The sequence below is a fragment of the Lupinus angustifolius genome, chromosome LG02 (genome assembly GCF_001865875.1).
Source record: "Lupinus angustifolius cultivar Tanjil chromosome LG02, LupAngTanjil_v1.0, whole genome shotgun sequence".
In the NCBI taxonomy this organism is placed as follows: domain Eukaryota; kingdom Viridiplantae; phylum Streptophyta; class Magnoliopsida; order Fabales; family Fabaceae; genus Lupinus; species Lupinus angustifolius.
The window spans coordinates 2,339,327-2,453,921 of record NC_032010.1 but is presented as its reverse complement, the minus strand read 5'-3'; the positions used below and the strand labels follow the sequence as shown (position 1 = coordinate 2,453,921).

The 114,595-nt window shown below is 31.3% G+C and overlaps 13 protein-coding genes, 1 long non-coding RNA gene, 1 other non-coding gene and 2 pseudogenes across 37 annotated transcripts; 11 read left to right on the top strand and 6 right to left on the bottom strand.

The window, feature by feature from the left end:
• On the bottom strand, nt 7,037–7,678 carry LOC109325735 (AT-hook motif nuclear-localized protein 22-like). Its single transcript, XM_019558266.1, has one exon. The coding sequence runs from the start codon at nt 7,676–7,678 to the stop codon at nt 7,037–7,039; it is 642 nt and encodes a 213-aa protein (XP_019413811.1).
• On the top strand, nt 13,701–18,038 carry LOC109332522 (annotated as a pseudogene).
• Nucleotides 21,868–23,542, top strand: LOC109332515 (annotated as a pseudogene).
• Nucleotides 26,197–37,638, top strand: LOC109332472 (acyl-CoA-binding domain-containing protein 4-like). 12 transcript variants are annotated; one of them, XM_019567470.1, is made up of 19 exons: nt 26,216–26,489; nt 27,259–27,329; nt 27,608–27,671; nt 27,759–27,830; nt 28,518–28,709; nt 28,835–28,912; nt 29,019–29,114; nt 29,239–29,305; nt 30,019–30,080; nt 30,323–30,377; nt 32,739–32,823; nt 33,118–33,244; nt 33,321–33,435; nt 34,776–34,864; nt 34,998–35,081; nt 35,171–35,317; nt 35,802–35,945; nt 36,292–36,351; nt 37,197–37,637. In XM_019567470.1, exons 1-19 carry the CDS (start codon nt 26,337–26,339, stop codon nt 37,389–37,391), a joined length of 1,956 nt encoding a protein of 651 aa, XP_019423015.1. In that variant the 5' UTR covers nt 26,216–26,336; the 3' UTR covers nt 37,392–37,637. The 12 variants fall into 12 exon arrangements, with proteins under 12 accessions (XP_019423042.1, XP_019423036.1, XP_019423010.1 ...); XM_019567465.1 differs by lacking the exons at nt 32,739–32,823; nt 33,118–33,244; nt 33,321–33,435; ... (2 more) ...; nt 35,171–35,317; nt 35,802–35,945 and adding exons at nt 30,596–30,722; nt 30,798–30,912; nt 31,149–31,237; ... (1 more) ...; nt 31,524–31,703; nt 31,825–31,965 and having other exon boundaries at nt 26,202–26,489; nt 30,323–30,462; nt 37,197–37,638; XM_019567456.1 differs by lacking the exons at nt 32,739–32,823; nt 33,118–33,244; nt 33,321–33,435; ... (2 more) ...; nt 35,171–35,317; nt 35,802–35,945 and adding exons at nt 30,596–30,722; nt 30,798–30,912; nt 31,149–31,237; ... (1 more) ...; nt 31,524–31,703; nt 31,822–31,965 and having other exon boundaries at nt 26,202–26,489; nt 30,323–30,462; nt 37,197–37,638.
• LOC109332466 lies at nt 40,363–44,889 on the top strand. 2 transcript variants are annotated; one of them, XM_019567451.1, is made up of 3 exons: nt 40,363–41,408; nt 42,605–43,161; nt 43,228–44,889. In XM_019567451.1, the coding sequence occupies exons 1-3, from the start codon at nt 40,508–40,510 to the stop codon at nt 44,884–44,886; spliced, it is 3,117 nt and encodes a 1,038-aa protein (XP_019422996.1). In that variant the 5' UTR covers nt 40,363–40,507; the 3' UTR covers nt 44,887–44,889. The 2 variants fall into 2 exon arrangements, with proteins under 2 accessions (XP_019422996.1, XP_019422995.1); XM_019567450.1 differs by having other exon boundaries at nt 42,605–44,889.
• Nucleotides 48,308–48,963, top strand: LOC109332459 (protein RALF-like 33). The gene has a single exon (XM_019567442.1). The coding sequence runs from the start codon at nt 48,384–48,386 to the stop codon at nt 48,735–48,737; it is 354 nt and encodes a 117-aa protein (XP_019422987.1). The 5' UTR covers nt 48,308–48,383; the 3' UTR covers nt 48,738–48,963.
• TRNAE-UUC lies at nt 51,400–51,471 on the bottom strand. Its single transcript has one exon. It is a non-coding gene; the product is annotated as a tRNA-Glu (tRNA).
• Nucleotides 53,008–53,737, top strand: LOC109328657. Its single transcript, XR_002105459.1, has 2 exons — nt 53,008–53,266; nt 53,569–53,737. It is a non-coding gene; the product is annotated as an uncharacterized LOC109328657 (long non-coding RNA).
• LOC109332416 lies at nt 54,615–59,555 on the top strand. Of its 2 annotated transcripts, none has more exons than XM_019567395.1 (6): nt 54,615–54,885; nt 55,883–56,052; nt 57,637–57,695; nt 58,000–58,025; nt 58,110–58,485; nt 58,737–59,555. In XM_019567395.1, the coding sequence occupies exons 1-6, from the start codon at nt 54,732–54,734 to the stop codon at nt 59,197–59,199; spliced, it is 1,248 nt and encodes a 415-aa protein (XP_019422940.1). In that variant the 5' UTR covers nt 54,615–54,731; the 3' UTR covers nt 59,200–59,555. The 2 variants fall into 2 exon arrangements, with proteins under 2 accessions (XP_019422940.1, XP_019422949.1); XM_019567404.1 differs by having other exon boundaries at nt 54,617–54,885; nt 58,116–58,485.
• Nucleotides 60,517–62,543, bottom strand: LOC109332445 (60S ribosomal protein L22-3-like). 2 transcript variants are annotated; one of them, XM_019567429.1, is made up of 3 exons: nt 62,436–62,543; nt 62,123–62,358; nt 60,517–60,845 (listed from the first exon to the last, which is right to left on the bottom strand). In XM_019567429.1, the coding sequence occupies exons 2-3, from the start codon at nt 62,332–62,334 to the stop codon at nt 60,701–60,703; spliced, it is 357 nt and encodes a 118-aa protein (XP_019422974.1). In that variant the 5' UTR covers nt 62,335–62,358; nt 62,436–62,543; the 3' UTR covers nt 60,517–60,700. The 2 variants fall into 2 exon arrangements, with proteins under 2 accessions (XP_019422974.1, XP_019422980.1); XM_019567435.1 differs by having other exon boundaries at nt 62,432–62,492.
• On the top strand, nt 64,223–70,112 carry LOC109332430 (serine/arginine-rich splicing factor SR30-like). Of its 3 annotated transcripts, none has more exons than XR_002105899.1 (15): nt 64,259–64,312; nt 64,527–64,622; nt 65,399–65,464; nt 65,575–65,649; nt 65,739–65,847; nt 65,986–66,032; nt 66,157–66,214; nt 66,712–66,761; nt 66,904–66,960; nt 67,044–67,189; nt 67,281–67,328; nt 68,713–68,939; nt 69,434–69,467; nt 69,680–69,751; nt 69,866–70,112. XR_002105899.1 is itself a non-coding variant. In XM_019567412.1 (14 exons), the coding sequence occupies exons 2-14, from the start codon at nt 64,536–64,538 to the stop codon at nt 69,911–69,913; spliced, it is 897 nt and encodes a 298-aa protein (XP_019422957.1). In that variant the 5' UTR covers nt 64,223–64,311; nt 64,529–64,535; the 3' UTR covers nt 69,914–70,112. The 3 variants fall into 3 exon arrangements, 1 of the variants encoding a protein (XP_019422957.1); XR_002105900.1 differs by having other exon boundaries at nt 69,045–69,467; nt 69,866–69,883; XM_019567412.1 differs by lacking the exon at nt 68,713–68,939 and having other exon boundaries at nt 64,223–64,311; nt 64,529–64,622.
• LOC109332388 (serine/threonine-protein phosphatase PP1) lies at nt 72,135–75,106 on the bottom strand. Its single transcript, XM_019567361.1, has 4 exons — nt 74,614–75,106; nt 72,944–73,503; nt 72,686–72,871; nt 72,135–72,586 (listed from the first exon to the last, which is right to left on the bottom strand). Exons 1-4 carry the CDS (start codon nt 74,807–74,809, stop codon nt 72,563–72,565), a joined length of 966 nt encoding a protein of 321 aa, XP_019422906.1. The 5' UTR covers nt 74,810–75,106; the 3' UTR covers nt 72,135–72,562.
• LOC109332406 (60S ribosomal protein L18-like) lies at nt 75,741–78,099 on the top strand. The gene is made up of 5 exons (XM_019567384.1): nt 75,741–75,856; nt 75,954–76,043; nt 77,253–77,381; nt 77,490–77,672; nt 77,764–78,099. The coding sequence occupies exons 1-5, from the start codon at nt 75,854–75,856 to the stop codon at nt 77,920–77,922; spliced, it is 564 nt and encodes a 187-aa protein (XP_019422929.1). The 5' UTR covers nt 75,741–75,853; the 3' UTR covers nt 77,923–78,099.
• On the bottom strand, nt 78,719–80,695 carry LOC109332373 (bifunctional epoxide hydrolase 2-like). 2 transcript variants are annotated; one of them, XM_019567349.1, is made up of 4 exons: nt 80,132–80,695; nt 79,278–79,522; nt 78,894–79,183; nt 78,719–78,852 (listed from the first exon to the last, which is right to left on the bottom strand). In XM_019567349.1, the coding sequence occupies exons 1-3, from the start codon at nt 80,669–80,671 to the stop codon at nt 78,943–78,945; spliced, it is 1,026 nt and encodes a 341-aa protein (XP_019422894.1). In that variant the 5' UTR covers nt 80,672–80,695; the 3' UTR covers nt 78,719–78,852; nt 78,894–78,942. The 2 variants fall into 2 exon arrangements, with proteins under 2 accessions (XP_019422894.1, XP_019422885.1); XM_019567340.1 differs by having other exon boundaries at nt 78,815–79,183.
• On the top strand, nt 88,240–90,384 carry LOC109332397 (bifunctional epoxide hydrolase 2-like). Its single transcript, XM_019567372.1, has 3 exons — nt 88,240–88,784; nt 89,421–89,665; nt 89,971–90,384. Exons 1-3 carry the CDS (start codon nt 88,320–88,322, stop codon nt 90,215–90,217), a joined length of 957 nt encoding a protein of 318 aa, XP_019422917.1. The 5' UTR covers nt 88,240–88,319; the 3' UTR covers nt 90,218–90,384.
• On the bottom strand, nt 92,409–95,481 carry LOC109332354 (putative pectinesterase/pectinesterase inhibitor 28). 3 transcript variants are annotated; one of them, XM_019567312.1, is made up of 5 exons: nt 95,344–95,481; nt 94,406–95,004; nt 93,789–94,280; nt 93,090–93,399; nt 92,409–92,989 (listed from the first exon to the last, which is right to left on the bottom strand). In XM_019567312.1, the coding sequence occupies exons 2-5, from the start codon at nt 94,965–94,967 to the stop codon at nt 92,584–92,586; spliced, it is 1,770 nt and encodes a 589-aa protein (XP_019422857.1). In that variant the 5' UTR covers nt 94,968–95,004; nt 95,344–95,481; the 3' UTR covers nt 92,409–92,583. The 3 variants fall into 3 exon arrangements, with proteins under 3 accessions (XP_019422857.1, XP_019422873.1, XP_019422865.1); XM_019567328.1 differs by having other exon boundaries at nt 95,387–95,473; XM_019567320.1 differs by having other exon boundaries at nt 94,406–95,018; nt 95,344–95,468.
• Nucleotides 102,577–106,242, top strand: LOC109332328 (probable protein phosphatase 2C 34). 4 transcript variants are annotated; one of them, XM_019567277.1, is made up of 6 exons: nt 102,577–102,689; nt 103,695–103,976; nt 104,125–104,433; nt 104,986–105,103; nt 105,448–105,671; nt 105,978–106,241. In XM_019567277.1, the coding sequence occupies exons 2-6, from the start codon at nt 103,734–103,736 to the stop codon at nt 106,173–106,175; spliced, it is 1,092 nt and encodes a 363-aa protein (XP_019422822.1). In that variant the 5' UTR covers nt 102,577–102,689; nt 103,695–103,733; the 3' UTR covers nt 106,176–106,241. The 4 variants fall into 4 exon arrangements, with proteins under 4 accessions (XP_019422822.1, XP_019422830.1, XP_019422838.1 ...); XM_019567285.1 differs by lacking the exon at nt 102,577–102,689 and adding an exon at nt 102,750–102,846 and having other exon boundaries at nt 105,978–106,242; XM_019567293.1 differs by lacking the exon at nt 102,577–102,689 and adding an exon at nt 102,761–102,850 and having other exon boundaries at nt 105,978–106,242.

The window sequence follows — 114,595 nt, the reverse complement described above, 5'->3', positions numbered from 1 at the left end:
TCTTAGTTGCACTCTGATACTCACATCATGCATTTTTTTAATCTCCACTGCTAGATAAATATTATTTTATTTTATTTTTGTATATATAATTATATTATTTTTGAGAAAAATATGTATGCACTCAGAGTATAAAAGTATTATACACTTTCACTGTATGATCAATGATTCATTTTCAATCATAATTGACTCTTAAATAAAAGTAATACAAAAAAATAGTGGATGATACACTAATTTTGTATAAATCTTTATTCTATACTGCATAGTTAATACACTTATTATACAAATGATAAAGTTTAAAGTAAATAAGATGAAAAAAATAGTTTATAGTGATTAATTGTAAATGATATAAAGTTTAAAGGTTTTTACATTTTTCCTCCAAAAAATAATAAATAGACAACCTTAGAGCTTATGAAATTTTTTATGTATAATTAATGGTATTCCCTCACCATATTTTTAAAGCCACTGTCTTGAAGCAATTCATATCATTGCTGATAAGATGCACGTTTGTTTGCAATATCTAGTTCAAATTATCCATAACTTTAGTGTTTCACTTAGAAGGAATTGGAATGTTCGAATCCAACATGTTTAGGGAAACATGATGACATATTTTATGGTCAAACTTAGGATAAACCTCCACACGTCATATTAAGGTTGTGGGATACACCGCCAATAGGAGCTCTCAACATCCTGTAAATGGATTTGTTTCCTATGATTTGGTTTCTACTTTTAACATTTTGATGTACCAAAAAATCCACGAGTAACTAAAAAACACAATAAATATGAAATTGAGAGGGAACTCGTACCTTTAGTGCATATTTGGCATGAATTAAAATTTTGAGTTTTTGCTTATTTTTTAAAATAAGTGTAAAATGTAAATTAGGCATGTTTGACAACCAAATGAGATTAAAAACTAAGTTTTTAAATAAAAAAAATAAGCTCCAAAATTATAGGTTGATTTATTTTAGATTAACTTATTCTTTTCTTCATTTTTTCACTTCTCATTTTACCTCATCATAACTTTATCACGAAATAAATAATATACAAATGTCATGTCAAGAATTATGGTGTTTGATGGGAGAGTAAAAAGGATGAGAAAGATAAAGTTATAATGGGGTAAAATTGGAAGTGAAAAAATTGGAAAAAATAAACTGACAAAAAAATAAACCAACCCATGATTTTGGAGATAATAGCGTGTGTTTGGTATAGATTATGTTTATAGTTTTAGTTTATAAACTGTGAGATTATAATCTACTAAGATTATAATATGTTTATGTTTGGGTACCTTAGCTGAAAACTGAATGTAAACTAATATGTTTGGGTAAAGGAGAAAGATTGTCTTTTACATAATAAATTATAGAAAATGATATGAGGTTGTTTGTTTATATAATTATTATTTTGGTTATTTTTTACATTATTTTTTAAATATTTATCCTCATATATATTTTTACTACAAATTTTTATTATTGCATAACAAAGGCTAAAAAATATATTAAAATAAAATAATATATAAAAATAAATATCAATATTAAAAAACAATATGACACACAAATAAATAGAAGTTGTTAAACTTGAATTACACAATTCACGAAATAAATAATACATAAATGTCAAGTTTTATACAAAAGTTATAATAAGTTATGGAGATGATGTGAAGAGATATGATATTTGGTGGAAGAGTAAAAAGATAAGAGATATAAAGTTATGATGAGGTAAAATGAGTAGTGAAAAGTAGAAAAAATAAGCTAACAAAAAATAAATCAACCCATGATTTTGGAGCCTCTACTTTGGGCTTATTTTTTCACCAAAAAAAACTGAGTTTATAATTTCATTTAGTTGTCAAACATACATAATTTATATTTTCAGTTTATTTTTTCAAAAATAAGCATAATTTACGAAAAATAAGTTATGCCAAACATGGGCTATACCTTTGGCTTTTTTTTAAAAAAATGTTGAGTTTATAATTTCATTTCTTTATAAAACATACATTGTTTATATTTTCAACTTATTTTTCAAAAAATAATCATAATCTAAAAAACTAATCTATCCCAAACATGTGCTTAGTGTACAATTTTTTTAGTTTATTAATATATGAACGTGTCTATTATAGCAACGAGTTTGATTGATTTTCGTTAATATAGGTGGTGATTTTAGTTAAGACGACAACCTTAACCACGACCCACCCTAAAAATACACTAATTTGATAAATAATGTAGAATGTACATCAAGACTCTAATATTTCAGTTAAGGTGCACCCACGATAAATTTGTCGCCTATCACTGTTAGTGTAATTTCGTCATCTTACCACAAGCATTGTCATTGCCATTATTGTTGATGAAATTACCATTGGCCTCATTACCACTGCTTTGTCGTCGTCATCCTTGGCCCCACTACCATAAGTGCATAACCCATTGCATTCATTACCAACATTATTATTCATGTCTATGCTAGTTTTTGAGAATTTATTTTAGAATTAGAATAATACTATGAAACTCTCTTCACAACATAAATGTAGAATTACCAATAAGGTGTTGGTCTAGTTGTGTAAGGCTCACTGGATTTTCAAGGGTTGATAATTTGATTCATAGATAGTAGTGATGCTTGTTGGGAGGGACAATCACGAACCACAAAAGAGATTAGCCCATTGCCCAAAAAGGTGAAAAGGTAACTTGGTAGTACAAAAAAACTAAAATTATCATTCTAAAGTAATATTAATTCTGGTGTAAAAAATTAGAATGGGAAGTTTATAAAAATACTCTTTTTTTTTTTACTTTTCCTTTGGGAAAAGAACTAATTATTTTTGTATTTGACTGTCCCTTTTAGTCAGTATTGCTTATAGAATCGAACATTTAACGTTTTTGGTCTTGTAGGATCTAGCGGAGCATTACACTACTAGACCAACATCTTGTTGGTGTAAGTAGTAACTACGAGTTATTTTTCCTAATTGTCTATTAAACTTTAACAATTGGTTCACGCATAAAGTTAATGTTAAATTAACAAAAATGAAAAATTATAACTCATGCATTTTTTAATCTCCACGACTAGATAAATATTATTTTATTTATTTTTGTATACAGAACAATATTATTTTTGAGAAAAATATGTATGCACTCAGATTGTAAAAGTATTTTACACTGTCACTGTATTATCAACGATTCATTTTCAAATATAATTGACTCTTAAATAAAAGTAATACAAATGAATGGTGGATGATGCACTGATTCTGTACAAATCTTTATATTGTAGTGCATAGATATTACACTTATTATTTTTTTATTATCATAAATTCTAACAATATTATTGTATTAACTGCCTTTTGTGAGTCTAATTGCAACATTTCATTGTTGTCTATGAATAATTTAAGAATATATTTATATAAAGACCAAATTCACCAAATTAAATGATAAAGTTTAAAGTAAATAAGATGAAGAGAATAATTTATGATGATTAATTGCAAATGACATAAAGTTTAAAGGTTTTTACATTTTTCTTCTAAAAAAATAATAAGTACTTAAGTAGACAACTTTAGAGCTTATGAGAATTTTTATGTATAATTAATGGTATTTCTTGACCATATTTATAAAGTCACTACCTTGAGGTAATTTATATCATCGTTGATAAGATGCACTTTCGTTTGAAATATCTACTTCAAGTTATCCATAACATCAGTGTTTTACTTGCTTAGAAGGAATTGAGATGTTCGAGTCCAACATGTCTTAAGAAAGAGAAATATAATAACATATTTCATGACCTAACTTAGGGTAGACCTCCACACATCATATTAAGGTTGTGGGATGCACCACCAATAGAAGCTCTCAACATCGTGTAGATGGATTTCTTCCCTATATTTTAGTTTTTGTTTTTAACATTCTGATGTACCAAAAATATCCATGAGTGACTAAAAAATACAATAAATATGAAATTGAGAGGAGACTCATTCCTTTTGGTGCATATTTGTTATGAATTAAAATTTTAAGTTTTTGCTTATTTTTGAAAAATAAGCTTAAAATGTAAATTACACATAGTTGATAACCAAATGAGATTAAAAACCAAGTTTAAAAAAAAATCTAAAGTATATGCTCCAAAATCATAGGTTGATTTATTTTAGGTTACATATTTTTTCAGTTTCGCTTTTTATTTTACTTCATCATAACTTTATCACGAAATAAATAATACACATATGTTATATGAATAGTTATGATGTTTAGTAGAAAGATAGAGAGGATGAGAGGAATTTATGGATAAAATGAGAAGTGAGAAAATTGGAAAAAATAAATCAACCCATGATTTTGCAGACAATGTGTGGGTTTAGTATATATTATGTTTTTAGTTTTAGTTTATAAACTGGAAGATTATAATCTTCTAAGATTATAATTTGTTTACGTTTTGGTACCTTAGCTGAAAACTTAATATAAACTAATCTATTTTGTTAGGATAAGGGAGAAGGATTATCTTTTACATAGTAAATTACATAAAATGGTATGAGGTTATTTGTTTATGTTATGATTATTTTGGTTGTTTTTTACATTATTTTTTAAATATACATTTTTTTAAATATTTATCATCATATATATTTTTACTACAAAATTTTAATATTGCATAACAAAGGCTAAAAAATATATTAAAATAAAATACAATATAAAAATTAATATTAATATTAAAAAACTACATGACACACAAATAAATAGAATTTGTTGAACTTGAATTACATAATTCACGCAATAAATAATACATAAATATCAAGTTTTATACAAAAAATTTAATAAAAAATTTAATAAGTTATGGAGATGATGTGAAGAATTATGATATGTGGTGATAGAGTGGAAAGAAGAAAGAGATAAATTTATGATGAGGTAAAATGGGAAGTAAAAAAATTGGAAAAAATAAGCTAACAAAAATTAAATCAACCCATAATTTTGGAGCTTCTACTTTTGGCTTATTTTTTCAAAAAAATAAATTGTGTTTATAATTTCATTTAGTTGTCAAACATACATAGTTTATATTTTTACCTTATTTTTCAAAAATAAGGATAATCTACCAAAAATAAGCTATACCAAACATGGGCTATACTTTTGGCTTATTTTTTGAAATTAAATTTATAATTTCATTTGGTTGTCAAACATACATTATTTATATTTTCAGCTTATTTTTCAAAAAATAAGCAAAATCTAAAAAAAAACTAATCTATCCCAAACATGTGCTTAATGTACTATTTTTTTGATTTATTAATATATATGAACCTATCCATTACAACGACGAGTTTCATTGATTTTCGTTAATATAGGTGGTTATTTTAGTTAAAACGACAACCCTATCCATGACTCCCCTAAAAATACACTAATTTGATAAATAATTTGAAATGTATAAAATGCTCTAATATTTCAGTCAAGGTGCACCTGCATGATAAAGTATCGCGTAACATTGTTAATGTGATCTCGTCATCTTAACATTATCATTATCATTATTGTTTATGAAGCTAGCACTCGTCATAAGTGCATAACTCTCGCATTCACTACCATCATTATTATTAATGTCTATGCTAGTTATTGAGAATTTATTTTAGAATTAGAATAATACTATAAAACTCTCTTCACAGCTTAAACATATAATTACTAACAAGATATTGATCTAATTATGTAAGGCTCACATGATCCTTAAGGTCGATGATTCAATTCCTGAAAGCGACATTTATTGAACGGGACAGACACAAACCCCAATATGATATTGTTACCATAATTTAAAGAGGGTAATAATTGGATATTGTTAGTGTAAAAATTCTTACTTGTTGTGTTCATATCTTCCACCTTTAAGTATTGAAGCAAAGAGTTCTCATCTTTAAAAGGAAACTCACAAAATGTGGTGTCAAAGTCTTACAAAGGACTCTAACACTTTTGACACATGTCAGAATCTATTCGGATTTGGATTGATATAATATTATATTATTTAAGATTTAATAAATTTCATTTTATTTGAATTTATTTATAATTTATGTTTATTTTATTGATTATTATTTTGATTGTTATTATCTTATTTTTTATAATAACTTTTGGCTATATAATGAATTACTTTGTCCAATATGGTTCTCAAGATAGTTTCCTTATACATTGTTGTAAATCAAATCAAAGGAGTTCTTGACCCTTACGGTTTTGAGAAAGAAAATATACACAATGATACTATAAAAAGTTTTTTTTTATATTGTAAGATAATCATGGGAGTTATTGACCGTTGATATTTAATTATTATTGACTTTTACATATAAATAATATAAATGAATGATAAATAATATATTAATTATATAAATATAAATTGTAGAGTTTCTATGCATTGGGTGCTACCTTGTTAGAGCCTTATTCCATTCATCTTCCACCTTTTTTTAGTTAAGATTTATATACGATTAATATATTATATTTATTTAAAAGTTAATAGTAATAAATTATGATTGATAAATAATATTATGAAAAGTCTCAAACTCATCAAACCGAAAAAACAGCAACAATAATATGGTTTAAACTTAGCAAGGTAACCTTGAAAAAAAAAAGGGAATTAGAAGAAAGGAGAGGTGAATGCAGAATGAAAGAGGAGACCTTTTAGATCACTACATATTTTTTTAATCTCAACCTTCTTTATTAGAACTCTTTCAATATGCATTTTTCCATTGAAATTAATTTTAAATAAAACTCACATTTACACTACTTTAGATTTCAGTATGACTTTTTAGTATCAGAGAATATGATAGCCCAAAAAGATTATATTAACCAGGTGGAGAATTCATAAATGGCCATAAATTACAAGCAAAATTCCTCTCCATTTATATCCTTAAACTTATACAGAGATTATATTTTTACCCTAAAAAATATACTAAAAATTATAACTGTTGAGAGAAGTCTGACTCATAAATTAGAACTACTTCATGATATAATTATTTAAAATATAGACCCAAGGTCTAATTATATATATGACAAGTTTATTTGATATGAACTCTAATTGACAAAGCCAAACCCTGATAAGTAATAATAGATACTAAAGAAGATTTGATGCGTTACAGATTAAGAGGACCACATGGGTTTTGTCCACAGTTGCCACACAACCCTAGCATAGGGTCACCTCCACTAAACTCTTCCTCACCATTTTCCTCACTTGGTAAAGGCAATCTCTCATAAATTGCACTTCCAAAAGAACCTACCATTACTATAACTGGTCCTGAAGCTATCAAAGAACCCACCACTGACCCTCCAATCATACCTCCTTTATCACCACTAGCTAGTAAAACGTTTAACCATGATGTTGGGGTTGGTCCAAGTGGTAAAAATGAACCATTCATTGATATTATATCAAACCTTCCATTCAGTAACATGATTGCACCAGGAGTTTTTCTGAGAGTGATATTGGTGACAGCTCCATTGGCACTTAGAACACATAGACCCATTTGATGGGTTATTGAAAAGTTGAGTAAACTTTCAGCAATGTTAACTCCACTTGCAAACTCAAGGAAATGGGTTTTGAATACGTTATCAATGTTCTCTGCAGCCACAACAATAGGTTGTTTTGGCTTGTTTTTTGAGCCCAATGGACGACCCCTTGGGACTCGTGTCATAGCCAACTTTTCTTTGGGATTGTTGTCGTTTCCTTTGCCATGTCCTTCAGTGTTCTTGTCCTTGCCATTGTTGGTAGTATCAGCCATATATAAGGTTGTGAAACACAAAATGGAAGAAGATGGAGAAACTTATTAGGTTTAAAAGAAGTAGTGAATTGAGGTCTCTATAGGTGGGTAGGTAGGTATATATAGTGACAAATGTATGGGGTGGAGTCAAGTTTGGGTCCACATCATAGTTAGTGACCACTAACCAGTGTGGTTGGATATATGCACAACTAGAGTTCAGTTTGGTTCAATTCGATAAAGATTTGCTCAGTTTGAAACTCAACTTGAGTTTGATATGAATTATTTTTTAGTTTGATTAAAGTTCATGAACTATTCGATTCATCTCAAATCGGTTCATTTGGACAACTCAAATAATTAATTCATTTTAATATATAATATATAATGAGATGGGATCCACTCACTCTCCAAGTAAGTTTCTATTTTGATATATTTAAACTTACTCTCAATCTTAACCATCAATTATAGGGAAATTCAATGGTTTAGATCTACCCACTAATTCAAACCATTAGATTTTTCTAGAATTGATGGTTAGGATTGAGAGTAAGTTTAAAAAATTTACTATTGAAGTAACTAAATCACCACTCATATATAATATAAATAAACATAAAAAATAATGCATGGATCATAGTATAATAACAATAAACATAACAAATAGTTTATATATATACTTATATATCGAACTAGTTCATAAACCTAACGAGTCGAAGTGCATTAAGCTCAAGTTCAGTTCGTTTATTTAACGAGCTCAATTTCTAGGTCAAGTTCGACTCGTTAGGTTTATGAACCAAATTTGTCAAACTAAATAATAAATCAAGTTTTAAACGAATATATATAATTTTCTTTGTCTAAATTTGATGATATGGTCTTTTATGCATAACTACAAATTTTCTATACACTAATATGTATAATTTTCTTTGTACACAATGGGAAAAAACATCTAAATAAAAAATTATTACAAAACAAGTTATTTAATTTTTAATTAAATGACGATATTTTATTGGTTGCAAAAAAGTGATACAAATTAGTGAGTATAGAAGATTTCTATTGATATAGATGCCCTTGGATCTTGAGTTCCATATATTAGCGAGCATAATAACCCATATAAGTCTTTGGTCGCTAAAAGTTGAATGAGTTTTAATTGTATTCCGATTCCGGATGCTTTTTCTCTTGGATTTAGGTGTTTATATGTTTTAATTTCTTTTAGTTGCTAGTAACTAGTAGTGATGTGATTAATACTCAAATAAGTTAGGATTTTCTCTATTAATGAAAAGAGGTAAGTGTTTCAAAAAATAAAGTGAAATACAATTTTGAATTTTCAATGATATATTTGTCATTTTAATTAAAATGAAATTACATTTTTTGCTATTAAAAATAATTGAGAAACAATTACTTACATCTTCATTACTAAAGATGAACCTCAGTCTACTCATACATGGTGCATATGTCATACTAATTGATGTTGTGGCCAATCATAACATTAACCGTCATCCGCACCGACAAGCTACATTATATATATTAAATTATTTATATATTAATATAATATTTTATTTATATATTATTATTTTATGTGTCATTTAATATGTATTTATTTTATTTGTACATATAAAATCAAATAAAGTCTTATCCTTTAAGACCAACTAAACATATACTACAGTTCACCTTCCAACACATCCTTTTTCTTACCCCTTAAGTTATCATCATCACCCTCACACATTAAAATCTATCTAAAATTGAACAATCCATTGCTCTTAATTTTTGAGTAATTATATATTATTTTATCCACACAAAAATGACATAGGTCATTTATGATAGGATGATTTATAAAATGGTTTTGTAGGATAATATAATATTTTTCTTATCTTTTATGGCCAAGAATCAATGCTATCTTTTAAATCCATATTCTATCCATTTCCTAAGAAAATTAATAAACTATCAATTCTTAAATAATATAAAGGTATTTTTATTTAAAATTGATGGTCATATGAGATAGAGAGAAAATTAGGCAGATTCACACATCTATATTAAAATGATATATATCCAAAAAAATAACATGACAAAAAATTTATGAATTACTAGTTTAAAAATTTTATATTGTCAATTTATCATTCATCATTTTTTTTAATCATTATTGATTCTTCATAAAAATAATATGAATGAGTATTAAATAATATATTAGTTGTATAAAAAATTTATATTGATAATATATAGATATTATACTAAAATAAATAACATTAGTATTGATTTCGCCACAAATAAAATTAATAGTATTGAATATCAATTAGTGTTTATATTAAAAGGTGATGTTGCCAAAAAAAATGAATCCCAATTTAATATAAGCACTTCAAATTCCCAACGTTCCAGACATAAAGCCTACTAAAATAGAACGCAGACTCTTATCCAATAAAATTTTCACACTTAATAAAAAGTTAATATTTTATTTTATTTTTATTTTTCATTACTTAATTTTTTAATAAATGTTACAATTTCATTTGGTAAGACAGGGTTAAAGACGATCTACATTCATTAAAATGAGTAAATTGCACTTTATTCCATTATATGAGAATTTATTGTGTTGTTTAAGATGAGAGATATTCAAACCATTGATATTTAAGAAACTTATATAATTTTAATTCCTTCTTGCAACACTAATGGTTCATATATATTTGCAACTAATACCAAAACATCCAACTATTTTTATGAATATATAGCCCATACCATTGCATGCAAGGGTTCATAGCTTTTATTTGTTTTCTTTTAGCTTAGTAGGAAGTATATGTTTATAGTGAATTTAGAATTAACATCAAATATTCACATCTTCTTTTTAGCAAAAGAAGAACGAAGAGAAAATAATTTTCCAATCTTAATTATATTTTTTCCTTAAAAGAATGAATGTTAATAGCATATCATTCTAAATTGTATTTGTCATGTCAACTGATTTTCATTTAAAAATACAAAATTTGTATGAAAATAACTTAATTTTTACTAAATGTTATTACGAAAAATGAAACTCAAAATGATTACCTTTGTTTACACTTCTTTTATTTTATATCACTAAGTTACATATTTTGTTTTAACAGATGATTTAAATAAAATGATTTATCACATTCTTTATTAATTTTTTAATATTAATTAATATACTATATATATATATATATATAATTTCACCGATATTCAATTTAATTAATAAATCATCACTTGAATCATTATACTACCATATTAATTAATTAATAAATAACTCAACCAATTAAATAATAGGGATGACAACAACTTAGAGTGAGAAAGTATTTGTCTACTCTCGGTCATTACCCCTCATTATTAACTCATCCATAGTCCTTTCTTGAAGTGTATTTTCTCTTTCTCCAATGTCACCATGATTAATAGAAGAAATTCAAAAAAATTGATTAAAATCCAATAAAGTAGGAAAAAATATTATAAAGCTAAAAAATATTAAATATAAAGCTCAAACAAAAAAAATAGACTACAAAACCAAAATAACTTAAATATAAAATTCAAACAACCTTAAACAAGTTTATGTCAAATTTATATTGACTTAGACGACTTCAAATCACTTAGTAGAAGAATAACTAGAGGTTGATGTCATTTAATTGTCTCCGAAAAGAACTCTACATCTTGTTATGCCACGACCCATCATTTGCTTTTGCGTGATAATCTTAGGGTAACTATTTGTTGGTTTATATAATCCTCATAGATAATTAAGGAACTAATCCCAAAAATTTCAAACTAAATATTTTACTTAATAATTATTTATTAACTAAATATTTTGTTTAATCCCTATATGTAAGAAATCAATCCATTTGGATCAGGAACTAATCCTTGTAAATACAAAAAGTTCAAACTTATTAGTACAAAATTTTTAAACCTACGCATAACGAACTAATCTTTATCATAAATGTGTGGTTGCTCCTCCCATCGATGCTCACTTTATTAGATTTTCACTTGATTGCATTATTTTTGGTATGTAATGGTCGAAATCAAAGATCTTATTAATCTATTGTATTGTATCAAAAAAGAATGCCACATTAATTTATGAATATTAAATTATTAAAATTCAAAACCTTTATTGGAGTAGGTATATCTATCATCTAATAGTATTGAATTTATCTTATATTTTTTTTCCTTCTTTCTCCTACTAGTTAGTGGCTTCATGTTCCTGGTAACTGTAAAATTGAATTATATTTTGTTATGGAATATGTACATAGATCTTAGGGGGAATCAATTAGTTTTCATGGCAATGGTAGATTGTATAAGTATGTTGGTTTGATTTATATGAGAAATACAAGCAACTTTAATAAGCTAGCTCAACCTAAAATATGCTCAACATTTTCCATATAACAATTGAAATTTAAAAACAACTAGTAGAAAGGGTTGTGTTTGAGACAAACAAGAAGAACACATGTTCATAATCAAGCAATTAGAATGCCCATCATTTTGATTAACAACAATTTTTTATATAATTATGAATCATTAAATAAAAACTATCATAAAACATTTTTAATCTAATATCCACCATATGTATATGGCTAAATTATTATAAAATATGAGCTTGCCGACACACACTTCGTGTTTGCTGACCCATATTTTTATTTTATGATATTATATATTCAATTTGTATATATTTTATTTTAGGGAATTAGAATATTTTTTGTAATGAATCTACTTTATGTTATAATTTTTATATTTATTGTAATATCCAATTTAAAGTAAGACATGTTAATGATATTTATCTAGGATTATATGATTTTGTTGTAAAAATTAAAAAATATTAAGGCAAAATATGAAAGTAGAAATTATACCATGGTAATAATTATAATATGTTTTAATTATATATATATATAATATAGTATAGATATAGATGAGCGACTAGATTAAAAAATAAATTAACTATATTTAAACAAAAAAAACATGTTATTTTAACCTATATTTTTGTTCTTATATGGTCAAACACATTACAAATAAATGAATGGTTCAAGTGATATATACGTTATTTCTTTTAAGGTTTCAGTTTTGAATTTTCGTATGAAAAAATCTTTAGCTAGAAGCCTAGAAGAATTAATCTCACTACATTATATCAATGTTTATAAATTATACAAAATTGCCAGCCTCTTTTTACGGTGTAGGCAAAATTAAATATGATTCCAACATCGAGTTCTCTTTTATATATAACAAAGAAATTAAAAGAATGTAATTTCTATGTAATGTCAATATAAATATTTATATATAGTAAATATATTATTTATTTGAATTATTTTTTGAAGAGTTAATGATAATTAAATATGAATGATAAATGATATAATAATAACTTATATACTATCCGTATATATATATTTTATTCTTTTTTATATACAACCATAGTGTCTACTGTCTACAATACCACTAAAGTAAATATATAATTTAATTTGTTAATGAAGTATTTGAAAGGTAAACATCATACTTCAAACCAACATTATATCCATTATAACTCATATTTATTTCTCAATAAAGGATAATCATATCATTCAATTCATATAATCAATTGGGAGTAAGAGTTGATTATTTTGTAATAATATATTATATAAATAAATAATTGAAGTAGCATTACATAGGAAATTGAGAGTAACTAGGCATACTTAATAAGTCTTCTAAGTGGTCAATGTTTATTGCTTTTATCTTCTTAAAATACAAAGTCCATACATTCCTCCATATTGTTTTAAAATTAATAATTAAAGAATGTAATATCTATATATTATCATTATAAAAATTTATATTCATTTAGTATATTATTTATCATCAGTTTTTTAAAGAATCAATGATAATTATATATAAATATTAAATTTTATAGTAACATTGTATAAAATTCAACACTATCAATATACACATATTAATTATTATAGATATTTTTACCTAGTAATATACAAAATTTACATTCGTTATAAGTAAAAAGTTAAAAAAATATCCATCCACTAAAGTAAAAGAGTTACAATTTTTTTCTTCAAACCTTCTATCACGTTATCAACTCAACTCGTGTCATGAACTCGGACGAGTCACGCTGTATATCTTAAACTCAGTAGTGTGTGTTCTTTAAAAACCGAGTAACTCACTCTTCATGCCTCACGAATTCTCACCTCTGTCTTCAACAAAACCAGGTTCTCCTTTCCTTTATTCCTATACGTTACTTCCTTTTAACATGTTTATATCACTCCATAACTTTATAAACATTAATATACACACACATACATCTATATATATATATAGATATATACATATCAGAATATGTAGATCATATCTAAATATATTAAGCACCCTTTTATTTCTTATGTTTGTTGGGTTTGTATTATTTGATATTCAAGAACTTTCTCATAGGTAATGAATATTGTTTATCTTTCTCTGTTTTCTTTCAACTATTAACTTGTTTGTTCAATGTGTGTTGCTATATGTATTGATTACGAGGTTATATGTGCTTGTGTGTGTGTAATAACATAGGATACGGTGAAAGGTAGTTGAAATATTTTTGGGTTTTTAATATTTCGATTAATTGTTATACATAAGTGGTTTTTAGCTATGTGGGGATATTCAATCTTTGTGTCAATGATGAATGAACTTGTTTATCTTGTGTTGTCTTTTAATGTTCCTTGATTACACGTATGTGTCTCAGTTTTGTTATGCGTTAATCTGCAAGTGTTTGAGTTAGCTTTGATTGTGAACTTACTTGCATAGAAATGGATCTGGGGTTGATATTCTCTTCTATTTGATTGCTAGTCTAAATTCTTCAACTTCATGTTATTTTCGACTAAAGGGTGAAAAGGGCTTCACAGTGCACGAGGTTTCCATCTTGTGGAGTATAAAGAGCGTAGGTGTAGCCTTACCCTTATTAGCAGAGAGTATGTTTCCTGGTTTTGAACCTGTAACCTCTATGTTGTACCGAGACTCACCCTCTTTTCAACAACCTTTATAATTGTATATGGTACTCGTTGTATGATTTTATTATTTTGAAGATTTGTCAACCATTGAAGAATGTTGTTTTCCTCAAGGGGTAGACAAATGTTGCTTTTCTGGCTAAGAAAATTGGTAGCCTTTTATGTGAGTGATTCTAAATTTTCATGCTTTATCATATAATTGGCACTTGTTGCAGTTTAAGCACTGTTCTATTTACTTTTGGTGCAGAAAAAATTGCCCTTTTTTATGATATTTTGAAATTACTGGGCAACAAAGAGTTCCTCATCCACTATTTCTTGTGATAGTTGGTTTATGAGAAGTTTGATGGTTGAATAAATTGAAGGTGAAAACAGTGAGAGATCTAAAATTTTGTTACATAGCTACTATGCAAGTGTAAGATTAAAAAGTTAGGAAATGAAGATAAAGATGAGCAAGAAAGCTTTAAAACTTGAAAAATAATGGTTGTGTAATCTGGTTTCCTTCAATAACTATGATGCTTTGCAAAACCATTGGCCAAGAAAATATGAATGGTTGCTGAGTTCTGATGAACAATGTACATTACTTTTGTACCTAGTTGCAACACATTTTGAAATGTCTTCCTTGAGCAATATTATCTAATCTAAATTTCCCTTATAATATTCTCTTCTTAAGCTTTTGAGTTTGTAGTTATTACTTATTAGCTTTATTATCCTATGTTTCTTAGAAGATGGAGTCAATTCAGCAGAATTACAATGATAATTTGATGGAGTATGCACCTAATAGTCCTCCAAGTTCTCATAATATATGCGATATAGTTGGAGACCCACAATTGAGTCCTCGACTTGGTCGTGAATACCAGGTGGAAGTTCCTTCTATGATAAAAGGAACAGAGCGGTTTCGACTTCAAATGAATCCTGCTGATTCAGAAATTGTGCATGATAACTCACTTTCTTTTGCAATTGGCACATTGAGTAGCTCCTGGAGTGATGCTGATGCAAAAACTTTTCTCCTTGGGTTGTTTATTTTTGGTAAGAATTTCATCAAGATAAAAAGGTTTTTAGAGAACAAAAGGATGGGAGAAATAATGTCATTCTACTATGGAAAGTTTTACAAATCCGATGGATTCCGTAGATGGTCAAGCTGCAGGAAGTTAAAAGGGAGAAAAAGTATGATAGGAGAGAAACTTTTTACCGGGCAGAGGCAACAGGAACTGTTGTCTCGCCTGCTTCCTCGAGTCTCAGAACAATCACAAGATACTTTGCTACAGGTATTAACTGTTACATCTCTTGTCTATATACTGTTGCTAATGAACTTCATTAATTCAACTATAATGCATCAATGTTTAAATCAACAAGTGTTTTATTTCTCTAACATTCTGATTGAATCGTTATCATACTATAATGCACGGACGATTATTTGTGTCATTTATGTCATTCAGTCCTCACTTTGCATCTTCCTATAACCAGGTTTCGAAGTCATATTTGGAGGGCAGTGCTTCTCTAGAAGAATACATATCTTTTTTGAAGTCTACGGTTGGATTAGGCGTTCTTGTTGAAGCAGTAGGTATAGGTAAGGAGAAGGAAGACCTTACAAGCCTTCGTGTAGAAGCTAGGAAAACCAATCGTGTGTTTCCGATACCAAGTAGCAAAGATTGGGCTTCTCTTAGACCCAATGATATATTGAAATTTTTGACAGGAGGATTTCGACTGAGCAAAACGAAAAGTAACGATCTCTTCTGGGAAGCTGTTTGGCCCCGCTTGCTGGCAAGAGGTTGGCACTCTGAGCAACCAAAGAATCAAGGCTATTTTAGCACCAAAGATCATCTGGTGTTTCTTACCCCTGGTGTTGAGAAGTTTTCGAGGAGAAAACTCGTGAAGGGAGATCATTACTTTGATTGTGTTACCGATGTCTTGAGCAAAGTAGTTGCTGAACCAAATCTTCTTGAACTTGAAGAAGAAGCTAGAGCTGATTGCTCCAATGATGAAGACCCAGAAAAGGGGCCAAATGAGGATCATCACTCCGATTCTCATCGTCATTGTTACCTCAAGCCCCGAGCCTCCAATAACAATACAGATTGTACAAAGTTCATGGTTATTGATAGCAGTTTGGTGCATGGAGGGAACTCATCTGATGTAAAATCCTTACCTGGTAATTCGGTGGGTAAAATTGATGTGGATGCTGCTGGTATAACATATAACGGAATCAAACCTATGAGTAAAGCATGCCACAAGAAGAATATGTCTAAAAGAATCAAGCAAAGGTTAACAAAGTTCACAGTTATTGATACCAGTTTGCTTTATAAAGGAAAATCGTTGAAGGTGGGAAAAATGAGATATCTACCGGTCGAATTGGAAGATTCTTCAAAGATGGATGATCATTCTAGCAAAAGTAAGGGTAGATTTTCTGATGACAACTCACGATACGAGGCAGAGGCTAAAATGACAATATATGACGAAAAGAATATTAGTAATACTGATTGCCAGAAAAGCATATATAGTAGAGATGCTACCAACCGAAAAGCAGCACATGTTAACCAAGATGATCATGCAAGCAAGACTTCAGAAAGCAATCAAAATCAGAAGGCTTGTGTATTCAACGATAATCAACTAGTTAGGACCATTAAACATCAATTCAGCCGAAGAGCAAGATCGGGTAATTCAAATCATCCAGTTCCCCCCATCAAACGGAGGAGATTGACTGCTTGTGTCAATTATGAGACAAACTGCATCCTTGAGAATTCCTCAGGCTGCTTGGGATCAGAAAAACTGGCATTATCTCGGTCATTGAGCTTTCCAGATGCCAACAAGAATGTTGGTGATCCATTTAGTCTTCATCAGAATGGAGGTTCAATTGCATCTTCAGCTGATGGAAATGTGGAAGAGAATAATGAGGAAATCACTATCAATGAAATTTATAGCACTTGTGGTAAAGTTGATAAATGTGAATCGAAGTCACCAATGTTGAAGGAAGATAAAAAGTCCGTAAAGGCAGATGATCCATGTTTAACATCCGATACTCAGGAGGCAATTGAGAAGCAACTAAGAATCTCCGACGATGTTCGTTCTATGGAGCAGCAGCCTGATATACATCCGAGGAGGCAGAGCACAAGAAACCGACCCTTGACAGTTAGAGCGCTGGAATCTCTAGCAAATGATTTCTTTCACAAGGAAATGAAACAGAAAAGGAAAAAACACCCAGACACCCGAAAATCCTTTCGAACCTTGCCGAAGAGCTAATTCAAGAGTCAAAAAAATGCAGCAACATCACAGTTCAGATCATGAGACTGAAAAAAGCATTTGAAAGGAGATTGTAGTGTTAGCCAATGTATATGCATGCAGCATGCCTATAGATTAAATTAAAGAGTACTTGTCTATTATATATATATATATGTACAGAATTTTGCATGCTGAAGAGAATGTTGATGAGATTAGTTTTTTCTCATTTTTTGAAATGGAATAGGAAATCACTGCTTTTAATTGTTTCTGTTCCTAAAACCTTTTTCATGTCAAGTGTTCAAATTAAATGGAAAAGAAAAGGGATCATTGTAAGTTTTATAGAAGTTTTGTTAATTCAGGAGATAAAGGAGAGTTTCAATATTCAGCCACTCATCATGGCTCTTTTTTCAGTTTATGTGGTTTTTTCTTGGCAAATTATATTACAAATTAGATGCTTATTAACATTGATCTTCAAAGTGGCTTCTTCAAACTCTGATATAGAATGCAGTTTCTTCTTAATGGAGAGGGTTCATTACTTCATTTAGAGTTCACATAATATAACTTGTTATTCAATCAGATTGTTAGTATTATTTTTAGATGCATGCATTTTGTTGATATTTTAGTCTTCATAAATCCATGTCTTATTCTTTTTGATACATTACTATAGATGATTAATTAGATGCTTGATTTCAACAATAAGAGACCAAAAATAATACAATCCAACTAAATAAATGTTAAATAAGTTGAGTATAAAATTTCTAAGGAGAATGGCTGCATTATTGAGGTCCTTCAAGTACTACAAATTGGTCATCTCTTACATTTGTTGCTAGAGATGTTCAACTATAATGAAGTTAACAAACAAATTCAAATAAAATATATATAATTCCAATTTTTTAATGAGTATACATTCATTTTCGTTTCTCGAAATTTTTGTTCATACTAATTTCATCTTAAAAAATTAGAAAACTCAAAATAGTCCTCAAATGTTAGTCAAATTAATTATTTTTAATATTTTTTGACTAATTTTTTAATACTTTAATCTTATCAAAGACTGTTTCGACCCATTTATAGTCTTTAAGAAGCATTTGAGATTTTTTTTTCTTTTATAAGGATTAAAGTGGTTATTCATTCTTTTTTTTATTTTAACATATACAATGTCACTACTATTATCATGTTATGGGAGCATATTTGTTATTCTATAAATTGTATCATACCATGTACTACTAGTTGTGTTTGGTTGAGAAATATATATTTATATTAAAAGTTTAATTATTAAATATTTTTCTGATCGATCACAACTCATGATACATAAAGTAACACACATTATGGAATAGAAAATGTGTTTCTCATGTTATAATGTTTACTTGTACCATAAGTTGGTGGTGGCAATGGAGATATCATGGTACATGAACTATGGTGAAGGTGTCATATGATGGATGACACTAACCAATAGAAAAGGAGGGTGCAAAATATGCATGACCCACCCAAATATTAACTTCACAACTTTTTAAAATGTGAAACCAAAAATAATTATAACTGAATTTTAAAACTCATTAGTAATTTTGATTTCTTTTCATAACTTTAAACAAAAAAAATATACAAATGGTCATGAATTTCAAAAGTATTTTATTTCCTATTCAAGAGTGAGACTTACATTATAATTAAGATGTGGATACTCATAAAAATACCTTCAAAGATTACCCACAATAATAATTTATGAATGAGAACGAATAGTGTGATATTCATCTCGTGAATACCAACATATTTACAAATTTAGTTTTTAATTAAATATTATATATATATATTATACTTTTTATTTTACTATTTTAAGATTATATATTATTTACTTGATTATTATTTCTTAATAAATTTTACTGATTGAATTATAATTATAAATTTATCATATAAATATCTTATTATTTATATAATAATTATTTTCATATAATTAAAATAAAAAAACAAGTTAAGTATTATGATACTCGTATCCTGAATGAGTACTCACAAGTCACAAGTAGCATGAGTAAGCATTACTTATGCCCACTAGCTCTATTATTATCCCTAATTATTACTCCGCTGATATCACATATAATTTATGGGTCCATTCATGTGACATAACCTCTATTTAAAGAATTTAATATATTTGTATCGAGAATGTATATATTATCTGATATTCATGTTTAAAATTCAATATTAATTAATACATTAGATCATTGCATGAGAACAAAATCTATTCTAATAATTCACCCCCTCATTTTGTATCAGAATAAAATATATTTGATTATTGTATTATCTATTATTCATATTTAATTATTATTAATTTTTAATTAGAAGTGATAAAAAATGCAAATAAACAATGTATAATCATGTAAAAATATTTATAGATATTGCACTATTTGTTTATATATATTTCACCTTTATAACTAATATTTTTTGTTCTGTAGTCATCTCAAATTGTATTCATGCCACCTATTTGTCATGTTCTAATATATTTTAGATATCTTATCCCAAACAATATATTATTTTAAATTCGGTTATTTGTCCTGACATCTTTACTTGAAATGAACATCTTTCAATTCCAAAGTTGAAAATCTATATAATGTAACATAAATTTACTTTACCCACATGAAAATTCTATAATCACACAATGAATAATTTTTTTGTAAAACATATTCAATATCTAAATATTATAAGATAAATTAATCTAAATTGGAGTCTATTAAGACCATAAAACCCTTCTTAGCAAAAATATTTAGGTCTAGTTCCACAAACTTCACGTAAATATCAAATATTCGATTCCTTCTATGACAAATAAAAAAGATTAACTACTTACCAAGAACATTGATTATAACAAAAAAAAATAAAGTAAAGGGCAAATGTATAATAATCAAAACATTTTGGAGTAGTTGGCAATTAAGCTAAATAATTTCACTGTTGGGTTGACAATAACAACAACCTTAACTATTTTGTTACTATAATCTTAATCCTTTTATTACGTAAAATGTTAAAGCACAGTTTGAACTGAATTGTTGGATCTGAATTGGTAAGATTGAAGAATCAGAAGAAAAAGAATGGCAACAATGGGAAGAGCGAGTTCTGGATTGCAATACCCAGAACGGTTTTATGCTGCAGCTTCTTATGTGGGTTTTGATGGATCTACTTCCCCTACAAAATCTAAGTTCTCAAATTCCACTGCTCTTCTTCTCTATACATTATATAAGCAGGTATTAGATCTGGTTTTGATTAATTGATTTGTGGGAATGATTTCTAATTTTATATGACTTAATGCTTATCTGCTTAATTGATTTGGGTGTGGATCAAAATCATCTTTTTCCTCATGGGGATTCCACCAATTGTGTTGTTATGACTTATCAGTTGTGAATTACATTATTGTAAAAGTACATGCCATTGGAGGGTGAGCCTTGGCGCCACTGGTTTAAATTGTGGTTGCGATTGCGAATGTTGTGATGGGGATTGCAGCTATAGCATCGCGGCTCGATGCAGTTACATCATTGTAATTCGTTGTCACACCGCGACTGCAATATTGTGGCTGCATTAGGTGTTGCGGTCCGCAATTTAAAACACAAACACTGCTTGGCGGATTTGCTGCCTTGTGATCTCTATCTTGGAAATGGGAGCCTTGTGTTGGGCTTGGGCCACACTTAATTGCCATTAGGTGATCCATGTTATATGATAATGTTGTCATACATGAGTGGATAGAATAGACAAGATTTGGTAAAATCCCATCCTAGATGGTTTGGGTTTGTGAGACCAAGAAAAACTGTGATAGCATTAAGTAGGATTTAATTTAAATGGTTCATGATTTACGATAAGATATTATAATGTCAATTGATCGTCGTGGTTGACCCACCTAGTGGGGAAAGGTTTGGTTGCTGTTGTTGTAGATGAATCATGTTATAATGATTCCACAAAGTTTTATGTTAGTTGCTGACGCTAATTCATTGTTTAATTTATTGCTCAATTAAATGTCAGGCTACTATAGGACCTTGTAACATCCCAGAACCCAGTACATGGAAAATTGTCGATCATAGCAAATGGGCCAGGTTAGTTTGCTTCTTTAGCACCAAAGATCATCTGGTGTTTCTTACCCCTGGTGTTGAGAAGTTTTCGAGGAGAAAACTCGTGAAGGGAGATCATTACTTTGATTGTGTTACCGATGTCTTGAGCAAAGTAGTTGCTGAACCAAATCTTCTTGAACTTGAAGAAGAAGCTAGAGCTGATTGCTCCAATGATGAAGACCCAGAAAAGGGGCCAAATGAGGATCATCACTCCGATTCTCATCGTCATTGTTACCTCAAGCCCCGAGCCTCCAATAACAATACAGATTGTACAAAGTTCATGGTTATTGATAGCAGTTTGGTGCATGGAGGGAACTCATCTGATGTAAAATCCTTACCTGGTAATTCGGTGGGTAAAATTGATGTGGATGCTGCTGGTATAACATATAACGGAATCAAACCTATGAGTAAAGCATGCCACAAGAAGAATATGTCTAAAAGAATCAAGCAAAGGTTAACAAAGTTCACAGTTATTGATACCAGTTTGCTTTATAAAGGAAAATCGTTGAAGGTGGGAAAAATGAGATATCTACCGGTCGAATTGGAAGATTCTTCAAAGATGGATGATCATTCTAGCAAAAGTAAGGGTAGATTTTCTGATGACAACTCACGATACGAGGCAGAGGCTAAAATGACAATATATGACGAAAAGAATATTAGTAATACTGATTGCCAGAAAAGCATATATAGTAGAGATGCTACCAACCGAAAAGCAGCACATGTTAACCAAGATGATCATGCAAGCAAGACTTCAGAAAGCAATCAAAATCAGAAGGCTTGTGTATTCAACGATAATCAACTAGTTAGGACCATTAAACATCAATTCAGCCGAAGAGCAAGATCGGGTAATTCAAATCATCCAGTTCCCCCCATCAAACGGAGGAGATTGACTGCTTGTGTCAATTATGAGACAAACTGCATCCTTGAGAATTCCTCAGGCTGCTTGGGATCAGAAAAACTGGCATTATCTCGGTCATTGAGCTTTCCAGATGCCAACAAGAATGTTGGTGATCCATTTAGTCTTCATCAGAATGGAGGTTCAATTGCATCTTCAGCTGATGGAAATGTGGAAGAGAATAATGAGGAAATCACTATCAATGAAATTTATAGCACTTGTGGTAAAGTTGATAAATGTGAATCGAAGTCACCAATGTTGAAGGAAGATAAAAAGTCCGTAAAGGCAGATGATCCATGTTTAACATCCGATACTCAGGAGGCAATTGAGAAGCAACTAAGAATCTCCGACGATGTTCGTTCTATGGAGCAGCAGCCTGATATACATCCGAGGAGGCAGAGCACAAGAAACCGACCCTTGACAGTTAGAGCGCTGGAATCTCTAGCAAATGATTTCTTTCACAAGGAAATGAAACAGAAAAGGAAAAAACACCCAGACACCCGAAAATCCTTTCGAACCTTGCCGAAGAGCTAATTCAAGAGTCAAAAAAATGCAGCAACATCACAGTTCAGATCATGAGACTGAAAAAAGCATTTGAAAGGAGATTGTAGTGTTAGCCAATGTATATGCATGCAGCATGCCTATAGATTAAATTAAAGAGTACTTGTCTATTATATATATATATATGTACAGAATTTTGCATGCTGAAGAGAATGTTGATGAGATTAGTTTTTTCTCATTTTTTGAAATGGAATAGGAAATCACTGCTTTTAATTGTTTCTGTTCCTAAAACCTTTTTCATGTCAAGTGTTCAAATTAAATGGAAAAGAAAAGGGATCATTGTAAGTTTTATAGAAGTTTTGTTAATTCAGGAGATAAAGGAGAGTTTCAATATTCAGCCACTCATCATGGCTCTTTTTTCAGTTTATGTGGTTTTTTCTTGGCAAATTATATTACAAATTAGATGCTTATTAACATTGATCTTCAAAGTGGCTTCTTCAAACTCTGATATAGAATGCAGTTTCTTCTTAATGGAGAGGGTTCATTACTTCATTTAGAGTTCACATAATATAACTTGTTATTCAATCAGATTGTTAGTATTATTTTTAGATGCATGCATTTTGTTGATATTTTAGTCTTCATAAATCCATGTCTTATTCTTTTTGATACATTACTATAGATGATTAATTAGATGCTTGATTTCAACAATAAGAGACCAAAAATAATACAATCCAACTAAATAAATGTTAAATAAGTTGAGTATAAAATTTCTAAGGAGAATGGCTGCATTATTGAGGTCCTTCAAGTACTACAAATTGGTCATCTCTTACATTTGTTGCTAGAGATGTTCAACTATAATGAAGTTAACAAACAAATTCAAATAAAATATATATAATTCCAATTTTTTAATGAGTATACATTCATTTTCGTTTCTCGAAATTTTTGTTCATACTAATTTCATCTTAAAAAATTAGAAAACTCAAAATAGTCCTCAAATGTTAGTCAAATTAATTATTTTTAATATTTTTTGACTAATTTTTTAATACTTTAATCTTATCAAAGACTGTTTCGACCCATTTATAGTCTTTAAGAAGCATTTGAGATTTTTTTTTCTTTTATAAGGATTAAAGTGGTTATTCATTCTTTTTTTTATTTTAACATATACAATGTCACTACTATTATCATGTTATGGGAGCATATTTGTTATTCTATAAATTGTATCATACCATGTACTACTAGTTGTGTTTGGTTGAGAAATATATATTTATATTAAAAGTTTAATTATTAAATATTTTTCTGATCGATCACAACTCATGATACATAAAGTAACACACATTATGGAATAGAAAATGTGTTTCTCATGTTATAATGTTTACTTGTACCATAAGTTGGTGGTGGCAATGGAGATATCATGGTACATGAACTATGGTGAAGGTGTCATATGATGGATGACACTAACCAATAGAAAAGGAGGGTGCAAAATATGCATGACCCACCCAAATATTAACTTCACAACTTTTTAAAATGTGAAACCAAAAATAATTATAACTGAATTTTAAAACTCATTAGTAATTTTGATTTCTTTTCATAACTTTAAACAAAAAAAATATACAAATGGTCATGAATTTCAAAAGTATTTTATTTCCTATTCAAGAGTGAGACTTACATTATAATTAAGATGTGGATACTCATAAAAATACCTTCAAAGATTACCCACAATAATAATTTATGAATGAGAACGAATAGTGTGATATTCATCTCGTGAATACCAACATATTTACAAATTTAGTTTTTAATTAAATATTATATATATATATTATACTTTTTATTTTACTATTTTAAGATTATATATTATTTACTTGATTATTATTTCTTAATAAATTTTACTGATTGAATTATAATTATAAATTTATCATATAAATATCTTATTATTTATATAATAATTATTTTCATATAATTAAAATAAAAAAACAAGTTAAGTATTATGATACTCGTATCCTGAATGAGTACTCACAAGTCACAAGTAGCATGAGTAAGCATTACTTATGCCCACTAGCTCTATTATTATCCCTAATTATTACTCCGCTGATATCACATATAATTTATGGGTCCATTCATGTGACATAACCTCTATTTAAAGAATTTAATATATTTGTATCGAGAATGTATATATTATCTGATATTCATGTTTAAAATTCAATATTAATTAATACATTAGATCATTGCATGAGAACAAAATCTATTCTAATAATTCACCCCCTCATTTTGTATCAGAATAAAATATATTTGATTATTGTATTATCTATTATTCATATTTAATTATTATTAATTTTTAATTAGAAGTGATAAAAAATGCAAATAAACAATGTATAATCATGTAAAAATATTTATAGATATTGCACTATTTGTTTATATATATTTCACCTTTATAACTAATATTTTTTGTTCTGTAGTCATCTCAAATTGTATTCATGCCACCTATTTGTCATGTTCTAATATATTTTAGATATCTTATCCCAAACAATATATTATTTTAAATTCGGTTATTTGTCCTGACATCTTTACTTGAAATGAACATCTTTCAATTCCAAAGTTGAAAATCTATATAATGTAACATAAATTTACTTTACCCACATGAAAATTCTATAATCACACAATGAATAATTTTTTTGTAAAACATATTCAATATCTAAATATTATAAGATAAATTAATCTAAATTGGAGTCTATTAAGACCATAAAACCCTTCTTAGCAAAAATATTTAGGTCTAGTTCCACAAACTTCACGTAAATATCAAATATTCGATTCCTTCTATGACAAATAAAAAAGATTAACTACTTACCAAGAACATTGATTATAACAAAAAAAAATAAAGTAAAGGGCAAATGTATAATAATCAAAACATTTTGGAGTAGTTGGCAATTAAGCTAAATAATTTCACTGTTGGGTTGACAATAACAACAACCTTAACTATTTTGTTACTATAATCTTAATCCTTTTATTACGTAAAATGTTAAAGCACAGTTTGAACTGAATTGTTGGATCTGAATTGGTAAGATTGAAGAATCAGAAGAAAAAGAATGGCAACAATGGGAAGAGCGAGTTCTGGATTGCAATACCCAGAACGGTTTTATGCTGCAGCTTCTTATGTGGGTTTTGATGGATCTACTTCCCCTACAAAATCTAAGTTCTCAAATTCCACTGCTCTTCTTCTCTATACATTATATAAGCAGGTATTAGATCTGGTTTTGATTAATTGATTTGTGGGAATGATTTCTAATTTTATATGACTTAATGCTTATCTGCTTAATTGATTTGGGTGTGGATCAAAATCATCTTTTTCCTCATGGGGATTCCACCAATTGTGTTGTTATGACTTATCAGTTGTGAATTACATTATTGTAAAAGTACATGCCATTGGAGGGTGAGCCTTGGCGCCACTGGTTTAAATTGTGGTTGCGATTGCGAATGTTGTGATGGGGATTGCAGCTATAGCATCGCGGCTCGATGCAGTTACATCATTGTAATTCGTTGTCACACCGCGACTGCAATATTGTGGCTGCATTAGGTGTTGCGGTCCGCAATTTAAAACACAAACACTGCTTGGCGGATTTGCTGCCTTGTGATCTCTATCTTGGAAATGGGAGCCTTGTGTTGGGCTTGGGCCACACTTAATTGCCATTAGGTGATCCATGTTATATGATAATGTTGTCATACATGAGTGGATAGAATAGACAAGATTTGGTAAAATCCCATCCTAGATGGTTTGGGTTTGTGAGACCAAGAAAAACTGTGATAGCATTAAGTAGGATTTAATTTAAATGGTTCATGATTTACGATAAGATATTATAATGTCAATTGATCGTCGTGGTTGACCCACCTAGTGGGGAAAGGTTTGGTTGCTGTTGTTGTAGATGAATCATGTTATAATGATTCCACAAAGTTTTATGTTAGTTGCTGACGCTAATTCATTGTTTAATTTATTGCTCAATTAAATGTCAGGCTACTATAGGACCTTGTAACATCCCAGAACCCAGTACATGGAAAATTGTCGATCATAGCAAATGGGCCAGGTTAGTTTGCTTCAAGCATTCGTGCTTCCTTTCACTTTTGCTATGCTATATATCTATACACTCTACATTACACCTCTATTCTATGAATGCATTTACGTGTAATGCTAATACTTATTTAAACATACTTGTCCTTGCATGTATATTTTGCAAAAAAAATATTGTGAATACTGCATTTTTTAAATCAACGTTAAATTTGATATTATACTTGCGATATGCACGATTGCATCGTTTCTCTCATTTTTCCAAGAAAATATTTAATGTAGTAATTGTTGATGCAGTTGGAACCAACTTGGAAACATGTCTTCCACAGAAGCCATGCGTCTTTTTGTAAAAATATTGGAGGTGATGCAAATGATTTTTGTTAATTATTCTTCCTTGGTTCAATGCAGAATGCCAGCTTATTACTTTTTTACTTCTTTTGTTGTGTAGGAAGAAGATCCTGGTTGGTATTCAAGAGCATCTAACTCTGTTGTAGAGCCTGTAATAGATGTGCAAATAAATGTGAGTATTATTATAGCTATATATGCATAGTAGTATACTACAGAATCCTGTTCTTGCTTTGGCGTTTCATCCAAATGATATCGAGAGGTTTCATCTGTGCTTATGACTTTGGCTTGCAATGAGCTTTACTTGTTATACCCCTCTATTACATTCAGATTAACTTTAGAGCAAGTGCTACATTGTGATCAGAATATGATCTATATTCATGGTATAATGAGTGAGAAATCTTTCCTTTAGCAGATAAAATTGTACACGTTTTAAATTGTTGCATTGTGTTAATACTACCTATAAACCTCGTGTCGTGCACAAAACTTGCCGCTCCACGTATTGTGTACCGGGTTCACCTTTAAGGAAGTCTTGTACTAATAATGTAAAAGTGATAAACCACATAACTAAATGAATCACATACCCTTACCAATACCGCTCTCTCAGTAACCATGGACATGACACAGCTCGAGTAATTTAATGATTTTGTTGTCAGTCATATTTCATGATATGACATTAAGGATTTGATCTTCAGAATTAGATTAATGTAAAAGACAAATCAACTTGAAATTATGTCAAGAGAATTGCAATTATAAACATCTTCCTCTATATTCTTCTCAGTCGCCATAGCCATTACTGTAAACATGGCAATATTTATTGTTCTTTATCCCACTTTTCAATTTTGTTTTGATGGTTTGACAGCATAATTCCAAAGTTGAACCAGTAATTGAGAATGGCAACTCTTATCCAGAGATAAAGACCATTTCGACTGAAAATGGAAGTCAAGTTACACAGGACAAAGATGTTGTTGTGGAAGGCTTTGGTTCAGTTGTAGTTTATGATGAATGGATTGCATCTCCAGTATCCGGTCAACGTCCAAAAGCCCGATATGAGGTACCGGGTCTTCCAAAATATAGAAGTTATTAAACCCAATCTCCACTAGTTTTTTTATTTTCCGCTTGATTAGTTTATTTTCTTTAGTTCTTTTACCCCTAAGCCAAGCTTGTTTATATTTTCAGCACGGAGCTGCAGTTGTGCAAGATAAATTGTATTTATATGGTGGAAACCACAATGGCCGTTACCTTAGTGATCTTCATGTAAGCATATGTTCAATATATCTGTTTTTCTATGTCTATGCCATTCACCCTCTCAAGTTACTAAGTTATATGCTGCACACTTTGAATCAAATGGAAACAAATACAGGTTCTAGATTTGAGAAGTTTGGCTTGGTCAAAGATTGAGGCTAAGGCTGGAGCTGAGTCCTCAGTAACTTTATCCCCTTGTGCTGGCCATTCCTTGGTTTGTATTAAGCATAAAACTCTACTGGAGCATTCAATCTGTTTATTCTTAATTGCTAGTACTAATTCTGGAATGTTTTGGATTTTGTGGTTTTTTATTTTTTTCCTTTCCGTTTTCACTTTAGATTCCATGGGAGAATAAGCTTTTGTCTGTTGCTGGGCATACAAAGGATCCTTCCGAAGTTATCCAAGGTATAATGATGACATTGATAACTTTTTAATGTCATCCTATAGGGGTTGACATCATATCTCTGCATTGCTTAAAAAACATGAAGGAATTGGAATCATTCGGAAGTGTCATTTAGATAAATTGTCATACGAGAATCTTTCTTAAATTTTATGGTTTCTCTTTGCCTCAGTAAATTAAAAAGCATGATTCTGTTTCTTAAATTATTCATTTCTAAAGGAAAAAGGAAATTAAGATTTTTGGGCGTGATAAATGATTCCTTCTCGCCTGTGGCTTATGTTTGTGGCTTTGCTCTGGTGTAAAACCCATGGGTTTTTAGTGGGGTTAATATGGCAGATATGCAAAGAGATAGTGTTCTAGGTTTTTCTTGTTGTGTCTGGGAGGATTTCATATCATCTTGTAGTTTTCTCCCCTCTTATATAATAATATTTCTTTTCTAATAAATAAATAAAAGTTTTGTACATATTTATGTGAAACATTTAGGCTACATGTTTTGCCACGTAAATTTAAAAAAAAAGCTTCAAATATTTCTTTTAATTGAACAGAAAAAAACTTCACATTTTCCTCGGTTTATAGATTTGATCTATGTCCATTAATTATGGTGTTTTCCCTCTGTTTTGTAACTCTTGTCATACTCATTTCTATATTTTTTGTTGTTGTTATCTTTTCTACTTTGATTGCAACTAACTATCCGTATTACAATTAAATATCATGACAGTGAAAGTGTTTGATTTGCAAACCTCAACTTGGTCAGATCTGAAGACTTATGGGAAAGCCCCGGTGTGTATCTGTTTTTATTTTTTGTTTATTATCCCAAAAATGTCTTAGAAACTTTTAAATCTCACATTAGGAGTATGTTCTTCGATAAGCACATTAGGATTTTGACATGTAATAATTGCATTTCCCTAACAAGAGATGCATAGATTTTATGGCTTTTAAACATAGGACAATAACCCCCTTCGTCTTTGATAAAAATACAATGATGACCTTTGAAGTTCCTTTTTATCATGTATGTTTTCTAGGTATCACGTGGAGGCCAATCTGTGAACCTTGTTGGGTCAAGCTTAATAGTTTTTGGTGGACAAGATGCTAAGAGGACTCTCTTGAATGATCTGCATATTCTTGACTTGGAAACCCTAACATGGGATGAAATTGATGCTGTGTAAGAAAGTTTTTGTAGCAACTTTTCTATCTCCTTATTTTCTTTAATATGGTGGGGTTAATGTTAATGGTTTTCAGTTGTAAAAAGTGACTTTTTTTGTGAAAACAAATTGAAATATGACTTCGTTCAACAGCGGGGTACCTCCTTCTCCGAGGTCTGATCATACTGCTGCTGTACATGTCGACCGATACTTACTCATCTTCGGTGGTGGTTCGCATGCAACTTGCTACAATGATTTACATGTTCTTGATATGCAAACTGTAAGACCGTTGCTTCTTATGTTAGTTTTGGACTGGAAAATCATGTCCATCTAATCATTCGAGTGAACTTTGCAGATGAAATGGTCTCCACCCACACAAAAGGGTGACGTACCAACACCACGCGCTGGTCATGCTGGTGTAACAGTAGGGGAGAATTGGTTCATTGTTGGTGGTGGTGACAATAAGAGTGGTATGCTTTTCTATCATGAATTGATACAGTGGTGGAAAACTTCATGTATACTGTTTTCGTTTAACGGGAAACATTACTGTTATATTGGGATCAATGTGAAGGCTAATAAATTCTGGTATAGTTATTATGTATATGTATATCTGTTACTTGGGTTGTTAATTTACTAATTATTTATGATTTCAGCACATTTCTGATGCTGCTATATATATTTTTTACGAGTTATATTCGATTTGCAGGGGTATCAGACACGGTTGTGCTGAATATGTCGACACTGTCTTGGTCAGCGGTAACTTCTGCTCAAGGGCATAGTCCTGTTGCAAGTGAGGTACTTTATCTATGTAATTTAAACAAGGTTGCATGTGCTATGTCATACGGGAAGATTCCGAGACTTTTCAATTATTTTCTATCGGCGTCTGCTTAAAATGTTTCCGTCTGCAGGGCTTGAGTTTGGTTGTGAGCTCCTTCAATGGGGTAGATGTACTTATATCTTTTGGAGGATACAATGGATGTTACAACAATGAAGTAAAAATAATTTCTGAATTCCTTCTTTCTCCGATCTCTTTCCTGTTTTTTATCATTCTCCTTCATCGGATGTAGTTTGCTGCAATCAGGTCTATGTTCTTAAACCAAGCTGCAAATCAACGGTACAATCCAAAACAGCTGAAAATTCCATACCGGATAGAGTTTCCGCTGTCCAAAATGCCGCCGATACCCCACATGCGGAAGCAGAGTTTGGAGCAAGGCATGAAGGGAAAGTTAGGGAAATTGTTGTGGACAATGCTGGTGCAACAGTATGTATTATTGCTAAGCAGTACATTTTTTTCTCATACAGAAGAAATCATTTTCCGCATTTGGTGCCATTTCATTTTAATTCCTGCCCTTCACTGATTTCATATTTTTCTCATACAGAAGAAGTCAAACGGAGATCCTATATCGGCCATGAAGGCTGAGATAGAAGAGTTGGAATCAACACTCAGCACGGAGAAGCTGCAGACTCTTCAACTAAAACAAGAGCGGGCAGAAGCCGAGTCTCGTAACTCTGACCTTTACAAGGTAACTACATTATTAGTTCAACTTCCTTTTCTACTTCGGAATTCATGAGAATAAAACTACCCTATTGCTCTATTTGTTTGTAGAGTTCCGAGTTACATGGCAACACTCCCTAACGAAACCACTTTGTTTTGTCTCTCGGTTCACTGGATTAATCGGGTCGAAACTTGAGACTCAAGCAGACCATAATAAACAAACCTTGAATATTATGTATTATGTATTGTTGAGATCTGAAATACATCACTGTAATTAATGCTATCAAAGGCTCTCCTCACATATGTTGCACTGATAATATAGGAGCTCCAATCGGTACGTGGCCAGCTTGCAGTCGAGCAATCAAGGTGTTTCAAATTTGAGGTATGTTGTATTAATGCTTCTAAGTGATATCCTCTCTAGAACTTTATGATTCCGTTCTTTGAATCAAACGCGATGTTTAGGTATATGATTATAGAAATATTATCGGTAATCATGGGGCGTCATTTATTCGATCACTAACTATTCACAGAGTAGCAATACATTCATGCAATAAGAGTTCGATTTTCGAACATTTTCATCTTTGCAAAACTGCTTTTCCAGTGGTTTATTTTTAGAACTTCCAATGACACAAATGATGTTACTCTTAACTCTAGTCACTTTGGTATCTAGGATGACATAGTGAACCTCATTGAAATCCTTGTAGAAAAATCCATCTCTTTTCGATCTATTTCCCGTTTATTTAAGCTTAAAAGAAGTGATTAAATCAAAAGTTGTTGTGTTTGACTACAATATAGTTTTTGGTGGACAAGATGCTAAGAGGACTCTCTTGAATGATCTGCATATTCTTGACTTGGAAACCCTAACATGGGATGAAATTGATGCTGTGTAAGAAATTTTCTGTAGCAACCTTTCTATCTCCCTGTTGTCTTTAATATGGTAGGTAAGATTAGTGGTTTTGGTTGTAGAAAGAGAAAAATTGTTATAAAAACAAATCGAAGTACGACTTTGTTTCGCAGTCATCTGTTTTTATGCCACAGTCTGATTTTGATAGTGTATTTTATGTTCTTCATTCTCATCAGTAGTGGATATGTAATTTTTGGTTTTCCGTTCAAATATATGGAGGGGAAAAAGATAATGAAGCATGTCAATGTTTTATGCTAACTAAGTCTTAACTGGCAGTGGGGTACATCCTTCTCCAAGGTCTGATCATACTGCTGCTGTACATGTGGAACGATACTTACTTATCTTCGGTGGAGGTTCACATGCAACTTGCTACAATGACTTACATGTTCTCGATTTGCAAACTGTAAGACCATTACTTCTTCTGTTAGACTGTGGACTGGAAAATCATGTCCATCTAATCATTTGTGTGAACGCTGCAGATGGAATGGTCTAGACCCATACAACAGGGTGAAATACCATCGCCACGTGCTGGACATGCCGGTGTAACTGTAGGGGAGAACTGGTTCATTGTTGGTGGTGGTGACAATAAGAGTGGTATGATTTTTGACACCTTGTTACTTAGATTCAAATTTTATGTTTGACTTTTTAGTTACAAGTTTTTACTATGCAAAATATTTCTTGATATTTTGAACAAATAGTGTCTGAATTTCTTGCATACATGTATGTACTGTGGGTCAAAAAAAAATTCGGCCTAGTGCACAAGGCTTCCGCAAGCGAAGAGGTTGTTTCCGGGATTTGGATCTGTGATCTATTGGCCACTAAGCAACAACCTTACTGTTGCGCCATGGCTCACCCTCACCGTGGACCAAACTAAACCAAAGAAATTATATTCGTGATGAAAGATTGAGTTCTGTTTGGTTAAACAAAGCTAAATTACTTTGAGTGTGAATTTGCTAAAATAAGACCTAAATATGTATTTCTCCCTGTACACTTGATGTTTTTAACTTTTTATGTTTTAGTCCCTATTTAGCTTTTATTCATTTTAGTCTCTCATTTTACCAAAAGTAGTGTGTTTTTAAGCCCCTCGCCAGGAATTGAAGCGCACCGTTTTTAGTATTTTTAGGGATTAAAACGAATAAATTTAAATAGAGACCAAAAACAAAAGATGTCATATTGACAAGGACCTAAAAGATATTTATACACTAAAATAAAGGAGATCAGTTGTCATTTTTTGTTGCCTTCATGGTTATAAGTTATAACCGATTTTGGAGTTACATTAACAGGTGTAAGTTCATGGCTGTAAAAAGGGTAGTAGAGGGTATCCTTATCTGTCGTGAACTGCTGCAATGGTAGAAGTGCTTATTTATGGGAAAATTTTATGCTTACTGTTTTGATTGTGAAACAAAGTTATTTGGGAAAGGTATTGCTGTTTAATTGGGATCACTGTGAAGGCGAATAACTTCTGGTGTAGTTCTTATATATCTATATGTCTCTGTTAATTGGGTTGTGCTTATATATATATATATATCAATTATCTTGGATTTCTGGACATTTCTGATGCTGTTTTGCTGTTGCCTATTAGAGAATAAGAACTAAGTGATATAGTTTAAAGTTAGGTAGTTACTAGTGACAGTTATTGACAGTCAGTGTGCCAAATGTCACCGGTGTCATTAGTTGTAGTGAAGGTAACCCGTTCAACAAGTTACCTTCTGTTGATTAGTTACTTTGCTACCTTCTATTGTAAGTCACTTTGCTTATTCCAGAATCTCTATATATAGTGAGATTCATTCATTGTATAAATAATGAGAATTCATTCTTCTCTTGTAATAAAAATCAGTTTCACCTTTTCTCTCTACTCTCTCTTTTCTATCTAGCTCGTTTTACATTTCTTACATTGCCATATGTCTCTTTTACGAGTTATATCCCACGTGCAGGGGTTTCAGAGACAGTTGTGCTGAATATGTCTACACTGGCTTGGTCAGTGGTAACTTCTGTTCAAGGGCGTATTCCGGTTGCTAGTGAGGTATTTTATGATTTTTATCTATGTAATTTTAGCAAGGTTGCCTTTGCTCTAAAATCTATGTAAAGTAGTTAAACCTTTATTAACCCCATATTGTCATGAGGGGAGAAAATGATTAGAGTGTTTCCCATTGCAGGGTTTGAGTTTGGTTGTAAGCTCCTTTAATGGTGAAGATGTACTTGTATCTTTCGGAGGATATAATGGACGCTACAATAATGATGTAAAGATGATTTCTAAATTTTTGCCTTTCTGCTCTCTTTTTCCTTTGTTTTTATCTCTTTCTCATCGGATTTAATTTTCTATGTTCAGGTCTATGTTCTTAAGCCAAGCCACAAATCAACCGTACAACCGAAGACAATTGAAGGTTCCATACCAGACAGTGTTTCAGCTGTCCAAAATGTCACAAATACCCCTGATGTGGAATCAGAGTTAGAAGCCTTTGCTTCTTTGGCTGAAGTAAGTACGAATGGTTTTATTGGCAATTTTCTAAATGTATTATATGTCATAAAAATAAAAGTTCTAAGTTGGGAAAAATTGAAACTAAGAATATGATTCTTTTAGGAAGGGGATCAAGACATTTATCATTATCCTATTGTTTGGATGAAGACCTAACATGCAGCACCAAACCATGTAAATCTTGCCCTTAAATTTGTCCTAATTCCCTGACCCTAGCTCGCCAAATTATTAACTCATTAGTGCCTCCTTCTCTCTGACTATCGTTTACTAACTTGTCGAAAAATAATAATGAAGAATCATTTGGGAGCTCAAAATAAACTCCAAACCGCACAAATACATTAATACATGCAGTTATAGATATTGTATTCCAATATTTCACAGGTTGTGCCTGTATCATCCAAAACATAAAGCAGATAAATTATATTATGCATTCAGTGTCATTTTAATTCCTTCCTGTCTCTGCTTTTATATTTGTCTCATGCAGAAGAAATCAAAAGGAGATCTTATATCAGTTCTGAAGGCTGAGAGAGAAGAGTTGGAATCATCACTCGGCAAGGAAAAGCTACAGACTCTTCAACTAAAACAAGAGCTGGGAGAAGCTGAGTCTCGTAACTCTGACCTTTACAAGGTACCTAAATTATTAGTTGAACTTCCTTTTCTTTTTGGAATTAATCTGGGATGGATCCAGGAATCAAGAAAAATGGGGATAAAATTAAAATATTGAATATTAATGATAAATATTTTGTTCTAGAGTTTGAGTTACATGACAACACTCCCTCTGTTTATCTGTCAAGGAAACCACTTTGTTTTGTCTCTCAATCTGTTGGGTTAATTGGATTGAGACTTGAGATTCAAACAAAATGAGTTCTATAAGCAAAACCTGAATATTCTATGTAATTTATTGTTGAGGTCGGAACTACGTTGTACTTATGCAATCAAAGATCCTCCTCACATTTGTTGCACTGATAATGTAGGAACTCCAATCGGTACGAGGTCAGCTTGCTGCTGAGCAGTCAAGGTGTTTCAAACTTGAGGTATGTAATAGAGCCTTTTCCTCTGGGTCTTGTTTTGTTGTTTTTTGTTTATATATCATTATTATCGAAGAAATATGGTGTACGGTTATGACAAAAAAGCGAAAGATTGAGCAATCAATGTTTTATCATTGAACGGGATTTATGATAGAGCTTTATGACATCGTTCGACCAATGTAGTCGACCCCACCTAGTGAGGTTAAGGATTGGTTGTTGTTATTGTATCATTCACATAATCACTAAGCTGTTCTTAGTGTAACAGTTCATCCATGTGATACGAATTGATTTTCAGAAAATTTCTTTGCTAAACTAGGTTTCATGTGGTTCATTTTCTAACTTGTAATGACATAAATAATATGTTACTCTTAACTCTATGGTCACTTTGGTATTGGGATGACATTGTGAACCTCATTGAAATCCTTCTAGACAATTCCCTCTTTGTGATGTACGGCCAATTTGTTTAAAGCTTAAAAAAGTGATTCTAAAATGGTGGTTTTGGTTCTATAGCTTCTATGTAAATCAAAAGCTGTTTTTAGGCTACAATTTTAAAAACTACCCTTCTACATTCTCTCTCCTATTTTCAGGAGCTTTTTTATAAGCTAAAAAACACAGCTTGTCATAAAAGCTATGTTTAAGCTTTTTCCATCTGCTTTTGAGCAAAACCCAGCCAAAACATTTAAATGTCAAGCAAAAAAAACACTTTTTTATCATTTAGAACCAGAAAAATCCAACAAACGGCCCCGAATTTTTCTGTCTGAGGTTGCTTTTAATGTATGCCCTTTGTCTACTTTTATGGATAAACAAAGTTGATTTTTGTTGAAAAAATCTAACCATATTTGAGATTGCAGGTGGAGGTTGCTGAACTAGGTCAGAAGCTCCAAACAATTGGAACATTACAGAAGGAGCTTGAACTCCTCCAGCGGCAAAAGGCGGCGTCGGAGCAAGCTGCCTTAAATGCAAAACAGAAGCAGAGTTCAGGTGGTGTTTGGGGTTGGCTTGCTGGTACTCCTGGCCAGAAAGAAGATGAGGATGATGATGAGTGAACCTTTTACCATTTATTTCATTATCTGAATTCATTTTGTTTCCAATGCTTGTGGTGTATTATTTATGTTCCATTTCTAGTGATGTAAATAAGATTTATAGCTTCTACTTGGGCAAAGAAAGGTTTCTCACACTTTCTTAAGGACAATATAGTATGGCATAGAGTGCATGTTATTTTTTACCCCATTTTTGTTGATGATTGTATTCAAAGTTAGTACATTATTAAATGAAAGTTAGATTATTCTTTTATTTTGTGAGAGCTATATTACCCAATTACAATTATTATTCAACTTATGTTGTTTCATGTTAGGTGGAAATAACATGAGTTGTTCTGTCACACATTTTATAAGTTCATGTTCATTTTTTTTAAGATTGTTCTTTGAATTATTGATCTCTAGCAAAATAACTTTTTTAGTGAAAACATTGCATAACTTTGTTTTCTGTGATTGAATTGAGAATGGTTTCATGGATGGTTCAAATAGATTAAACTTGTGAAGATGCTTTTATTATAAAAATATTGGTTTCCATAAAGAAAACATTGAATCTGTTTTTATGTGGTGAAAATAAGGAACACAATTTACAATTTTTTTCCTGTGTATATATATTAATGAAAATGAAAGAGTGTCTATACTACGTATAAAGTCAAAACTTGAAATAGCTTCCCTTGGTGTAATTTTCATTTCCTATATTGCCATTAATATTATTTAATTTTTACAAAAAAACTATATAATCCTAAGCAACTATCACCAACACATTAATTAACCACGTATATCACATTAAATTAAACATTATCATAAACACACCAAAAAAATATAAAGTACACCAAACACAACAAATACATGTTAATTCAAAAAAATAAAATATATAAAAATTGAATATGTAGTATTACACAATATTCGCCGGCAGACACTAAGTGTCTATAAACACTAGTTTGCATGAAGTTAAAACATATAATCAGTTACACTATCTCTATTATAATCAGATTACTATATTTTAATAACTATTTTTAGAATTGGTTCAGGAAACCTAACTTGGGTGTTCTAGCAAGAATTTTTCAATCAAAATGACAGAATTTATATCTTAGGTAGAGCTATGATTAAGTAAACAAACAGAACTATTAAATTTATCAGTTATTTTTTAAAATTGGTTGTATAATTATTATTTTCTTTTTCAAATTACCTTGAAGAGACTTTTTTCTTCTTCAAATAAGTCTTTTGTTATTTTTATATTGAGAAAGTAATTTATGCAATAACAATATAAGATATTTTTTACGGCACATAAAATAAGATAGAGATACTAGTTGATAGGGAATAATAATACAAGAACATTTTTGTGCTCATTTTATCAGAGAATATGGAACCAAAGATAAAAATGAGGAGAGAGAATTTTTTTATGGTGTCATGTATTTTATTTATCTTTTAATTTATCACACTGTAATTTTTTTATGAAATTATCTTTAATGTGTTTTAATTAATGTAATATATTATTTTTTATTTATTGGTGTCCAACTAACTTATTTATATAATTTATAATATAAAAAATAATTAATTAATGTCCCCACAATTTAGTTATAATAAATTAGAGTGACTTTTAATTTATAGGGAATGGAGTATCTCCTTGTATAAGGAGATAAGTTATCTTATTCTGCCAGTGAAATCATGACATGTGTCATATTTCATCATTTTCAATAAAAATATTTTAAAAAATAAACAAAATAGCACACATGTCACATCTTTACTGACTAGATGAGATAAGTTATCTCCTTATATAAGGAGATACATTATTCTCTTTTATTAATGTCCAAATAATTCATGAACTAATTGTTGATAATATTTATTGTAAAATATAAAAATGTGGGATAAGTTTTCAGATTCAAATAAGAATCATGTTTGTTAAATTATATATATGAAAAAAATATGTATTATTCTTAATTAATGATTTTTCACTCTTTTAATTTCTCAACACTTCATAGGTTTAAAAGTAAAAATAGATGTTGATGATGTAATGTTTTTATAAGTGTTGTGAGAAGCGGACCGTACTGGGCGGTCCGACTGGTTTGACTGTTGACTAGACTTGAAAACGACTTTGGTTCATGTATTATCTGAGTGAGAGTTGGACTGCTTTGAACCAGAGAAATTTTGATCTGACTCTGTTAAACTCAATTAAACCGGTAACCCGGGAAGTAAACCGAACGATTCACTTAAAAATTTTAAAAAAAAATGGAACATTACTCTAATAATTTGGTTGACTCCGGTCCAAAAAAGATAAAGAGACGTTACTTCAATGTAATTATACATGATTATTAATTATATAAAATTTTATCTTTATATATAATTATATCTATACTTCTATACTATTAATAAAGGGAAAACACAAAATAACCATTCATCATGGTGTAATTTGTGTTTTCCTATTTTGTCATTAATATCTTTTTATTTCTACCAAAAAACCATATAATATTATTTTCTTATTTTATCCTTATTATCTTCTTATTTTAAAAGTGTATTTAAAAAATTGAATATTAGATCAATTCAATAAATTCAACCGTAAATTTAGCGTAAAAAATTATATTTGAATTTATAAAATACAAATTATACATTACAAACGATAGGAAAGCGGGTTGACATGCACGACAATATCTATAGATAAAAAATATTAATTATGTATAAAATCATCTGATCAGACTAAACTGTTTAACTAATAAAACCGGTTAAACCTAATATGAGACATCTTTCAGTTTGAAGTTTTGTTTGAGTTTCGTTTTTACTACTATACAATTTGTTTATCTATATTTTAAAAATTTCTTAATACAACTTAAATTACTAAAATAAAGTCTATCATTTTTATATATTTTCACATGCAAAATAATTCATGTATCATATTTTAATTAAATTAAATTTTGCATAATCATCTACATTACAAATATAAATTAGTAACTATAAAACTTCTCCCACTCTTCCCTTTTTTTTTTCCTGGTTCCATCTTTGTTGTTACAATCATTAGGGTTTCAAAAACTCATTTGTAAAAATGTCACCTTTTATTCTCCCCAATTCGAAACCCTAAACTCTCTCTCTCTGTTTCTTCATCGCGTTTCTCAAATTCTTCATTTTCTTCAGTGATGAGCAACGATTCCCAACTCCATCATCGTTCCATAACCGCCGATTCAAAACCTGATTCTCCGGTAACTGAACTTCTACCAGAAACCGAAGATTTTAGGGTTAGGGTTTGTACAGAGGGAAATGTTGAACTTGAAGGTCAAAATAACCACACACTAATCGTTGATCGATTCGATGATCTTAACAATAGAACTGAGAAGTTTTCAGGTTCTGATAGCAAATCGAAATCGTCGTTATCCGAGTTTGATGATTTAGGTCATGGTTTTCAAGTTGGTGATATGGTTTGGGGAAAAGTGAAATCTCATCCATGGTGGCCTGGGCATATATACAATGAAGCATTCGCATCACCCTATGTGCGTAGAACTAAGAGGGAAGGACATTTTTTGGTGGCATTCTTCGGTGATAGTAGTTACGGGTGGTTTGAACCGGCCGAAATTATCCACTTTGATCCGAATTTTGCTGAGAAATCGCAGCAGACGAATTCGAGAACATTTTTGAAGGCTGTGGAGGAGGCAGTTGATGAAGCGAGCCGGAGGAGTGGGCTTGGATTGGCTTGTAAGTGTAGGACTGGTGATAATTTTCGCCCGACGAACTATAAAGGGTACTTGTCTGTAGATGTGCTTGATTTCGAGCCTGGAGGGTTCTATTCCATTAGCGAGATTAGGAAGGCGAGGCATAGTTTTAGGCCAAATGAGGCTCTTGCTTTTGCAAAGCGGTTGGCATTGGCTCCATGTGATGGCGAGGATGGGAGCATTGGGTTTATTAAGAATAAGGCTACGGCTTTTGCGTATCGGAAGGCAGTGTTTGAGCAATGTGATGAGACTTATGCACAAGCTTTTGGTTTGCAGTCATCTCGGCCTCAGAATAATACAGTTAAACAGACTGTGAGGCAGCCTTCCAGAGGTATATAGTCATTCTGAAATTCCTGCTAGAAGATTTTGATAATTGTATTTTAAGTGGAAAGTTGCATGAGGGACGGTTTTAATGGACAGTGAGCAATTTTTAATATTTAAATTACACTTCTTCCAGTAAATTGTGTGCAGTATGGCAGGAAAGGAAAGTGGAGACATATGTCCTCCCACAGGACCGTATTGTATTTTGTTGCCTGCATTTATGAGCTGTTTGTGTCACTGTTGACACTGAAATTGATAACTAGTTTTTTGTATATGGCTATGGACTATAGCAATCAGTAATGTACAAGATTCAGACATTGTTCCCTTAGATATTTAAGCTAGACTTTGACTGATGCGAAGATATCAGTGTTGAGCCATTCTTTGATTTAGTAAATTGTGTTCTGGTTTTGTCATTGTGATACTTGATATTGTGGAGATTGGAGGTCAACATTTTGTTATGATAAATGATTGAGTCACTGTGATGTCTATTATCATGGTCAGTAGTTGATACGTTCATTGCATAATTTATTTAATCTAATTATTTTTATAAGCTTACAATGTAACTAAATCATATGATCATTTATGGTTCTTGATAGACATCATCATAATGGATAAGGTCTGGAATAGTATAAATTATAAATAAATAAATAAAAGAGATAAGGTTTGGACAATAAACGAAGTGTGTGTGTGGACATACAGCACAAAGATAAGTCTAGAATGAATGTATTTGGAAGAAAGTTAGAGTAGCTCCTATTGATGAGAAGATGACAGAAAGTCACCTGGTTATACTAGTATAGTCATGTGAGAAAAAGACCTGATAAAACCTTTTCAATAAAACCATTGTACAATACCTTGTTCTAAAAGGTTTTGTTGAAACGGTGGTTTTTACAGAGCCCATGTCATCAATTGATCCATTTAGGGAACCCCACACAGTGGAGTTAGTCTTGGTGGTTATTATTGTTCTTACTTGCTTTGATGCAAATGTTATTAGCTCACACTGCCTTGTTAATATCGTTAACTTCTCTGTATCTTTCCAAAGTTTACATGAAAGGTAAAGCTTCATATATAACATTAGTGTAACTGGGCTGTTTGCATTTTATTAGATTAAAACATCACTTTATATTGGAAGCTCTTGTTAGTTATAATTTATCTACTCACTTATATAAGGATAATGTCAATTTAATGGTTTTTTGTTCTGTTCCCCAGCTCCTTTGAGTGGTCCAATGGTGATGGGTGGTGGGAAGAGTGGTACTAAATCTGTTAAAGTTAAGGACAGTATGAAAAAAGATAGATATCTTTTTAAGCGGCGAGATGATCCAAGCAACTCTTTCCAGATTACATACAGGGAGGAAACACCTGATGCAACTGGGCGTTATGTACTTCAGAGTAGTGCTCCAGCTGTGCCTCATAATTTAGAAAAGCATGAAGGGTTTATTAGCCATGATGGTGCTACTTCAACTTCAGATGCCAAAGCAGCTTTAATAGATGAGACTCAACCAGATGGCAGTGGTCTTGCATCCAACGCCATTTCCTCAGATGTAAAGCCCCATCTTGAAAAGAGGGAGGAATCTCCTGAAGAAATTGACCATAACTTAGAACAGGATGATGTTTCAAGAAAAACCTCAGGTAGGTCCGATCTGTCTGGGGAGGTGACATTGCTAAATCCAGTTGATCAGAATGCAAAACATTCAGGACCAGATTTTAAACCGATGGAGCAGGACCTTCTGACTATTGCTGATGGAGGAAATGACATGCATCAAGTTGAGAGTGAAAATAATATATACAGTGCAGCAGTTGAAGCAAAGCATCATGAAATTAGTTCAGTGAAGAATATTAAAGGTCATAAGCGACCTGCGGATGACTTGAACTCTGCGACTTCTGCTATTGGGGAGAGAAAGAAGAAAAAGAAAAAGGATTTAAATTTACAACCTACCTTGGGCCAAATGGAGAAGCGTTCTGCTTCTGGAAAATACCTTTCTGGAAAATCTGTGTCAACTGGTTTGGCTCCTAGAGAGGATTTTCGAGCAGAACAATTGCAAGGAGATGTTAGTGCCCGAAATTTGTCACACATGGATACCACAGGGGGTGTTAATTTTGAATTAGCACAACTTTTGGATGATTTGCAAGCTCTTGCTTTGGATCCTTTTCATGGTGTTAAAAGGAAGGCCCCTGCAGTTGTTCGAAAGTTCTTTTTGCGGTTCAGATCTCTTGTTTACCAAAAAAGCTTGTCTTTATTGCCACCAACAGAGAATGAAGATCCTGAAGCTCGTGGTGCTAAATCTACTTTGAGTGTCAAGGCATCGGGCAGTCCTGATGATAATGTCAGAGCTTCACCAGTTGTAAAACCTGTTAAACACATTGTTCGACCTGATGATCCTACAAAAGCTGGACGGAAAAGGGCTCCCTCTGATCGTCAAGAAGAAATTGCTGCAAAGAGGATGAAAAAAATCAGGGATTTAAAGGCACTTGCTGCAGAGAAGGCAGCAGCCGGTCAGAAGACTTCTGAAGCCCAGCGAGGAGAGGGAAAAGAATCCATGTCCCAGGCTCCACCCAAGTTAGTGAAACCTGATTCAGATAGGAAAGTGCAGCGTCCAGCTAAGGTAGTTGAGCTCACCACACTGGTGATCAAGTTTCCTCCCCAAACATCACTTCCATCATTAGCAGAGCTGAAGGCAAGATTTGCTCGCTTTGGCCCAATGGATCAATCTGGTTTCCGTGTATTCTGGAAGACCTCTACGTGTCGCGTTGTTTTCTTGTATAGGGCTGATGCACTAGCTGCATATAAATATTCTGTAGCAAACCCATCCTTATTTGGCAATACAAGTGTGAGGTACTTCCTCCGTGAATTTGGGGATTCTGCACCTGAAGTCTCCGAAGCTGCCATGGCTAGGAGAGACAACAGTGCTGCCAATGAAACACCTCGGCTCAAGGATCCTGCAGCAGTTCATCGCCCGACATCAGTACCATCACGACAACCTCTTCCACAGTCAATGGTCCAGCTCAAGTCCTGCCTGAAGAAATCTACCGGTGACGAGTCAGGTCAAGCAAACAGTAATGGAGGTAGTAGTAAAGGAAACCCACGTGTAAAATTCATGTTAGGTGAGGAAGAAAGTAGTAGTAAGGGGGAGCCATTAATATTGGGTAATAGAAACAACTTCAATGGTAGTTTTGCTGATGGTGGTGCACCTTCTAATGCAATGGATTTTAATAGTAAGAATGTTGTTCATATAGTCAGTTCTCTACCACCATTATTGCCTACACCTACACCCCTTGCTACTGCCCAATTTGGTAAAACCCCACAACATAATTTGCATAATTCTGAATTGGCAATGCCATCCAGAAATATTCCCAATTTCATAACCACAAAAGCTACTACTTCAACCACAGCTGATATATCACAGCAGATGATAAGCCTTTTAATGAGATGCGACAATGTTGTGAATAACCTTGTGGGTTTATTAGGCTATGTACCTTACCATCAACTTTGACCCCAAAAAAAAGGCACCATATTCCACATTATACCATATCCTCCAAAATCCAAATACAAGAAATTTTGGGCTTTTTGGATTGTGAATGAATTGCTCCAGATTAGAAGAGGAGTGGGGGTTCACAAATATTGAAGTTTAGAACTATCCTAGAGTGGTTTTATTTGATGTTATTGCTTTTGTAAGATCCATTGTGTTATTGCTTTTATTTATTACCTTCACTTAGCAACTCCAAATATTTGGACTTTGTTATTTGTAATTCGAACTAATTATCTATTTATATTCCGTACTAACCAGACATTTTTTTGTTTTTATTTTACAAAGTTATATTTGGTTAACGAAAAGTGAAAAAGAATTTGAGTGTTAATAATGACTTCCCTTCTCTATTATTTTATTTATGTTAGAATTAAAAATGGCACAATAAAAGTTATTAGTATTTATTAGTTCTTATGGGTAAATCTAGGTTCGTTTTGTAACATGTTGGCTTAAGCATCATTCTTATGGCCAACATTACTTGATTTACTTCTTTCATTTCTACTATGTATCTCTCTTTGGCATAGTGATATGAAAGGAAAAAACATAAAAATATTAATTTCCATGGAAGTAGGTAAAGCTGTTATATTATTATATATACTCTTTATCTAAATATCAACTTAACAATTGAACTCTTCAACTGTTTATAGAAATTCTAGAAAATCATAGATTTGACCTTCCAACTAAATTAAGGTTCATATTTTCCATTCAATGACCGATTAATGGTGGTTGAGTTGTGAATTGGATGTGATGGCATATTGGCAAAGAATAAGAACAATGCATGCAATATAATCTCTAGTATGAAACCTATACCCAACTCAAACTCCACATCAAAACTACTTTTTAACCATCCTTACACTATACATACATGTAAATCTTTGGATACACAAACATAAATATCTATTTTCGTCTCTCAAATTTTGTTTGTGTTTCATTTTTGTTTCTAGAAAAATTTAAAATTCAATGATTCCAAAAAATCAATTGTAGGTTAAATTAATTATTTTTAATATTTTTATAATACATAGCAAAGATTATCTTAACTTGCATTTGCGATTTTTATGTACTAGTTTAAATTTTTATGGTTTTGATATTGATTTAGTAAAAGCAAAAATTTTATAAAGACCAAAGTTAAAATTCACTCTAAAAGAATAACTACTTCATAATTTCCTTTTCAAAATAGGATGTTATTCATTTCTTTTTACACTTTATATTCATAGTAAAGGAATCATTTTCCATAAGGAATAACCTTGCTTTTTTAAAGGTAATAACTAATAACCTTGCCTTGTTGATATTTTTATTTAAGATAAACATTTTTAATGTCATGTGATGAAAATGAGGATGTTTTATAATGACATATGAAAGTAGTGGGAGAGGATTAAACTAAAACATACATCACATTCAACAAAACTGTATTGAATTAGAAATAGGTGTTTTATATATATATGTTGTGTAGTGTAAATTGAAAACTAATTATAGAAGACATTGTCAACTTGGACAACTCCTTCGGCAGAATAAAGAACCTTTTACTATTTTATGAATGTCCCAAATCAAAAAAAAAAAGTCAATACATTCCTAATAATCAACCAAAAAATACCAAAAAAAAATACTTAGTAATGCTTCACACGTCTATTCTTTCCCTTCCTCACACTTCTTCCTTTGTTATCTCTTTAATCAAATAAGGTATTTTCCATTAATGTTAAACATGCCAAGTTCAAGTACAACATGCTTCTTTTTGTTTATCATAGTAAACACTTTTCCTTATGTTTTTGGTCAAGTTTTCATTCTGAAATTTGGAGGAGTGTATATTAGTCAATGTAAAATATTTATATAGGTAGTATATTATTCATCATTTATTTGTATTATTTTTAATAGTATATTAATTAAATGTGAATAACAGATGATATAAAGATAGTATATAAAACTTATACATTGTCAGTGCATACATTTTTTCTTAATTTAGATACGGTCGTGTTATTTTTAGAGTAAAATATATATGCACTGACAATGTAAAGATTTATGCACCAACAATAATAATTGAAAATAAATAATATATAATGCAATGACACTATAAAAAAATTTACACCTTCAATAAATAAATAAATATATATATATATATATATATATATATATTTCTCTTATTTTTATGGTAATGTAGATGCAAGCGAAAACTCAACACCCAAAGGTATATTTTTCTTTTCTTTTTTATAGTATTCTTTAATGCTTTTTATCAACTCTATTGACACCAACTTGTTAGTAAATTATACGTGATTCTTAGGCAAATCTAACATGTTTGGTTTTAGTTTATCAACCACAATTATAAGAAAAGGCACGTAGTTTTTGGGTTTAATAGAAAAGATTTCTATCAACTTACTTTTAATAGAAGAGTTCCCAAACACACACACACATATATATATATATATATTTTATAAAATCAAATTCATTCAAATCATGTTTTTACAACACACCTAATTGTGTATATATGCAATATATTTTAAAAATGAAGTTAATTTAAATTATGTTTAACAAGTTGCATTGTTAGACTTTATTTACTCTATCAAAAAATAATAATACTATGAGATTTGCTAAATATTATATGTATAAATCTGTAATGATTTCATTAATATTTAAAAACGAAAAAATAAGATGAAACATCATAATAAAAAAAGGATTATATGCGATCATAAAATTGGACATCTTATTAGTATGATATAATAATTATATGAGTCATATAATTATATTTATATTGATCTTACCAGACAAATTTTATTTAAATCGTATTGGTCATATTGTTTGATTATTGTTTAAAATTACAAAAAATGACCTATTTCTAGCAAAATGTTATTATGGAGTGGCAAACAACCAATCATTACAATTGTTTATATTTCTAGAATATGGTCTACCAACAAGTCACACACATTTTATTTTAGTAATGATATAAATAAAAGTATTCACCATGATCTTTGTCAGTTTTACAACATTAATTTTACTATTATTATATATATATATATTTATATATTATAGTTAAACAATTATATTGTGATATTAGTAGTGAGACCTATTTAATGATAAGCTTAATATTTATGTATTATCAATGTAAATATTTATGCACAATCACTATACTATTAATTTTGATTATTTTTTTAAAGATTCAACAACAATTGAATATAAATGATAGAGGGTGGGTATAAAAACTGATATGTATATATAATTTTGTCTTCCATTATTATTAATTTATTATGATATTAATAATAGTATAATGAAGCAAGTGGATTCCAACGAAACACGAGTACGCGTTGTAAGAGTGGCACATATGTAAATAAAAGCTACTCCAGTGTCATTGTTTAAGACAAAGAGCTTTAAAACTCATTATTTGCATCAACACCATCATTTCTAAAACCAAAAAACCAAAACACTTTTTCACAAACAAAAAACATTCATTTTCATTTCAAACAAAAAAAACATCATCAATGGCAAGTTTCTATTCCTATGTTTTCCTTCTGATTTGTGCTACAACACTTTTTTTGTTCATGAAAGTTGATGCAGGAATAGAAGGGACCCACCACTTCGAATGGGTTAACACAAAACCTCAATGCAAAGGTTCCATAGCAGAGTGTATGGAATATGAAGAACAAGAGTTTGATTTGGATTCAGAAATCAACCGGCGTATATTAGCAACAACTAGTTATATCAGCTATGGTGCGCTTCAGAGGAACACTGTACCATGTTCTCGCCGTGGTGCTTCATACTATAATTGCCGAACCGGTGCTCAGGCCAACCCTTACCGCCGTGGATGCAGTGCCATTACAAGGTGCAGAAGTTAAAAAAAAAATTTAATTTTTTTTTGTTCAAGAAATAGTTTGAAAATTGGGTTTGATTTTGTTCAATTTGTATAATTGATTTATGGGTTGGTGTTGTAATATACTGTGATATATACAGTATTATTTATTATTTTATTTTTATTATTTGTTTTTTTTAACCTGATTGCAGAGGAAAAGTGTGGAAAAGTTTGTTTATCTTCAAATAAAAACAAATATATGCACTTTTTTTAACTTGATTATTAGAGATAATCACTTCATGTATATTTGAAAATATATACATTTTTAGTCCGATATCATTAATACAATGTTATCAAAATAGAAAGGGTATTGTTCAACCTATAGTTTAGTAATAATCATAAACAAATGATATGTGAATCTTTTAGAAGTATAATCAAAGATAATAAATGTGTGTTTGATTTGCCAAAATAGGATTTTATATAAATTAAGTCACTTTAGATTTATGTTTTTTTTTTTGTATTATGATTTAAGACTAAATTTAAATTTAAATTTTTAATAGTTCTTTATATATATATATATATATATATATTTGTACACGTGTATTTCTCTGTATGAAAATGATGAATTTATTAGTTGGAATATATGGTAGAGAAATTGATTTGTGATTAAAAAAAGAGTAATTGTTGCCAGCTTTGTGCTAGGCTGTCTATGAATAATTCAATGTCTGCGACTCATCATCTATTCATTTATTCATCTCTTTTCTTTTTTATTTTATTTATCCTTTTCAATTTTTTTATTTTTATTATTATTTTTGGCGTTTCTTGCTGTCAAATCCACCACATTGAAATTTCAAATAGTTTTCGCATTCATTCAGCCTTTGCTGCTTTACGCGCTTACCAAAACCTTCAAATGCTTTCTTTAAAATAATATAATTAAAGTATTACTATTGTTACCATGTACAATGTTTTTATACTACAAATAGTATATTCTCAAACTTTTCGATAAATGACCTATCTCTATGATTGTTCTTTTTAACAAGTGTCGTTCTTAAGAATTTTGACATTTTAATAATCATATGAATCTAGTAAAGTCTAACATCATTATAATAACAATTTGGTAGTTGATTATCAATGTTTTGATTCAAGTGAAAACAAATGTTTGAATTTCTTAAAGAGAATAATAATTTGCGCACGTAATTATAAATAAATGATAAATGATATACTAAATACGTGTAATATGTATTGCAATTTTTCTTAAATATATTTAAAAAAGTCGCTTAAATTTGAATTTTATTGTTGATGTAAGGATTTAATTAGGACTTTTGTAAACACTTATTATCCCAAGAGTTAGGCCTTAGATGAATCATGTAGATTTAATTAGCCTAAACTTTAGTTTATCTGAAAAAATTATTATAAAATATAGTCTAGATATTTGATATAGACAAAAGGTTGTCTCTTATCTCCAATTCCCCATCAAGTCAAGAGCATATTATGAGACTAAAATAAATAAATAAACAATGAGATTTGATTTGGTTGAGGGTGGAAATAATAACATAGAAGATACAAAAAAATGATAGAAGAAAATTGTTGAGAGAAATATTGTTTTTAATACAAACATAACATGTAATAGTGAATAGTGATTGAAATCAATGGCATTCTAGGAAAATTGTTAAATCTAACTTACTTATTTCACCTATCATACCATACAAAGTGTAAAAAGTGATGCTTTATTTTAGATGCTATGTTAGTGATAGGATAAGACAAAAATAACTATAAATATGGTAATGTGAGAATAAAAAACAGAATTTGATTACAATGTTATTCCTTCCTTAGGACACATGATAATAAAAACATAAAAGATAAAGTTAGAAAAAGTTAATGCATAAATTATTTGAGGTTGCAGGCACGAATAGTTATTTATATGTAATTAATTCCCCACCTTTTTGTATAATAAGTGGTTTGGTGGTTGTTATGGATTCCATCTCATTCCAATTGCTACCTAAAATATTGCAATTATGATTCTATTTTTTTATATAAAAAATGTGAAGCCACAAACAAAAGCAATAGTTAGGTAAATTTAATTATTGGTCTCATTTTGATTGGCTTAGATGAATCATCCTATATGTTAAACAAATGAGTCTAATTATATTTGAGCTTATCCAATTTCATATTTAGACATTTATTTTTATCAATAGAGTAGGTAAGGGCAATATATATGTTAAGTTTATGGTTGTGGACTTGTGAATCATTGAGTTTTAGGGCAAAATCATTCTGAATACTAGATGAGTTTCTCATTTATTTGGTTGAAAAGAATTATGTAATAATTTAAAGACTCACGTAAATATTTTCCATATAGTTTTCACAATTACAAGACTTTCTAACGTTAGAAATTCGATAACTTTAATGAAATAATAACAAGATTATTTTGATTTTATCTATCACATAATGCTTTCTTTCGTCACTTTAATGAAATAACAAAATCATTTTAATAATGTTTTTACTGCCAAAGAAAACGGAAGAACAAACAATTCAAATAAACCAAAGAGTTCAACACATTATAGAATCGATCATGAGAAATACATAAAAAAAATATTCCTTTAAGGATATTGTAATTTGTCATAGTTGTTAAAAGATTAACCAAACTAAACACTTCAATATTCCTGTAAGGATAAAGGAGTAGAAAAAGAATATTATAATATTAAAAAAGTTTCCATTGCCGGGAATCGAACCCGGGTCTCCTGGGTGAAAGCCAGATATCCTAACCGCTGGACGACAATGGAATTGATGGTAAACACTACGACACGAATGTTTAGATCATAGAGGAACATAACGAAGTTGTTTACACATAAGTACTTTATAAACTCTTCAAAACTCTAATAGGTGAGAAACTTCATCACCACTGTAAAATGGTTTAATGTTTTTTTGTTTTACACAGTCCTATCCGAGGCGGGAACATCCACAAGTACGTGGGCTAACTCTTTTAGTGAACATTTTTTCCATCGCAAGACTCGAAAATGGTTCAATGTAAACTAAAGTTTTGGCAAAATACATGAATATGAGGAAAAATTTCAAAACATATTAAATGCATTTTCTACATTGTTGAACATTCTAAGTATAAATTAGTGTAGTGAGTTGATTTGAGAGAAAATATGGCTACAGCTATGGTACAAGATACCAACTTTGAAGATGATCAACTTCGATCTATGACCTCCGATGATATCGTTAGAGCTTCTCGTCTTATATTCTTATCTTTAGCTTTAAAAATGTTGCCTTTGGGTTAAGCATATAGAATATATCTTGTTAAAAGTCATCTTTGGGGATAGATCACATTAAAAAATTATAATATATTTTGAAGTGTCACAACTCAAATTGCAATTACTTAACTCATAACTTAGAAGTGGGCACTAAATTTTGCTTCATTTGGTTGAGGTGAGTATGAGAGGAGAGAAAAAGAGAAGAGAGAAAGAGATGGGAGATTGCAAGTTTCTCTCCTTTGGTTGGGGAAGGAAAATGAGTGGAGAGAAAGAAAAATGATGGGTCCCATACCAAATTTTGGTCTCTTCAAAGATGAGAAGAAAGTGAATTGAGAGTGTAAAAATGTCTAAATGACTAAATTGCCCCCACCAACTTTACACTATCGCATACATATATAAAATACATTATTATTATGAATTTTTAGTCATTAAATACTCATATAACCCTTCATGTAACACTTTTGTTTGATATTTTTATAATATTTTAAAAGTATAATTAATATTTACTTTCAAAAAGCTTAAATAAATACTAATTTATTTACGCATTTTAAAACCAAATATTTTTTTAGAAAATAAAGTTGGTATATAACTATTTACAGGGGTAAAATTATATATATATATATATATATATATATATATATATAAAATAAAAGCTCACATTGTATTTATCATTTTTCTTTCACTCCTTTTTATTATACAAACAACTAACTATTATTGTATTCACTATTTATCCCCAAACACAACTCCTTCCACAAAGTTGAGTCGCCATGTACCTAAAAATATAGTATTAACATTTAATCATCTATATCAAATTAAATCTATATACTACTTTTAGACACTTTAATTAAATCTATATATTTAATCATCTATATCAAATTATATATTTAGTATTAACATTATATTTCTTAAAAAATTAACTAGCATTTAATTTTAATTTAGATTGAAAAATATTATTAATGTGAATAAGGGTATGATTGTCTTTTATATAGGTGGTCATAATCTCTCTATCTTCTCTTTCTTTTCTTTTTCTCTTGTACCAAACAACCCACAATTCCACTAATTTTCTTACCTCTTTCTTTCTCTCCATCCTCTTTCTCACCTATTTCTTTCTTCTTAATTTCTTCTCAACAACCAAAGACTTTTGTTAACTTATGATATAGGTGATTCAAATGCCATTTTCATTTACGCTTGTACTTTGCAGGTGATTGCAGCAACAAATCGAGCAGACATTCTTGATCCTGCCCTTATGCGTTCTGGTCGATTGGATCGGAAAATTGAGTTCCCACACCCAACTGAAGAAGTAAGAACCACAATTCTGCAGGTTTGGCATCTTCAAATAGAGTTCCCACACCCATCATATGCTTACTCTAGCATGAAATTAAGGGTTTATATGTAGATCTTTTTTGCTTACATGGCTGCTTATATTCTAAGCACCATTGTCCGAGTTTATAGCTGGCCATGATAGTTGTTTGAGCAGTTAAGAAAGAACCAAAATGTTTCCATTTTTCAGTTGTGATTTTATGTTTCAATTCAATGCCAAAACTTAGAACCTAGTTAGTAGTAGTATAATATAAATCTGTCTGCTTATGTTGGAAAAATCATCTGTGTTTTGTCCAAATGCAGGTAAACCACGAGGACTTTAGCTAAGAAGAAATCAAGCTTGAATTATTATGCATAAGCTTTATATAAATCTGAGACTTACTCAAAGCAATAGAAAACAAACATTGATGTTTCACATGTTTTTGCATGTGCCAACTTCAAGCGAAACAAATGTAGCAATAGTTTCTTAGAACTATGTTTTATCTGCTTCCTGTTTTTACATTTGTTATGTAGGTTAGGTTGAAGACTATTATGAACTAATAATGAGTAATGACACATTGATATAAATCTTTTTGTATATTGTAATTATTACTATTTTATATGTGGAAAAATATGTTAAATTAAAGTTACAAGAATTCATATTCTTTAATATGCTATCTCTCCTTCAAAAAAGGTTAGAGCATAAAAAAATTGGAGTACTTCTTTTAGTATATATGAAGTATAATTTGGAGCACGCTAACTTCTTATTTGAGTATACTTTAATAATGGAAGTTGTTATACCAAAAAAAATAATAATGTAAGTAATAAACCAGTCATATAAAAAAATCTGTTGTGTTGGTTCGTTGAACCAACTGGTCTCAATACCAGTATAATACAATAATTATATCGGTCATGTAATTATACTGGCCAAAACTGGTCAAAATTGGTCATACGGCCGATTTTCAATTGAATTGTACCGGTCATACTGACCACTTTTTATTTAAAACCAATTTTTTAAAGAAAATAAAAAATAATTAGTTTTTTTATTGATTCTTCAACATTAATGTAATGTTAATATTATATATGTATATCTAATTTCACCGGTATGCAGTTTAATTAGTACCAGCTGCTAAACTATTATACCACTATACCAGTACCCTAACCGATTTGATGATCTATATGGTATTAATATCACTCTAATACACAACTAAAAATAATGGTTTTTTTATGGGAGGAGTTTGTTTTTTTTTTGGAAGTATTCTTCAAAAAGTTATTCTTGAGAAATTAGTTGTTAGGGAAAAAATCAAATTTGTGGTGACATCCTAATCCTTAACTAATGTTGATCTAAAAATTGTGAATTTAAGACAACCACTTTTCTTTCTCCTCTCTTTTCTCCATTCTCTCTATCCACTAAATTACAATCTAAATTACATTAAAATTTCATCTTCATTTCATTTCATTTATTAGGGTTTTGAATTGAAATTGAAATGGTTATTGGAATTGGAAACAATGACGATGTTGTCGGAGATAACGAATCCTCCTTCGCTTCCGTCTCTTGCTCAATTTGTCTCGATGTTGTTGTTGTTGATAACGGTGATAGATCATGGGCTAACCTTCAATGTGGCCATCGATTTCATCTTGGTAACTACCTCATTATTATTCCTAACTAACTGTGTTTTATTTTCAATTTGCATCCAATTTCATGCCATTATATCATAAATTATTGTTTTTGACTTTCCATTTCAATTCATTGAGACCTGAATTTAGGCTTTTGATGAATGTTTTGAAGTGAGTTAGTGTAATGAAGAAGTGTCAAAATTGTGTATAAGTTGATGACTTAAAAAGCATATAACTGGATGATGGGCCTATAGACTTAATGCATTAAGATTTTTGGTCAAGATATGAAAGAATACTTTAGTCCATCGATGAAGATGGTAGGTTGTCGGATGCTTACATGATATGGCTTTATGGGTAACTTTGAAATAATAACAACGGTCCAGCCTTTATCTCATTAGGTGGGGTGGGGGGCGGTTAGTGCAAGAGACTCCCACTTAATGGGGTCCAGAGAAGATAAATGTGCACATCCTTGCCCTTTTAAGCAGATAGATTGTTGCCAGGATTTGAACCTGTGACCTCATGATCATTAAGCAACAACCTTACCATTGTGCTAACCTCACTCTCTATTAACTTCGGAATAATATAAAAAAAAACGGTTGCAGATGCTTTTGTATCATGTGACTCAATGTTGTTTTCCTGCCATAGATGCAAGTTTTTCTTGTGTGCTACAGATGATAGTTCCTTGAATCTCATTATTCTTGTTAAAACTATTTTGGAAGATATATTTACTGCCACTCAACTTAAGCTGTTATCACTCTGACTTAGACTTGTAACTTTTACACAAATCCCCACTCACGCCTCAACAACCTGTGCTATAAAGTGTTGATATGTGGGAAATGGAAAATTGTTGGTCTATACTAGTAATTTAATTCATAACACTCGTATCATAAATTCATATACGTTTAATAACTTTTAAGGCAATATTGATGGGTTTCATGTATTTCTGAAATCAATTTTTAACATGATACATGGCATTACATAATGTTGTTATACTGCTTCTTACCTTCTTTATAACATTCAGATTGCATTGGCTCGGCATTCAATGTGAAAGGGGCAATGCAATGCCCTAATTGTCGGAAGATTGAGAAAGGTAAATGGCTTTATGCTAATGGTTGCAGATCATACCCAGAGTTTAGCTTGGATGATTGGACACATGATGAGGATCTTTATGATCTTAGCTACTCTGAAATGGTACTAGAAACTCCACAGTTGCACATGTTCAATATTTTTTCCCCTTCTAATTTGATTTTATTATGCCGTAAGCATGTGTTTGTATTACCTTATTTGTAAAACAGCATAAATAGTGACTGTTTATTTGTTGTTTTTCATTTTGGAGCATGTGAACTTACTTTCAGAAGTATGTTGTTTCAGATGTTGAAAAAACCTATACTTGTCTAGTTCTCTCATTGTTAGCGCTTTTCCCTTCCTTCAAGCTGCTGCTTAAACTGGCTATCTTTCATCTATCGTAAATGATTGCTCCACTGACTTATCCATTAGTTAGTGTAGTAATAGTTTTATACAGAGATTTTTTTTCTTTTGAACAATAAAAAAATAATTGTTGGAAAGAAAGGAGAGAGTACATTTGGCAAAAGGATGTCAACTTTTCCTAACTAGAAAAATTTATAGAGCACCGAGCCAAAGTAGCTTATGACATGCAATAAAGCTGTTCAATCCCTTTGCATACCATTGACAAAAAAATGTTGAAGCACAACCATGGGAATAGCATTTATGAGTAAAGAGGGCCATACACATGATCTTATCCCTTATCAAATTTTAGGGTAAAGAGATACTCTTGAAGCCATGGTCATTTATCTACAATCTAATGCACCATAGAAGTACATAGACTGCACTCCCATAAAATATTAGCCTCCTTATTCCTCCTAAAACCTTTGAAAGTTGAAACAAACCACAATTTCTGCTTTAAGGTGAAAAGACACACCCAGTGCTCATCAAGAATCTTTAATAAATTCTATGATAATAATATAATCACCTTAGAATGGCTATTGCTTCTGAACTTAACCTGCACATAACACATATGAAGAGAACTGTGTCACCTCTTTCAATCAGCAACATGCAATTTGTATTAATCAGTGCTATTAGTTACCGCTCTAAAGATGAAAGGTGTGACCCTAGAGGGACATTAATTCTCATATCATCCTATCCTGTATTCACTTGGCCTTCTAGGAAGTTGTGACCCTAGAGGGGCACTATAATAAGATACTCATTTTTTTATGTATGTAGGGCCAGGAAGTCGTAAACATGTAGTACTTGATTTCATCTAGGGTTTACCAAGTAGTTCTTGTTTTGGGAGGGTGGTTAGGCATATGCCTTCTCTGGTGATATTATTATGGTGTTATCATAAAACTGTTTGAGAAGTAGACACGTGGAACAATAGAAAAAATACCTTTCGGATTGAAGAAAAACTGAAAGTTGCATGCATTTACCCACTCAAAATTATACCTCATGATCTTTTACTTGCGAAGTTTCACTCCCTCTGTCGTTTCCTACTTGCTTCATAATTTCATATTCCTTAGCTAATCTTCAACTCTTTATAGTATACCAATCATCCCTATTTGCACATTCTTTATATTCATTACCATATATAGTACATGCAACAAGGAAAAATCCTTTTTTATATTTGCAAGGAATTGGAATTTCAAGGATGGCATTACCTGCTTTAATTGGATTTTTCTCTCATTATTTTGCATTTGCATGTGTAAATAATATATTACTTACCATTTTATCTGAAATTCAGTTTCTAAATGCTTTCTGCAGTCCTTTGGAGTTCACTGGTGCCCTTTCAGTAACTTGACTCAACTTCCTTCATCTTTTGAGTAAGTCTGGAATAATCAGACTAACTATTCTCTGTTTATATTTGTAGATTTCAATCATGTTTGATAGTTTAATATATTACTAAATTTGTATTAATATATTACTAGTATGAAGGATTGGTGTAGCAGATTTTTCTGATTCTGTAGTTTGACAGTGTTATACTGGCTTTGGAATTATTAAATCTGGCTTTGGTAATACGTTTACCACCGCCCCTAAATCCTTAACAGACACACACACACACAGAAAGTGAAGAGCCGAATAACTTTTAAGGAAATGATAACTTATACTATTTATTCTTTTTTCCAGGGAAGGGGAATTTTCATCAACTGCATGTAAGATCCTTTTTTCCTGTTTATCAGCCACTTTCCATCAGCTTGCATTTGACTGAATAATAATATCTTGACTGGAATGTTAAGATGCAGATCATGAGATCGTGGGACAGCATACTATATTTGCCGAACATACAGCTGTATCGCCTGCTAGTGATCCTTGTCCATACATGGCTTACATTGGACCAATACATCCCTCTACTTCCAACCCTGGTGTAACTGTTTCAGAAGCTTCTAACTCCAACCACTGGAATGGTCCACCAGCACATAGGCGCACACCAACCACCTACACATTTCCTGGCATGAATATTCATTATCCCAGTTGGGAACACCATTCCTCTCATTTGTCTTCAGCCACTGGCAACCTAGGTGCTCCTGCTGATCAGACCTCGGTATCACCTAGTAGTCAAAGGCTAGCCATGGGATCAGGATCTTTTATGCATCCCTTCCTTGTTGGTCACAGGTACCTCTTTAGAATTTGTGTACCTTACTAAGATGCTTTTGTGATTTCTGAAGTTAATATATTGTTCAAATGTGATAATGAGGGCCACATCATATTATATGTTCATATTCTGTCTCATGGTGTCAAGTGCATAATGAATTTGTGTTAAACACAAGTAATAGATAAAAAAACAATGAACTAGACATTTTTTGCTGGCTCTTGTAAACTTTTTAAGGCCATGAGATTTACACTTGGTACATATAATTCTGCAGTTCTGCTGCTAGACCTGGAAGCTTGGTCACGTCTGCAATGATCCCTCCTTATCCAGGCAGCAATGCTCAGACCCGTAATAGAGTCCGTGCTCTTCAACCTTCTTATCAAACTCAGCAACTTCCTAACTCAACCACAATGCGAACACCTATTGCTCCTGGCACTCGAAGAACCAGCAGTCATAGTGGGTCAACTCAATTAGCACCAGTGGCCTTATCACCAGACCATGGTGTTGGCTTCCTTTTTGTCCCGTCAGGTTCATCAGGACACCATTTTCAAGAAGAAACCCATCTGCCAAGTCACTTCCATGCATGGGAAAGAGACCAGTTGCCTCCGTTGTCATTTAACCATATTAATAGAGATCCAAGTTGGAGAGCGTACCAGCACGGGTCAGACCCAGGTATCAGATCCAGCAACTTTCGGTTAAGGCATGGTGTGGAAAGAATGCCTTCACAAAATCTGTGACATACTTGTTTCATGTACTGTTACTTGTGAAGCAAACATCCATTGTTATGGAAAATCAAATTTTATATATGCTTGAGAAAATGTTACATAATGGTTTGGCCTGGCTGGCATATTAGGACAGACTATATACTTTGGCTAGCCCTGAAATTGATCTTTCTAGCAGCCATTTGGCAGTGTTATTGGCATTGACTTCCTCTATTTGGGTCATTCAGGTTTTTGAAGATATATGGCATTCACATCTCGAATGATAAATCAAGTGGTTAGATTTGTAATGATGAACTATCTATGTTTGATATCAAAACTCTGCAAATGCTTTGTATTGAGGTTACCATTGGCAATGTGATTGTTGACTTTTTTCACAAAAGGGGACTGAGTATTCTCTTGAGAACTAGTCAAGTAGAATACTTACAGGCTGGTTTAACCACTCAAGTGGTTGGATCGCTACAAAGTATAACGGAATTATCATGTGATCAATGCATAAAATGGTTATTATTTGGATTACTAAAGATAGATCTTGTTATTCATTGGGGGGGAAACTTGGTATTTGGTAAGACCATATTACTAACCAATAAGGTGACTTAAAATTGGTACATAGTCCGATCATTACTTAAAAATGAAGCTAGGGGTTTGATTTCTATCTTACGGAATTAGTTTTGAAAGAATTTGTTTCTCACTAAATAGATGTATTTTTTATAAATTAAATTTTAGTTTTTGATTATTTAATGTGACATTTGTATCTTTTTGAAAGAAAAAATACAGTATTTCTCCATTACTAAGGAGAATTTACACCAGTTTCTTGACCGCTAGTACTCTTTAATAGTTGAGAATAAAATCATATTATTATTGATTTGTTTTTTCTTACCATCATTCTATATTTTCATATAAATTATGAATATAAGAAAATCCCTCACTAGTCTAATGGAGGAACTCTCCCTTTAAATATTTTAAGCACAAGTCATTTAATTCAGAGTGTAATATCTTAACTTTTTCATAATTCCTGATATGCATGACTATACATTTTGATATTTGGCATGAGAAAAGGTACAAATGAAAAGAAAGTATGAACCATAGAAGCATATTGACTAAATTATGTAAATTTTATTCATACATTTGAAATTTCCATGCCTTATTTTCCATGATTTTACTTCTACTACACCACAAGACCTTGAAGCAAACTCATAAGAAATTAAGTGATAATCCAAGTTCAAGTGTCAATCAATGCTGGAAGAAAAAATAGGCAAAGGCTGAGGAACCTAAGTTGAAGAGAGAAAAGGTTACTTGAGATAAAAGAAACTTGATGCAATGCAACAGAATTTGATGTGTAAACTCTTCCAAATTCAAAATAAAAAAGGCACAGCAATCTTAAACAAACAAAACTGTTAAATTGCAACTGATGTAGCACAAAGCAACATATTTCATGAAGCAATACTTGCTAAAAGGAAAGCTAGCTCTATGGAAAAATGGTGAATAAATTTCTTAAGTGAATTAAGCTGATCAGAAATCAATCTTCCTCCTCTGCCTCGTTCTCAGCAATGTTGAAGTACCTTAGTTCATAAACATTTCTGTCTTTGTTAGCCGCAATCACTCTGAGCCAGTCACGTACATTGTGCTTCTTTAAATACTTCTTTGTCAAATACTTTAAGTACCTGGAACCATATGAGATGTCAAACAACATGTAGACCTAAATATAATGAGATAAACATCACTAAAAAAGCACAGCCTAATGCACAAGGCTCTCACTTAGTGAGGTATGGGGAGGGTAGATGTACGCAGCCTTAAAACCTCGCAAATCAAGAGGCTGTTTCAAGATTTGAACTCGTGACATTATGGTCACTAAGCAAGAATCTTACTATTGCGCCAAACTCACCCTCTTCAAAGCAAGTTTAAAATCATCAAACAGATGCCTAAATAAATCGAAGTGCAAAAGCAATGTGACCCACTGGTACTGTCAATATCGGGCTGTCTATTATTCCTTTTACAATAAAACAATATACAAAATACAAAAAACCTTCCATTAACTGATTGTTTTTATTGACTATATCCGGCATGCAGTTATTACAACAATAACAATCAAGTGATCAACCAAAGATATTCAAAGGTGGGAATCAAAACTCAGTCGGACTAATAAGATATGTATCTTCCACTTAACTTTTAAGAGCCCAATTTGCACAAAATTTCTAAAAACATAAACCAAGCATTTTGTCAACACCATTGGATTATTTTCCCAATCCCAAATAGACAAATACTGATATACTGAAGTCTCAATGCCCGTCTATTCATGTCCTTTGATGTTAACAATCTCAACAAACTCATTAACAAAATAATAATTCAACACAGTATTGAACCAATAACAACAACTATCAAGCCTTAGTCCAACTAGAAGGGTCAGCTAAATGGATCGAACGATACCAATCATATCCATTGACAAGGCATTAATCTATAAACCTTTCAAAATCATTTCGCCTATGATGTTTCTTGGTCTCCCTCTGCCTCTATAAATTGGACTAACATCCATTTAATTTACTCTGCTTACGAGGGCTTCTAATAGCCCCCTCCACAAATGCCCAAAACAACTAAGGAGTAATTCTACTATCTTTTCTATGATAGGAGCCACCCCAACTTTCACCCTAATGCAATCATTCAGAACTGTAACTGTATTGAACTAATGTACTGTAGAAATCCAAGGCAGCTAATCATCCAAACAAAAAAGTGCAAAAAAATTATTCAATGAAATCAAACACATTTCAACAATCATTCAAAACATAACATATAAAAAACAAAGTTGGCATTATAATCACATTGTTTAAGATAAAATCCAACACCTAAAATTAACTTACAGCATTTAACCAATGTAGAGAGTTAAACTATTAATAAACAAAATACCCCAAATAAATAAAAAAGACTATACAAAAAGGGTAATTACCGTTTGGAGAAATTATCGTGAGAAGTAACAGTAATCTTGGATTTGTGACGAGTAACAGTAACAGTGTCACCAAGTGCACCAGCTTTGGAACCAACCTTAATCCTCTCTTGAAGAAACTTCTCAAGAGATGCAATATCCATTATCTTATCCTCCACTGGTTTCGTACAATCAATGGTGAAAGTCACCACCTTCTTCTTTCCCTTTGCACTCATTCTGCGATTCAATCTCAAATGTACCTGAAAATATATCAACCAATTATTACAAAAATGGGAAATTGATTTTGAAATTGAGGAGAAAGTGAATTTACAGTTGGAAATTTGAGAAGCCGCGAGCACTGAGATGAAGGTTGGAATTGTAGAAGAGGTTCTAGGGTTTGGGTTTTACGAATTTATAGAGTGGATAACAAACGCACCGTTTTCGATTTTTTTTAATTATTTTTTTGTTTATTTAAAATGTTGATGTGAAAGTCTTATAATTGGGCCTGACCCAGGAAGAATATGACGTCTGACCCTAGTTGCTCTAGGTGTGGTACAAGTGTAGAGAGTATCATGCATATTGTTTGGGATTGTGGCGATTCCTCCGCTATTTGGACGAGACTGGGCTGGTACAATTCTTCTTTCAGGGTGACCTAATCCTTCCAATCCTGGTTGGAGGAGAACTGCAAGCATCATAATGGTATGTTTTTCTTGGCAGGTGTTTGGGGGATTTGGAGATAGAGGAATAATACACTTTTCGAGGATACTACTTGGAATATTAATACCATAATTCGTAATATTTATCGGGATTTTTGGGAGTGGCGTCATTTGGGGCAAGGCCTACCTTTAGAAGACTCTCTTTCAAAGACTCATTGGTGTTTCCCTTGAGTTGGTCAAGTAAAGGTTAATGTAGATGGAAATTGTGCTACTGGTTCTCAGGTTATGGGAGGAGGGGTTGTTGCTCGTGATCATACTGGTCGATGGATTTTAGGGTTTTTTGCTAATTTTGGAGCTGGATCGCCTATTTTATCAGAGCTTTTGGCCATATAGCAGGGATTTCAACTAGTTTGGAATTTGGGCTATAAGAAGGTCATTTTGGAAAGTGGTTGTTTAGAAGTTATCGAGTTTATTTCAGAAAGGACTCAAATTCGTCACTTTCCTATTCGAAGTATTGTATCCAAGGTTCGTGCTTGGATCAGCCTTGAGTGGAATGTTGAAATCCATTTTGTGCTCAAAGACGCTAATGTAGTGGTAGATTACATGGTTAAGCCTAACTCACATTCATGAGAAGCGCCGAAGATTTTGCATGTGTTTCTAAGTGGGTGTCAACATCATTTTGATAGGGATATTTCTTCTTGTTCTTAGTTTCTCTTTTGTTTTTTCTTTCCATTGTACCAAAAAAAAAAGTATAATCATAATGATGATAGCTTTAACATTATCATACATGCATGGTTATCGGTAACATAATTGTTGTCCTACAACTTGTATTATTTCATGTATCAAATCGATTGATTAAAAAATTATATTTAAGTTAAATATTTAAATTATTAATTATTTACCTAATTGATGGCACATTAAATATCACTAATTGCAAAGGTTAAGAGGCATTAGATGTATTTCAAATATATTATATATGAGTGTAGAGAAATAACATATATACTCTTACCAAATTCTCTCACTAAATTTTTCTACTCGCAAAAAAATAATATATATTACTTTAAATCAATTATTAATAAATAAAGTATTATTTTATGATATATGTTAATTTTTTATGGTATAATAAAATTACTTCTAATAAAAATGTATACACAATAAATATATCATAAATTATTCACTTGCATTTGAATGAAAGATGAGGCAAATTATAAAAAACTATTGATTAGATTCTATGTTTTATTTTAGATATATCATTGTCAACTATCATGTCTATTTCTAATTTCTTTATCATTATACTCATGATCAATCCAAATAATATTTAATCCATATATTTTCCCCAAAAAGTCTGAAAAGTAAAAAAGAAAAGGCTTAATTTATATTTTGGTGTTTCCTCTAAAGGTAACGAATTGAATGTTATTTGAATATTTATTATGGATTAAAATAATCCCATATAATAATATTTAAGCCATGCTTCCAGAAACATCCATGAGTTCTCAGAAAAGAGAGTCTTGGTTCTGAATCTTACGTTGTCTTTTCGTACTTCACTTCGTTTCTCAGGTATTCCATCTCCTTCTCTTTTTTTCCTTCAATTTTTCTCTTTTTTGGGTTTTTTAACCTCTCAGATCTACAGCTACCACCTTTGATTTTTTTAATTTGAAGACAATTTTATTCGTGATCATGTTCATTTATGATTATTTTGACTAATTTCTCCACCATGAATCGGGTATCTTTATTTCATACTCATCAAATTACATGTCTTTGTATTGTGTTTCAGGGGAAAAATGAGTAGCCGCTCAAGTCGAATAATTTATGTTGGCAATCTTCCTGGTGATATTCGCTTGAGGGAAGTAGATGATCTTTTCCACAAGGTTCTTATATATATATATATATATTTTTCCTGAATACTTTTTCTACCTAAAATACTTGTTCCTTGCAGTATTTGCTATTTGTATGTTTGGGAAATTATGTTATTTTTATACTAGTATCATCCAATGTTTTAAATGCGGTTGCAGTTACAATTGCTGCTAGTGTGATTGTGGCCATTGCGAGATTGTGTTCGTTGCAGTGTGAATTATTTTGTGATTAAATAAATATTTTTTAATTCGATACAGTTGCATTGGGGCATCTTGCAGTGTGATGCAACCACAATATTGCGGCTGCATCACGTGATGTGGCCCGCAACTTAAATCATTGTATCATCACTTTTTTAGAGGGTGAATTTGGTACAATAGCATGGTTGTTGCTTAGTGATCATGAGGTCACATGTTTAAATCTTGGAAACAGTCTCTCCGCTTACAGGGTAAAACTGCATATATCTACCCTTCCCACACCCCTCGTGCATTGGGTTGCCCCTTGTTATCACTTTCTTGAATCTTGATGAATATTGTAGTAGGTTAGTTTTAGCATTTGGACATGTTGTGGTTCAATTAGCTGAACATGTTTTAGAAAAATTGATGGCAGCAAAAGACAGTAGATAATCATTACTATTCTCCATTAAATTTTATTTCCACCCTTCATTTTATTTTCTGATGTTGAATAAAATAGATTATGAAACATGGTTGTAGTCTTGCGGAGTAGTAGATCTGAAACTCTGAATTTATATTGCATCTGTTTACTAATTGCTTTTTTCACTGTCTGATTGCAGTTTGGTCCTATTGTTGATATTGATTTGAAGATTCCGCCAAGACCACCAGGTTATGCTTTTGTGGAGGTATGTCCAGATTTTATGATGTAAAGTTGTGTTACTGTAAAGGGGTATTTCTGTTCTGTTTTCCTGGCCCTTTGTTCTGTTGTATATATGTTGGATGTTATGTGTTGCAGTTTGAGGATGCTCGTGATGCTGAAGATGCAATTTATTATCGAGATGGTTACAAATTTGATGGTCAACGGTTGAGAGTTAGTACATTTTCCCTTCAATGTTCCGGTTTGGTGGCATCACTGGACTAGCTAATATATTGAAAACCTTTGGTCACTGTTTGTTATAGGTTGAACTTGCACATGGTGGACGAGGACATTCATCATCTGTAGAACGTTACAGTAGTTATAGTGGTAGCAGTGGTAGCCGAGGAATTTCTAGGCGTTCTGATTATCGTGGTATGTGCTGTTTCTTAATTCGAGTTTGTGTGGTTTCTAGATTTATATATAGTGTTCGCTAATTATTCTGTTTTATTTGCTGCTTATAACAAAGAATGAAATAATGTTTTTATTAACCCTATTTTGTTCTTTTTGTAGTTCTGATCACTGGATTACCTCCTTCAGCTTCTTGGCAAGATCTTAAAGTATGCATGGTTCATTCTTCTTTTTATTGTTTGACATGTCACATTTTATGCATTGATAAAGATTAGCGTCCTTGTAATGGTTTAAACTAAATGAACTAATCACCCATTGTTGTTCAATGATTAGGATCACATGCGTAAAGCTGGTGACGTATGTTTCTCTCAAGTCTTCCGTGAACGTGGTGGTAAGTGTCATAAATCTAATCTATGTTAAATTGTACTTCTATTGTAAAATTTATTTGCAAGCAGGATGTTTTCTTACAAAAAAATACCGGGCTAGTTCTAGTGAGACTGAGAATATTAAGATCTTGCATCGCCGGGGCTATAGGGAATCTGGTAGAATACTTTAGTAATTAATGTGTATTGGGTTGTCAATAAGTTGTTCGTATTGGTGGGCAAGTGGAAGGACTCTACTATGGACTAAATAGTCATAACTCAAATAATCAATTAGTTCTGACCAAAGTGCTTCTTTATGGGCTATCAGTTACCTGCAATTTGAAATGGTGGTAATTGTTATGAATGCATGGCTTATTGTAGGTGACTGTAAGTTTAGTAACTATGCCGCTTTCAATTGTCTTTGGATGGCAACTTTTTCTAATTTCATACATTAGACTCTTTATGTGTGTTTTATCTTAAAATTTCCATAATATATTTCTTTATCCGTGCTTCAATTTCTACATAGGCATGACTGGGATAGTGGACTATACGAACTATGATGATATGAAATATGCTGTAAGTTCTGAAAACCTGTGCTATTCGTTATTGTTTTCATCTTTCACTTCCCTGCACACATGAGCTGGATTCATGGCGACTGTCATCTTTATATCCAGTACTATAGTTTTGCTTCAATACTCTCTGCATTCTCTTCTTACAGATTAGAAAACTTGATGACTCAGAATTCCGAAATGCCTTTTCTCGCTCATACGTACGGGTATGTGAAAATTTGTGTTGGTTACGTTCTGCCGTCTGTTTATATTTTTGCTTTCCATTCACAAAGCACTGTGGTTGCTCCAGGTGAGGGAATATGATCGACGTAGTTATTCTAGGAGTCCTAGTCGTGATTCTAGGGGGAGCTATTCTAGAAGCCCTAGCCGCAGTCCGTATATGTCACGCAGTCGAAGCCGCAGTCATAGTCATAGCTATAGTGACAGGAGCAGAAGGTAACCTTTGGTTGCATTGGTGAATTATTCTTTAGTGTTTATTTTTTTGGTAATTTTGAAGAATTGACTAAACAGTTCATATATATAGCAGCTTCTCTCCAAAAGCAAAACGCTCCCTGCGGTCTGTATCTCTTTCAAGGTCAGTTTATACCCACTGTTGATGGTTGAATATATCTTTAGATTTCTTCTGAGTAAAAAATAATTTTGTTAAAGGCAATGTAGAGCAGGAAATATGACTAGGGTGAAGATAAAATATCCCCCAAAATGAATAAATCTAGATATGATTAATGCAAATGAAGAGTCATTCATTTTTCCTGAATATCAGTAAGAGCTATCCCTTGAAACAAGTGTGTGCTGAACGATGAACATGCGAGGGTTTTGCAAAAATAATTATACTCTTGAACTTACTTGCTGTGGACTTCATTGGTTTTCTTGTCTTATTTTTTGTGTTAGTTGATGACGGTGATTCCCTTGGGGTTGATCTAAATAATTAGAGAGGATTATACATTGTTTATCATCACCACCACCAATAATAAATTTTGGTCTGTTAATTCTGTAATATTATCTATTTCTTATGGATGACTGTATTTTTCCCCCCAAAAATTCTATTATCGTTTGTTGGTTGAGTTTTGGCTAACAGTCATTTGAGATCTTGGTTCATTTGTATAACTGTATTTGTGGTATTTTTGGCCATGCTTTAGTACATAATCGAATTTCTGCAAAATCTCTGCCCAGCAAGGAATGTTTGCTCACTCTGTTTTTTCATGTCTGTTGGTGGTATTCAGCCTTGTCTCCATCTTTTCTGTATATCATTTCAACTATGTTGGACAGGCAGAATTGCACTTGACCTTTGAGATTAAGGGTCCCCTTTTCCTATTCTCTAATAGTTTTCGTCTTTTCAATCCCCTTTCCACTTGAATAAAAAGATTTCCTTCTCAAATAATAATTAAGTATACAGGAAGTCAAGAATATGATTTTATTTCATATGATCTGCAAGTTCACATTTTGTTTGTTTATATTGTACCATTAGTTTCGTATCCCAGAATAGCATGGTATGGTGGTTTCCTACATGCTTCGGGTGATTGAAATATTACTTAACATTCTTGCACGCATGATAGCCGTCACTTCATGCCTTAGAATCTTCCCCTTCTTGGAGCTTCATTATGTCTCTTCATTTTTGGAAACTTCTTTCTACTTTTCATGCTTTTACATAGATGACTTTTTTTTATACTACCAAGGGTATCCCCTCACCCTATGGGTAAGGAACTAATCCCCTTATTTTGAATTTCAAGACAGCCCCTAAATTTTCATTTCCTATTAATTTCTCTGATCCATATGGTTTCACATTTATTTTACCTTGTGGTTGGGTTGTACTTCTAATTATGTCTTTTCTAGAGTATTAGTATTGTCTCACATTGAATTCCTTTTTTTTTTTACTATTTGTGCAAGTTGATGGGGCATCTCTTTCCTTACAATTTTCAATTAATTATCTGAAAGCAAACATTTTATTATTCCATCCACAGTATTCTTCGCATAAAAGTTGACGATCATGGATCTGTCATCAAAATTCTTGGAATGTGGAAAGATGAAGGGGCATTGAAAAAGCAGACAATTGGGTTGGCCACTAACTATGTTCATTAGGGTTGAACTGTTTGTTTTCTAGACTTGGCTTTTTGTGGTGACCAGGGCACTGTGTGTTATGGTCTCGGTGGCATGTGGTGCTCAAATGCCTGCAACTTTGTGGTTCGAGGTAATACCGTTTTATTGATGAGCACCTACGGAACACCTTAATGCTGTCACAATTGATAAAAAATAATAATTACTTGTTGTAAGGCGTTGTGTGCCATTCTTATAGAGTGTACATTGGGGATCGATGAGTATCAATCTAAAAGATGGATCACGGTGAGCTAAAGTGTGCTTACAGTGCCACCAATTGCATATCAGCAGTGTTACAATCCAAAACTACTTCAACATAACATGTGATCTAAGTATGGGTCTGATCTATTGCCAACATATTGACTTGTGGGTTACATCTTTCCCTTGGTTAGTCTGAAGATATCATTGATTGCCAGCAATAAATTGTTTCGCAATTGTTGAGACTATAAATGTGTGATACTGAGCAAGAGTTGTGGTAGATTATTTTGTCCTTTTGGTTTTGGTAACTTTGATGTGGAATATTGGACATGACAACTTCATGGATTATTCTGAACACCGTATTGAGTTTGTTCATTATTTTTTTTGCAGATCCTTATCAAGATCCAGATCTCCAAATTCATCTGTAAGTTTATTTGACTTGCATTATCTTAAATTGTCCAAAAAAGAGAGGACTGGAGTGAAAACACACAATCTTATTAAATTTCTCTAGTTGCATGACATTTCCTTATTATGTCACTTGCGTCAACCAATTACTAGAGAACTAAAATATGTTGAATGGTTTATGTCAATCTTAGTGCACTCTGTAATATGATTCTATGGTTGTGTATCATGCAGCCTCCCCCTCGCAAGAGCCGCAGTCCCAGCCGAAGCCCAAGAAGAAATGTGTCACAATCTCGTTCACCTTCGGTATGTTCATTGTCCCCGAATTTGTAATTATTCATTTAGTTGATTATAAATTCTTCATTCCTATCCTTTTTAGAATTTTTCCTAAGGTCTTGATGTTTGCATCCTGATTGATAGGTGAGATCTGAACGCAGGGGATCTGTTAACTCTGGAGAGAGCAATTGAAGAAACATCTTTAGGAAGCAATCCAATATTCCTATATAGCCCCATCTAGTTTTGTGCTTACAATTTTGGTGGGGGGTTCCTGAAGTGCATTGAAAGCAGATATGGTCTGAAGCATAACTGAATTTATCTGTACTATCATTAACTTTATTTTTTAGTGTTCAGTGAACTATCAACTCTCTACATGATATATACTTCTCTTTGGGCTGTTACATTTTGACCTTGAATGGACGACTAGGTCTATTTGCGAGTCAGTTTCTGAAGTGTAATAGGAGGGAAGAGAAAAACTTGAGAGTCATGAAATACACTTGTGAAATGACTCTGAAACTTCCCTTTTTTATCTTCCATTGTTTGGTGTAGATCAGATAATGATGATATTGATGTATTGATGATGGTGGTAGTGAGTAGTGACCCTCACATGTAAACTTCACTATCTTATCTCGCACTATTTTAACTGAAAACTCGAAGTGTCATGCTATTAGTACTCGATATTATTTACATGGTGAAGGGGACTTTTAAGTATGAGACTCTAAAAATTAGGTTCATAGAGGAAATATAAAAAGATACTCTAGAAAGGATAAGATTTCTACCTAAATCAGATTGCTCTTAAGAGTTCCTTATTGATGCATATGGTTAGTAGATATTGGTAGGCTTTTGGTTGTAAGGACCATAATCCTATTCTTAACCAATGAATATAATTAATTACATGGACTGTAGAGATACGCAAAAACTTCTTGGGGTTATTGAAAGACTTTGAGATTATGAATAATGTAAATGTGTTTGTTCTTCTAACACATTTGAGTGGGGATAGTGAAATTAAGATAATCAATAAAAAAAGCGCTTGTGGTAGTTGATATGCTTCATGCAATCAGCATACATGAAAGATATGGTGCAAAGTGATCGAATGCTTGATTTGTTTTTTCAGAAGTTATGCAATGAAAATCTAAATATGGGAACATAATTAGTTTTCGCCCTTTTTCAATCTATAATAATTTAAAGTTTTTCAAAGATTCGACATAAATTATAGGCGAAATGAGTAAGAAAGATTTAAAAATTAATGTTTTGTTGGTGAATATGATTTATAATAAAGCGTTATAACATTGTTCGATTCATATAGTTGATTTTCGTGGGATAAAGTCTTGATATTTACTGTCATCTAGAGCCTTTTCTTAAAAATAAAATTCCTTTCTAATTATAAGTATGACTTCGCGATTAATTGATAAGATGGCTAATTAGTAGAAAATAACACACTGTCATACCTTGCTAATTACATCTTATAAACTCATACCTTCCTCAAACACCAATAGGGCATATTATTATTATTTTGTTAAATAGGCTACCAAAGAAGGGAAAAGTTAGGTATAGTCTAACTATACTATTACACATTTAGTCTATGTTTCAAAATATTTACGGAACTAGTGTAGTTTTTAGGGAAGTCGTGGATGAGATCTACGACTTTGGGGAAGTCGTGGATCAGGAATGTGACTTCCCTGACATATTCTCTCTCCTCTATGGAAGTCGTGTTTCCCATCCACGACTTTCACTTTTTTTAGAAGTTGTATACTCTAAACATGATTTCCGTTGTATATAAATATAGAAATATGCTTTAGCCTAGTGGTTCTTGGATTTCCATTGTATATAAATAACAGAACCACTAGGGTACATAGTATTTTTATTACTAATATATAATGGAAATCGTGTTTGGGGTACACGACTTCTAAAAAAAATGAAAGTCGAGGATGAGAAACACGACTTCCATGGAGGAGAGAGAATATGTCAGGGAAGTCGCACTCCTGATCCAAGACTTTCCCAAAATCGTGGATCCCATCCACGACTTCCCCAAAATTGTGAATCTCATCCATGACTTTCCTAAAAACTACGCTAATTTCGTAAATATTTTGAAACATATACTTTTCCACCTAAGAAGTATATCTTTATTAGCAAATTCAATAGAAATTGCCAAAGACAGATTTTATTTATGTCCTGAATTCTTTCTTCCTTAGAGACACTAGACTATCAGACCATTGGCTAGTCAGTGAGAGAGAGATTATGATCCATAAAATGGATTTAAGTTTCATATATTTCAACTCATAGATTGCATATAAAATTAACTTTTCTTTTCATTTTTTATGTGACTAAAGGGCCATGGAATGTTGATGTTGCTAAGAAATCAGAACATATGGTATCCTTGTATTCACATATGAGAATTTAAGTGTTGTATCCAATGTAAAGTTCATATCCATAAGTAGTCATAGGAGTGACCAAGTTATTAGTGCCATGGAAACACACACCAAAATCTGAATCAACAAATCTACTACCAAAAACAATATTCCTGAGCAAGTCATTCAAGATAAATGGAATAGAAAACTACACATTTGAAAACATGAAATCTCTTAGCACTCACAAATTACAAGCTATTTTGTTAAACACAAGCAACCAACAACTGGTTTATAAAGCAATAATCTCAGATCCTGCACAGAACAATGCATGGGTAGTTCAGTTAACAAATATATACTCTTAGCCAATTACATCACTAGCAATCTTCAACTCTTGAAGGTGTAAGACAATGCCAAACTACTACTTGAAAATTTCAACTCCATACAAGTCGAGTTAGCGCATCTCTATTTTCACCGAAAAATCTTCGCCAGATGACTAAGCCTTTCCAAGTTTAGGGGGCTGCCCAAAAAAGTAACATAAGATACTATTATTAGAAACACAAACATCCAAGATAATATCATATTCTAAAAAATGCAGCAACTCATTGATGATATATACCTTCTTAAGATTCATCTTCGATGAAGATCCTCTATCAATAGGTTTTAATATCTCAAAGGAACACACAAGAGATTCATCGACACTCAATAACGCACCAGCATTATCAAACTCCCCACCATAATTCGGAGCAGAAAATATTGTGACCAATCTTCGTTTAGCGAAAAACTCATATCCATCCTCTACAACCTATAAGAACAATTTGAAGTAAAATGAGACCTTAGACAAGTTCAATCTGCTAATATGAACTAAGAGATTTACCTGATGACCTCTGCAAATGAGATCAAGGTCATTTTTATCCAAAAACTCTGTGACTGCATCAGATCCAAAAGTACATGAAACGCCTCGGTCACTATCCGCCCAGCCGTCAATGCTAGAATCAGGATCAGACCAAAGCAGATCACATAGGAGACCATTATCTGGAATTTCAGTAGGCCTTTGAATCTCCTTTATCTGATTCAAATTTTGTAATTCTGGAGAGAGACCTCCATGCATACAAAGTATTTTGCCATCAATGAGTGCAGCCACTGGCAAACAGTTAAAGCAGTCGGTAAATATCTTCCATAGCCTAACATTGAACCTCCTTTTACATTCATCATAAAAACCATATATCCGGTTTATCTTTGCGTCTTCGTGGTTTCCTCTCAAGAGATGAATTTTATCCGGATACCTTATTTTGTAGGCCAAAAGCAAACATATAGTCTCCAAACTTTGCTTCCCTCTGTCTACATAATCCCCCAGGAACAAGTAGTTTGCAGCAGGAGGATAGCCTCCATATTCAAAAAGCCTTAGTAAGTCTTGGTACTGACCGTGTATATCACCTGAAACATAGCTGCAACATTAGGAACAAACAGACAAGGGAAATGTAACATTGAATGCAAATTAAGTCACATGATTCCTATAAATAGGCCATATTTCAGACAAAGGAAAGAATCCATTCTGAACAAATGCATCCAATTTTAATGAGTTAAACTGCTATTGCTGGAACCATTTACTATATATGCCACTTCTTTCTATTCATTTTCATTTATATTTTAATAAACAAAGCATATAGTAAGGTCTTATTGTGTTCTTTTCTTTTGTCTGAGACCTGCATTATTTAGAAGTCACTTTGGACCTGATCAATCCCAATCAAAGCTGGGAAGACTTATTTAAAGGCGCAGAATTCACCCATCGTCACTTTTTTCTGGTATAACCAAGGGCATCTCCTCTCCCAACATTTGTCACTCTCAGGAATCCAACATTTGACCTTTGGCCTAACATGATACTTGGGGATCCAATGGAGCTTTACGCCAGTAGAGATGTTAGTTCATTTTTCTTATTTAAAGAGACAAAATTTACTCGATGTCTTCTTTTTTTTAACTTAAAAGATTTGAACCCGGGACCTTAATCAAGGAACCCAGCTCCTTGGCACTCAGACAAAACTTATGTGGTCATGTTATTGTCTCCTAAACACATAAGTTTCAGTTTTTCAAATCTTCTAAACAATTTCTCCTTCACCTTCTAAATTAGAACAAACATCTTCTGTTTGTTCATTTTCTTAAATAATATTTGATATCCTATTAGGCTGAGCCTTAGTGCAAGGTATGATTATTGGCACACCACTTGTCTGCCAAGATTTTAAATCCTAACAATAAACTCTCCTCTTGTGCATTGAAGCTACATACATCTAACATCCTTGGGCCACAATTGTATCACGACCGCAATTGCAGCCGCATCATCCACAATTGAAATAAACACGACGACAGCCGCAAATGCAATTTAGAACACAACCCATCATCACAAATCCAAAAAAGAACCGGTAAAATCTCTTAATTACAAATCCAAAAAAGAAAACAAATTGGTGAGATTTGCTAGATATGTTGATTGATTTAATAAAACTGAAACAAACCCAAATGGAAAATATAAATGAAAAAAAACAAGAATCTAACCACAAAGGCGAATAGGAGCAGTAAGGTGAAGGAGAATAGGCTGAGATAGAAAGATTTGTCTAGCATTAACACAAAGTTGACGAATCTCAGACTCAGATAACTGCACTTGTTTCCCTCCTTTCCCTTCCAATAATCTTCTTATCACATCATCTAATACACTCTTATCCATCATACCCTCCATTGTCATCATCATCATCTTCTTCTCCTTTCAATAAAAAATGAATCTTTTTCCAAATTGGTATGTAATTTGATGATAACAATAAAAAAATGAAAATAGGCACAGACAAAGGTTAAGGTTTTTAATATGATGTTCGGAATTAGATACTAAAATGAATGATCCATGATGTTTGTCTCATTTTATCTTCATCATTGTTATGATGGGATTTGGGATTTGATGTTGGGTTGGGTTGGCTTTTTCTTTAATTATATTTTATTTGATTACATTGTTTGAATTGAATTCAAAGGTTGAAGTGTGGTTTTTGTTAATTGTGGGTAATTTTCTAATCTAAACAAAAATCGTCGCTAAATAGACTCACTCTTTATTTGGTGGTTCAGAGTTGAAACCTTCAAAGGGAAGGAACTAAATGGCGCGTTTTATAACTTCCACGTGGCAACCATGGATTGGTGAATGTCAGTTGGTCAACGGTGTCGTTTTTGTTTCGCACGTAGAGATTTGAAGTTTTATAGTTACACCAACTTTCATTCCTTAAGTATTACTATTTTTCACATGTTTAGTTACTGAGATAATATAAAAGTTTTTATGATTAAGTTGTACCCACTACACTTAGTTTATTTGCATGATTATGGAGTTAATGTAACTATTTCTCATATTATAAATCTTCTACCAACGATGATGTTGGTTCAAGTAGTATATGTTTGATTTCCCTTAAGCAAGAACGGGAGAGTTAGCCCTACGTAAATGTTCCCGGCTCGGATAAGATAACCAAAAAAATATATTATAAATATCTCATAATCTTACTATACACATATCTTATTATCCCATAGAACTAGTATGAGGAAGCCACTCTTTTGCCATAAATCTTATGCATAAAAAACTAAACTCACTAAAACTCTATTTTTATTTGGGCCATAAAATAAAAAACCGGGCCTAGGGTTTGGGTTAACTACCCAAAATTCAACACAAGGAAATGAAAAACCCTAATTTAGCTTCATCTCCTTAAATACAAACCAGTGGCAGCATTCGCAATAGCGAAGAGTTCTTCCAAAACCCAAAGCCGCAATGGTGATTCTTCTTCTTCACCTTCACTGTTTGTTTGTTTGTTTGTAAAGTTATAATCTTTCATTTGAATAACCATTTTCCATTTCGATTTGTTACGCAGGGTATCGATCTTAAAGCTGGTGGTAAGAGCAAAAAGACCAAAAGAACAGCACCTAAGTCCAATGATATTTACCTCAAGCTTTTGGTTAAGGTACGTTTATATATGATAATTACTCTGTTTAGTGGTTATGAATTTGAATCATGAGATTTCAATGTGTTATTTTTTGTTTGAAACGACGTCGTTGACGATGATGATAATGTGATCCCAGCTCATTATGAAACCTTTTACATTTGTTGTACTAGGTTGGGGAATAGAATTTTTCCACATTTATCTGAGACTGAAAATTTTCATTTTTTTTTCATTTTACCACATGGTGTTTAAAAAAATTAATTTTTTGTTGAATTTTGATTGTGGTATTGGATTTTTTTTGGGAATGACAATGATTTCTTATGTCATTCCGACTCTATGAGACCTTCATTTCAAATTTGAAGGTATGTGAGTATTGATTGTTCCACATTTGGTAGTCTGAGACTGAAAATGTTAGTTATTAGTTTAGGCTTACAACGCAATTTATTTAATTTCAAGGTAACACCAATCGATACTTAATACTGGGGTCGGTTACATAGATTAAATGACGCCACAACAGTCTATTGAAATAATTTATTCATTTTCAATAAGTTCTCTATTTCATGATGTTGCTGAAGATGTTGGAATCTGACTTGCAATGTAGTTCTTTTTCCAAGTGACAATGATGATTAATGTGATCCCAGCTCTTTGAGGCCTTCTACATTTGTTGTAGAATGTCCGGGAAAATAGATAGTTCCACATTTGTCTGAGCCTGAAAACACTCCTCTTGCCATTTTTTATTTTCTAAATGTATACATACATACATACATACATATATATATATATATATATATTATTTCCAATTTGTCAATGGTGATTAAAGTGATCCCAATTTATGATCCCTTATTCTATTATGTTTCTGATTTGAATGCTCCTTAATTTTGTAACTGTTTCATTGATGCCTGAGTTTGATATCATCTGTATGTCGACTTGGTTGCTTTCAGAGGACAGTGGATTCCCAATGATGTTGGTTTACTACCATGCTAATGCTGATAACATGATTAATACTATCATTATACTGAGGGAATATCTCTATATTTCAATTTTTAATGCTGAAGTTTGCTCAGTATTTAGAAATACTCATTTACTAGATTCAGAAACACTTGTTTTCATCACCATTATCAGCCCATGTTTTCAAATTTTGCATTTAAATGATGTTTATATTTACTTATTTGTTCTTTATTGGTAATTTGGTATGTATGGGATGATTCTTAATAAAAATTTCATGAACAGCTTTACCGCTTTCTTGTTCGAAGGACTGGAAGCAAGTTCAATGCTGTGATATTGAAGCGCTTGTTCATGAGCAAGGTTAACAAGCCTCCACTATCATTGTCAAGGTTGATTAAGTATACCAAGGGCAAGGTTTGGCACTCTTTCCCTATATTTATATACACACACACCAATATAAGCATCTGTAGTAATTTGATTAATTAGCTTTTTCTTATATCGTTCTGTTATTTTTTTATGTAGGAAGGTAAAATTGCTGTGGTAGTGGGAACTATAACTGATGATATTAGAACATATGAAGTTCCACCACTAAAAATCACTGCACTCAGGTTTACAGAAACTGCGCGTGCAAGAATTGAGAAGGCAGGTGGTGAATGTTTGACTTTTGATCAACTTGCACTCAGGGCTCCTCTGGGACAGAACACAGTATGTTTCTTTGTTATGTTTTTCAATGATTTGTGTTATCATAAATGCTGTTTGTATCAGTTAATCAAATATTGATTGTATATTTTTGTAGGTCCTTCTAAGAGGCCCAAAGAATGCCAGAGAAGCTGTTAAGCACTTTGGTCCTGCACCTGGTGTGCCACACAGCCATACCAAGCCTTATGTGAGATCCAAGGGAAGGAAGTTTGAGAAGGCTAGAGGAAAGAGGAACAGCAGAGGATTTAGGGTCTGAGTTGATAATGTTGCCCATTTTTGTACTAGTGTTATTATTTCTGATATCAACTTTTTGCTATTTCATAGTTGAAGACAAATTCTTATATTCCTGTTCTGCTAAAAAAGTCAGTAATGAGTTTACTCTACATGGCCGTTCCCTTGTTTTACTACTATAAGTTATATGGTCATCAACACACTTTTGATGCACATCTTATGTGGTATGAATATAACATGGGCTCTTGAATTCTTGAACCACAAATTTCTCACTGTAATAATTGCATCATCTACAATGAAGTTTATGTGCTACCTATCCTCTTGTCAATATCAAATCCACTGTTACAACCCCAACTCCATAGTCTACTATATCTGGTACAACTGACATTATCTTATTCTGTTGAATCCAATTTAATTTGTAACCATCAAATGTAATTAAATATACGTAGTGCTAAGAAGTGTAGAGTAGGAGAAGTGTTTTGTAGCCGCATGTTATGAGTAGTGTTCTCTGCCTGGTCCAACAGTATCGGCCTGGCTGGGTTCACAAGTTTGAGATGATGAAATGGTTCGATGTGTTAAACCATGTTGATGTTCAAAACCTTTTCTAGAGTCAAATGTGTAATCATTGATTAAACCAAAATGATAAGTTATATGTAAGGATTACACTAGTTAATAGTTATCCATAATCTATACTTGCATAATTTCATGTATCCTTGTGCTATCTTCTTTTCTAAGTCCTAACAAAAATGAAGAAATGGGCTTTGTTTTACACAAGATTTGTAGAATAGTCATACCAGTAAATCTAAAGGTGGTTAGAGGAAGGAGCACATAAGAGAGAGCAGTACAGTTTTATATGAAAAAGTCTGATTAGTTGTACATTATGCCAAAACAGTATAATTATACAGAAATGTATTTGCTTTTTAGCCTCTCACCTCACCTGTTTTATTGCATAAAAGTTATAGCCATACATATGATGTCAAATGCTACAACTTAACATTAGAAGATAGGTGCAAATTTCCATGATTCATTTCATTTGTGGATCATATCAGAATTTCCTAATGAAGTCACAAATGTGGTTACTGATATCCTCTGCTGCTTCTTGGTTGTTGAAGTGAGCAACTCCTTTTTGCACAATCACTTCTTCCAAATTTGGCACAACTTCCTTGAAACCTCCACCATGGATATAATCCTTTACCAAGTTGTATCCCATGTTTAACTCACCAGTGATGAACTTAACCGGCACTTTGATTTTCATTCCACTCCATGCTGCTGTGAGCTCCCAATTTCTGCAAAGACACATACCAATCATAAAATACAAGTCATTTTATACAACCCTCATCAAATATATTAATTTAAATGCATATAGAATCAGAGACATACAAGTTAAAGTTTCTATAGTAGTTTAACCCTCCGGTGAAGCTGGTTTTCTCAAATTTGGTTACATAATAAGCAAGATCATCTTCTGTGAGCCAAGAGGGCAAGGTCTCCGGCATATCTGGATTGAATCCGGTTCCAAACTCCCCCTTAGGAAGTACTGGAGGATCAGTTTTGCGAGTTGTAAGGATGTTCCTCAACACATATGCAGTGCCAACTTCAGCCATCTCAGCTTCCATTTTACCCGGCTCCTTCGAAATTGATTGCAAAAACTTATCAGAACTCTCATCACAGAATAATCTCCACTTCATTTAAACAAGCAAACACGCTGAATGTAAAAAATAGTACTCCCTAAAGTTTAATTCATAACTTCACAATTTCATCATCTAATAATTTCTTGAACAAGGGTAAAAAGTGTACATATATGAGAGACAAGCTTCAGTGTTTGGGAATAATCTTTGATTTCGACTCTGATACTACTTATTGGGACTCACGATCAAGAGCTCTTATTACTACTACGCCACGGGAGGATAAAAACTCACTTGCAAGTGAAACACCACATCTTGAACCAAAATCTTAAGACAAATGGTTCACTTGTAAACTCTTTCCTTCATCCCACCCATCCTAACATTTCATTCCATCCTAACCAATCTAGGGCTTCACATTTTAATATACCCAAAGGCTTGTGGTTTTGCAGCCACATTTGACCACATTTCTCTCCAAAGATAATAAACAGAGAACAAAATCACAAAGGCACATCACTAGTAATTTAACACAATGCATTATTACAAAGTAAACATAAGTATTGATGAACAAACCCAAATCTTAGTTAAAACAATTTCATGGTCATAAAAAAGAACCTGGAATCTGCAAATATATAAGTCATCTCCATACAATTCACGCATAGAATCTACAGTTTTGACTTTAGGATTTCTGGGCAAATAAGGAACACTGAGACAGACATAGGCTTTGATTTTATCTGGTCGGAACAAACATAAGTACCAACCAATGATAGCACCCCAATCATGAGCCACAAGAAACACTTGATCCACACCCAATGAGTCAATAAGTGCAACAAGGTCACCAACTATGTGAAAGCAAGTGTAGCTTGTAACTGAAGGTGGTGCATCAGTGTCACCATAGCCACGAAGATCTGGTGCAACAGCATGGTAACCTTGTGAGCTTAAAGATAGAATTTGGTGGCGCCAAGAGTACCATAGTTCAGGGAAACCATGGAGGAATAAGACTATAGGACCTTGTCCTTTTTCAGCTACATGCATGTTTATGCCATTTACTTTAATGGTTCTGTGCTTTATGTCTTCCATTGATAGATATATTGGTGTTGTGAGTTGTGATCTGATTGAAGGTGAAGAAGATAAAGGTGGTTTGGATTTGGCCATTGACTATATAAGAGATTAGAAAAGTTATCAAAGTCAATAAAGTAAATGAGTTGCGTAGTAGATATGTGAATTATTTTCCAATATGAAAAACTCCACATAAATCTAATGAATCAGGCGAAAAGTTACATTTAACCTATAATTAAAGGATATATTTTGACGCATGACAATCGAAAAGAAGTTAGATTGACTTTGATATTATGTTAAGGTTCTATCTCAAAACCAATTGGCAGTGAGAGGAATAGTCCAACATATATTTAAACCATTCTCGGGAAATAATGAAATAAGCGATGTGAGACTCACTTTCCAACATAAATCACAAGAAGAGCTAAATCCGCTAGAGGTGTTGAATTTTTTAGAAGTATATAAAAATGAAAGTTAATCTAATTTATAAACAAAAATTTAAGAAAAATCAAAGACAAATTAATTAAGAAAGATTGTAAGAGGGTTGAGTATTGTATTTAATATTAGCTTTTAATAGGTGCCCTTATTTTATTTATATAATTTATTCATCTATTACATTTAACATATATCATTATAATTAATATAAATTTTTAACATGTGATTAGTTTTTTGAGGCTTTTTTTCAATGAATAGAAGTGTTGCTCATAGGTGAGTTAGGACTTGACCTCATAGGCTTGGGTGGGACACATTGTTTTATCAACTTTTACAAAGATTTTTATAGATTATCTACTAATATGAATCTTATGGCAACAAGATTTTAATTCATAATCGTATTGATTGTGAATTAATTTCTTACTAACTCAACTAATATTGGCTTAACAATGTCTATTGATACATGATTAATTAAGGAATGCGGAATATATATCTATTATATATACTTATGGTTTGCTGATTAAGGTAAATTACATATCAGAAAAGAAAAGAATGTATACACCGATAGTGCAAAAGTTTTTTATACTGTCACTGAATCATCGATCATTCACTTCTAATTATATTTGACTTTTCAAAAAAGTAATCCAAATGAACGATGAATAATACACTAATTGTATATATATCTTTATTCTATTAGTAAATAGATTTCATTACATATATTAAAAGATTAAATGATAAATTTTTTGCCATGTCATAAATAAAATACTCTCATTTAATATGTATCCACTTTCCATTATTAAGAGAGACTAGAAAAAAATGATATATATATATATATATAAAAATAAGAGTTTTCTAAAAAAAAGGCTTGCTACCTAGTTTCCTAATAACAATTATCCTCTTATGAGTCGTTATCACTAGAAATGAAAAAATTGCAGGGTAGCTAATGTCAAGCGGGTGCTAGCATTTAGTATTATCTTAATAGACAAAATTTAATATCTTGTCCATTTTAAAACGGGTTAACGGATTTGCAGGCGGCCCACGAGCAATATTCAATAATTAAAAAATAAAAAAATCCATATAATAAAATAAAAATTAAATAAAGTAGTTGAAGATAAAAAAATTTAACAAAAACGTTGAAATTTTATATGAAGTTGAACAAATCACAATAAATTATAATTTTTTGTGGCCTTTAAAATCATAATATAAGTGAATTTTCTTTTATTTTCCTTTAAACTATGCCCATGAGCCGCCATATTGCCCAATAGAAATACTTGTGGGCTTGGCGGGCAAACATGCAGGGAGAAACGAGCCAATGCCTGCAAAAAAAAGTAGGTTATGCTTATGTAGGCATGCCCGTAAGTATTGTCTATTTTGCCATCTATAGCTATTACCAAGCTTAATACTTTGTTTGGTTTAAGAGATAAAATAGAATGAGAAAAGATAAAGAGAGATGATATGAGTAGAGAGAAATGAGTTGGTTTTAAGAATTATTTGGTAGGAGAGAAACATGAAAGAATTAGGAGAGAAAAAAGTTTATTTTTATTAAATAGACAATTATCCTTATAAATAATATTGAGTACAAGATAAAAATAAGGCATTATAGAAAATGCATAAAAAACTATGTTGGCTTAGCCTCTCTTCCAATGATGGAAAGATCATACCGTACTGGTCGGTTCAACAAGAAAATTGGCGAATTAGACCCCCTAACCAGTATGGTACAGATGTTGAACCGACCAAGTATCAAAACCGGTCAAAATTTGGTCAAAACTGGTCAAAAACCGATCAAAACTAGTGAACCGGTCGGTATTTGACTAAACCGACGAGGTTTATACACATTTTTTTTTTTTAAAAACTTCCAAACTTAAAAACCTATTACAAGGTGACTCATCTTTCAAATTATTCTTCAACACTTCAAGACACATGCTTCCAAGACGTACTTAGATTACACCTTTTGGTTCATAACATTCTTGTGTAATCTCATTGACATTTATGCAATCTTGGAGTACTGTTTGAAGATAGGATTTGATATAAAAATATAATCTCGATATGAGACAACTTTGACTTATTGGTGTTAAATGTTAAAACTCCAAATTTATTTGTTTTGTAGAGTAAGTTGTGAACTTGTGTCATTTATTTATATTTTGGATTGTTAAGTGATATTTTTGGATTGATATATGTTTTGTAATCTAGACTTTGAATTTTTTAAAGACTTAAAGTTTTTTGTTTATGTGAATTTTGAGTAGATTATGAATATGAATTATAAATTTGAGTATCTATCAATTTTGACAAAAAAAAGTTGTTATAGGTTTATATATATAAATATAAGCAGGTATGTCCGGTTTATCTGACATGCAATTTAATTACTAAACTACTAGTTGAATCACTATACCACTGTATCAGTTTTAACAATACTGCTCTCTTCTTATTTTAGAGAAGAAACCAAAAGCAGATTGATCCCACCACTTTTATTTTCTTTCTCACTATATTCTCTCCTTACAAATGAAAAAAAGAAGCATATTTCTCTTAGACTCTTTCTTATTTTCTCTCTCTTTCTTTACTTACTCTTGGGAACAATAAAGCTAATTTTATGAGCCACATAATAAATAAAAATAATTAATATATTATTGATTTTTTAATTTTAAAAACATGAAGAGTTTAACAACAAATAAAAATATCAGTACATGTATAACCAAAACTCTGTTGAGAAACAAATAATTGAGGATCATTTAAGGAGGCAAAAAAACTTGAACAAAATCAATAATGAAATAACAAATATCAAGCAGCCAGGGTAAAAGACAGCCAATTAGTCATTATTTATGAATTTTATATTTTGTTATTGTATTATATATCTTTTATGTTTCACTATCATTGAATATATTTAAAAAAAGTAATACAAATAAATGGTGGACGATGTATTGATCGTGTACAAATCCTTATACTAACAATATATAGAAGTTAGACCCTCTTATTTTATATAATTAGATAAGAGTATAATATCTATGTATTAATAGTGTAATTATTTATCCAAAGTCAATGTATTATTCACCATCCATTTATAATACTTTTATTTAAAAGTCAATAATGATAAAATATGAATGATAGTGATAATGTAAAAATCTCTTATATTATGGTATATACATTTTTTCTCCTCTCACATACACTTATTGACAACTAATTGTTGATATAGATTAGTTTTTGTTTATTTAAAAAAAAATAGGCATAACAAGTTATGGTACAAATATGTTTAACATCTCACTTATTATATAAAAAACTCTCGTTTAGTTTTTGAAAAAATAAGCAAAATGTGACATTTGTTATAATGGGTTATATTTTTTGGATTGCTTATTTTTTCCACCAATTTGAATTTACAATTTATTCCACAATGTTCAATAGCAATTTCATCACATTGCAACAATGGCATGTGGTTTTCCAAAATCTTGATCTCCGTAAGTCAAATTTAAGACGCAAAACCAGTGGCGAATATTTAAAGCACAATAGTTCACACTCCAATGGGACCCCTTCAAAGTATGAAACAAAAGAGACAAAGCACATTTAATAACTTCAACAATTATATCTCATCATCATTTATTAGTGTGATACTTAGTGGATGGAGTTGCTTTTTCGAGGTTTTCGAGGTTGGATCCAAATCAACTTGTTGGTTTGGATGAGGATATTTTGGAAGAGGAAATTAAAGATGTGGTATGAAGTTGTGCTAGTGATAAGAGTTCGGGGCCTGATGGTTTCAACTTCAAATTCTTTCAAGAATTTTGGAGTGTGATTAAAAATGACATTATTCTCTTTATTGAAGAGTTTCAGGCTAACAATAAACTGCCCAAAGATTTAAATTCTTCCTTTATTGTTCTAATTCTGAAAATCATGAGTTCTAATAAGATTCAAGACTATCGGTCAATCTCCCTAGTTGGTCATTGTATAAGATTCTTGCTACGATTCTGGCAGGAAGGCTTAAGAGAGTGATGTGTTCCTTAATTTCTACTACTCAATCTGCGTTTATTCAAGATAGAAACATTTTGGATGTTGTAGTTGTCATTAATGAGATAATTCATTCGGCTAAAAAGGATAAGGAAGGTTGTCTGTTGTTCAAGATAGATTTTGAGAAAGCTTATGATTCGATGGATTGGAGTTTCCTTGACTATATGCTTGGCCGGTTTGGTTTTTCAATGAAATGAAGGAAGTGAATTAATGCTTGTCTTTCATCAACATCTATGTCAGTTTTAATTAATGGGAGTCTGGCGGGGAACTTCTCTGTGTCCAGAGGCATTCGCCAGGGGGATCCAATGGCGCCCTTCCTTTTTCTTATGGTAGTTGAAGGCTTTGCAGGTTTGGTTCGAAAGGCGAGAAGTGTGGGATTGTTTGAGGGCTTTAGAATTGGAAGACTAAATGTAGAAGTTTGTGACCTTCAGTTTGCAGATGACACTGTCATTGTTTGTAAGCCTACTATGCAAAATTTGTGTTGTACGAAGACTATCTTGAGGTGTTTTGAGCTAACATCAAGTTTAAAAGTGAATGCTCATAAAAGTTCACTTTTTGGCTTACATGTGTCTAATTTCTTCATTAATGCTGCGAAGAACTTCCTCTCTTGTAAGATTGGAGCTATTCCTTTCTTGTATTTGGGTATTCTAGTTGGAGCTAATCTGAGGAGGGTGTCTACATGGCAAAGTATGATTGATGTCATTTCTAAGAGGTTGGCCTCGTGGAAATACAAGCATATCTCTTTTGGAGGGAAAATAGTTCTTTTGAATGATGTTTTGTCTAATATTCCTACTTACTTACTCTCCATCTATAAAGCTCCTAAGAAAGTGTTTAAAAAAATTATAACCTTTCAGCGAAACTTTCTTTGGGGTTACAAGAAAGGTCGTAAGGGTATTGCTTGAGTGTCTTGGGCGGATGTTTGCAAACCTAAGGAAGTAGGTGGCTTGGGTGTGCGTGATTTGTTCATTTTCAATGATTCCCTTTTGGGGAAATGGAGATGGCGCAAACTTATTGAACCGAATGCTTTTTGGATGAAGGTCATTAACTTGAAATATGGCTCTGATTTGTCTTTTATTTATAATTCTGACGCTTCGATTTGGTGGAGGGATCTGGGAAAAGTGGGCTTGCTCAATGGAGTGAATGGTGGTTGGTTTGCTCAAAATATCTGGAATAAAATTGGTGATGGTACTGAAACTCTCTTTTGGTCAGACATTTGGGTGGGTCAAAGAAAGTTAAAGGAGGTCTTCCCAAGATTGTTTTCCCTAGCTCGAGATAAAGAGGCTAGTGTGTCAGATAGTGGTTGTTGATTTGAAGATGTTTGGTCTTGGGAGATCCTTTGGAGAAGACCTTTGTTTGGTAGAGAGAAGTCACTGACTAGTAATTTGCAGGTTATCATTCAACATCATTCTTGCAAGCGGGAGGCAAAGGATAGATAGATTTGGGGCTTAGATGCATCGGGGTCTTATGTGGTTAAGACTTCTTACTTGGCGCTCCTAAACAAAAGCAGTTCTCTGATAGGTAATGTCCTTAAAAAGTGTTGGATAAATTGTGTGCCCTTAAATATAAGTTGTTTTGTTTGGAAGCTTATAAGGAGAAGGTTACCGACGAAAGACGAGTTGTTCAAGAAGAATGTTTTAAGGATTAATGATTTGTTATGTGTTTATTGCAAGAGCTGTGTAAAATCTCTTAACCATTTATTCATCTCGTGTGCCTTTACTACAAATGTGTGGAAGAGCTTCTACTCTTGGTTGCACATTCCTTTCCAGGTTACTTCTTCTATTTTACAATCCTTTAATTTGCATGAATCTCTTGGGAGTGCTAATAGGATAAAGTTGTGGTAATTGTTATGGTTTGCTGTGGTGTGGTCAATCTGGAGTATGAGTAATGAAGCTATTTTTAAGGAGAAAGATGTGAGTTTTGTGGAAGTTATGGATTTGATCCAAACTAGATCTTGGATTTGGTTTTCATCTTTTGTTGCTCCTACATCTCTTACTTTTTCTAATTGGTGTATTGACCCTATGGCTTGTACTCATTCAAGTTGTAAGTAACTTTCTTTGTGTTTTCTTGTATTGGGTGGCCACCCCTTGTGCTCTTTTCTAATACATCTTTTCCTTATCGAAAAAAAACATATAAAGATTTATACTCCATTACTAATATTATCTATTATTTATTTAAATTACTTTTTTAAAGAGTTAATATGATTAAAAATTAATGGAAAATGATGTAATAAAAATACATCTTTCTCAATTTTGTATATTATAAATTCATATTAACACGAGAGAAATATATATACTGACAATATAAGAGTTATATATATTGTTATTGCATTTTTACTATTCATAGTTAATTATTATTGACTTTTTAAAAATATAATACAAATAGAGAGTGTAAAATTTGTACACAGTCAGTGTAAAGATTTATACACATGCACACTATCATCCACCTTTCATTTGGGTTACTTTTTTTGAAAATTCAACAATAATTAAACATTAAGGGTGCATGATACAATGAAAATGTATAAATCTTATACACTGTGAGTGTATACATCATTTTCTCTACAAATAAATGATAAATGTTATATTATATATATTTGTATTAAATAAGACATAAATATTACTCTGTATTAATTAATATACCCCACTACCTCAAATTAAAGTCTCCGTCCCTTGGAGGGTATCACAATTAAAGTCTCCGCCCCTTGGGTATCACAATTTTTGACCAAAGGCTCCCAAAAGGGCTATTGAAGCAGTCCAAAGTTGCATACACTATTACTTTATTGATTTATTACTATTTAACCATTTTTTGTTAGCATTATTGAACATTTTTTAATGTAATTACTTAACATAATATAATGTGTACAATTATTATTTGTTTGTCTTTTTTATTGTTAATAGATAGATATTTTTCTCTATTTAATTGTTGAATAAAATGTCTTTTATTATAAGACTCATTTTACAATGCTATATCCCCCCTATAACATATCTTATTTTTTTTCTTCCTACTTGTCTATATTAAAAAAAATTAAGACTAAAACATGATATCTTCTGTTCGAAAAGTATCTTACACCATGTGTCATTAATTATGATTAGTGAAAAAATATTTATTAAAATTCAAATTCAAATATATTTTTTTCAAGAGATGTAGGAGCAACAAAAGATGAAAACCAAATCCAAGATCTAGTTTGGATCAAATCCATAACTTCCACAAAACTCACATCTTTCTCCTTAAAAATATAGCTTCATTACTCACATCGGTCTCTCCCCATTAACTCTTCATCACTTATAAATTCATTCTTCAACTTCCATCACATCACAACTAACCCACAATGGAAGACATAGAACACAGAACCATTAAAGTGAATGGCATAAACATGCATGTAGCTGAAAAAGGACAAGGTCCTATAGTCTTATTCCTCCATGGTTTCCCTGAACTATGGTACTCTTGGCGCCACCAAATTCTATCTTTAAGCTCACAAGGTTACCATGCTGTTGCACCAGATCTTCGTGGCTATGGTGACACTGATGCACCACCTTCAGTTACAAGCTACACTTGCTTTCACATAGTTGGTGACCTTGTTGCACTTATTGACTCATTGGGTGTGGATCAAGTGTTTCTTGTGGCTCATGATTGGGGTGCTATCATTGGTTGGTACTTATGTTTGTTCCGACCAGATAAAATCAAAGCCTATGTCTGTCTCAGTGTTCCTTATTTGCCCAGAAATCCTAAAGTCAAAACTGTAGATGGCATGCGTGCTGTAAATGGAGATGACTACTATATTTGTAGATTCCAGGTTCTTCTTTATTACCAAATAATTGTTTTAACTAAATTTATAATTTTTTTTGTTATTAGTTATATATACTTACAGTATAATACTGGGTTTGATTTAACTTATAATGAGTGTTGTTGCAATTGTGGTATTAGTGTTTACTATGATTGTACAAAATTATGTAGTTATTAGATCTATTAAAAATTCAATCTTATTATGGACCTAAGTATTATTGGGGACCATTATTTAAAATCATAAGACCAAAGTATTTATGGGTATTTACTGTTTTAGGATAATTCTCAATTCTCGTTTGTGGATATGTCATGGCTGATATATTGTATGTTATAAGATGAAGTGGTGAAGATGATTTGAACCTTAGGGAGTGCTATTTTTTAAAATGGAAATTGTTAAACTCAGCAAGTTCTGAGAATAAGAGCCATAAAAGAGTAATTTTGTAGGGTAAAATGATGAATTTACAAGTTTGAGAACTAGAGGACTTAGTTTTCTGATGTATACTTAATTTAACTCCTTATCCTCAGCCTTAACATAAACCTTATTAATTGTGACTTTTTGTTTGATCTGCTAAAAAGAAGTGAGAATTTTACTTTAATGTGAGATCTTATGGCAAGGGTCATTAAGTGCTTATAATACATGTCACAGGAGCCAGGCAAAATGGAAGCTGAGTTTGCTAAAGTTGGCGTCGCAAATGTGTTGAAGAACATCCTAACGACTCGCAAAACTGGTCCTCCAATCTTATCCAAGGGAGAGTTTGGAACTGGATTCAATCCAGATATGACCGAGACCTTGCCCTCATGGCTCACAGAAGATGAACTTGCCTATTTTGTAAGCAAATTCGAGAAGACTGGCTTCACCGGAGGGTTGAACTACTATAGAAATCTCAACTTGTAAGTTCCTTATTCTTTGTTTATCCTGCATTTTTTTCCAAAACTCTAAATTGATGTGCCCTTTTGAGATTATAATTAATGAGGATTGTATAATATGAGAAGTAGCATAGTTACACGAGTCTCTCATTTACCCTACTTACCACTTACCGAATTCACAGTACCACGTGATGTAGTGGATTTGTGGTCACAAAATAGTGACAAACCACGTACTCAAGTAAACCACATACTCGTATCCGTACCCGTAACACATAACTATGAGAAGCAGCTCAATTCGATCTAATTACTTGTATGGCATACATTTGCAGAAATTGGGAGCTCGCAGCAGCATGGACAGGAGCAAAAATCAAGGTACCTGTTAAATTCATCACAGGTGAGTTAGACATGGTATACACTTCATCAAGAATAAAGGATTATATCCATGGTGGAGGTTTCAAAGAAGATGTGCCGAATTTGGAAGAAGTGATTGTGCAAAAAGGAGTTGCTCACTTCAACAACCAAGAAGCAGCTGAGGAGATAAGTAATCACATTTATGAGTTCATAAGGAAATTCTGATCTTATCCACCAATTCTTATTTGCTCCTATATCCTACTTTTATGATGTAGTATTTGGTCTATGTTATTAAACTAGTCTTGTTGGACAAGGATATCTGTGTATTGATTCTGTATGAGGATATATCAAAATTCATGTTGTTATGTTTTGGTTTGATATTGCTATCTTTATTATTATTCAGTAATTAATGCCCAAAAGAGAGCTAAATGATAACACTACCAGTGAAAGACACTCCCTAAAACTTCCAGGATTTGACAACTGACAGAAGGAAACACCACCATACCCTGGAGGGAACCACGACAGGGTGTGGTGGGGATCACGGTCGTGGATCGGTACAAATATTGATCAGCTGTGAACCACAGTTGGGTCTTGTCCGACACCATGATCGTCAACACCAATTGATTTCTGCATTTATATATAGCAGGAGCTTATAATAATATATTAGTCAACTCTCAAACCACGAAAGATATATTGAAGACGATTTCCGCAGTATTACGAAAAAGAAATACATGAACAAGATAGAGATAGGACTTAATTTTCTTACTTAGGAAGGATTTAAGCTTTCAAATGAGTTATTCCTTTAAATTTCCAAAGACGTTTCATGCTCTCGAGGATGTAGGTACAATCGGTTGAATTTCTTTAACAAATTCTGGTGTTTTATCTCTCTTCTTCTCTATATCATTTATTCAGCATTCATTTATTTGATTGCATGGGCCAGAAGGAACAGTTTTTGCACACCAAGTGAGTCAATCTATGTGAAACACTTGTTAAGGAACAGAACCACATGGCCTTGTCCTTCTGTTATGTGCATCTTGATGCTATTCACTTCCACTGTCATTTCTCTCTTGCCTTTGTGTTATGATCCAAGTTCATGAATTAATTTAAGAGTATAAGCTTAAATTGGTGTCTCAATTTTTGTGTGTGCTCATTTTTAATCCTTGAAAAATAAAATAAACCTTCTAATCAATCCTTGATTTTCACATACGTTGGACTAATTGTTCTTCCCATAAGTCATAGTGTGTCAACTTCGACCCTAATATTTTTTTATATTTGATTATCATCTCCAACTAATTTGATTGTGCAAAATTGGTCCATCCATTAACTTTCCATCTAAAACTCTAATGGTATTGTGTATGTGACATAGGGATAAATATATCTAACTTTAATATTATCGACTGTGATTGATCAGAAAAATAATTAATCATTATTTTTTAACTTAAGTGACACAACTCATGACACAACAAATATAGTACCCTAAAAGACATTGTCGCATGTGACACTCAAATTATACAATGCTATTTTTCTCCCTAGCCTTTTTTGTTCGAGTATAATTTGTCTCCCTATTTTTTGTTGTGCGATTTTATAATAACTTGATCGTAGAAAAAGGATCACTTTTTAATGGGGGCATCTGTTGTTCCACATGTCACTTGATATGTCATTGATTGTGATTGATCAAAAAAATATATTTAAATTAAAATTTTAATAGTTAATTGTTTTTATGACCAATCACAAACAGTAACACATGAAATGATATATTATTTTGGGACAGCAGATGTCCACCCTTTTTAATATAGTTAATAACAATCTAATAATTTGTGTAATGAGATTCTTAATGATTGTGAAGCACCTATTGTTAATATATAATAATCTATTAACTTAAAAATAAATATTGTTTGAGAGTTAGATCTTGGATGAGAATGAAGAGAAATGGAAGGTTTAAAAGACATGAAATACATTTGTGAGATGACTCTTAAACTTTTTATTTTCCTTCATTTTTCTCCAAAATCCAACTCCCAAATAAACTCTAAGGGGAGGGATATAGCAATTCTCACAAGTTTCAACTCAGAAACTCATACTTTATTTCATATGCTCAACCATCTAAGACGACTAGTAGGACCTTCAAAAAATTTATTGATTTTTTACATTTTTATGGGTTTTAATTAAAAATATGGTTTATTAATTTATAATTTTATTAAATATTAGCACACACTTGTCTGACATCAACTCGCATTGGGCAAGGTGTACTTCACATTCATTTGTAGAAGTCGGGGGCTATCATTACAATTGCTATATATATCATTATGGTTACACAACGAAGATCATTTGTCATCATATCTCAAAAACATAGAAGTTAGATAATACAAATTACACAAAAACATACAGTAAAACTAAAACCACACAATTAAAAAAGATGAAAGAACAAAAATGCATTTAAACATTTTATTAAATAGATATGAAGAAATAAGATGAAATTTATTAGTTTGAATCCACTAAACCATGGTTTTAAGGATGCAAACTAAAAACCAAACAAGCACTTAACAATTTTGACTATACAAACCCTTCCAAGTTCCAACAAAAAATGAATTCATCTATTCCTTGGAAGTTTTCTCACCAGAAAAGTAAGGAATTTTAGTAACCCTAATCCAATCATCACCATGGAAAAACTTGGATGGAAAGAAACTAGTTGCTATTTGTGGTGTAAGTTTCTTAACACCTTCCCATTTAACACGTTTGGTTATGTCTGCACCGGGTCCACGATTATTAACCTCAGCATAGAAACATGTGTCTGTATTTGTAGGAATTCCTGTTGCTGTTTGCCATGGCATAAATCCATCTGGTTGGATTAAATCACCAATGTAAGTTTCCAAGAAAACAGTTCTTGAGAAATTCTTCCATGGACGTGCTAAGTAAGCTTTGTTATCAAATCTCACTGGGTAGTACTTTGGGTCTGCAACAATTGAACCACCTTGGATGATTATTCCTGATGGTTGGTACCTGTTTGAAATGAGAATATAATGTGAAAAGTTAAGTAAAATGTGGAAGTTTAATTGTTCTAATAATCAATTATATGTATGGTTAAGTATTATTGTTATACCTTTCTTTTCTGCCTTGTGCTGTGACAATGCATTGCTGGTTTTGCATTGGTTTTCGGACAACAAAAGTGCAGTTTTGGAAAACAGCAACTGCATCACCAAAGACAAAGTCAATGGTACCTGAAATAGTGCAATCTCTATAGAATTGACGCAATGCATGTGCATAAAGTGTGTCTTGGAACCCATCCATTCTGCATTTGTAGAAGATGGATTTATCAGCTTGAACTCTTAATGCAACTGCTTGATGTTTGTGTGCACCAGCAGAGTTCTCAAACCCAACACCAATGCCAACAAAGTAATCTCCTTGAACAGCTGCATGCATGCATATATGGTTATAATATTAATATATCACTAACTTTTTTTTACTATAATTGACGTAAATGAGATAAGTAATCTAACAGGTATTTAAACTACGTCTAGGAAAATGAGATAGACGATGTGAGACTTAATTCTCAATATACTCCCTCCACAGAGGTCTTTCGGGCTATACGAAAAGTTATATTTGATCCATGACTAAAGAAACATCTTTTGGCCTATGATAACTCGACAGGAGTTGGACTCTAGTTTTAATAACATGTTAAATTTCATCTCAAAACTAATTGATAATGAGAGGGGTAACCGAAAAAATATCTAAATCATACCTAGAAAATAGATAGGCGGTGTGGAACTTAATTGTTCTTACAAGTACTAAAAGTACTTACCAACAGTAGCTGTATTGTAAGTGTTAATTCCATCAATGAAATTCTTGTTACCAGTGATCCTTGTCTTTTTGGCACCATCACCAACAAACACAACATGAGTCATATCCTTAGTGACATGTACATACTCATGATAAACACCTTCCTTGATCCATATAATGAATGACTTTTGATTCTTCTTAGGAACAAGCTTCAATGCCTCACTAATTTTGGTGAAATTTCCACTACCATCTTTGGCAACAATGACATTAGCCATGTATTTTCTTGCATTCATTTTAAGAAGTCTACGAACACCAACACCATCCTCAACCCATTCAGGAAGGTCATCATCACCGTGACCAAGAACCGGTAAATCATCAGCATCCTGGAGGAGACGGCGGCCGGAAGTTTTTGTGATATGCAAAGATGCTAGAGTTTTAGAAAGCTCATTGATTATGGCAAGACCATTGCTGCTCATGTGCATAGAAGTTTGCAATATTTCCTTCATTTTATTACCTGCCATAGGAAGAAAAGGATGTCTATAATTAATTACTTCTACATTTCATATTTGATTCTAATTATACTATAATTGCATATGGAAACTTAGCTTCTTAGAATATCAAATATATTTTGAAGATTACCAGCTTCAGAAGTGGTGTTCTCAAATGCATCCAAACAAGTCTCTTGGTATGTAACTGCACCACTAAGCCAAACCTTCAAACTTGTGAGGATATTGTCAAGGTTGTTGAGATTAAACTTGCCCAATTTGTCAAGTGACCTATTAAACTCTCCAACAGAAAGATCCATGAGTTGTTTGCATGTAACAAGAGCCCCCTTAGCCCTAGGGTCTTTCTCAACCTCTTGCAAAATATTTGTTTTCTTAAGTCCCTCACCAATTCTGTTAATGGTTATTTGGAATGCAATTTGTATAAGCTCTCTTGGGTCAGTGGTATTTCCAGCTTCCTTAGAAAGATCGTTTACACATTCTTCTCTATAATCTGTGGGTTGACAAAGAGATATAACAGCTTTCATTGTGGATGAAACATGAGATTTGCTATTATCTTTTGGATCTTCTTCATCGATCACATTCTTATTGGAGCTGATAGTAACGGTTACACCTATTACCATAGCCACCAATAAGAATGTTGAGACCCCAATTATGGCAAGTCTCTTATTCCTCTGAGCATCATCTGCCACAGGCATTTTTGAATTAAGCAGCTCCTATTTAACACCCACTTAGCTGCATGCATAAAACTTCAACATTAATACATTAACAAACCAAAAAACATTGACCATATTTTGTCATGATAATCTAGAATTGTGGAAAGAAAACATAAAATGGATCACAATTTAAAACCATGTATATCATACCCTATAAATATAAATCGATAAAAATATTGTACAGGTTTTGAAATTACGACCCGTTTATGAGACAGATAATATTGTACGTAATTTTACTTGTTTCTACAAATTGAATTACACATTTCCAAACAATTGCGTTTAAGCAAAACATAATCATAATGGTTGATGATGAATTCAATTAGAATTAAGGATTGATTACATTATTTGATGTACATACTAGGTAATCAAAGGAGCAGCTAAAAAGTGTGAGGAAAAAGTGCCTGCTTAGGCGCTGCTATTGCAATCCTTGGTTGAATCCCTTCAGAGAGTGTCGTGTTTATATGATTGCAGTTCAAAAGAAATATGTACATGTATTTAAATAGATTAAAAGAACAATTACAGAATTAGTTATTTCAGTTGCAAAAAATGTGAGGCTTGAAATCTAAACCCATATAAAAGAGGTAGCTATCTTTTCTGCTTAAAAAAAGAAGAGACACGGAAAGACCACACAATCTATACATAGCAAAAAAAATTTGTTGTTGATTTTATTTATGGGGTTATATATAGCAAATTAGATACCAAACATATATGATCTTATTTTCCAACTTTAGGTGGATATATTTAGCCTCGTATTCATTTATTTAGACAACCTCCGTAATAAAAGGCCTAGCATAAATATTGAGAGACAAAAGTTATATCTCAAATTCAAATTCGACAATTACATATGCATGTTAATGTGAGTGTGGTTTGATCTTTGTATAATAGAATAATTAAAACTTGTTCTCCTATCTATTTATTTTTTAATAAATTATTACTGATCAAAAAAATAATGATGATTAAAACTAACTTCACTCCTAAAACTATTTGCTCAGGTGTTATAAATAAATGTGGGACTTTATGTAATTATGGGTATTTCTGGTAGATTATGACCAATTTCTAGACAAAACATCATCCAATTTAAATACATAATTAACTTATGGGTTGGTTTGATTTGTATGCATTATATTAAGACATTTGTTTCAAATATTTTATGCGGTTTTAGTTTGATTAGGATCATTTTTTATAAAAAATTGACATTACATATAGACTTCAAAACTCATGCATTACTATATTATTAATTATAATTAGGACTGACAATAAATTGAACCAACTCGATATTCGTTCAAAACTTGATTTGTTATTAGTTCGATAAACTTGGTTCATGAACCAAATGAGTCAAACTTGAGCTGGAAATTGAGCTCGTTAAATAAACGAGCCGAACTTGAGTTGGATATAGTTCGACTCATCAGGTTCATGAGCTGACTCGATATATTTATATATATATATATATATATATGTAATATATAAATGTATATATATATATATAAACTATTTTTTATGTTTATTATGATCCACACATTATTTTTATATTTATTGTTATTATATATTAAACAAGATTATATTTATATATATAACCTTTTGTTTTAATATTTTTCAAAATTTAATTAATTATTTGAGTTGTCCAAATGAACCATTCGAACTGAATCAAACAGTTCGCAAACTTTAATCGAGCTGAACTCGAGCTAAAAAAATAACTCGAATCGAGTTTCAAACTGAGTCAATCCTTATCGAGCTTAACTAAACTGAACTCTTGTTCGATTCGGTTCGGCTCATTTCCAGCCTTAATTATAATACACTTTTTAAGTGACTAGTTTATCTACATTCAAATTAGAGGTGGACATGATTTGGCTCTTCTCTCTCACCCGACTTAGCCGGATCATAAGTGACTAGTTTACCTATATTCAAAATTTCAAATAATTAGGATCCACTTTAGGAGAATAAAATAAAGACATAATGGCAAAACATCACCATACCATTGGCCACAACAGTGGCAAAACAAAAATGGAAAATAGTAATATTAATTTGGTCTGATTTTTAAAGTTAGAACTAAAAATCGAACTGATCGATTTTTAAAAAGTCAAGCCAATAAGATTTAATTTCTGTGATTTCAATTTATTTTAGATCATTTTTAACTTTATTTTTAGAGTCAACTGGATTCCAACTCCTAAATATAGCTAATGGAAATGTGGGAATAGACCCAAATTGGTTTTCCGTTCACTTGTAAATACAAAACTTTACTTTAAGGAGAATCAATCCTTTCACTTGTAGAGGCAATCATCCACTTTGTAGGTCCTCATGTAAAAATTATGTGGTAGCTATAAAGCTTGGAAGGAGGAATATTCCTTGTGCTGATTAAAAAAGTACAACACAACAGCCTAAGTTTCTCACCAATTATTAAGGCGCTCACATAAAGAAGTATCAAAATAATGATATATGTATGTAATTTTATTATCTGAATAGAGATATCATTTCCAAGATTTAAACATATAATTTTATGATTACTAGGCAACAATTTTTTTATTATATTAAATCACCCTCAATTTTTAATAGAGGGGTTGAATTTCATAACTTTATTTGGTATTGACTAGTAAAGATGAGTAGTGGTATCTAATTATGTATATATTGTAATGATGGAATATATGGTGTTTTCATGCCCAAAAAATCACTCCATACTTATTTCATTTTGATCTTTATTAAGTACACACTTTGACATTTTGTATATCAAACAATTGATAAATGCTAGTGATCTTTGTATCTTAAACTTAAAATTCACTTCTATATCATATTACTTTGGTAAATTATGAGACAAGAGTATGGTCACATGAGGCAAAACCAATGCACAAGTATAAATATTTAAATAATATTTCCTCAGATTTTTATTATTTGTCTAGGAGAAAATTGGGTTTTCTAATTTTGCTTTTCAGTTAGAAATCATAAGTGGTATTAATAGTTGAAATCATCTCCCATACCAATATGAGGAAAATGAGAGATTTGTAATTTCTGAAATTATTTAATTTAAAAATAATTAAAATTATAGACCCTTAAAATTGTATTTATGCCATGTGTTATTAACTTATTATCTCTGCCCAATATTTGAGAGGGTTGGAATTCCTGATTTCTACATTTGCATATAAATAGTAATATACAGCATGAAAAATTATAAAATTTATCATTCCCTCTTCTCAGGCCTTACTAAGGTCATTTAGGAGCCCCAATAGAGGACAAGTCCCTATTCAAAAATTATTAATTTAATTTAATTTAAGTCATTAGAATATTATTAATAGCTAGAATTAAATTTTGTTAGGATCATATATCATATACTATCTAATAAATTCTCCTCTATTAAGTATAGAAGATAAGTCTAAACTTTACTAAATGAAAAATTAAATATTGTACTATCACTGGACATGTATATCAGTTTACTTCAACTTAATCAATGATATGGATTTTGAAGTTTGAACGTAATGTTCACGTTCAAGATCATGTTCAAAGTATGTGGACCCTCTTAAAGAATCTTAATTAATTGGGTATTAATGTGTGTGAAAATAACACATGATTCTATCATTGGTATTGGGCATGGTGGGGCTATACTTCCACCCATCCAAATAAATGATGACAAATTGGATATTGTTTCTTAAATACAGCAAACAAAAACAATAACGTTTTTTTTTGGGCAATACTAATGAATAATGTAATTTTTATTTCATATTTAATCATTATTAATTTTTAAATATACGTAATATAAAATAAATAGTATATAATATATTGATTATATATAAATCTTTATGTTTATATATTATTCTAATTGAAATACACATACATGTAAATAAAGCGAAATATTCTAGGCACAATAGAGTTTTTTTATATTTTCTTTCGATTATTCATCATTTTTATAATATCTAAATTATAATGTTTATCTATTAATCAACATAAGGTTTTTTATTATATTGTTAGTATATATGTATTACTAATATGTGATGTATTGACAACTAAAATTCTTACGTGATTAGTTTATAAATGATTTATTTAGTATTGATTATTAAATAAAATTAGTATATATATAATGATATACTAACTCCATAAATATTTAAAGAAAAACATATACACCAATAAATATAATCTTTATACACTATTATTATTCATCATTCATATTTTATTATCATAGACTTTTGTTCAAAAGAATAATATAAATAAATAATAAACAATATATTAATTGTATATAAATCTATGGTAAACATTATATTCAACATTTTACAATAATAATAAGTAAATATTAAATTATAGTGGAAATATACATACATGTTAATAAATATGTCGTCACCATTATTAGTCCGTGACCACACCTACCAATGAAAAAGAAGCACCGTATGCATTTCTATTAATTTGTGTCTGTCGTTTTCTGGTTTCTCACGTGACTCACTTCTGTTAGTGGGCCCTACAACACGCTTTGCTTTCGGCCGGTGGTCCATTACTACGTAGGTACTAGGTCCCCATTAGTCATTGCGAACAAGGTTAAGTTGTCTCAAATAATATCACGCACCAATAATTATAACTAGTTAAAAAATATAATAGATTATTAATTTTTTAATTGATATATATGTTTCTTTAATACAAAACAGAATTTGTGATATAGCTTAAAACCACATATCCTTGCATGCTTTATAGTTTTCTTTACTTTTTCTCTCCCGAATTTTTAAAAGATTAGCCCATCTATAATTTCAATACGAATTGAAAGGATAAATAGTGCATGACATGATAATGCAATGGAGAAAATAAGTTACATTTTTTATCTTTCTATCCCCAACCAATCAAGTATCATCAAGTGTAATATTATTAACTTTAAAAATTAACAATTTTTATTTGATACATATTTATCAAAATCCTATTGATAGTATTAGGTGAGTCATAAGAAAAGGGGACAAATAATCTCAATTCATGATGAAACCTTCCCACCACAAATTGAGCAATTTTTATGACTACTTTAATTTATCAAACAATTATCATGAATACTGACAAATATTTAAACAATGTTACATACTTAAAAAAATCTAACTGATCGAGTAAAACTGACCCTACAAATAATGGTTAAATGCTACTAACATGGAAGTCAACCCATATATGAGTATGAACAATTGTCCATAGACACCATAGCTTCTAGATTTGGATCACAAAGACATTGTGACACACAAAAGTGAACAAATCACATTCAAGAAATATTATGTGCATATTAAGAAATAATTATCATAACTTGTTAAAGAGAAATGGTATTTATTAGGTGAGGGAAGAATATAATACTAAGATAATGTGGGAAAACCTAGTAACATTTAAAACAAACTGTATACTAGATCTAATATAGTAGTACTATATGAAAATTATGACAAGTCAATTTCAAACTGTGTGTATAATATTATTACTTTTAATACCATCCCAATTTTTTTTGAAAAATTATTCCCATTCAGAATAGAGACTAAGAAAGCGATACAACTCTATTTTATTTTTCTTCACGCCTTTCTCTACATATACCAAAAACTAATCCATATTGAGATAGTTAAAATGAAATTTACCACTAACAAAAAAGCTATTTTCATACACATAATAAATATAAACTCCTAATATTCTGCTTAATAAATTCACCTGTCTAGTATCACTTTCGAATTTCACCTTGTTCGCAGTGCAACTTTTCTAACAAATTTTTTCCCATCATATGCGCATCATACTTAATTCTTTATTTCAGTGTAAAATGTTGGAAGTCTCCATCTGTACCACTTTATATGTCTCAATGGTGTCTCAATTCAATTAAAGATTGACATGTAATTAAAAAAAATAATCATAAAAACATAAAATAACTTTTATATATTACTTATTGGAATGTGATTAATTTGGGACATAAAAATGATAAATTTTTAGGACATTTGATCTTTGTTCAAGTCTTACGTCACCTCCCTCACTCAGGGAAAGACTATTGGTCATGGGAAGTAGTCCCATGAATTTTCTTTGTTACTATTGTTATTTAATGTGTTTCTATATATATATGGAACTTTTGGTTTGTCTTTTTCTCACCTAAAACACCCCATTTAGTGCAAGTTATTCTGTTCACACAAGGAACATTGGAATTAGGTAATGCATGAGGAATCACAGTAACTAGTACTAGGGTTAGGAAAAAAAAGTGGTATCCAGCTCAAAAGTAATATGGGGAAACAGTGAGTAGAAATTACTAGATTAAGAATCAACACATGTAAAGTGTGAACTTTGGACGTGGATACTGAAATCATACCTGTTTTTTTTCTTATCAAGGATTAAAATGTGGTGGAATATTGGAAGTGCGAATTGCAATTGAGTGTGTTTGACAAACTCTTCAAGACAGAAATTATTGCATACTCCTAATCTTGCAGATGATGATGTGCATCCATGATTGTGTTTTGTGGTGAATAATGTATAACTCATTCTTGATCATATCTTTAATTGGTGATACTTGTAAGAAGTGTCATATCAATATCTTAACAAATTTATTCAATATGATACTTAATAAAAGAGACCCATTTATGGAGTAGGCTGAGTTAGACTCTTTTAATATATTAAATATGTCTTATCATATGGCTAAAGGTTCATAAGTTAGGTTTAAAAGAATCAGTTGGTATTCTATAAAAAAAACTTATTTCAATAAACTATGAAATTATATAAGTTTGTATTCAATAAAATGTTACAGTAAACTATGAAATTATATATGTTGGTACTCAATAAAATGGTGTCCACGATTTTAGAGAGAGAGAAAATTTCATTATATCCATGACTTCAGCGAAAAAATGCAGTACTCTGATAATATTTTAAAAAGTTATACTAGAACTATAATAAACAAATCAAACTATACTATTTGTGTAAATTTTCCGCTTTAAAGTATATAATTTTTACGGTTTTCAATAATATCCTTAATACATGTATATTAGGGTTTGCTTCTATTTAATACAAGATTCCTTTTGCATATTCATGTATAAAAGCAATATTATGATATCTGAAAACTTCAGAATTCTATGAGAAAAACCTTTACTATAATTTCCCAGGAAATGCATCCATTAATAGCAAGAAAAAAGATATACGCAAGGGGGAAAATGCATAGCAGACACTTCACAAATCCACAAATTATATATATATATATATATATGCTCCTTAAATGTTTGTTTAGGGCAAAAAAAATGGTAACATTCATGTAGAACATAGTTTAATATAGTTCCATTTTTGGTTAAGGTAAAGAAAAAGAGGCCACGTATCCTTCTTGAGCCAAGAAACTTGACTATGATCAACTGAAAAAAAATATAAGACATCGATTATAGAATAATTCATTTTTAATTATTAAATAATTAATTATTAATATAATTGATTCATGTCTCTCAGATTAATAAGTGTTTGTTAATAAATAAAAAATAACACTATATTTTAATTTTATTTTATAAAATTAATATATTAAATTCACATGTTTAAATATAATTGGGCAAAACAAAGACACCAAATTAGGAACTAGGAAGAGTGATCCTTTCATATACTATTTTTAAAGGCTATATCTCTTAGTCAAAGTGTAGAAAAACATAGCCACATAGATTATATCCTTAATTCATTTAACATCATGTTTAATAAACTTTAACCATCTATCAAATTGATCAGTTGTGGTTATTGGTGATCATGATTTACTATTTGCTTGCTTTGTTTCATGTATTTTTTAAATTTTATGAAAAGATAAAAAATAACTGACACTTATATTTGGAAACAAATATATGCACATGAGAGTTTCAAAGTTGGATTTGGAGCTTTAACAAATTCTTGTGTTTCTTAAGATATGTCTTGTCCTAGCTTTGATGAATGACTTTGTGTAAGTAACGAAGTCTTCAACATGTTTTCACTTCTTTCATCATGTTTCTGCAGAATTTCATTGAATTCAACTATGCAACTTTTTTTAAAAAAGTGGATAAAATGGTATATCTGAACATGTTCTGGTATATATGGGTTGTGACTGTGAGATATATATTATTCCTCTTATTCTTCTCAGGTTTCCTATGTAGAATCTCTATTTTCCAATCCAAGGAAAATTCTAGGTAGAAAGAAATCCACTTTTATGGTTATGTCCTAATTCAGTTACCAATAAACAATTTTCTTTCCATTTTTGGAAATTTTTTGAGCCAATTAATGCAAATAAAGTGACCTATGTATATTAATAACACTTACATTATTATTTTCTTTTACCTTGAATCAAATAAGGCCTCATTGCATAACATTATAGACTATAGTCTTTCTTTATTCATATATGTATTTTGATGTGTCATTGTGTATAAATATTCTCAATTTCCATTCCTCTAAATAGTTAATTCCAGATGCAGTAGTGGAATTCAGTGTATGAATGAATATTCTCACTTCCTTGTAACATATTTCAGTTCAGGGTTTAGCCTTTTCTGATAACAAATATTAAATTCTGAGATTCTGAGTGTGAAATTGTCTTTTGTTCATAACCACATCCTCAACTTGATTCACCTTCCTTATTTTATTTCATAAGAAAGTATGTAGGAAAGAACACACATATAAAATTAACTAAAATGGTTCATTCCTATGGGCTGTTTGAAACTTTGAATAGTTTCATACCTGCTCCTCATTCTTTCATTGCCAATATATATATATATGTGTGTGTGTGTGTATATGTAACCCTTGTATATTTTCATTGTTCAGGTATTATACTACATAAAAGGGAATCATATTGTGTAGCTGATGGGGCATTTATCCTCTATGTTGAATGGGTTGGCGAGGTCGTTTTCGACGAAAAAGGGAAGAAGTTCTAGGAGGCATGGTGAGAGAGAAGCTGCTGAAGCAATGGAAAAATCTGCTAAGAAAAATGACTTGATATTATGTAGCTCAGGCACTGTTAATGTAGATGGTTCAAACAACTTTGCCTCAGTTTTCTCCAAGAGAGGCAAGAAAGGAGTGAACCAAGATTGCTGCATAGTGTGGGAGGTAATAAATTGTATTTACTTTCCATGTAATTCTAGCTCACATAATTATGATGAGTTGTTAATTTAATTAACTATATACTGATATAGTGATATACATTATTGTTGTTCATGTGTTTATGAAAGTGGATTTGTTTATGTTGATTATATAGGAATTTGGATGCCAAAAGGACATGATCTTTTGTGGAATTTTTGATGGGCATGGACCATGGGGTCACTTTGTGTCTAAAAGAGTAAGAAAATCAATGCCATCAACTTTGCTATGTAACTGGCAAGAGACAATTGCTCAAACTTCACTTGATTCAGATTCTGGTATAGATTATGAGAAGAAGGAACATCAATTTAATATATGGAAACATTCTTACTTGAAAACTTGTTCTGCCATTGATCAAGATCTCGAGCATTATCGCAAGATAGACTCGTTTTACAGCGGAACTACTGCCCTCTCAATTGTTAGACAGGTAAAAGGAAAAGAATGATAATCAACTTCTCATAATGGGTCATCACATTTGGTGTATGGACAGAACATGATGAAACATGAGAGAACTAGATGTTTGGTTCTGTTGTCTTTAGTTTCACCTTTTCAGTGGAATTAAAATGTTCTACTTCTTAGTCTTTTTTATCATATTCTTTTTTTGTAGTTTCAACTTTCACATGACAAAATCCATATATTTTGTTCCATCAACAATTTCTACCAAACATTTTGGTACTCCTAAGGCCATATTAGATAATCTAATATAAAGTATGGTTAACCCAATTATTTAATGATTATATAATCATTATATAACTAAGTTGATCATACTTTATGTCATATCCCTTGGTGGGTATAGTTAGCACATTGATGTGTTGTACAATCCTACTGTGATAGTATCTTATCAGTCTAATGTGGAAATTCTGGTGGTTTTTCATAGTACTAGAAACTAGTCTCATTGATCAATAATCTTAAATGGTATACTAGTTCATAATAGGCTAATTAATGTTTTGAAAACTTATCATTGTTTTGTAATGATCAGGGTGAACTCATGGTGATAGCAAATGTTGGTGACTCCCGTGCTGTGTTAGCAACAAAATCAGATGATGGGAATGTCGTACCAGTTCAGCTAACAATTGATTTCAAGCCCAACTTACCTGGTTAGTGTGTTTCTGTCATTCTGTTCATCTCTATATTACCATGCTTTAAATTACGGTTGCAGTTATGTTTACTGCAATCGTAGACTGTCATAAAATGTGGCCGATACGGTCACAATTGCAGTCATGAATCTATATTTAAAACGTTAAATGTTACCCTTGGCTTCAGTATGACTATGCTGATAACATTTAAGTGTGGCCGACACAACCACAATTGCGGCCATAATGTACTCGAAGAGACTGCTTAAATCATAACATTGCGGCCTGAATTGCGGTCATGGTGCGCTCGAATGTTAACAACCTTTGACTTAAGTTGTGAGTATAGTGATAACATTTATTAAATGCAGAGGAGGCAGAGAGAATAAATCAGTGTCAAGGAAGGGTGTTGAGCTTGGATGATGAGCCAGGGGTGCATAGGGTGTGGTTGCCTGATGAAGAGTCTCCAGGACTAGCCATGTCAAGAGCTTTTGGAGACTATTGCATCAAAGACTATGGTCTTATTTCTGTGCCTGAGGTAACACAATGGACTATAAGCAGCAGAGACCAGTTTGTTCTGCTTGCTACTGATGGGGTATGGAATCTAATCCTTTAATATTTTGACTAAAATATCGATTCACTTGAGAATGATACGCTATTGTAAGAAATGAGAATAGTTAATATGAACCATTAGATCTTATTTGAATGGTCAAGATTAACAGGTACATGCACATGATTGTCATGTGATCAGTACCAAATTTTAATCCTAACCATCCATGATGAGTTATAAGGCCCAAATTTATTGTTCTCACAGTTTTTATATGAAAATTGTTCTCACTTGAATCATCTTATATATATATATATAAAGTCTAATAAAGACATGATTTGGTTTATGATGAAGGTTTGGGATGTAATCTCCAATGAAGAAGCAATAGATATTGTATCTTCAACACAAGACAAATCAAAAGCAGCTAAGAATCTAGTGGAGTGTGCAATGCATGCATGGAAAGGCAAGAGGAGGGGCATTGCCATGGATGACATTTCAGCTATTTGTCTCTTCTTTCACTCTTCCCATTCACATCACCAATTCCTAAAATAGATTATAATGTTAAATGTTATGTGGAAAAAGTAAAGTCCTAAGCTTGGTCCAATTTATTGATTAAAAGGTATTTATATCATGTCTTACTCATTTTTATCATTTTTTGGTACTATTAAATGTATTCGATTACCTTTTGGTTAGGGAACTAATCTTTTTAAAATGTATGATTAACCATTTCAATAAATGTGGCTCACAGAAATCAAACATTTGACTTTTTTGGTTTCTTAGAATTTTAGCATTGTCTTACATCACTACCTTTATCATTTTGTTTAACTAATATGCTTACTACTTTAGGTTGTTGTTACATGCTACTTGCTTCATTGCACTAAAGAGAGGGTCTAACAAGAATTGGTAATTCATAAATTCAAATCAATAAAATGGTAGTAAAAAAATGGAAATTAACTATATCTTTAAAGAGATCACGCAATTAAAACAAGTCACAACAAATAAATAAACTCGATCTCTAATCAGCAACGCATTAATCTACTGATATAAGGTCTTATTAGATCTTAATATTGGAGGTTCGGGTCCTATAAGCGACACTTGTTGAGAAGGACAATTATGAACTCAACAAAAATGTAAAGAGATACATTTGATAGTACCAAAAAAGTCAATCCATAAGGAGTACAATTTTATAAAAACTTGTGAATGAAATTGAGGATATTAAATCTGACTTTGGAATTTGACATTGTATGGTATCTAGAATTTAAAGGAACTAATTGTTGAAGTGTAACACCCAGTTCTGACGTGCGACCTTCCAGACCCATGAATATACTGGGTGTACCACCCATTAAACTTAAATATTTCTTACAGTATTTTATTTCCCTGACTAACTTAATAGTAGCGGCTCAGTGGTATAGTGCCCTACAGTATTTTATATAAATTAATTTTTTATATTTATTATTAGTCATGCATTATTTTTTATAATAATTATTATATATATAAATAAGATGTATAAAACTTTTTGTAGTATTTTAAAAAATTAATTAAGTATTTAAGTTGTCTAACAAACTAATTCGAACTAAGTCGAACAGTTCGCGAATTCGAGCTAAAAAATAACTCGTTTCAAACTCGAATCGAGTTTCAAGTCGAACCAATCCTTATTGGTTCAGCTCAGTTCGGCTCATTTCCAACCTTATCCAAAAGTATATATTCAGGCGGTTACGAATCACAAAAATGGACAAGACAATTTGGCAATAAAAAAATACTTATATTCTTTCCATTTTCATATCTTTATATATATTTTATTTTAATTTTTTTCTTCTTTTCACATCACACGATCGATTATCTCTTTTTTATTTTTTCCTAAAAAGATAGAAGTATCATTTTTCAATAAAAAATATGTTGCAACATTAGTAAAATAGAAATTTCATGGCAAGTACTGATCAGTGGCTGCACACAAGGCAAGTAGAGGGGAAAAAAGTAGACAACACCTAAATTAAAAACTAGAAAAAATATAAGCATGGATAGAGTAAGAGTTTTCTATGTTATTAATTTATTATTTATCTTTTATTTTTAATTATTGTTGATTTCTCAAAAAACTAATATAAATTAATGGTGGATATATTGTACTGATTATATAAATTTTTACATTAATAATATATAAATATTGTTACATTGAATAAAAATATCATATGTATTGGTGAGTTCCACAAATAAACCAGTCAATTACATTGAAATAACTTTTTCTTATATCCATGGAATTCATAAATATTGGTCATAGCATATTAAATATCACCCATATTTTGCTTTGTTAGGTGATGTCCACGTACATCAAATTATTTATTATATTTGATTAGTTTTTAAATTAATATTAATATATATATATATATATTTAATTTTGTCTATATATGATTAATTAAGAAGTCATCAATTGAAGTATTATATCATTAATATATTAATTTGATGAGTGATACATCTATACTAGTAATAAAGCTACAATTCAATGTAACCACCTCACCATAATGTAATTTATAGTTTCCTATCTTGCTTTTATTATCTTTTATTTTCTACAAAAAAAACCATATAACTTAATGTTCATATCTACCGAATGCATGCTCCATCTTATTAGGTTAATTATACAATAGTTATAAAACCTATTCCCAAAAAGAATTGGAGTGTAAAACTCTATTCCTAATGAACACAATTGTATATGCATTTTTTTTAAGATTGAACAATTATCTCAATTAAAATCTAATACAACTTATTATATTTGACGTTTATGACATATAGACTATGTATTATAGATGATATGAAAGCAAATTGACATGCACATTAATGCCTCTCAACACGTGAGTATTAATAATACAAGATAATGTATACTAAAAATATAATATTTGTCTTATTTGTTTTTTTATCAAATATATACTCTTTCAATAAGAATGTTGTTGAAGTGTCAATCTATTATAAGTAGGACCACATTTTTATCATATAAGAATGTATCACTCCATGTACCATAAAATATAATTAATCAAAAAATAATTAATAATTAAAAGTTTAAGTTAAATATTTTTTTTAACTAATCATCTATCATGATACATAAAATGACACATAATCAAGCATAGAAGATATGTAGACATAACTTAATTTATCCTTCTTATCATAAAATTCTTTCATTAAAACGAGATCCCATATTTAATTGGAAAAAATAAAAAGAAAGGGAAGGTGACTCAATCAATGACAATTAGTACACTGACGTAGATCGTGCGCACCACACGCTAACTATTGTATCAACAAACTGCACGCGCTGTTCGAAGAGCGTGAACGTGCCGCATGATGTCAGAGCATCATGTGGGCCATATGGCATCCGACAATATCAACTACTTTGGTGGGCCCGCACTAATGACGCGTACACATTTTTTAATATATAAAATAAAGAAGTTTATTCTCCACGTACTAAAAATATATTGATAAATATTGTAAAATTTATATATTATCAATATATCATTCATAATTTATTTTTAACTCTTAAATAATATAATAATTATACATAAACATTTACATTTAAAATGTATATTATACTAAATATGTATAATATTTTTTTGTATAAATAAGGCGGAGAAAAAGTAAGATTTAATTATATAGTTGTATTATTTTATATTTAATTATTATTTATTTTTAAATATTAAAAAATAAATAAATAAAAGATAATATTATATATCTATACTATCTATATCTAAACTATATATAAAACCAAAACATATTATAACTACCTACATGACATAATTTTCACTCTCCTATTTTATCCTTATAATTAATAATTATTACAATATTTTTTCAAACAATAAAAAATATAAATGAAGATTAGAGGAAGTTACATCCACTAAACATATTAAACTACCACTGTATTTTTTAATAATATCACAATTAATTTTTATATTTTTATCAAAAACATTATAATTTATCATGTATAAAAAAGTGATATAATTCTCTAAAATGAGATATACAAAAATTAAATATTCAATATTAAAAAGTAAAAATGCGGGTCGGCATACACAGAGTGACTGCCGACACACTAGTATATATAAAGGCAAAACATGGTTTAACTTTTACTATTTTGCCTTTAACATTATTTAATTTTTACAATAATCATATAATCCTAAGTAACCACCACCAATATATTAATTAACCACATCTCTCACCTTAAATTGAACATTATCGTAAACACAGAAAAAAAACATAATATAAAGTGCACCAAACATAACAAATACATTTTAATTCTAAAAAATGAAATATATAAAAATTGAATATGTAATTTCATACAATATAAACTTGCAGACACGAAATGACTGTATACACTAGTATATATAAAAATAAGTCTTTACCGTAATAATACTTCCATGATACTATCAAATAAAAAACATTCTCCATTCTCTTAACTTATGAAATGCCCTATCCATTTTCTCATCTATATCTTTCTAAAACGAATGAATTCTTTAATATTAATTAGATATCCGGTGTATTTTAGTATTTACTTTTTTCTATTATTTTATATATAGATTTTGCTAAAGGTGTTCTAAAAACATTTTGTTTTATTTTATATACCAAAAAAACTCCAAGTACTTTTTATGGATTCAACCTAGTTTTCTAGTTGAATAAAACCACTTACGGTAATATTTGAGGAGTAAAGGAATAAAAAACTTTGTATTAAAAATATTAAGTTTAAGATTTTTTAATTGCTAAATACAATAGTTTTCAACAAAGTTTATGTTTTTAATCATTAACAATATCTTGGTGGCAGTTATTAGTTTTATTCTTTCTTTAATTAAAAGATATTGCTACTTATGTGTAAAGTATAATATTTACACGCTGTCATGATAAAATTTATATATATATATTAACTATGTATTTGTATTTAGAAATCAACTATAATAATATAAATGATATATGATATGATGATAAAGTATAAAAAATCTTCCAATAGATGATTAACTTACTTGAGTAACATACAATCATGTTTCAGAGTCATAATGGAACTTGGTCAATGAAAATTGTGGTATGATCATATATAACATATGGAAAAAAAATAGTTCAATAAATGTTTTGACATAATATCGGTCCAAAAGAATTTATATTTTCTTCTTTCTGTTTTGCTATAGATATATTATGAAGTTATTAAAGAATTTTAAAATGAACAGCAACTCTAACGTAGTGTAATGCATCAAATATTTTTTATTTGAAAATCTTAAATTTGACATTCTAATAGAGTTGTCCTTATAGACGTAAAAAGGCAAAAAAAACTATAGTAATGAGCAATGATTCTAAATATTTATTCCATCCTCCTACTCCTACATATAAAAAATATGAACGTTTATAATTTGAAGACATAAAGATATATTTATTTCTTCATGATGCTAAATATGATGCTTCTGAGATTGAACGTTTATTGCTTTCACGTGTGAACAAGATATATAGATAGTTTTAAACAAAATTCATTACATATTTTGGCACCATGTTTCCAAAAAGTTAACTAGAAATGGTGAAAAGAATTACACATTTTTTGGGTGCTTTTTAAGAAATATTTCCACAAAATATTTTCATTGAAACTTGCGAAACATGTTTTCATTGAAAATGGAGGTGGAAAACGAGCCAATCAAATAAGCCTTTACAATCCATTTAGTATATATATGTATATATGTATATATAATATACATATATATATATTAAAACATTAATATCATGTTTGACCCTCTTAAAAAAAGGACATAATGATACATAATAAAAGACAAAAAATGTTACTATATTTTTTATATATAAAACCTTATATATATTTTTTTATTTTTCTTACGTATCATATAATTAATCATACATTTTTGTCAATCTATGGTGCCTCTCTTTTCTACACATTTTCAGCTCATTTGCTACATTTTCTAAGTCAAATAAGACATGCTACATAAATAATGAAAAATGTTATATCCTCATATATTTTTATTCAATTTATAGACTTTTATATTCATAAGTGATATATATTATTTGTAAATTATAAAAATATGAAAATGATGTGATCAAGGCCACATGTTTTCATGTGAGCAAAATGATTTACAAACTAAAATGTCATTAAGATATAATATTACTTTTATGTAAAAATATATTAATATTTCATTAATTTTTATAATAATGTATTAGATTGTTTCCATATTTAATTACCATTCTCAAAATCAAAACAATATTAAAAATTTTATCAGAGATAAATCTTTTAAGATTATTATAATAAAAAACTCAACATTTGTTGATTTGCTTAAATGAAACAAAAACATTAAAAATAAAAAATGACAAAATATTTGTCTTTAAAATGATATATTTTTCTATACAATTAAAAAGTAAATATGACATAAAATAATGACTTGTTTATTAAAAATTCATGAGTAAATTATACTCATATGTCATAAATTTAGTAAAATCATTTGCTACATTTTCTAAGTCAAATAAGAGATGCTACATAAACAATGAAAAATGTTATATCCTCAAATATTTTTATTCAACTTATAGACTTTTATATTCATAAGTGATACATATTATTTGTAAATTATAAAAATATGAAAATGATGTGATCAAGGCCACGTGTTTTCATGTGAGCAGAATGATTTACAAACTAAAATGTCATTAAGATATAATATTACTGAGAGTGCAAAGCGCCAAGGATTGCATTAACAACATTTGCCTATGTTTTGATGAAGACAATGAATTAGCTAAAGCTTGAAGATGACTCAACAATCAATATGCCGAAGGCTCAAGGTGTGTCTTATTAGACTTATGTCATAATTCTTTATTACCCTTTTAGAAGTATAAGATGCTTGTCATAGATATTGAGTATATGTTAGGTAAACCTAGGTGTGAGTCTCACAAGACTTAATAAAGTAATAAATCCATTAAAATGAGACATTATCTAGAAATATATGATAAATAGGTCTATACATTTATATACATTGATTTTATGCATTAAAGATATTATATTTTGGAAATCGTGTATTGCATGAGCATGTATCATATAGGGAGTTTACCATACATTAACAAGTGAACTTTTACACTGGTTAATTGATTAAGGTAACCCGTTAATCGATTAACATTTTCTGTTGTTTTAACAGCATAACTGAAAAATCGTTTTTGAGAGTCAAATTCTGTTTTGTATAAATACTGGCTTAATTGTATAAACGACTATGTAGAAAAAGAGAGAAAAACACAAAGAAAAAGATATAGATCATCATTTGTTAGAATCTATTAAGAAAGTGTTGAATTAGGAGAAAGTTTAGATCATGCTAAGGCTTTAGATTTCATACTCACATTGCATGTTTCTTTGAAAAGCTTTCTTGCATATTCTTGTGTTTTATTGAAAGAAAAAAAGATAGATCTTTTTGATTGCATATGTTCAGAAAACCTCATGCATGAACATTCATATTAGACTAGGACGTCTTGTGAGTTCTTGCTTAGGTTTTAGGCTTTGATCTTTATTGTAATATCTGAATATTAAGTACTCATTCATAACTTAAAGCATTGTTAGAGGATTGGGAAAATCCTAGCTGCGGTTAGGTAAGGTGTTCTTCATACAAAGACTTGGAGGTCTTGGGATAAAGAGCGATACATTGGCTGGGGCCAAATCGCATAAGAAAAGTTTTCTTGGGAGGCGGTTTTGGGAAAAGTCAAACCAAGGGTAACGAAGTTCTTTGGGTTCCAAGAAGGGAGCGTTCAAGTTTTGTATTTGGAAGCATGTATGTAACGTACATTGTATTTCATAGTGAAGAAGGAAAATCTCCCAAATCAGAGGGGAGGACTGGATGTAGTTTTGCAGTGGATAGCAAAACGAACCAGGATAAAATCCCTGCGTAATCTTTTCTATCCTTTTCTCTTTTATGTTTCAATATGTTTTAATGCGAATCTGGAACTAATATTTTGCATACTTGTTCCTTGCTATGTTCTTGTTAATCTTGCACAAAAGTATCTGTTGTATATATGTTTGTGTGTTTGTTAATAACCGTACAAGTTGTTGTTTTGATCATTCTGTTTCTATTACTGGTTAATCGATCAAGACCAGTTGTTAATCGATTAACTGAGCATTTTTCAGCAAATGTGTAAAAACCAGAAAAATGGAAATTGAGTTCCGCCACACCTATTCAACCCCCCTTCTAGGTGTATTCCGCCACTGATACCTAATAAGTGGTATCAGAGCTGGTAGGTGTGCTAGCTCAACCGCATCCGCATGATCCGAGAGGGACTATATATGGGCTCTAACAACCCATTTGGCGGTGATGGCACATCCATCAACCGCCCTCCCGTATTCAGTGGCGAAGGTTACGCCTATTGGAAGGTTCGCATGAGAATCTATATCGAGGCAATAGACACGGACATTTGGGATTGTCAATGGTCCATACATTCCACTTCATATGGTGGATGGCGAGTTTAAAGAAAAGCCTAAAGGCTTATGGACGGATATTGAGTAAAGAAAGGTCCAACATGACCTTAAGGCCAAGAACATTATTACTTTGAGCTTATCTTATGACGAGTTCTTTAGAGTCTCACAGTGCCTATATGCAAAAGAAATATGGGATACTTTACAAGTCACCCACGAAGGCACGAGTGAAGTTAAGTGCGCTAGACTAAATGCGCTTACGCATGAGTATGAGTTATTTCAAATGCTTCCTAATGAACTATATGTAATATGCAAAAATGTTTTACTCAAGTTGTAAATCATTTGGTCGCCCTTGATAAAACTTTTACTAATGTTGATTTGTCTAATAAAGTTTTGTGTTGTTTTGATAGGAAATGGCAACCAAAGGTAACCGCAATAATGGAGTCAAAGAACTTAGACAACATGCCATGAAATGGAGTTAGGGAGTTTGACTTTGAATGAAGAATCAGACAAGAACAGAATCACACTCAAAGCTACAAGATTTCAAGAAGATCAAGAAAGTGAGAATTCTAGTTCA

Excerpts from the sequence above, each read along its gene's own strand:
- LOC109332388 (XM_019567361.1), bottom strand. The coding sequence starts at position 74,809 with ATGATGATGATGACAATGGAGGGTATGATGGATAAGAGTGTATTAGAT. Across the intron at positions 72,872-72,943 it reads TCATTTGCAGAGGTCATCAG|GTTGTAGAGGATGGATATGA; the intron begins GTAAATCTCTTA and ends TTGTTCTTATAG. Across the intron at positions 72,587-72,685 it reads CGAAGATGAATCTTAAGAAG|CCCCCTAAACTTGGAAAGGC; the intron begins GTATATATCATC and ends TTTTTTGGGCAG.
- LOC109332354 (XM_019567312.1), bottom strand. The coding sequence starts at position 94,967 with ATGCCTGTGGCAGATGATGCTCAGAGGAATAAGAGACTTGCCATAATT. Across the intron at positions 94,281-94,405 it reads GAACACCACTTCTGAAGCTG|GTAATAAAATGAAGGAAATA; the intron begins GTAATCTTCAAA and ends TTCCTATGGCAG. Across the intron at positions 92,990-93,089 it reads GCACAAGGCAGAAAAGAAAG|GTACCAACCATCAGGAATAA; the intron begins GTATAACAATAA and ends CATTTCAAACAG.
- LOC109332459 (XM_019567442.1), top strand. The coding sequence starts at position 48,384 with ATGGCAAGTTTCTATTCCTATGTTTTCCTTCTGATTTGTGCTACAACA.
- LOC109332328 (XM_019567285.1), top strand. The coding sequence starts at position 103,734 with ATGGGGCATTTATCCTCTATGTTGAATGGGTTGGCGAGGTCGTTTTCG. Across the intron at positions 103,977-104,124 it reads ATTGCTGCATAGTGTGGGAG|GAATTTGGATGCCAAAAGGA; the intron begins GTAATAAATTGT and ends TTGATTATATAG. Across the intron at positions 104,434-104,985 it reads CCCTCTCAATTGTTAGACAG|GGTGAACTCATGGTGATAGC; the intron begins GTAAAAGGAAAA and ends TGTAATGATCAG.
- LOC109332397 (XM_019567372.1), top strand. The coding sequence starts at position 88,320 with ATGGAAGACATAGAACACAGAACCATTAAAGTGAATGGCATAAACATG. Across the intron at positions 88,785-89,420 it reads ACTATATTTGTAGATTCCAG|GAGCCAGGCAAAATGGAAGC; the intron begins GTTCTTCTTTAT and ends TACATGTCACAG. Across the intron at positions 89,666-89,970 it reads TACTATAGAAATCTCAACTT|AAATTGGGAGCTCGCAGCAG; the intron begins GTAAGTTCCTTA and ends ATACATTTGCAG.
- LOC109325735 (XM_019558266.1), bottom strand. The coding sequence starts at position 7,678 with ATGGCTGATACTACCAACAATGGCAAGGACAAGAACACTGAAGGACAT.
- LOC109332373 (XM_019567349.1), bottom strand. The coding sequence starts at position 80,671 with ATGGCCAAATCCAAACCACCTTTATCTTCTTCACCTTCAATCAGATCA. Across the intron at positions 79,523-80,131 it reads TATATATTTGCAGATTCCAG|GAGCCGGGTAAAATGGAAGC; the intron begins GTTCTTTTTTAT and ends TCAATTTCGAAG. Across the intron at positions 79,184-79,277 it reads TACTATAGAAACTTTAACTT|AAATTGGGAGCTCACAGCAG; the intron begins GTATGTCTCTGA and ends GTGTCTTTGCAG.
- LOC109332472 (XM_019567456.1), top strand. The coding sequence starts at position 26,337 with ATGGCAACAATGGGAAGAGCGAGTTCTGGATTGCAATACCCAGAACGG. Across the intron at positions 31,966-36,291 it reads GTAACTCTGACCTTTACAAG|GAACTCCAATCGGTACGAGG; the intron begins GTAACTACATTA and ends CTGATAATGTAG. Across the intron at positions 36,352-37,196 it reads CAAGGTGTTTCAAACTTGAG|GTGGAGGTTGCTGAACTAGG; the intron begins GTATGTAATAGA and ends TTGAGATTGCAG.
- LOC109332466 (XM_019567450.1), top strand. The coding sequence starts at position 40,508 with ATGAGCAACGATTCCCAACTCCATCATCGTTCCATAACCGCCGATTCA. Across the intron at positions 41,409-42,604 it reads TGTGAGGCAGCCTTCCAGAG|CTCCTTTGAGTGGTCCAATG; the intron begins GTATATAGTCAT and ends TCTGTTCCCCAG.
- LOC109332406 (XM_019567384.1), top strand. Across the intron at positions 76,044-77,252 it reads ACCTCAAGCTTTTGGTTAAG|CTTTACCGCTTTCTTGTTCG; the intron begins GTACGTTTATAT and ends TTTCATGAACAG. Across the intron at positions 77,673-77,763 it reads CTCCTCTGGGACAGAACACA|GTCCTTCTAAGAGGCCCAAA; the intron begins GTATGTTTCTTT and ends ATATTTTTGTAG.
- LOC109332416 (XM_019567395.1), top strand. The coding sequence starts at position 54,732 with ATGGTTATTGGAATTGGAAACAATGACGATGTTGTCGGAGATAACGAA. Across the intron at positions 54,886-55,882 it reads TGGCCATCGATTTCATCTTG|ATTGCATTGGCTCGGCATTC; the intron begins GTAACTACCTCA and ends TATAACATTCAG. Across the intron at positions 57,696-57,999 it reads CAACTTCCTTCATCTTTTGA|GGAAGGGGAATTTTCATCAA; the intron begins GTAAGTCTGGAA and ends TCTTTTTTCCAG.
- LOC109332430 (XM_019567412.1), top strand. The coding sequence starts at position 64,536 with ATGAGTAGCCGCTCAAGTCGAATAATTTATGTTGGCAATCTTCCTGGT. Across the intron at positions 66,762-66,903 it reads ATGATGATATGAAATATGCT|ATTAGAAAACTTGATGACTC; the intron begins GTAAGTTCTGAA and ends CTCTTCTTACAG. Across the intron at positions 69,468-69,679 it reads CCAGATCTCCAAATTCATCT|CCTCCCCCTCGCAAGAGCCG; the intron begins GTAAGTTTATTT and ends TGTATCATGCAG.
- LOC109332445 (XM_019567429.1), bottom strand. The coding sequence starts at position 62,334 with ATGAGTGCAAAGGGAAAGAAGAAGGTGGTGACTTTCACCATTGATTGT. Across the intron at positions 60,846-62,122 it reads CACGATAATTTCTCCAAACG|GTACTTAAAGTATTTGACAA; the intron begins GTAATTACCCTT and ends ATATGGTTCCAG.